Source organism: Dendrobates tinctorius, unplaced genomic scaffold (genome assembly GCF_039654945.1).
Source record: "Dendrobates tinctorius isolate UK_male_01 unplaced genomic scaffold, ASM3965494v1 ptg000163l, whole genome shotgun sequence".
NCBI lineage: Eukaryota > Metazoa > Chordata > Amphibia > Anura > Dendrobatidae > Dendrobates > Dendrobates tinctorius.
The window spans coordinates 8,020,081-8,127,500 of NW_027361830.1; the positions used below are offsets into that span (position 1 = coordinate 8,020,081).

Consider the following 107,420-nt stretch of genomic DNA (forward strand, 5'->3'; position numbering starts at 1 on the left):
CTGTCAGACAGAGTGGAAAGCGGTTTTATCCTCATGGAACACCGCTTCCAGGCTGTCGACAGTCACCTTGACTGTCTGGAAGCCGACCTAAACAGACCAGCGCACCATTTTTCCACCAGATTGAAACGGGCATGGCGGAACACCTTAGTCCAGTTCTCCAGATGAATGTGATGCAGGCCTGCAACACTGCTTTCTTGCAGGCTATGCAGCAGAGTCAGTACGTGCAGCAGTCAGTGGTGTCATTTCCAACTGTGCCACCACTGACTCGCTTCACCTCACTACCGACTTCTGCTGCATACCACTGCATGGCCACCTGCATTCCAAGCCAAGCCGGACACCTGTACACCACCCGAAGGCTGAGTTCTGCTGGACACTCCACCGCCACCACCATGGCAAGCGCTGCTCCTGTCTGGACCACCACCGCCACCACCACACCTGCTTGGACTACCACTGCCGCCACCACTCCTCCTGCTTGGAGCACCGCAGCCACCATTACTCCTCCTGCTTGGAGCACCACCGCCACCACTCCTCCTGTATGGAGCACCATCACCGCCACCGCTCCTCCTGCTTGGAGCACCACCACTGACACCGCTCCTCCTGCATGGAGCACCACCACCGCCACCACTCCTCCTGCATGGAGCACCACCAACGCCACCGCTCCTCCTTCATGGAGCACCACCACCGCCACCGCTCCACCTGCATGGAGCACCACCACTGCCACCGCTCCTCCTGCATGGACCAGCACTGCCCCTGCCACCACCGAGCAGCAGCAGCAGAGGGGTGACCCCCATTCCATTTATGCGGAAACCCAGCCAAGGTCCACCAGCTCCAGGCGGTCACCCAGGTCAAGGCGATCACACAGTGCCAGAAGTTCCAGGCAGGACACACCGGGACACAGGAAACCCAAAAAACAAAAAACTTTGTCTGTCCCTCCCCTCTCTCCTCACACTGTAGTGTGGGGAAGGTGACTTGACGGACAGACTTGGCTGGAAGTAGGAGGGGACAATTTGTAAACTACAGATGGAGGTTGGCAATGACAGAAAGGTAACAGCAGGGAAAGACAGAAAAGGGAGTGCAGTACCGAAATTTGACCACAAGATGGCAGGGGGAGTGTAGTTCAGGACTTAACATCAGCTTATGGCTATAGAAACTGCTTAGTCATGGGGGCGGGGAGATAGGAACCCAGGAGGGGAATTCCCAGTGAGAGAGGGGATAAATAGGACTGGTTGGGGTTCCAGAGAGTCTAGTCCCGGGAGGAGCTCAGCAGAGGAAGACTCAGGACAGAAGACTGAGAACGGTGAAGAGCTCGACCAGGGGACTGACAGGAGAAGACAGTCAGGGGAGTGGCCCTGACACGCCGTACCGCAGGACAGACGAGGCCCCGGGAGTACCGACTGGACGACGACCTCGGGCAGGTGAAGCACTGGCGGTAGATTGGTCTAGGACAGCCCCAGCAAAAGATTCGTGAGGGATGTCATCACGACTAAAGGAAAGGTGAAAGGTACCCGGGCCTGGAAACGGAGAGCTGTAAAGGAACTGCGGTGCATGGCTAAGGTCGTCAGGAGGGCGGCCAATAAACCCGGATCTGTTACAACCGAATTCTGCCGCCGTCTCGTCTTTGCATCGTCCGGTCGTGGTAAGCAGTGGACCACCCCCCAATCCGGCCCCCTACCACAGTGACTCACCCTGCCTCCAGTTCCATCCCTGAGCTCCCTTCCCCCACTACTTTTGTCGCCCCTTCCCCTAGAACCCCTTCCTCCCCTTTAAGCTATTCCTCATCTCTCCACACCCCCAACTTGCCACATCTTCCCCAAACGTCGTTCCCAATAAAAACTGTTTTTTTTAAATTTTTTTAATTTTTTTTAATAAATGCAAAATTCTGGTTTCCCCTAATACTGTTTGATTAATGTGTCTTTTGCCGCCTACACACACTGTGCCGTACACACACTGCGCCGTACACTTTGTAATTTTGCCACCATATAGCTCCATTACTGACACGTTTCTTGTGTCAGTCTTGGATATATGTGTAGTCAAAAACACAAATATATGACTTGTATTTCCACCACCAGTCTCTTCAGTATGCTAATATTGCACAGACTGAATAGAAGATGGTGTTGAGTGCAAGGCATATCTATTGTTACCTTCCCAGGTATCATAAAGAATGAATTGAGGATGGTGTGTTTTTACCATCATCATTTCACTCTTTGTGACACAAGGCCAGGGGATTCTAGATATACCTTGTAATTAACCACATCATCTATTCAGTGTGTGGTGAATAAACTGAAGAGATAATGGAGAAAATACATGTCATATCTACAATACCCTGGCCTCGTATCATAACCATTTATCACACCTGGCCAGGTGACTACACCTATGAGTTGTCATCTGCAGTGTCGCTTCAGTCTGCATTATCTATTGCACGCAGACTGGAGAGATACTGGAGGTTAACTCATATGTGTATTCACCTTCCCAGGTGTGATAACTTCACCATTACACCAGGCCCTGAGATTCTAGAATTGTATAAACTTTATCATCTCTCCAGTATGCGTTCATACTAAAGCCACAGTGGAGATCCTACCACTAATATTTATACTCACATGGTCAGGTGTCATAAAGAGTGAAGGATACTATTGCATCCCAAAATCACTATTTGTAACATCAAGGCCAGGTGATACAAATATTAGTTGCATTATCTCCACCGTCGCTGCAAATTGAACACAAACTGGAGAGATGATAAAGGTCATACAACTTGTGTGTATGTAGTCACCTGGTCAGGAGTACTAGTAAATTCATGATGCACAAAACACAGCATCCTGAATTCACTGGGACACCTGGGCAGGTGATTACTGTATTGGAGTGTAAAAAAAACAGTGCACTCAGTACAGGTATCAAAACAGGTTTTATATTAACATGCACACAAGAAAACACTTTCACACCATTTGATCTTACCATTCCACACGTCCTACATCAGAGATAAAGTAGGCCGCAAATTGGTCCCTCATTTGGCCAACTTCAACTGATGACCTGAGAGGGTGTTGAGTGAATTCAGACAATAGGTTTGCAGCTGCTTCATCTAGTTCATAGTTAGGGTGCTCTTTAGCCATCACAAAATTGTGAAGAACCACACAGGCTTTCACCACCTCATCCACTGTTTCCAGTTTAAGATTAATGACTGTGCCGAGAATGCTCCATCTGGAGACAAGACTACCAAAAGCACACTCTACAGTTCTTTGGGCCCTGGTCTGTCTGAAATTACATATTTTTTTCGTGTGGTCCAAGTCCCGACTGGAGTAGGGTTTCAGCAATTTTTGGCACATTTGAAAGGCCTCATCTGCAACCCTTACAAATGGCTGTGGTGGACCTTCGGTGTGGGGAAGAGGCCGTGGCATGGGGAAATTAAAATGGTTGCCATACAACCAACAGCCCAAGTCCGAGTTCTTAAAAGCCTGTGAGTCATTCCCCCGGCCAAATGCCTCAATGTCCACTGCAACAAACAGACAGTCTGCGTCCGCAATGGCCATGAGTACTGTAGAAAAGTACTTTTTGCAGTTATAGTACTCCGATCCACTTCTTTTGGGTTTGATTATCCGGATGTGTTTCTCATCCACCGCTTCCAAACAGTTGGGGAAATTGCAGACTGTCCAGAATTTTTCTGCAATATCAATCCACTTTTCCGCGGTGGGCAGGGGCATAAATTCTGGACAGAGAACGTCCCACAAAGCCCGGCTGGTGTCCGCAACTATTCCCGACAAGGTGGATATTCCAAGTCGGTACTGGAAGTGGAGTGAAGATAGGGTCTCTCCAGTAGACAGGAATCTGCCAAACAGAGAAAAAAAATAATATTTATGTCTGGGGTTTTTTTTAAACACTGAAATGAAAAAATATTAGTACATGGCATAACAATAATTCTGCAGGCCTTTGTTTACTACATGGAAGAACAATAATTCTGCATGCTTTGGAATAGTACATGGCAGACCAAAAACAATTATGCAGGCATTGGTTTCTAAATATTACGTACCATAATGTGACCAGAAGCCGTTCCTCAGGAGGAATCGCACGACGGAGCTGTGTGTCCCGTCTCCGGATGGCTCCTTGAATATGGATGTCCCATGAAGCTTTCTTGGGACATCTGTGTATAGTCACTAAAATTCGCCGAGTTTCCCTGAAGCTCGCTATAGAGGGTGTGGTACGCTCCATGGCTCTCCTGGACTTCAATTATCAGATGTCTCCAAAAACGCCGCCGCTGCCGTCTTCGCTGTCTCTCTCTCTGCCTTTCTTGCTGGTAAGCAAATGGAAAAGCCTGAGCCAAAGCGATGTCCAGATCCAAGTTGAAGCGAAAACTCTTCCAGCGCAGATCCATGTTATCAAAGTAGAAAGCAACAAAATCTGAAGAATTCAGCTGTTAACAGGGTCTATATAAAGAATTCCCATGACACACGCCCACTGGTGTCCCATTGGTGGAGTCTGTTTCAAGAATTTTTCAAGGATTTTCTTCCTGTGAAATGTGACACCTAGAGAACACATGCACATCAAAAACGCATGAAAACGCATACAAACGCTGCATTTTTTAGTCGTCATGCGCACGCTGATGCGTCTAAAAATCACTGCGTTTGCAAGCGTTTCAAGTGCGCACGAAATGCTGCGCAAAAAGGTGCAAATGTGAAACTAGCCTAAAATGGATAATACCAATCGCAGGTTCTCTTTAACATTGCAAATGATAGGAAAAGATCTGCCATTTATTTATTTATTTATCATCAGTAAAAAACACTGATGACACACTGATGCAAAGCACTGATGACACAAGTCCCATTTTTTCCATGTATGTGTTTAAACATGGACGTGTGAATGAGGCCTCAGGAAGAATTACAAGACCAGTGGTGCATGTCTGGACGCATTAGGTGGACGAGGTCAGATATACATGCATGCAGTTTATGGAAGTATTAGGTAGCACACACCTGTGTATGTGAATGTGTATCTGAATTCAATACGCTAAGAAGCAGCTGACATTATCACCCAAGAGCCCCTTTGCCAGAAACTAGGTGTGTTGAAGGTGGTGCTTGTGTCACTTTTAATGGTAAACTATCCAGTTCCAACCTCCTGAACTGTAGTTGCCAGACCAGTCTCACCTGTTCTCCTGAAACTCTTCTCTGAGCTCAGACATCTCAATGTGATAACAACCTGTGCACATATAAATACTGACTTATACAAGATATTGTAGTGAGAGTAAGGTAAGTTATGACATGGAAATATTTTATATATAAATTTGTTACCAGTCTATGGGAACTAGGGACCCGGGTAATCTGTGAAAGTGAAGGTAATGAGCTGATAAGATGTTTTAATTAGTAAGAATTTGTGAAAAGGTCGTCTTGTAATTGTTTTGATTAGTGATTTTACTCTTAAACGTCATAGTAGTGATAGTAAAGTGCATAACTCCCAAAACTGGGACAGGTACAGCAGCTTTTGCAGGAGCTGGAGATTGATAACACTTATGATTTCATTACAGTTCTCTAATTTCCTACTTTTTACAACATTGTTCTTCTGTGCTGATATTTCAAGTGTCACTATCACTGTCCCGTGGGTCTCAAGCCTTAGAGCGTTTCCTACAAGTGCATACTTTTTCACTGGCACATTCCTGTCTGCTTTGCCAAGTTTTTGCTTATTCCTTCTGCTGAAGAATTCTAGAATGAGAATAGCCGATGTTCAGTATAAGGCTGGGCTCACACTGGCGAGGAATACGGCCGAGTGAGAGGCGCTAAAAGCACGCATTAGACACGGACCAATGATTCTCTATGGGGTCCCTCGCACCAGGCGTATATTTCTCATCCGTATTCTACGGTCCGTGGCAATCGCAGCATGCTGCGATTGTCATCGTACTACGGCCGTAGTACGCCAATGCAAGTCTATGGGTGCGCAAAAAATACGGATTACACACGGACCACACATGTGACTTGCGAGAAATACGCACCCGGTGTCCTTTAGAAAAGCCGGCAATTCAGTGCGCTATACAGTAAACTCACACTGACAGGTTTAATAAAGAAAGAAAGAATAGATATAGACACATAGAATACATATATAAATATATATATATGTGCATTCTATGTGTCTATATCTATTCTTTGGTTTCTGTTAGAAACCCTGTCATAGGGCTCCATTATATGTCCATTTTGCAAGCCTGCGAGAAAATCTCGCCATACGGATTACATATGGATGCTGACATGTGCAAAATACGCGACCACACCTTGATTACGGATGACATACGGAGCACTGTTTAGGGGTCATTCATCCGTATTACGCATGTAAACTACGGACCGTATTTTGCGTCGGTTAGTGTGACCCCGGCCAAAGGCTACGGCCACACTCTCAGTATTTAGTCAGTATTTCACATCAGTATTTGTAAGCCAAAACTCGGAGTGGGTCAAACATGCAGAATTGGTGCACTTGTGTCTATTATACCTTGTCCTCTGATTGTTCCTCACCTGGTTTTGGCTTACAAATGCTGAGAAAAAATACTGAACAAATACTGATAGTGTGGCCATAGCCTTATTGTGTGAATAGGATACTTTGAACCTTTCTCTAGTATTAGTAAAGGTTTTACTAAATTTTTGATCTACAATATGTCATTTTTGCATCTTTAATGGTTCCTGTTTATCAAGAACAAAGGAGTATGCTGACATTATTTCCATTGTGTTTTTGACCTAATTTTATTGGTTTTGAAAACAAAATAAACCACATGTAATAAAATAGTAATTGCAGTGTGTGGTAGATGTTGCACGTCTCTCATTCTGAAAACATTGCTTCCTTGATCTAAAAATAAATACAGCCTATAACAAATGTCAGCTTCTAGTGTAGCTTTGGGGTCATTGGGGTGCACAGTAGTGTCAAATGTGAGCTTTTCAGCACTGTATATTCATATCGGAGGGTTACACTGCTGCAAATAGAAGTTTAGGAAATCCCATTCACACAGTGCTATTTAAAAACAAGTTTTATCAGTTGCAGTTTTGTTGAGGTTTTCCTCATTTACTTGAAATAGAACACAAGGAATAATTGCAATTTCGTCTTTTACTTGCTTTATTATACATAGTTCTCCATAGGAAAAGTTGTATGAACTTTTTACAGGGCAGTAGTTTTTCTGCCTTCTTCCACACCTCTACATGTAAATATACACTTTGAAAGTACCTATCACAATCTATTGTTTGTTTTTTATTTGACAAAATCAAGAATAACAGAAAAATAAGTATTTCCCTTATGCCCATGACCGCCAAAACTAGAGAGATTTCTTTATCCAAACAGGAAACTTGAATTGATTTCCTTCAGGACCCCTTTAAAAAGGGGTAATGTCCCATTTATTATTTTATGTCCAAGGACAGAGGTAGGGAAATTTTATTGTTCCTCTTGATCCCCTTGGTGCTGCAAGACCTCTATTGCCCCAGATCTTTAATAGGTTGAGGTACCTGGGCCATCATAAGTCTCCCCTAATAGCTGCTGGTAGTTTGGTCGCTCATTTTCTTTTTTCACACTGATAGCTGGGTCCCTTTTCCATCCTGATACTGGATTCCTGTCTGGCTCTAGTGGGCTCCTCTTGCCGTGCAGGTGTCCTACAGACTGCGGTGGATGGACTGCGGTGGATGGTTCTCCTCTTCTTCTCCTTTGTAGAAGTGGTATCCTGATTTGGAGTTAGTTGTACCACTTGTGAGCGGAAGGTGAGGGTGATTATGTGAGGAGGCTGTCCTTGATACACAGTGAGGGTTCCTATTGGACAGTGTACTGTCCTTCCCTCGGACTGTTAGCCTTAGGCTGAGTTCACACGTGGCGTTTTTTTCGCGTTTCCGCGGCGGTTTTAACCGCGCGATTTTGCCGCGAAAACGAGAAAAATAAGCATCCCATGCATTCCTATGGGATTCCGCAATGCTGTGCTAATGTTGCCGTTTTTACCACGGCGGAATCGCTTTGCGGTAAAAACCGCAGCATGCTCATTAATTTTGCGGAATCGCGGCGATCCCGCACCCATAGGAATGCATTGTTCCGCTTACTTCCCGCATGTGGCTGTGAACACCATGCGGAAAGTAAGCAGAACATTTGCGGATGGTACCCACGGCCCAGAGGAGAGGAGACTGTCCTCCGGGCTCTGGGTACCATATCCCTGTAAAAAATAGAAATTAAAATAAAAAATATTGTTATTCTTACCTTCCGGCGTCCCGCGCAGCCTTCCCGCCTCTCTCCACGCTCTCATTCCCAGTAATCCTTTGCAAAAATGCCCGCGATGGCGTCCGTTCTCGCGGGATCGCGAAGTCTCGCGGTCATTCGCGCGACGTCATCGCGAATTACCGCGAGACATCGCGATCCCGCGAGAACGGACGTCATCGCGGGCATTTTCGCAAAGGATTACTGGGAACGGCTGCGCGGGACGTCGGAAGGTAAGAATAACACCATTTTTTATTTTTTTTTACATTTTATCTTTTATTATTGATGCTGCATAGGCGGCCTCAGCAGTAAAAAGTTGGTCACACTTGTCAAACACTATGTTTGACGAGTGTGACCAACCTGTCAATCAGTTCTCCAAGCGATGCTACAGATCGCTTGGAGAACGCTAGCATTTTGCAAGCTAAATACGCTTGCAAAATGCTAGTTTTTCAGCGGGAAAATCGCGGGAATTTAAAATGCGATTTTCCCGTGGACTGGAATTCCGGAATTCTCGCGGTAATTTCCGCGAGAGTTCCGGTACGTGTGCACATAGTCTTAATGAAGTTGTCCACTACTTGGACAACTCCTCATACACCACCCTGCTCCCTGATAAAAAAATAAGCTTATACTCACCTCCTGTGCCGTCATCATTCTTGAGGTGTTGCACTCGCTCTCCCGTGCTGTTGTGGTGACACGTAAACCCGGCACCCAATCAACACTGGCATCACTGTCCCTGACTCCAGTCAAAATGAACGTAAAGAGGACGTGAGAGAGCAACTGCAGACGGGACTTCCTCTTCATGTTTGAATTGTCCAAAGGCGGGAACTGGGACACCAGCACTGATTGAGCTCCAGGGTCACATGTCATAACAACTGCATGAAAGTCCAGGGACCGTGAATGCTGACACCACTGAAATAGCCCCAGCATGGGAGGTGACTATGTTTTTTTTAATTTCATCGGGCCAAACATTTAGCTCAACAAGGGGTTGTCCTAGTAGTGGAAAACCCTTTAAAGCAGAATGTGGATGAGTGAAGGAGTCAGGAGGTACAAGTCCACCTTATTTAAAGGAACACTGTCAGCACAGAATGACTGTTCAAAGAAGGACAGGCTCTCGGTGCTTCATGATGGGGCCAGTGATACATATACTCCTTACCACCTGCTTGTTTTTCATTTATCTCCACCTTTTTCTTGCTCTATGAAGCCAGAGCTGTCAATAAATGAATAAGGGGGTGGAGATTGAGGGAAAACAAGCAGGTGAGACGCTGTGTATAACTGATTGGCCCCACCATGAAGCACCAAGCAGCAGGACTTACTTTGAACAGTGATTCTGTGCTGACAGAGTCCCTGTAAAGAGAAACCAGCAAGCTCACAAATGCTGTTTTGTAATGAAGAGTTCCTTCTCTCATAACCAAGGACAATGATGGAGAGAGTTCTTAACAAGCAGAAAATACAGGCAGCTATGACTGCAGCTTGAGTAATAAGGTTACCCTTAGGATCACCACTCACAAATCTAAATATAAGGAATGTGCAGTGAGCGGGAAGGAGCTACCTAGCTCCTACACCAAACCTTTATGTGTGGATAAGGTCATAACACAAAGATTATCATAACTTCTTCAGAATATTAAGGAGATTGTTAAAGCTGAATTTTGTGATTCTATAGAGGCATTTACAAGCTTTCTTCCCTGTACTTTCTCAAGAAAGCAGACTAGTACTGGGGTTTACCTGTCACGTTCATCAGGGAAGAATGTTTCTGAGATTGATGAGAATGCTAAAGTAATATAGGTGTCTGACTCCTCACATGAAGGAGGTTCAGGGCGACCTTTACTCCAGGCTGAAAAACTGATCCCTTATTAAAGCCTATAAGAGGCACTAAGCAAGTGGAAGAGAAAAAAAATAAGCTGTCGGTCCGGTAACAGAAGTTTGAGGGGCTTCATTCCAAGGAATCTAGAGTGTTCACTATACAGTGTCTTGCAAAAGTATTCACCCCACACCCATGGCGTTGTACCTATTTTGTTACATTGGAACCTGTGCTTAAATATTATTGCAATCCGATTTTTGTGTGTTATGCATCAGCACTAAATAGCAGTGATGAGCAAGGGTGCTCGGTTCTGCTCGAAACTCGATCAGGCATCTGGGTGATTGGGAACACTCGGTACTTGTTTGAGCAACCCTGGTGCTCATGCACATGCTTTAGTCCCCGACCCCCATGTTTTGTGGCTGTTTTTCAGACACTATACATGCAGGGACTGCTTGCCAATCAAGGTAATGCTGTATAAGACCCAGTGACGAGATGCTCACAACACTGTACCCTTAAAACATCTATTCTATACTGCTATTATCTGTATTTACTGTAGGGCTAGATGATAGAGAAGGGCTATTTTAGCATTAGAAGCATATAGGCAGGATTTATTGCCTTACAGTCCTTGCTGCTGCAAGTTAAAACCAAAAGTCCTTTTTAGGACTAAATCTCTTCTTTTCCCTATTAACACTCTTTTCCTTGGTCTACTGGTGCAGCAATATCAACACTAAAGACCTTTTCATATTTTATTTTCTCAAATAATACTGTAAATGTTCTGCCTTCTTCCACGTATGACGCTGTGTGGATTCCAGCATACGGCTTAACCTTTCATCCACTCCCAGAAACAAGACTGTATGGTTGCTTAAGTCTATTATTTATTGGGATGATATGGACAACAATAGGAGATGATAACAAATGGTATAGTAGAACAGTAGTAGATGATATCAGAGGTTGTTGAACACAGATACAGATAATTCAGTAGATTGTTGTACAAAATGTGGATGATTCAGGTAAAAACTACAAGAGACAGATAATACAGCATGTCAGTACCGTTAGACAGTATACAATACACAAATACTGGCAGGTAATAGCAATGCAGGGTATTATCACAACAGTAGCAATGATACAGGATGCTGTTATGCATTATATTAAAGCTGAGCAATATAACATACACAGCAGCAAAAGAGAAATATCTAACACAACTAGTGGTTGCCAGCTTTACACTCACTGAACGGAGGATGCATAACTAGAGGATGCTTAAAACAAACATGCAGTGAAATAATATCACAGGAGCTGAGCATGCATTGCAAACATCATGGGCGGCTGCATTGTGGTTGCTAACACAGATGCATAACTCATAATTGCATTAACCTTACCGGAATCCACTTGTTATAGCAATGGTTTTGCAAAAAGCTGAGCTGAGCAGGTGCCAGCTACTCAGGAGACGGCTGGAGAATGGTTACATGTTGTTGTCCAGGGCAGAAAGAAGGGGTGGTTCTGAACAATTAACCATTTGGGGAACAGAAAACTCCAAACACATGAATAAAACAGAAGGGCAACTTATGACACCTAATGGCCATAGCTGGAACAGCACGTAAAAATATCTAGCTGCACAGAATGGGCAGAATACTCCCCGCTTGACATCAACAGATGCCACTATTTGGCTCTTTTGGGGATAATAACAATACAAGTTCAGTAACTGGCCTGACGAACAGTTTGTTCTCCACAAGTTTGCTCACTTTGACCTATACATTGGGAAGTTTGCTCTACCTTTGACCATCCTTGCTGGGAAAAGGCTTGGTGACTAGGCCGAGTGGCCACTCATTACAATGTGACTGAGTGTCTTTGAAAAGTACCACATCGCCTGGTTGGATGTTTGGGCGGTCTTTTTGCCACTTTGTCCTAGTTTGTTGAGTGGAGAGATATTGCTTCTTCCATCCGTCCCAGAAGACATTGAACATGCTTTGCACTTGCCTCCACTGGCGTCTGAAGAGATCCTTATCGTTGAATTCTCTGAGTGGAGCTCTCGGGACACAGGTTTTCTGCCTGAGAAGCATTTCCGGAGTAAGAACTGTTGGATCTCCGAAATCGCTGGAAAGTGCTGACAGTGGCCTGGCGTTCATGATAGCCGATATTTCAGCCAAGAACATAGTTAAACTCTCAAGTGTGAGTCTGGTGTTTGTTTGCAAGAAGATAGAGTCTAGGATCTTTCGTGCTATGACTATCATTCTCTTCCAGGGACCTCCCAGGTGCGAAGCGTGTGGCAGATTGAAAGTTTAGGTGCATCCTTGCTCGCCTAGGTACCTCTCCACATTAGCGATGTCCAAATTGGAAGGGATTTGGAGTTCTCTTGCCGCTCCAATGAAATTGGTACCTCTGTCGGAGTGAATATGCTTCACAGGGCCTTTGATTGCGGTGAAGCGTTGAAACGCATTTATGAAACTTGGAGTGTCCATAGACTCGATTACTTCGATTTGAACAGCTCTGATGGACAGACAAGTGAATAGAACTGCCCAACACCTTGCTTCAGTATTGGCTTTCCTAGTGCGTCGAGTAGCCACGGACCAAGGACCAAATACGTCTAGTCCAACGTTGGTGAAGGGAGGTTCGGTATTGAGTCTGTCGGATGGAAGATTGGCCATCTTCGGATTTTGGAATGAGCCACGGAGTTTGCAACACGTAACACAGTTGGAGATGAGTTTGCTCACGCTTCTCTTTGCGCCAACGATCCATAGACCAGCCACCTGCAGATTCCCTTTGGTGAACAAACACCCTTGGTGTCTCACTAAGTCATGATGATGCTGAATGAGCGGGGTTGTGACGTGATGAAGTCCAGGAATTATTACCGGGTGTTTCTCTGAAACTTCTACCTCGGCTTCTTGAAGACGGCCACCTACTCTTAGCAGCCCGTCTCGGTCAACAATTGGATCGATCTTCTTTAGCACACTGTCTCCAGGAATAGGTTGTCTCTCGTTGAAGTTGTCTTTGACTATTTGTGTATCCATGATGTCCAGGAACATCCTATCCTCTATGGACATCTCTACCTTGTTGTCCTCCTTTGTCCTGTGGAAGACCGTACCTCCCATGTGGTCTTGTTCACCTTCACAGGCGTGGTCTTCATTGGTAGGTGCTGAGAAAGGGCAAGGTAGTGGAGTGCTGTTTGGCAATTTCTTTACCAGCAGACTATTGTGACATGGCTGGAAGAGAGATGGACGTCCATTTTCTAGTGTGCTGGTAAGCATACTGTTGACTGAGGCCGGCTTGTGTGCTCCTGGGTCGCCCGCCAGGGCCGTGGGGTACTCGGTACCGGGCTGGTATCTCAGAGGGAAGTGTCACGGTAGCAGTGACCCGGACCGTGGCTCTGGGCATCCATGTAAAAGAAATAGTGTGACTGATGATTAAAATTTATAAGTGGATGATTCGTGACGCCACCTGTGGTTTCTGGTCAATTTGACCAGCGCTGCAGGGTTGCTTCTCTGGGACAGATGGTGTGGTGCAGCAATGATGTTGTAATCCTCCGCAGGTAGAGCTGTAGTCCCAGGGCAGTGTAAGTGGGGAGATAGTGAGGAGAGCGTAGCGGTGCAGTGTTAAGCACAGAGATGTAGTAGTGCTGAGTGGGTTGATGCAGAAATAAGCGGAGGACACCAGGGCATGTAGTTCTAAAGCTTTACTCACAGTCTGTTGTGCATACAGGTGCCCGCCTCGGTGCTGTGTCCTCCAGGTCAGGGGCTCAGCCAATCTCCAGGCAAGATGAAGTACTCCGTTTCAACACTCCGCCAACATATGCCTTCTCTGAACGTCTCCTTTCTAGCGCTTGTAATGAAGTACTTGTGGTTGTGTGTTAAACCCAAGTTCCTCCTTTAAGATGTTCCTTTGGACTCTACTTGTACGGCAGACAGCTGTAGCCTGCTTCGGGGACTCCTTACTACCAAGTCCCGGCTCACTCACGTTGCTGTTGTGCCCCCAAGTCTTGTGTGAGAATAAAGTGGTGACAACTTCCATTCCTCCGGTGTCTGCTGCAGGAACATTAGGATCTATACAACCTCGGGGACCGGACCCCGGCCATGCGCTTAGAACTTGAGGAAGGGTTCCACTCCGACCCTAGTCCTTAGTTCTCTTCTTCTCCTTATGTTCCATACAAATCTTTCTTCCTTATGGAGAATTAGGCTTTCTATATCTCTTTCCAGTGCCAGCAGCTCCAGGTCACAGGAGACTGCTGCTGCACCTCCCTCCATCCATCCCACTCAGGGGGATCTTCTCTCACCGACTGACCTAGTACTAATATTCTCCCACTCACTTGTGCAACTAAGCTCCACCCACCTCCCAGCACTCTTCGTGTTCCAAGCAGGGAGCCACCAAAGGTGCTTTGCTACACTACTATGTTGTGTGGGATGCAGGTGTTGGAGTGTGGTCAGGTGTCTCCACCTTACCTAGATGGTGGGGCACCACACCTCAGGAGGAGGTGGCGACTGAACAGTCAGGTGCGCCACACTCCTCCTAGAAAGACATCTCCTATGATGACCCATCCAAGGTCGAGCCTCTGTGCATATGGAGCGTTCCCAGAGCAGTTTATACATTCTCTAGTCTTGTGGACTCATAGTATATCTCTTCCCAGGAGTAGAGCTATTGGGGTTCCTGAATCCATCTCAGGTATCAGGTGGGCTATACGCTTTAGATGGGGGTGATGTCTCGCCACCTCCCGTGAAGTTATTTCTGACCTGTTGTCAGGAACCTGGTTGCACTCCAGGATGGTCGGTAGCGATAGGCAGGTTTGGCCATTTATGGACTTCACCTTGTATCCGCTTGCTTTTCTCCCTGCCGTCTCAACGGTACCTGAACACGTACTCAGGGTGTAGGGAGAACCAGGGCCTACAATGCTGAAGTTGTCAAAGAAGATGGACCTGGCTAGAGACCTGTTACTTTGGTCATCCAGGATTGCATATATCTTGAAGGCTTTGTCTTTGCAGCCTGCAGGATAGACTCGTACAAGGCAGATTTTTGAACAGGACCTTCCTCCTGTGAGTCCCCTACAGATCTCTGTACATTTAAAGTTGACCTTAGGGGTGTCTTCGTCAGTGTCCTTCAACTTCCCATCGTGCTCCTCTGCTTGTGACAACACTTGTGGAGGTGATCCAGGGTGCAAGGCTGTATTATGATCCATGCTGCTGCATTCTGCACATTTCATGCTAGCTTCATAGTTCCTGGCGAAGTGAGAGGTTGTGGCACAACATTTGCAACAGATATTGTTCTCCTTGAGGAAACCTTTGTGATCCTCCAAAGTCTTCTCCTTGAAGGCTCTGCATTCCAGTAGAGGATGTGATTTCTCGTATAGAGGACAATATTTACTGACATCCTGAGGCTTACTCTTGTCTGGAGGGGGTTTATTCACCTTGTGAGGAGGGCCTGTGGAATCAATGTTAGTTTTGTGGACTGCCACAGGTGTCTTACCGGGTTTGACACCAGCGGCAATGGAACATGACAGAGTAAAGTCAAAACTAGGCTCATTTCTGATCCTAGATTGTTTGGTGACAAAATCAACAAATGCAGTGAAAGGAGGGAATATTAATAACAATCTTTATTTTTATATAACGCTAACATATTCCGCTGTGCACACATTATCATCACTGTCCCCGACGGGGCTCACAATCTAAATTCCCTATCAGTATATGTCTTTGGAATGTGGGAGGAAGCCGGAGTACCCGGAGGAAACCCACAGTCCCCGCACAGCCCAGCACAGTCCCTGCACAGCCCAGCACAGCCCGGCACAGTCCCCGCACAGCCCGGCACAGTCATGCACAGGCCAGCACAGTCCCGCACAGCCCAGCACAGTCCCCGCCCAGCCTGACACAGTCCCCGCACAGCCCAGCACAGTCCCCACACAGTCCCCGCACAGGCTAGCACAGTCCCCGCACAGGCCAGCACAGTCCCCGCACAGCCTGGCACAGTCCCTCACAGCCCGGCACAGTCCCCACACAGCCCAACACAGTTCCGCACAGTCCCCGCACAGCACGACACAGTCCCCGCACAGCCCGGCACAGTCCCCGCACAGCCCGGCACAATCCCCGCACAGCCCGGCACAGCACCCACACAGCCCAGCACAGCCCGGCACAGTCCCTCACAGCCCAGTACAGTTCCGCACAGTACCCGCACAGCCCAGCACAGTCCCGCACAGTACCCGCACAGCCCAGCACAGTCCTGCACAGCCCAGCACAGTCCAGCACAGTCCCCGCACAGTACCTGTACAGCCCAGCACAGTCCCGCTCAGCCTGGCACAGTCTCCGCACAGTACCTGCACAGCCCAGCACAGTCCCGCACAGGCCAGCACAGTCCTGCACAGACCGGCACAGTCCCTGACCATTACCCATAGACTTACATTGGACTCGCTACTCATTACGAGTACCCGAGTATTAGGAGGTACTCGTAACGAGTACAGCGAGTCCGAATACTTCACTACCCACTCATCCCTACTAAGAATGCCAATCTGGGAAAGTCTCCTTCCTGCTGGGCAACCTGCAACTCATTCAATAAATCTCTCAGTTCTCTAAGGTTTAGGTAACCTTTAGGTCCTATCTTAGGAAAATCATCAATTCTTGTATATAAAGCATTCTCTATGACTTCTACTGTCCCGTACCATTCATCAAGTCTTTCCCACACTTTATGTAGGGCTGTGCGAGCATGCTTTACATTAATGTCTCTCAGTCTTTTGGCATGCTCGACTGACTCACTTCTGAGCCACTTTACCAGGAGATCTAACTCCTTACTACAAGAAAGGTCCAGACCATGAATGGCATTCCATGACCGATAGTTCTCGGGTTTATCAGTGAACTTTAAAAGTCCCTTTGTAACCAGTTCTCGGCGGGCAAGGAACTTTGCAAGGTCCATTGTGGCACTATCAGTGCTGGCACGAGCCGGTGTGTAATAGTCATGTCTAGTGTCTGGTGCATCACCATACCTGTAAGACGCTTCTGACTCCGGATAGTCTGTGCGGTACCTTGTTGGTGAAGATGGTGTCTCTTTAAGGCGGGATGGGAGCTGTACCTTCTTCTCGGTGGAACTGTCGCTGTGGTCGACATCCCTGCGCTGGACATCTCCTCGCCTACGGTAGTGAAGCTCTGAGTTGGATCGCTGGTAATCGGCATGGGCTGATCGATATGATGCTTCGGAGCTGTCATCCACACCAGAATGTGGACGGACGTACTCTGTGACGTGCTGCACTGGATCTTGCTGCTCTAGATCTGGTCTGAGAATGCTGCAGCGTCTCTCATAATCAGGATCTTTCATAGCTTCCAAATACTCTGCTTTAGCTATTGCAGCTGCTGTCTCTTTGTCTGCAGCAAGTTTTTCTAGCTCTGCTTGCAGGCGTGCGGATTCGGCCTCTCTCTCTGCTTGCAGACGTGCGGTTTCTGCCTCTCTCTCTGCCTGCAGTTTTGGCACCTTGATCTGCTTGTCTCAGCTTTAAATGCATCTCTCATTCGGTAAAGGAGGATCTTGCTTTGGCTGCTTCGGCCTCGGCACGAGCGACAGCAGCTAGCTCTGCTAATGACGATCTGCTGGAGCTTGCTCCTGACCTCGTTTTGAGTGAGGATGTGCTTTTCCGAGACATTGTGCGTTTACCTGAGTACTGCTGAGTAGATTGGAGGGAAACAGTCTATGTATGGCTGGCTTCCGCGTGGCGTGAAAGATGTAGCACTTCTTGGCGGGCTGCAGTAGCGTTCTGCGGCTGTATGACGGCTGCTGTGATACCTGCAAGCGGAGTAGTGTGCTTGATAGCGGTCCCATACAGTCTATGCAATCACCGCGTGTGACCGGCGGTCCTTTACTGAGCCCTGGGCTCTTATTCCCTGCGGCTGTATGGCGGCTGCTGTAGTACCCATATGCGGAGCAGTTTGGGTGATAGCGGTCCCTTATAGTCTGTGTAACCAACGCCTGTGACCGGCGGTTCAGTTTATACTGAGCTCAGGGCTCTTGTCCCCTGCGGCTGTGTGGCGGCTGCTGTAGTACCCATATGCAGAGCAGTTTGGGTGGTAGCGGTGCCGTATAGCCTGGGTAACCACCGCTTGCGACCAGCGGTCCGTTTTAACTGAGCTCTCGGCTCTTATCCCATGCGGCTGTATGGCGGCTGCTGTAGTACCCATATGCGGAGCTGTTTGGGTGATAGCGGTCCCGTATAGCCTGGGTAACCAACGCGTGCGACCAGTGGTCCGTTTTTACTGTTCTGCCTTCTTCCACGTATGATGCTGTGTTTATTCCAGCATACGGCTTAACCTTTCATCCACTCTCAGAAACTGTATGGGTGCTTAAGTCTATTATTTATTGGGATGATATGGACAACAATAGGAGATGATAACAGATGGTATAGTAGAACAGTAGTAGATGATATCAGAGGTTGTTGAACACAGATATAGATGATTCAGTAGATTGTTTTACAAAATGTGGATGATTCAGGTAAAAACTTCAAGAGACAGATAATACCTCATATCAGTACCGTTAGACAGTGCAATGATACAGGATGCTGTTATCATGCATTATATTAAAGCTGAGCAAATAACATACACAGCAGCAAAAGAGAAAGAAATATCTAACACAACTAGTGGCTGCCAGCTTTACACTCACTGAACGGAGGATGCATAACTAGAGGATGCTTATAACAAACATGCAGTGAAATAGCATCACAGGAGCTGAGCATGCATTGCAAACATCATGGGGGGATGCATTATGGCTGCTAAAACAGAGGCATAACACATAATTGCATTAACCTTACCGGAATCCGCTTGTTATAGCAATGGTTTGCAAAGAGCTGAGCTGAGCAGGTGCGAGCTACTCAGGAGACGGCTGGAGAATGGTTACATGTTGTTGACCAGGGCAGAAAGAAGGGGCGGTTCTGAACAATTAATCATTTGGGGAGCAGAAAATTCCAAACACATTAATAAAAGAGCAGGGCAACTTATGACACCTAATGGCCATAGCTGGAACAGCACTTAAAAATATCTAGCTGCACAGAATGGGCAGAACAGTAAAGTTTTCAGGAATTTATAATCTAACTAATTTGAAAAGCGCAAGGGAAAGGGAAGTGGGTGTCTTGCTGATGGCGGTGCATGCAGAGGGCATGACTGATGCGGAAATGGTTCCAGGAGTCCAACTCTTTAAAATTATAAAAAAAAGTTCTGAGGCACTCTTCTATGTCTGTTCTAAGGTGTATTGCAATGCCTCCTTTAAACATTTTTGCTAGGTCTTGCACTAAATGCGTGTAGGAGTCCAACTTTTTTTAAAATTTTCTCTATGGACATGAGCCTCTGAGAAAATGGCCATGACAGTGATTCACCATGCACTTTCTGCGCACATATTTCCTCCTTTTCCAGGGACAATCACCTGACGCGTTACCAGTCACTCTCTTCAACTGAACTGCTATGTGTGCATATAACCTAAGGGGTGGAGGAGGCTTTTTTTCTTTCTCTTCTTAATTTTGCCTTTTATACAAGTCATTACAGTCGGTACAGAAAGTATTCAGACCCCTTTAAATTTTTCATTCTTTGCTTCATTGCAGCCAATTGGTAAATTCAAAAAAGTTCATTTTTTCTCTTTAATGTACACTCTGCACCCCATCTTGACTGAAAAAAAACTGAAATTTTTGCAAATTTAAAAAAAAAAGAAACTGAAATACCACATGGACATAAGTATTTGGATGCTTTGCTCAGTATTGAGTAGAAGCACCCTTTTGAGCTAGTACAGCCATGAGTCTTCTTGGAATGATGCAACAAGTTTTTCACACCTGGACTTGTGAATCCTCTGCCAATTTTTCCTTGCAGATCCTCTCCAGTTCCATCAGGTGGGATGGTGAACATGGGTGGATAGCCATTTTCAGGTCTCTCCAGAGATGCTCAATTGGGTTTAAGTCAGGGCTCTGGCTGGGCCAGTCAAGAATTGCCCCAGAGTTGTTCTGAAGCCACTCCTTTGTTATGTTTGCTGTGTGCTTAGGGTCATTGTCTTGTTGGAAGGTGAACCTTCGGCCAAGTCTGAGGTCCAGAGCACTCTGGAAGAGGTTTTCATCCAGGATATCACTGTACTTGGCCACATTCATGTTTCCTTCAATTGCAACCAGTCATCCTGTCCCTGCAGCTGAAAAACGCCCTCATAGCATGATGCTGCCACCACCATGTTTCACTATTGGGATTGTATTGGGCAGGTGATCAGTAGTGCCTGGTTTTCTCCACACATACCACTTAGAATTATTACCAAAAAGTTCTACCTTTGTCTCAGCAGACCAGAGAATCTTATTTCTCATAGTCTGGGAGTCCTTCATGTGTTTTTTAGCAAACTCTAAGCGGGCATTCATATGTCTTGCACGGAGGAGATGCTTCCATCGGGCCACTCTGCCATAAAGGCCCAACTGGGCTCAGTCACAGTGATCTTGGGGTTCTTCTTTACCTCTCTCACCAAAGCTCTTCTGCCACGATTGCTCATTTTGGCTGGACAGCCAGGTCTAGGAAGACTTCTGGTGGTCCCAAATTTCTTCCATTTAAGGATTATGGAGGCCACTGTCCTTTTAGGAACCTTGAGTACCACAGAAATTATTTTGTAACCTTGGCCAGATGTGGGCCTTGCCACAATTCTGTCCCTGAGCTCCTTAGCCAGTTTCTTTGACCTCATGATTCTCATTTGGTCTGACATGCACTGTGAACTGTGAGGTCTTACAATATATAGACAGGTGTGTGCCTTTACAAATCAAGTCCTATCAGTTTAATTTAACACAGCTGCACTCCAATGATGGAGATGAACCATCTCAAGGAGGATCACAAGGAAATGGACAGCATGTGACTTAAATATGAGTGTCTGAGGAAAGGGTCTGATTGCTTATGACCCATGTGATATGTGTTGTTTTTTTTAATATATCTGCAAAAATTTCTACATTTCTGTTTTTTTCAGTCAAGATGGGGTACAGAGTGTAATGAGAAAAAAAATGAACTTTTTTGAATTTACCAAATGGCTGCAATGAAACAAAGAGTGAAAAATTTAAAGGGGTCTGAATACTTTCTGTACCCACTGTATACAGGACGGGAAAGAATGTTTCATAAAATGGATTTTAACAGGAAAACATTTTATCTTCAGTTTTGGATGTTTTATTATCACTCCACAAAAATGATACTCTGACAAAATTGTTTGCAGCAGTGAGCTAAGAGTCAGAGATGCATCCAGTCATATTTCCAATGTTGTTCTCATTCAATTTGAGCACTGTTTCCATCCAATTCAGAGATTTTCATGCCCCAGACCTCTTGGGAGGGTCTGCCAGAAAAATGATTGAGTTCCCCATTGACTTCCATTATTCTTGTTCCTCGAGTTGAGCATATCAGAGCGTCTCACGTGCTTGATTCGAGTAATGAGCATTTTAGAGCTCGCTCATCACTACTAAATAGTCTAAGTTGTTGAAGTGAAGTGAGAAAAATATAGGCATAATTTAAAATTATGGGATCAAATAACTAAAAATTGGCATATGTATTCACCCCTTTTGCTATAAAGCCCCTAAAAATTTCTGGTGCAAGCAGTTACTTTCATAAGTCGCATGCTTAGTGAAAGAAAATACCCCTTTGTGCAATCTAAGTGTCACATAGTCGGTAAGTATACACACACCTTTTCTGAGAGGCCACAGAGGCTACAACACCATTAAGTATGTGGCACCACTAACCAAACAACACCATGAAGACCAAGGAGGTCTCCAAACAATTCAGGGACGGTGTTGTTGAGAAGTAAATGTAAGGGTTGCTTTTTTAAAAAAAATCCCAATCTCTGATGATCCTCCAAAGCACTAACAAATTCATTATCATCAAATGGAAAGAACGTTGTGCCAGAACAAATCTGCCAAGAGAGGGCAGCTCACTAAAACTCTCAGCCCAGGCAAGGAGGGCGTTAATCAGAGAGGCAGCACAGAAACCACAGGTAACCCTGAAGGAGCTGCGGAGTTCCCAAGCAGATACTGATGTATCTGTCCACTCAATCACAATAAGCCGTACACTCCATAGTGGTGGCCCTTATGGAAGAGTGGGCAGAAAAAGGGCTTTACTGCACACACAAATTGTAAGGCTCATTTTGCGTTTGCCAAAAAACATGTGCGAGACTCCTCAAATATATGGAGGAAGGTGCTGTGGTAAGATGAGAGCAAAATTGAATTTTTTGGCCAACAAGGAAAATGCTGTATCTGGCGCCAAACCAACACAGCTCATCACCCCAAGAACACCATCCCCACAGTGAAACATAGTGGTGGCAGCATCATGCTGTGGGTATATTTTTCTGCAGCAGGGACAGAGAAAATAGTTTGAGTCAAGGAGATGATTGATGGTCCGAGTCGAGGAAAAGATGGATGGTGTGAAATACAAGGATATTCTTTAGCAAAACCTGTTTCAGTCTGTCAGTGATTTGAGACTGGGACAGAGGTACTGTTATGAATGGGTCACGAGGAGAGCAGGTCCAGGCTAAGCCACAGAAAACCAGAGAGGTTGGAACTTAAGCAGATTCCAGACCCCTGATCCTATCCACACAACTAGCAGTAGCCGTGGAGCGTACCTACGATGATCCTAGACGCCTCGGCACAGCCGGAGAGCTAACTAAGCCTAAAGCAAGAAAGGGGAAATCTAGACTGCCCCAGAGCAGACCCCAAAGGAATAGATAGCCCCCAAACATATATTGTCAGTGACAATGAGACAAGATGAAAGCACAAACACAGGCAGGAAAATAGACTGAGCAAATGATGGGGCCCACACTGACTAGACAGGACAGGAAAGGAAAGATACTGTCTGCAATCACGCAAAAAACCCTGCAAAAAGTCCAACACGTCTGATGCAAAAACACTGAAGTCACACGACTTCATACCCCACTATATCAGCACTCTGGTATATTCTGAAAGCAGAGCAAAAAGAGACCAAACTAACAGGGGATAAAACAAACTGGCACAAGTAGTAACATATGGGCGGTGATTCAGCACAGCCCCAGCCGGAGCTGGCTGACCCGCACCAAAAAGAGATAGACAAAACCAGATCAAATGCAAACAGCATAGCAAATAAACCACTTAGCTGAACATGCTGGAGAAATCAGACCTCAGGAGGAACAGGAAGCAAATCACCAGCAGGGATAGAGGGAGTCGGCTGTCTTAAATCCCAATCTGAAACCCCAGATCTCTAGTCATCATCATCATTATCAGGTGGCAAGCCTCTGTCAATCAGATCAGCTCCATTACCTCCAGTAACCACCAGAGGGAGCCCAGAAAGAAAACTCGCAACCCCTCTGTCGATCTGACCAGCTCCACTACCTTCAGTAATAACCAGAAGGAGGCCAGAAAGCGAATTCACAACAGTACACCTTCCAACAAGACAATGACCCAAGGTATACTGCTAACGCACAAGAAAATTCTCACTATGGGAGCAGTGACATCAGTAAGGTGACCGGGGTTCATCAGCTATGAACTTCGGTCACCTTACTCATGTCAGTGCTAGGCACTGCAGGAGCATAATCACGCTCATCTCAGTGTATTCCAGATGTATTATTGAGCAGTTATATCTTGCCACTGCTCAACAACCCATCTGAATGTAGCAGAGCTACAGTTATTCGTGAGACAGCAACACATAGGGATTATCTGCGAATAGGTGAGGAATATGGTGTTTTATTATTTTTTATTTTACAATAATAAATGAGTAAATGAGGGAGGGGAGTGTTTATATCAAATAAAGGAGTCTATGTCTTTATTTCAACTAAAGTACATTACTCTGTGTGTGTCTTTATTTAATTTGACTATGGGGTTTGTAATGGGGGCATTTGACAGACACCTTTCCAATACCAACCCCTGGGTGTGATGTCAGGCTGGCATTACAAAGCTAACATCACCCCCAATTCTATTACCCCACTTGCAGCCACACCAGGAAAAGTGGAGGCTAATGGATGAGCCATTTCTTGAGCGGCTCAGGGCTGATGTTCTTAGTCTGGGAGAGGGCCAATATAAGGCCCCTTCCTAGGCTGTTAATGCCTAGCATTTGCTGGTTATTAATTATAGGGGGACCCCATGTCATTTTTTTTTGTCACCCCTTGTTAATAACCAGTAAAGGCTAAGTAGACAGCTATAAGCTGATATTAATAGCCTGGGAAGCACCATGTTTATAACCCCTTTCCCAGATTATAAACATCAGATCAGCCCCCAGCCATTGGCTTTCCCTCAGCTGGTTAAGAAAAAGTAGGAGGACCCCTTCAATTTTCCTTTATTTATTTAGTAATTAGTTAAATACATGTACGGTAAGCTACACACACTCTGCAATGATTATATATCTCAATGACATCTATCTATATCTGTATTGAAGATTGTTTTATTACTTAGTAAACTAGCTTGAAATGATAGAGGATTATTGTATGTAAAAGCTAATGCTAAGAAAATGCATTGCATACGGATTGCATACGCATGTCATACAGATGTCATATGGTGAGAAAAATCACATTGTACTCGCATGACACTTGTCCTACTATTCAGGAACAACAATGGACCGATTTTATTTACTCTGATGAGTGTGAGCCCTAACAGTAATTTTGACCATGCCACTATATGCTTCCTATTGACAGACAAATTGTTATTCACTTTGCCTTTCAGTGGCTGTAATGTTATGGCTGGTTGCTGTATATTCTACTATTACAGTATAGAATATGATTAGAAATTATTAAAAATGTAAGAATACGCTACAAGTAAACCACACTATTCATACATACAGAATATGTGTACATGCAATTTTGACCAGGGGTTCCCAAACTTTTACATGCCATTGTATAGATACAGTATGAAGGGTATAAATCAACACCTGTCTTGCCAAATTTTTTTGTATTGAATCAATCCATACTTCTGTTTTTATATTTTCAAAGACTGTGTCATGGCATCTATAGATAAATAGAGAATAGATAATAAAGCTTCACAATTCTATTGTGATAGAAATTCTTGAAGCAATGGGGTGAATAATAAACAGGGAAAAATCCTGTCTTGCCAAAACTTCACAGTGTCGATTTATTGGTGTCCTTCTGGACTCAGTAATTCTGACGTATTTCCTTCCGATTCCAAGAGTTGACTCAGAAAATAATGTCCAATCTCTGTGTGTCCCTAAGGGTAGCAATGTCAGTTTTAGGTTTAGTAATGACCTCTTGCAACCCTTCAATAAAATGGGCCCTTTTCAGCCCTATATCTTTTTTTTATCTGGGATTGGTTAATTTTTTCTTTAGAAGCCTCTCTATTTCTCTTCCTTGAGGTCAGGTATTCTCTAAGAAGGTTGGCCGTTCCGAGTAATCCTATTATCACCACAGATGCAATTGTGGCGCCCTGCGTCCTTGCTGCCACAAAATAGTTAAATATGTACTGTTTTGTATGTGTTTTGTAAGTAATGGGAGTTATGCTTTCTCTGCTAGAGACCACTGCACACACACAATTTTAGCTCACTCCCTTAGTTCCCTAAAGCTTAGAGCTTTGGAGACATACCCTAACTGGGAGGGGGAGGAGTCGAGTTGTTGTTCTGTGAGGAAGATGGTGGAGAGAAAATGGAGGACGCTCCTGGAGCCATAACATGTGCTCCCTCCAGGAGCAATGCTAAGAAGAATCAGGGAATCAGCCCCTAGGTCATCCATGCTTTTAGAGCCGGGTGGTAAGCTGAGGGATTGTGTGGGTTTATACAACCCTGGGAGATAACACTCTGCTGTTGAAGACTACAGCAACCGAGGATCAGTGAAAGATTGTGCAAGAAGAAACGTGCTTCACACAGGATCCAAGCTGCAAGTTGCCAGGGGGGAGAAAACACAGTGAGTAAGTGGCTGTACTGGAAGTTCCAAACTCTGGGAAGCCTTGGTCCCTGAAGGGAATAGAACAGCAGGAAGTTTACACCGAGTTTCAGCAGAGAGAAGGATAACTCCAATCATGTAGAGCAGACTGTAAACCTGCTGAGAGTTGTAATTTCTCCTCTGAACTGCATCTGAACTACAGTAAATGATAAAGTGACTTTCCTTGTCTCCTGCCTTATTACTCCATGCCATCAACTTCCATCACAATCTCTGGGGGTCAGCCCTGGTTGGAGGGGGTTAAACATCTGTACTGCCATCACCATCTACCCCCCAGAAATCATCTGCAGTGCCGGCTATCCTACAGTAGAACACTCCAACTGGCGTCACGTACTCCTTTTCTTTTATTTTTACTTTATTTTTCAACCCCCATTTCACTGTCCCTGGAGCACAGGAACCAGGCACGGCTGCCACCCCCATGACCTCCTGAATCTAACGCTGCTCGGTGACCTGAGTACCCCGCTCTGGGAGAGACATAATCCTTATATGTTGGGTAGCTCAATCACAGTCTTTCCTGATTCTAGGGGTGTGGGATCATTCCCTGGGATGGAATCTCAGAATGACAGGGAGTTGAGAGCAGTTCTGCTGCTCATGTCCCAATGCCCTCTGCACCTGGATGGGAGGAATGTGAAAGTCCTACCAGATAATGCCAAAGCAGTGACATACAGTCATGGCTGAAAGTGTTGGCATCCTTGAAATTGTTCCAGAAAAATACAGGAAAGTTATGTAGAGAGCCCGGATAGCTCAGTCGGTAGAGCATCAGACTTTTAATCTGAGGGTCCAGGGTTCAAGTCTCTGTTCGGGCAGAAGCTTTTAATAAAGAGGAAAACAATAAACCCTACATTTAAAGGATGTAACAAAACCACAGAGAAACAAATGATGGCGACTATTCAGGAAAATATGATTTCTGTTAGTTTTGACTGGGATGATTTAGCGAATCCTGCTTTGAGCAGGGGGTTGGACCAGATGGCCCGGGAGGTCCCTTCCAACTATACGATTCTATGATATCTTTGTACATTGTTAGCCAGTAGATAGAAGAATATTTAGAATTGAGAGTCCTCAGTGGTTGATACCTTTTAATGATTGTTCAGATTTTGTATTAGTCTAGCCTGATGAAGAGACCTGCGTAGTCTTGAAAACTTGCAATTTGTTACCATCTTTTCAGTTAGCCATTAAAAGGTATCAACCACTGAGGACTCTCAATTCTAAATATTCTTCCAGAAAAATAAGTATTTCTCTCAGAAAATTATTGCAATTACTCATGTTTTGTAATATACATGTTTATTATTATTGTATTATTTTTGTATTATTATTATTATTATTATTTATTATTATAGCGCCATTTATTCCATGGCGCTTTACATGTGAGGAGGGGTATACATAATACATACAAGTACAGTAATCTTAAACAATACAAGTCACAACTGGCACTGGATGAGAGAGGACCCTGCCCGCAAGGGCTCACAATCTACAACAGGATGGGTCAGGATACAGTAGGCGAGGGTAGAGCTGGTTGTGCAGCTGTTTGGTGGATCGGTGGTTAATTTCCTTTGTGTGTATTGGAACAAAAGAAAAAAAAGGCAAATTGGACATGACTACATGAACAGGGAGAGACAAGATCCTCCTTCCTGATGTCTATTTTATTTCAGATTTTCCACCTCACAGAAGTCCACTTTCTATCACTCTCTGCAGTTAACTTGAAGGGAGTTGATGACTTGGCAGCTCTTCACACAAGTATCCAGATTTTGCCGAATACCAGACATAGAAATGTTAGCCACAAGAGCAAAAGAAGTGCCGTAGATTCTTCTCCCTTTTTAATTAAGATCACTCCAGGAAAGTGGATGACCTTTCTAAGGTTTGGATGAAGTTTGAGATTTACGCTTTTGTCTGTGTCTAAAGGCTTTTTAAAAAGATAGGATAGGATTGGGTCAGGGAAATCCTAAAAGCCCCCTTTTTGGCCAAGGTAAGTTTGATTCAGATGGCTCAAGAAACTCTGCATTTCCGACCAGCCTACAACCTGCAGTAACCACCGATCCACCAAACCGCTGCACGACCAGCTCTACCCTCGCCTACTGCATCCTCACCCATCCCTTGTAGATTGTGAGCCCTCGCGGGCAGGGTCCTCTCTCATCCTGTACCAGTCGTGACTTGTATTGTTTAAGATTACTGTACTTGTATGTATTATGTATACCCCTCCTTACATGTAAGCGCCATGGAATAAATGGCGCTTTAATAATAATAAATAATAATAATTAATTTCAGATCCATGGGTTATCCCTGCCCCATCTTGCTTCATGAAACTTGAAGAGAGAAGGTTAAAATTAGAAATTAGGAGTTGATTGGACTAGGTTATTTTTACCCTTTCAGCAAGCAGGAAGATTACCTCTAGGATTCACCTGAGGATTTGGAATGCCTTTTATAAATGTTTGGGTCAGCCCATATTAGTTTTTCTTAAGGATCCTAAATATTTGGTTGCTTTTAATTTTTTTTGTAGAAGACTCTAACTTGAAATCTTAGTACTACTGAGGTACAGTTGTCAGCACTTTTTGATGTCAGACTTTTTGATCATCATTGGATCAAAAGAGTCACTAAGGCCATAGAGAGATTAAATCCCTTGATGAAAAATAAATCCTCTCCATGATGAATTAAAGAGAATTCATCTATCATTTTTATTATTTTAATATATTGCACATAAAATTAGAAAATACTTTTTTAAATATAAATAATCTGTTGAAAGTCGACATCAGCTGCTTATCATTAAACGGCATGGAGGTGATCTATCTGCCCCTTTCTTTAGGTAATTTACAGACATCACAGTAGGGTGGGGCAGATGGTAAGATGTAATTAATAACTGCAGGACCAGACTATAGTCAATAGCTTACATGTAGTCTATAATCATGGAGACACAAAACTCTCCAGCACCTGTATACACCAAGTGAAATTACTGTATAGATTTTTTTTCATAAAGCATGTTTCCACTAGATCATAAATTCTGTCTGATAAATATTAATACAAAACAATCACTGATGGCTCTTATTTGCATTTCATTTATTTGTATTTATTTTAAAAAGAAAAAACAAAAGTATACATTAAAAGGAATGTTACCAACTCAAAAAAAAGACCATTTCAAAAATTGCTTCTTTTTATTTTAGATGTACATAAGCATATTTTTCTGAAAATGTATTGGAAAAAGCAATAAGTAACATAATAAGGAATACTAAATAACCTAAAAACTAAATAAATGACCACAATATCAATAAATTGTGTAATGAAAGGTATAATTTTATCAATACAGATATATTAAAATGAGTGGGGAGCTGTGCACCAAAGAAAGTTCACTGGAAAAACGTATGGGGAATGGGTATAATAATAATAATAATAATAATAATAATAATAATATTGTATTCTCTGAAATTATATATATATATATATATATATATATATATATATATACCATATATATGGTACATAGCAAAAAAAGAAATTTTCAGCATACAAATACAGGTAATAAATAAGTAATAGAACACGGATAAATAATTTTATATAGTGAAACAAATCTGCCAAGGAGTCTTGAGAAGGTTGCTGAGCGAAATGTACGTCGGAATCTTGGGGTTTTCTATGCCTTTGCTGTTCTTGTTATGGTATGTTTATTACTGGATAGCGACTACTATTTGTTTCACTATAACTAATTATCCGTCCAGCTGTTCTATTACTTATTACCTGTATTTATATGCTGAATGTTTATTTTTCTGCAATATACTATATATGTAATTTTAGAGAATTCAACACTATTGTTATTATACTCATTCCTCATGTTTTTTTTACATGAACTTTCTTTGGTGCACAGCTCCCCACTAATTTTACTATATTTTTAATCTATATGCATTAATAAAATTATACCTTTTATTAAAAAATATTATTGATCTTCTGGTTAATTAGTGTTCTTAATTTGAATAACCACGGATGGTGACATTATATTACTTATGTTATGTGTATTTCTATAATAAGTAATACGTATCACATAAATATGCAGGTCATCTTAGAAGTCATATAAATATGAATAGTTTTATTGCAACTATGTGGATGGCGCTAATGAAAAAGAGAAATATATTACAAGTACCACGTGACATGAGCCGGAGCCATACACATGGTATTAATTTCTGTTTTTGCTAATTGTTGTGCAGCAGATGTATCTCATAAGACATGTCATTCTCAACTCAGCGCTGAAAGGACTGTGACTGCTGTTCTGTGTGCTGGTCCTGTGCATTCCCGTGAACGACAATGTCTCGCTCTCAACGAAGTGTTAATAGTGATAGGAACCCACCTTCTCAAAGATCATACAATGACGGACAAAGGAGAGAACAGCCCAGCTCCAATGGACAACGCAATGGAGAAAGGAGAGACAGAAGATCGCAAGATAGGTACAGAGATCAGAGTCATTGGACTAATAGGATGTGGTATTTATGGATATGGACGGGATTTTACTTTAATATGTTTTCATATATTTTATTAAACACTATGTTAGAATAAAGTTTGTAGGATATGTAAATTTGTGCTAGTTCTTAAAAAAACAACACAAAAACCCTTGGATCTGTGAATTCATGAGTGGGATTGATCTTGATTATTTTGTATTGTATTAAATATTTAACTCCTATAATAGTCCACACAAATCTACCATGTCTAATACACAAGTTAGAGGATGTTTGCTTTATATAACATGATATATTAAAAGGAATCTGTCACCAAGTTTTTGCCACCTAAACCGAGAGCAGTATAATATACAGAGACCTTGAGTCCAGTGATGTCACTTACTGGGCTGTGTGCAATAGTTTTGATAAAATCACTGTTTTATCAGTGAGAGATTATCACTCAAAAAACTTGCTCCTATGTAGTCCTTGTATTCAGGAGCACATCGCCCCTACACAGTGTACACAGCAAGCTGTCAATAAGCGATGTGGATGGGGTTATACAGAGCTCTCCATTCAGAGAACTGGTAGATCTGCAACAGATAAAACAGTGGCTTTATTAAAACTGCAGCAAGTAGCCCAGTAAGTTATACAACTCTGGAATCAGGGTCTCTGCCCCTACATCATGCAGCTCTCGTATGGGCAGCAAAACCTAATGACAGATTCCCTTTAAAAGAGAGGGTTGAGAAGGCCACCACTATATAAAATGAGGAACGGAAGCTAAGAGTAAAGCGAGTGTCACCAAAAGAAGGTATTCTGCTTTAGTACTGCTTTTTGCTATTCACCATTGCATGATAACTATGAAGCCATTTGTTGTGGAAGGGGTAGATATATGACTATAGCAGTGGAAGAACCGCTCAGGATCCCAAGATAGTAGCTAAATGTTTTACTATGCTTTGTTTTCTGCAGATTGTCTTCACAGGCACCAGTAAGAAGTCAACATTCACATCCGCCCACCATCATGTCTGAATATCCTTCAAGACAAAGTAAAGGATCTTTTCAACAGTACAGTCCTCCTAGTCATAGGCGGCCCTCACAGAAGCGGAGCTTCTCCGAAAAGTGCTCCAATCTTTGCTCAAGAAGAGGTATGTCATTATTTTAAAAATAACTATTTTGATGAACAAGGTTGTGTACATGATATTCCTTGTCAATGATTGTGAGACTCTAGGTATATATAACTCCATTGATAGGTCCTCAGTCTTTAAAGCAAGATCAACTTTTGGAGTTATTTTACTAATATAATAGTAGACTGCAAATTTAAAAGACTTACCCCTTACACCTAAAGGCCCCGTCACACACAGTGAGATCGCCAGCGAGATCATTGATTTTGTGACGCCACAGCGATCTCGCCAGCGAAATCGCTGTGTGTGACATGTATCAGCAACTAGCCCCCCTGCCGGGTATCACTGATAGCGCTTGAACGTCCCGGGCCATTTTTTCATTGTTGGTCTCCCGCTGGCCAGCGCGCATCGCTGCGTGTGGCAGCGGGAGACCGACGATCAGCGAAGTGTGCACGCTGGATTCCAGGGTAAACAGCAGGTATCTAAGAGCCACGCGGCTCTTAGATACCCGCTGTTTACCTTGGATACCAGCTTACTCGCTGGTCCTGATCGCTGGTGGGTCTGTCTATGTGACAGCTCACCAGTGATCAGCTAACTATGTCCCAGCGATCCCATCCACGTCGGATCGTTGGTGGGATCGCTGGGACATTGATGTGTGTAACGGGGCCTTAAGTGTAAGGCCAGGTTCACAAGTCCAGCATTCAAGTATAGCCTATGATATTCAAATTGGCCAAAGGTCTACAGATGCAAACTCAACAGCCTGATAAGCATATACATAATTAGGCTGCTGAGTTTGGGTCAAGAGACCTGCAGGTGGCCCAGGAATTATACTCGGACGGAGATTATTCCATGTGTGAAACTGGACTAAGTTAGTGTGTTCAGACATGACTGTGGTATTAGCTAACCAAACACATTCATCATTGAACAGGTCTGTGTGGTCTCTCGAAATTTCATCTGCAAAGATCAGTCATTAACTGATATGTTATTTTTACTGTGATAGGAAGTAATAGTAATTTTTTTTATTAATAATTTAGTTGAACACTTTATATTATGCTATTTTCACAATTAAGCAAGGGCATTTTGTTGAGAGGTCAGTAGGGGTTTTCTGTTACTTTTGAACCCAAAAATTCTTATCTTCAAAATCGCATGAGCTCAAAGGAACTCTGTTGGATCACTTTGCAAGTCAATGTAGTCCATTTGAGCCCATGGAGTCACGGAAAATTCATGGCTTTCATTGTAAACCGTGTCTAAAGTAACTAATACACTGATATTGCTGAAGTTGAATGAGAGCATTCAGGAAATACCAGAGTATTAACGCAAGACACAAAATATAAGTGAGTGAAGTATTGGGATGAACAGAAGCAAAAATGCTGCTCTGAATTCCTTTGGAGATCAGCAATTGTGAGAAAACAGTACAAGCCATACAGAATGACTGAATGTAAAACCTGTAGCAGCAACCAAATCCAGGTGGCTCAACACCATCACAACCTCTGATACACCCCGATGCCACGCAAAATACATATCCATCTTGGATTTGAGTCGGGGATACTGGCAGATTCCCCTGAACCCTGAGGCGCAGGAGAAATCCGCCTTTATCACCCCCTTTGGACTGTACGAGTCCACGGTCATGCCCTTCGGCATGAAAAATGCCCCTGCCACTTTCCAGCGGATGGTCAACCACCTGCTCCAGGGACTGAGGGAGTACGCAGTGGCGTACCTGGATGACATTACCGTCTTCAGTTCCACCTGGGAGGAACACCTTCAGCACCTCCAGGAGGTGCTCAAGCGTTTTCACAAGAAAGGCCTGACCATCAAGCCGGGAAAGTGCCAGATGGGCATGAGCAAGGTCCACCACCTGGCGCATCGGGTAGGTCGGGGGTTATATGAGTCCGGAGCCAGAGAAAGTGGATGCAATCATGTCCTGGCCCACCCCCAGGACCAAGAAACAGGTGATGTCCTTCTTGGGTACTGCAGGCTACTATAGGCGGTTCGTACAGGACTATAGTGCCCTTGCAAAACCCTTGACGGACCTCACCAAGCGGAGTCTGCCCCAAACAGTCAACTAGACAGATGGCTGTGAGGCGGCCTTCCAAGTTTTGAAAACAACCCTGTGCATCTCTCCAGTGCTGAGTGCTGAAAGCAGTCGACAGCAGTCGCCCGTTCCTGGTACAGACCAATGCCAGCGTGTTTGGCCTCAGTGCTGTGCTCAGCCAGGTCGACTCGGGGAACCAGGAGCACCCCGTGTTTTACCTGAGCTGGAAACTTTTGCCGAGGGAAGTGGCATACTCCACCATCGAGAAGGAGTGCCTGGCCATGGTCTGAACACTGCAACATTTGCAGCCCTACCTGTACAGGCGCACCTTCACGGTGGTAACCGACCACAACCCTCTGAGCTGGCTGCACACAGAGTCCAGAACCAATGGAAGGTTGTTACTCTGGAGCCTTGCCCTTCAGCAGTAAGACTTTACCGTACAACACAAGAAAGATCACGAGCATGGAAATGCCGAAAGGTTGTCCCGCAGGGGCGAACCCACGGAGGTACGTTTGGTGGCGTACCGACAGTTACTGCCTCCCTAAGCGCACTCTAAAAGGGGGAGTTGTAATGATAATATGATAATGTAAGATATGACTTCTCTGAAACATTCCAGAATCTTCCATTCTCTACACTACAGATGAGACTTTTGCCTGTCAGCACCTGCGACCCCCCCCGTCCTCACTCACAGCACACACACACCAGTATAACACAACTTGTAAGATGAGACAGCAGCCTTAGGCTGCTTCCTGCTAACTCCCCCCCTTACTGCAAGGAATGTTAATTAGCCAGGAAAGGATTTCTTTTGTTTGAAGCAACATGTGCTTGGATAAGTATGGGAAATATTAAAGAGAACGGATCTCGGAAACAATACGCGACAGAGAGATGAAAATTACATATTGGTAACATGCACCGATCGTGCTAAACTACAGTGGTTCTTGCTAAATCCTAGTATCGACAGAACCAGAGAAACGGAGTTCTCCTATACAGAGTGGAATAAACAGCTAGTGTTTGAAATCATTACAAAGGTAATTTCAATATAAGATGAATGATGTGTCTGGGAATACCCTGCTAGGTTCTCAAGCCCAGTTATATAGCTGAGAAGGTTTCAGAACCAAAAGTGTGACTTAGAGAAAATGGGATGACCCCGGTAACTCGGCCCCTTTTATGATGTCATGACCCAGAACTATAGTGCACACTCACTCAGTTGGGAGGTGATTCGAGCTGGAGATTCCATGCCAAAAGGAACTCAGATGAGTGGAGACGTTTGGCTCCGTCTTCTCCCCACATGGTTAGCCTAAGACCATCTAAGCAAATGTAAGTGTTGATTTCTGCTTTTAAGCCTGTTTATTTTATATTTGCATTGTACATATCTAATGTCTCAACTTTGTAAGATCTTTTTATCTCTGTAAACACTGCCCGTCTTTTGGGAATAAATTATAACTTTATTAGTCTGTCTTCATGCTCTAAAAACGAATTTACGTGCCTTTAAGATAATTACGCTACTGATCTGGGTTGGCTTCAAACCCCTCTATTAAGTTTAAATATTAATCAGAGAAATCTGGAGCTGGTGGCGGAGAAGTGTGGTCTGAGTCCCGGGTACTGCTGACTGTGACGGAAAGGGATTTTATATGCTAATTGGGTGGCTGCGGCCAGAGCATTTTATAATTCTCTCACTGCAGCATGCCGGGTGGCTAGTCCTCATTGAAGCAGCCGGCAGGCAACCAATTATCTCAGGTGTAGTTCCGTGACTGACCTGAGGGTAAGGGGGGGTGCCAGAGAGCTGCGAGTTCCAAAGTGGAACTGAAAAGTGGGATATACATAAATCCCTGCAGTACGTGAAGTATTGTTGGCAGTGATGGGACATCCAAAATAGCTATAAATGCGATAAATTGTTAGGGCAAGACTAGCTTGCTGTTTTATTTATCACATTGTGGCAGCGGTGGGATAATTAAGATAAGCCCCCCTGAGCATGTGATAGCCGTGTGTCGGCAGTGCGTCGCGCCCCTCCGTCCGTGACATACTGGTGTCAGCGGCGGGATCATGACATATTGGTGGCAGCAGTGGGATTTGAACCCACGCCTCCAGTAATACATTGATATTGCTGAAGTTGAATGAGAGGATTCAGGAAGTACCAGAGTATTAACACAAGACACACAATATAAGTGGCCTAATTTCGCAAACAGTGAGTGAAGTATTGGGATGAACAGAAGCAAAAATGCTGCGCTGAATTCCATTGGAGATCAGCAATTGTGAGAAAACAGCACAAACCATACAGAAGGACTGAATATAAAGCCTGTAGCAGCAACTGAATGCTGACAGGCGAGCAGCAGTTAGTCCTATTGTCTAAGTAAGAATGCATGTGAGAGTACAACAAAAAGTATGGGAATGGGATTGAATCGGCCCAACAAAATATTAAGAAATTGCTGATGGTGAACTGGAAACTACTGTAAATGCATATGAGCTTGGTTGGTAAAAATGGGATATATTTAGTGATGGGTGAGCGTGCTCAAGACTCGATCAATCATCCTGGTGCTCGAGACACTCGGTACTCGGGCACCATGCTCGATTCTCCCTCCCAGCATGTTTTGTGGTGCATTTTCAGCTACTAAACATGCGGGAATTGCCTGTGAATCATGCTAATGCCATAGCTAATTTGAACACTGGCATTACTGTGATTGCCAGGCCGCATGGGTCTATTTAAGACCCAGTGACGCCATGTTCAGCGCATTGTACCTGGAAATAGTGTAGGGAGAGTTTCTACTGCAGAAGGGACAGTGTGTTATGGCGTTACAATACCTGCTGGTGCAACATTAAACCAGCAGTCCTTTTTTGGGCTAATTCAAATAGATTTAATTCTCTAATAATAATAATACCACTTTCAGCTGCAATTTGTGTAGGGTTAGCTGCTAGAGTAGGAATAGTGTATTAGAGGTATTTAGGCAGGTTTCATTGCTTTACAGTGCTTGGTGCTGCCACGTACAAGCAAAAGTAATTTCAGGGCCAATTTAAATAGATTCTATTCTCTATTAATACTGCTCTTAGCTGCAGTTAGTGTAGGGTTAGCTGCTGGAGTAGGGATAACGTATTAGAGGCATCTAGTCAGGGATTATTGCCTTACAGTCATTGCTGTTGTAACCTAAAATCAACAGTCCTTATCAGGGTTACATCTATTATATTCCCTATTAATGCCGCTGTTAGCTGCATTTAGTGCAGGGATAGGTGCTGGAGGAGGGATAGTTTTGGATTGGAGGAGGAGGCAGACAAGAAAAAGATGACACCATAAACCCCCTCTTTGCTGGGTTGCCGAGCACTGGAATACACCAGAAAAAAGGAACATTTAAATTGGCTTTATGTTCCGCTGCTGACATCCTGTGAGGTTGAGAAGTCTGTGCAAATCCAGGCCTTGTTCATTTTGATAAGAGTCATCCTGTCAAAATTGACAGGTGGATGCGCCTATCAGTTACTATGCCCACGGTGGCACTAAAGACCCAGACAGTTCATGCCACATGTCCAGCTTGGATACCTGATACTTGTATGGCACAGAGGAATCACTGAGGATGCTGGTGCGGTCAGCTAGGTACTCCTTCACCATCTTCAAAAACTTTTCCCTCCTTGTCAGACCACCCTGGGCATCAGAGCCTGGACACTGGTAACATAGTAACATAGCAACATAGTTATTAAGGTTGAAGGGAGACTTTAAGTCCATCTAGTTCAACCCATATCCTATCCTAACTTGCCCTAACATGTTGATCCAGAGGAAGGCAAAAAAACCCCATGTGGCAAACAGTAAGCTTCACATTGGGGAAAAAAATTCATTCCCGACTCCACATACGGCAATCAGACTAGCTCCCTGGATCAACGCAATATTAAGGAAACTAGTGTATATACCCTGTAATATTATAGTATGGTAGGGTCTACTTAAACTGTTACAGACCTATGTAGTGTTCCCCTGCCTCTGTTGTACCTCATGCACGTCTCTCTCATCTCTCCTCCTTGGTTGTCCAAGAATCTATGACCTCTGCCACCAGCATTGTCAGATGGGAATTTTTGTACTAATTGTTCGACTAGGGCCTTCTGGTATTGCACCACTTTACTAACCCTCACCACCGCAGGAAGAAGAGATGGAAAGTTTGCCTCATAGTGTGGATCAAGAAGCGTGAACAACAAGTAATCATTGTTCGCCAAAATGGTATAAGACGAAGGACACCAGAAAGGCAGCAGGACATAAATTCAGCCACCTGTCCCCACCAGGAGGATGACTTTCCATCTGCTCCTCTTCATCCTCTCTCTCCTACTCTTCATCCTTCCTCAACTCCTCCTCATTCTCCCTCTCCTTCTCCTCTTCAGCCCATCCACGCTGAACAGATGGGACAAGTTGGACAGCTCCTATCCTTACAACTGGGACATCCCCTGGTACAATCAGGTGGTGCTCAAGTTTGTCATAGAACACCAACTGGAGGGACTCAAGCCCGACTTGTGGAAAGCAACCAAAAACCATCCATAAGCTTATCCAAGACAAGGACTCGAGGGAGTCTATTCCAGAGTAGAGTTGAGCGAATTTCTTTGGGTCCCTGATTATTCGGCAAGTTATAGCGCTTCCGAATAAGCTGCAGAGGGAACCCGGCTTCCTGTATTGAACCGGCTGATCAGCTGTTTGGCTCCACAGTTGCTATGTGACAGTCATGACACATGCATGGAGAGCCCAACAAACAGGCTCGCCATGCATGTGTCGTGACTGTCACACAGCCGCGACACATGCAGCTGCGGAGTCAAATGGCTGATCAGCCAGGGCGATCCAGGAAGCTGGGTTCCCTCTGCAGCTTATTCGGTAAATGCTATAGCTTGCCGAATAAGCAGGGACCCAAGCAAATTCGCTCAACTCTATTCCAGAGCTCCTTGCGACCATAGCCGAAACTGTGTTGAAAAATGTGGTTTCTAGCAGGTTAACCAACGGTCACAAAGACCTGGCATGGATGGATATTCAGGGGTGTCTGCCCCTGAGACCTATCATATAAACCCGTGGACTGTGTAACACTAGATACTGCCCGAGATGCCCTTTTGCTGAGGAAACACCTTTGTATCTCTTTTGACAGTGCCCGTACACACAAGCCCTGTTGGATGCCGTGGAAAATTACCTCAGAGTATCTGTTCCTAGGAGAAACCTAAATCACACTTCGGTGCTCTATGTACTATTTCTCAGGGAACATACCATATGGGCTATTCAAGATGTCTGGCGGCTTATGAATTGTGTTAAGAGCACTTTGTGGCTAGCCAGAACATGCCTAGTCATGGACTGGAAGGAGATGCCCCTCCAGTACTGCTGAAAGTTGGTCCACAGCCTGCTCAGGGACTATAAAATCATGGTCAAACCATATGTCGATGATGAAAAGGAATGATACCCCCTTTTCCCTCAATGTGTACAATGTGTACTTTCTTCTTCCATTCCACCTGGTCCACATGCAAAGCTTCCTCTTTAATTGTGAGCAGCAAGCGTTTCAATAGACACTGAAGCAGGAAGGCTATGCTGATTATGGTATCATCCCTGCTCACCATCTTGGTTGATTCTTCAAATTTTGCATAATTTCACAGATGTCAGACATCCATTCCCACTTGTCGTTTTTTATGTGTGGAAGCTGACTGGAATACCGACAGGCAAGTTGTAGCTGGTATTCAAGTAATGCCCCCTGTTGCTCATAAAGCCTTGCCAATATATGTAGTGTGGAGTTCCAGCACATGGTCACATCACACACCAGTCTGTGAGCTGGCAAGTGCAAGCGCTGTTGCAGCACTGCCATACCAGCGGGAGTTGTAACTGAGATGCGGAAATTGGCGCACACACGTGGTGTACCTTCTCAAGTAGCTCAGGCAAATCTGGGTAGGTTTTCAGAAACCGCTGAAGCACTAAGTTGAGCACTTGGGTCAAGCATGGTTCATGTGCAAGGTTGTCAAGCTTCACGGCCACCACCATTATGACACACAGCTTGCGAATGATATGGATGACGTGCTCCGAGATGACAATTCGGAGATAGAGGAGGGGATGCAGGAACTGATGTTTGAGGTGGAGGAAACCCTGATGGAAGTATGGCCCGCAATCTTCGGCGCTGGTAGAAAGTGTGCCATCCCAGGATCTGACTTTGTCCCGGCCTCCACAAGGTTCACCCAGTGTGCCGTCAGGGAAATGTAGCATCACTGGCCACAAGCACTTGTCCATGTGTGAGTTGTTAATTGGACCTTCCCAGTAACTGCTTTGGTAAGGGCACGGGTGATGTTATGGAACATGTGCTGGTGTAAGGCGAAGACGGCACACCGAAAAAAAAATGGTGGCTGGGGACATAGTACTCAGGGGCGGAAAACTTCAGAATCCACAAGCCTAAATGGTAATATTTCCGGGGTATGTAGTCTTGAAATCAATTTTCGAATGATGGCCGCCTGATTGCCCTCCACAAGTTATGAGTGAAGGTCTACTGATGGCCCTCCAAAATTTATAAGTGAGGGCCGCCTGATAGCCCTCAAAAAATGTTGATTGAGGCACGCATGATAACCCTGTTGATATGTATGAAAAATAATGAACCATGAACCGCAAACCCTTTTTGGAGTGGGAAGAGGTGCATGGGAATACACCATAAAAAAAACATTTAAATTGCCTTTATATTGCACTTCTGTCATGTGGTGGGGTTAAGAAGTTTTGGCCAATCCAGGCCTTGTTCATTTTGAAAACAGTCATCCTGTCAGTATTTTCAGTTGACAGACGGATGCGCCTATTAGTTATGTCTCTGACACTAAAAACCCATGTTATCAACTTAAGCAGGGAGCAGTGACTTCCTGTAAAATAAAAGTAAAGATGCATTCATACAACTGGAGAAAAGCCCAAATGCACCTTTTGTATGAATAAATGGTCAAAGGACTTATGATGGATTACTTTTCCCAAGATGGGTTGGAGAAGTTTCCCTCACATGGTTCATGAATTTGCATTGGCAAAGGTCTCCAAGGAGATAAAAAAAAAATATTTTGAAACCCCTACTTCAAACTATTTGAAGCCTCGGGGCTGCCCGATGCGCTGATACTGCACAAGAGGAACTGCCGCCCATCTTAGCTGGAGCAAAATCAAAGCCAGATGCCCGAAGTTCCTTGTTGTTCCTTGTTGTGCCAGTTGTACCCTGAGTAGTGGCCTTGAATCCGTGACTCCTTATTGTTGATCACAGAAGTCCCACTCCTTCTAAATGTAAATGTTTTCTGAGGCCCTACTCCACGTGTGTTTCAAGGTGTATTGGATTGCCTCTTTCTAATTTTTGGAAGCTCTTGCACATTATGCATACGCTTTACCAGTTTAGGATCCCCAATCCTTCAAAATAGGGAAAAATGAGGCCATCATCTACGTCCTTTCAATTTTTTATTGGTCTTGCATCTACTGCATAAACTTCACCAGTCTAGGAGAAAGTGCAAAAACGCTATGTGTATGTAAGAGGGGGGCCAGGATGGTAGTCGTAGCCAAGGACACCGTGGCTCTGGTGTCCTGATCTCCTCCTACAGAAAAAGCATCAGCTTCTGCCGGCGTACTTGTTCGGGGTGCTGGTCACCATCCCCTCCACAGCGGTGCGACCCAGCTCCTGCACACTTGGTTCTAATGCTCAGGGTTGGAATAATGGACACATATACTGGTTCTGATGCCAAATCAACAATTTTACTTTCTGCTTCAACGGTCCCAGACACATCAGTTACAATACAGTTCACACAGACTTCTTCCTGCACTTTCCCTTGCTTAGTTTCTATGTCCTCACGCACATTCCAGGGTAGTAGTGCCCTTGGCTGTACCGCAGAATCACTCCTGTGAGACCTCAAGATATAGGGGGATCCTGTTCATCCGCTTCGCCTCAGACTTGAAGGCTTCAGCCCGATTTAAGATCTGCCACATTGTGAACTCTCTGTGCCCTGCACGACTCTTGGACCACTTCTTCCTTTCCGTTCCTGCTGCTGTCATTAACTGCAATTTCCCGGGGTGCTCTGATCTTATCCAGCACCCGTCTGACTGTGCCCGTGCTTCTCTGCTTCTTATCAACGTTGCGTCGCAGGTATGGCGTCCTGAGTTTACAGCCCTTGTGGACTTGTAGGGCATGCTCGCCCTTCTGACTTATTCCTATAACCTATGACTGCTTAACCCATAGCAGCTCCTCCTACAGTTAACCCTTAGGTGAACTACCTATCAACTATACCTAGCAAGACCCACTAGTATACCCCCATCTAGTGGCTCACAACAGAACTCCGCTTACCCAGTCTATGGAACTATATACTAGCAGTGCCCTCCACTATTGAACCCGAAGGATGCACTGACTTACCCTAATCTAAGAATCAACATACAGCATACAATATAATACAATCTATACAACATAGTAACACATAATATGGCAGTACCAGTGAGAACGGCGGTAATACACAATAGTGTAGCAGTACCGGAGTTTAATCATATCTATACAATATTTACAATATATCTATATGGGAGCTCTTAAAGGGGAGGTGGCATTAAAGAGATATTCTTCTTCAATCCCTTACATGTGCACATAGCCTAAGGGGTGGAGGAGGCTGTTTATTTTTCTTTTTTTTATTTGCGTTACATACAAGTCATTATACTAGAAAGAATGTTTTCTAACACTTTTTCCCGTAAAATCCATTTTATCTTCGGTTTTGTATGTTTGTCACTCACTCAGTAAAAGGGGCATAATTCTCTGACAACATTGTTCCCAGCAGCAATCTGGGATTCAGAGATGCATCCAGGCATCTTCACCAAGCTCAAACCTACAAAAATATATCAGGGCGTCTAGCCCAAAACAAAAGTGTACACATAAATATGATAGAAAAATACCAATTTATCAGAAATATTATTAAAAACAAAACAGCAACAGTAATTACAGATGAGTGAAATTAGAGGATGCAAGAAACCCCGGGTACACACTCATGTCAGGCACATATCAAGCACCACAAACCCTAAAAGCTGCCCTGGGGGAAATAACATGCTAAATAAACGGACTGTGACAAAAAACCTTTATTTCCGCTCCCACCATGCCAATATATATATATATATACTGTGTGTATATATATATATATATATATATATATATATATATGTATATATTTTATTAATTTATTTTTTGCTAATAGGAAAAAGATCCCAGTATAAAGTCAATAGGTTTAAGACAGTAGGTAGGGCAATTGGTTATACGGCCCTTAGAGAAAAAACAAAATAATATCAGGAGACTAAAAGTTGGTCAGTCAGTCCTATAAAATGACAGGGAAAGTGCAGGATAAAGTGCCGCTAGTGCTTACCCATCTGAGCAAGGGTGAAGACACCAGGAGCGTGCTGTTCCCATTCCGTTTCAACACTTTTTCCATCCATTTCAACAATTTTACTGCCCCCAGACCTCCTGGGAGGGTCTGCCAGAAAATGCTCAAGTTTCCCACTGACTTCCACTAGTTACTAGTTACTCGAGTCGAGCAGCCAAGCAGTACGATTTGCTCGATTCGAGAAATGAGCATCCAAACATTTTAGCGCATGCTCATCACTAGTTATATTTGTTTCAGATTTTTATAACCTAAATAATACGGAGAGAAAGCTACTGAACAAAGAACGCAGGGATCACCTCAATACATAAATTTTATTAGGTACATACAGACAATATCCATATAAAAACATTTAAAAATGTCATAAAGATGACATAAACACAAGAAACACCCAAAAATGGCTCATAATAAAGCCCTAAAAAGCTCCCCAGTAAGGCTATGTGCACACGCTGCGGATTGGTCTGCGGATTTGTATCTGCGGAACCGCAGGTAAAACCGCAGGTAAAATGACCTGCGTTTTTACCTGTGGATTGGCCTGCGGTTTATCACCTCTACAATGGAGGAGATGGTAAACTGCAGCAGAATCCGCAAAAAAGTGACATGTCAATTCTTTCTGTGGATTCAAAACCGCAGCTTTTCCGCAGTTAAAAATCCGCAGTTAAAAATACTTATGCAAGCAAGTAAACCACTCTAATAATACAAAAAGCCACAGTAGCTGGTATGACCGGACAGTCAAAACATATATAACGTGCAGACAAAAAATGCTTATAATGAGTCTGGGCACCACTAAGAGTCACCAAGAGAAAAGAACCACATATCCTAAAAAATCAGAGTAACAGCCCTACACGAACTGTCCTAATACGATACCACTCAATATGGGGAGCTTGTGGAGATTTTTATAACCTTATACTATAACATATATTTTATAGTGTCCAATGAGTTGCATGCCATATATCAAACATACTCTCTCTAATAATAACTGTGACTATATTGAGTTGGCCAATGTGTAAAATTTTGTATTTGGACTTTTAGATAGCAAAAATGATTTGCGTGCATGCACACATATAGTCATGGGCGAAGGTGTTGGCACCCTTGAAATTGTTCCAGAACATCAAGTATTTCTTTCTTTTTAAACATCTTTTCATTGGTTTTAACAGAGATAACAAAATTACATACAAAGGTGAATTTCAAGCTATAGAGAGCTTCCTAGTCATCCTTCGGTTACAGAATTCGGTGATGAGAGAAGTTAAACATATAAAACGCATTGTTGTATGGTAAACATTACATCTATGAGAATTATGATTATTTCTCAAAAATCTTGTTGCTTAACATGACTAACTTTAGGAAGGATGTCATAGCTATACATATCAATCTGTCCACCTTGTAAAATGAAAAGAAATAATCAACTTAGATAGGGAAAAGAAGAGACAGGAAGGATAAAAGGGGGTAGAGGTGGTGGGATAGAGGGGATCCCTCCCAATAAGGAGGGGTGTTGGTTTCAGCGATTGAATCTTTCTGGTTCACGAGACCTGTCAATAAACCATTATCATCTGAAAAAAAAAAAATCTATATATATAATTGCCTTAAACTGTCTGTCATCCACTTCCGTCTGGATGTCCCCGAATCGAATCCAACAATCCGCTGCGCCGCACCAGAAGTACACCGACCGCCATTTTGGAACACCCAAGTGATGCCACTCTGATCCAGGACGCAGCTGCGATCCCGAACGCTGCTGCGATCCTGACTGCCGCTGGGATCTAGGCCGCCGCTGGGATCCCAGCTGCCGCTTGGATCCAGGCTGCTGCTGCGATCCCAAACGCCGCTGCGATCCCGACCGCCGCTGGGATCCCGGCCGCTGCTTGGATCCCAGCTGCCCCTCAGATCCCAGCTGCCGCTCGGATCCAGGCCGCCGCTGCGATCACGAGGCTTTGAAAGGGGTGTAACGAGGGGATATAATGAGAGGGGTGTAATGAAGGGGGTATAATGAGGGAGCGTAATGAGAGGGTGTAATGAAGGGGGAGTAATGAGAGGGATGCCACCGCCGGACCCCCGCCAGGACCCACCGCCTGACTACACGCTCCGGATCCCGCCGCTGCCTGCCCACCCACCTCCGTGCAGTCACAGCCAGCAGGAAAGACCGCGGCTTGAGGCCTGTGCTGGAGATTGGGTGCGGCCACCCTCTGGTGGCGCCGCACACCATCTTCAGCACAGGCCGCAAAACACCATCTTTCCTGCCGGTTGTGACTGCATGGAAGTGGGTGGGCCGCCACCTCCAGCACCACAAAGCTGCCCCCATCGTGATGTTACTGCCCTCCCGATGGGATAGCATCGGGCACACATCTAGTATATATATGTCATCTACTAATTTATGAGTTCGATTGTTAGCTTAATAACTCTAGGTATTCATCATTTCCTCTGAATAATTTCCATGGGGCCCAGGTCAGCTTGAATTTTTCTTGTGCAAAATGTGTGTGAGCTATTATTTCTTCTATATAATATAGCTGATTTACTTTGTGCATCAAATCTTGTACATTTGGACAACTCTGGGACAGCCAGTGTAGAAGAATGAGTAGTTTGGCCGCTGCTATCAGGAACATTAGGAGGGATTTGTATTTTGACTGTGAAGTATCACTTGACCAATTAAGAAAAATAAGCTTCGGAGATGGAGGGTTTGTTAGCTTACAAATTTTAGTTATGATTTTCAGCACACTTTTCCAGAACGTCCGGAAATTACAGATGTTTTGTTATACACATCTTTGCTTCATTTTAGTGTATTGGAGCACCACAAAAAAACTGAAAAAAGGGCAATTTGGCCATTATTTCACAAAAACAAACAAACAATTGAGGCAGACAAAATATTGGGTTTCACAACCCTTGTAATAAATAACAGCAATCAATCACTTCCTACAACCATCAACAAGATTATTACACCAACAACTGAAAGTCCAAAGAATATGTGAATAGCGGCACCAGTGTACAGTACTATTTCTTCAAACCCTTTCGCCTGGAGGTGGTGAACTACACAGTGGAGCTTATTCAGCTTAAGTGCTTGGATTAACGGTGCTCTGCATATATACACATGGAATCCTCAAAATATTAGATAAAGTATGCAGCGCTCACCATATCACGTTTTCAGAAAGTCCTTTATTGCATGTGGTTATTAAAGGACTTTCATCTCAGATGTCCAGGTGCAGAGGTGTGAAGAGTGAAAAGGACGACGGCCGTTTTGCATTTCTATGCTTCAACGGGTCCAGGCCCACACTTTCGGCCATGACTGTATATGTATGACTAGTGTAGTTAATTTCTAGCTTCTTCTTACATTTCCAATCATATCCACTGCTTTAATAGTGGAATATACACCAACCAGCCATAACATTACAGCCACTGCAAGAAGAAATGAATAACAATTTTTCTGTCAACAGGAGGTACATATAAGAGATGTTACATGTTTCTAAAATTTATGTGTTGGAAGCAGAAAAAATGGGCAAAGTGTCCTTTTTTTTATAACGGAATTTCCAGTGCAGGCTGATACCCCCTGCCACACTGCAAAATTTACTAAAGAATGGCTTGACAAACACGACAAAGAGTTCAAGTTGATGACTTGTCTTCCAAATTCCTTAGATCTCAAAATAATCGAACCTGTCTGGAATGAGCCTTTTGATGTACGATACACTATTAGGAAGGTGCAGTTAATGTTATGGCTAATCAATGCATGTGAGCATGCAATGTCAGTAATAGAGGATCAGGAAATACAATGAATAGTGAAGAATTATTCTCGTGGCAGTCAATGTGAGTTATTAAATACTATAGCGAAAACTAAAACTATATTTTTTCCCAAAATGTTACCTTCAACTTGCCAGAGACATTTTTTATAGAGTTTAACCATTTTCTATGAGATTTATGAATAATTTGATGCCGATGCTGTTTTTGATACACCAACCCCTCAATATGGGAGAAAACAAGGATATTTTTTGTACGTATTATCTGGATAGTTCTCCCTTGTAGCAGAAACCGGTACATGGAAGGCTGACATTGTTACTGTCACGATGTGCCAGTCTGAAGTAAGGCGGAGGGGCCTACAACTGTCCCTGGAGCTGAAGCCCTCATTTTCCCTGTTTAAGGGGTACTCTTCAAGGTAAGGAGGCCTGGGTCTCCAACCTTACTATGCTCCTTAATGCACACTGAACTGATTCCTACCCCACCCAGGGAGGTATGGGACTGACTAGGAAAGGATAGTACAAACCAGACAAGCTGGGGAAACAGACTGGGATGAAAGAAAACTGCAATCATACAAAAACACTCATGAAACAGCAAAGTAGAAAACAAGGGAACATTAGGAGTGACCAACCAAATAGGAGAGAATAGGGAAACACACATGATGCGCCCCAGAGGCCGTGGGATACTCTGTACCGAGCCCGTTAACTTTAATGGGAGATGTCACAGTGGCGGTGACCCAGTCCATGGCCCCAGGCAGTCAAGTAAAAGGGGTAGAATTGGATGGGGATAAAGTATATGTAGTGATTCGTGACGCCAGTTGGAGTGTTCGACTGTAGTATAGCCAGCACTGCAGATGATCCCTGGGGGAGTAGATGGTGATGGCAGTGCATATGTTAAACCCTCTCCAACCAGAGCAGACCCCCAGAGATTTTGATGCAAGTAAAAGGCACGGAGTAATAAGGCAGGAGACAAGGAAAGTCATTTTATCATTTACTGTAGTTCAGGTGCAGTTCAGAGGAGATATTACAACTCTCACCAGGTTACAGTGTGCTCTGGAGATTGGGAGTTATCTTTCCCTGTTGTGACTCAGTGTAAGCTTCCTGCTATTCTAATCCCTTCTGGGACCAAGGCTTCCCGGAGTTTAGAACTTCCCAGTATTGCCTCTACTCACTGTGTATTTCTCCTTCAGCAACTTGCAGCATGGTTCCTGTGTGTGAGCCGCTCAAGTTTCCACTTGCACTATCCTTCACTGATCCTAGGTTATTGCAGTATTTCTGAGGGAAAACACTTTTCTGCTGGTCGTATAATCCCACGCAGTCTCTCAGCTTACCACCCTGCTCTCAAAGCATGGATGGTCGAAGGGCTGGTTCCTGATGCTTCTAGCTTTCACTCCTGGATCGAGCACATGTCTTAACATGGCTTCCCAGACATTCTTCCTCCTTCTTCTTCACCCTGAGAACATCTCGGCCCCTCCCAGTTAGGGTATATCTGCAAAGCTCTAAGCTTCAGACAAGTGAGGGAGTGGTTTAAATTATGTGTGTGTTGTGGTCTCTAGCAGAGGAAGCATAACTCCCATTGCTCACAAAACACATTCAAAACAGTACATATTTAACCCTTTTGTGGCGGTAAAGATGCAGGGCGCCACACACACACTATCAAAACCACGCAGAAAACTCTTAGAGTAAACACCAACTGACTATCACAAATAAAGACTACTCCATTACCACCAAACTGGGTAGTTGTAAGATATCACCAGCAGGGAACTGAGAAAACAGTGAGGTTTAAATACAAGGCCCTGCAGAGTGATGGTATAGGCCAAATTGCTAATGGAAAGCATCTGCTATAAGAAAGGAGTGGACAAAAGGCAAAGGTTAGTTCACAGCAGACAACCACAACACTGCCGTATCAAATCCTGAGGCATGACAGTTACCAGGTAGAATCTGAGCAGATACCTTGGCTTGTACAGCCTATCTGGTTAACATATTTTTCATCTGTCAAGTGAGGGGTGGGCGTGAGGCCTTTTGTGAGTCTCTCACCCATGGACCCACATAAAATAAATAAATACTCTGCTTTTAATATCTAAGACTTAGTGCTGGAGAGATGTACAGGGATCTACATTTCCATTGACAAATATTTTAGAACTTTCTTTTTCTCTAAAAAACAAACAAAAGGAAATTGAGGAGCTTTGCTTTCAATGATATAATAGACAGTTCTTGCAGAAATAATCAGCCAGGCATACAGTAAAAGGGTCTGGGCATGACTGTTAAATTCAACAAGATTGAAAGTCGTAGTCTTCATTCTCCCTTTTTTCAATCATTTGTTAAGTTTTCTCAGAATTAAATAAATGTAGAGTTGCAGGAGTTGTGCTGGTGTTGCTGACATACCGCAGAAAATCCACTGAAGGCAACTGAATCCAGACCATTGTGCAAACAATGCAAAACACATTTATCTTATTGCTTCAATATGGGACCACACATTTTACAAGTTATTAACCACTATTCTAAACAATAGGGCTCAAATGTAGCTTCATTGTTTCGCCAACTAATTGCGGTAAACATTGAAAAGTAGAGAGACAGAATTATATATAAGTGGTGATAAAATGAGGAAGGTTTTATCAGGGTTAATAAAACACATACTTATCTGTAATCTCGAATTTCCATCTGCTCTTCTGCAGTCTTCTTTGTTCTTCACGTCTGAAGCATTAACTATTCTTTCCATTGTTATGGTAAAGTTCATTGATTTTCTTTTTTACTTTATAGAAAGCTTTTCTGAAACAAAAGAACATTAAGGAGAATTTTAAATTCCTCTATTGGGAAAACTACGTACTTCTGGAACAATGAGTTCTGGACATGGCATTTATAAAGTAGTTTCGGAATCGAGGTCTTCACCCACTGCTTTAATTGGAAAGTAGATTTATTTACCTATGACACATTTTAATTTTCATCATCCTTTCTTAGACTTGTTTTTTTTAAAAGATCCTCTGGGAGAGATTAATCTTATCTACAATACGCTTGTATTTTATGTCAGAATTTCCTTAGAAAGCTTTTCAAAAACGAAAATACGCAAGTTCCTCTATGTCACATGTTCACACATCCACTTAAAAAAACGGATGGGTGAGACGGTTTGTATTTTCTATCCGTGTGGTTTTCTGTTGGCCGTCCGTGTGTGCCATTAATGTGCCATCTGTGTGGCTGTGTGGCACGTACTGAATAGAATGCAGGAAAAATTACAGATTTTTAAGTACTAAAGATTTGTAAAGATATAGATAGATAAATAGTTATCCATAAGATATATAATTAGTAAAAAAGAAGGCAAAACCAGCTCACCGGCAACTGTGGCAGGGGCATGGAATTCCGTCCTTATGAGACGTGAACAGCAATGAAAAACCCTTAGACTGTTCCTGTGATGGATCGCACAGGGGAAGGGGTGTCGACTTCGACCACTTCGGGGGAGGTGAGAGAAGGACCCAGCAGGGATAGGCTCTCTGGCGCCACCACTTGCCCCAGGTCAGTAAGGGAACTGCACAGAACGCAAATAGTTGCCGGAAAGGCTTCCCTTATAGATACGAGTTTTTGAGGTGCTCCCAGTGAGGGGGGATATATATCACCAGTCCAGGCTGGGGATATATATATAAACCCCCCGGCCGTCACTGTCAGAGCTCCTCACTAACACAGTACGGTCTGCTGCCACCAGTTCCTCGTTCGAAATAAGCCCCGTCCTTTAGCAGGCTTATATCAGGTCAGAAACAATGGAGCATGTGGATGTGGGGATTCGTGTATCGAGATAAAAGAGCAGTCCAAGATTAATTTTATATTTAAATTCAAAATGTATTTAGTCCATATTAAAACATTTAAATGCTACTGAACAATACTCAAACAAGAGGACACCCCCATTGCTAACACAGTAATAAAAATAGCGAAAATTGTAGAGAGTAACGGCACTCACCGGGTAGTGTAGTCAAGGCTTTATTCGATAATTACCTTTCGGGGTCATCGAATTGAGCCAATTGCTATGTGGATCTTCCATGCGATTATGTACAAGAATATCCTTTAAACTGACACTTTTCCTACAAGCAAATAGGGGTCCTCTCTCCACCACTTCTGATAAAGCAGCTCACCATGTAACCTACGGAAGCGCTTTTATTGCGCGAAACGAACGTCGTTGCTATTTCCTTCCTGCACCCGTTCTCCCGCTGATATACTTTTATAATAAAGCCTTGAATACACTACCCGGTGAGTGCCGTTCCTTTCTACAATTTTTGCTATATGGATTAGCTCATTTTTCATGAATGTGCACCTAAGGGTAAAACAGGTTTACTGCCGGCTGCATCTCGTCATATCCAGTAATAAAAATACACAGAAAAAAACCCACATTATTTAAATAAACACACCCCATTTTTGTATCTGTGGTTTTTTTTAATTTTTTTTTGATTACTGGGCTAGTAATAGGGGTGTCTGACATACACCTCTCTGTTGCAAACACCAGGGCTTGATGCCAGATGTGTTTTGGACAATTCACAGCTGACATCAACCCCAAGCCCCATTCCCCCGATTGCCACCGCAGCAGGGCAACTGCGGCAGAGCACCTATGGACGCACCAGCCACAGCTTACAAGGCTATGGATACTAGTCCAAGAGCACCTTTATTATCTGCTATGATGGATGCCGTGACATCCATATAAGTTTGTCTCCACATTTTTTGGAAACTCCCATACTCTTCAGTACGTTACTGACGAAGGTGACTGAAACGTTTGCTGTACTACACCTTATGGACTGAATTAAAGTTCCTTCCGTTTTTGCATCATAAGTTGAGTGCTAGGTTCTTTCTTGATTTACAGGATCCATCGGTGACACGGACACACGGTCAGTGTGAAAACACAGACGTGCACAGCCCCATAGAATAATAAAAAATGATGGAAGTGGTGGCACTCACTGGTTCAGTATAAAAGTGCAAAAATTATTCAAATCACTAAAAAGACATGGGAGAGAGTGTCACATGTAGCGGACTCATAGATTATGAGCGTGTGTGTATGTGTCTCTGGTACGTGTGAAAACGGACGTCACATGTACCAGAAACATGGCCTGCAATATCCTCTTAAAATCCCTGATATATTCCTTAAATGTGCTCTGTAGATTTAACATAGATTTTTCTTTATATAACTAGAAGGTATGTTCATATATTGTATGCTGGGGACATGGTCAAACAAAAAACACAGGTGCCTTAATTATACAGAGGCGTCATTTTGTTTAGGATTTGTTAACACTTGCATTAAAGGGAATCTTCCACCAGGTTTTCGCTATCGCATCTGAGAGCAGCATGATGTAGGGTCCGAGACCGTGATTCCAAAGATGTATTACTTACTGGGCTGCTTGTTTCCATTTTCATAAAATCACAGTTTTATTTTCTGCAGCTCTTGCAATTCTGTGAATGCTGAGCTCTGTATCACCCTGCCCACACTACATTTTGCAGGTTTCTTTCTACACTGTGCATAGGCACAGTAGTCACAAGGCAGCAGGTTTACCAGTCCTCTAGTGATAATCTCCTGCTGAGAAAGCAGTGATTTTATCAAGCAGCAAAGTAAGTGACATATCACTGGAATCAGGGTCTCTGTCTCTACATTATATTGCTCTCAGATTAGGAGGTAAAAACCTGGGGACAGATTCCCTTCTAATGTTTTCTGTCAGAAATTACACTAATGTGAAGCACATTCCTTGCCAAAAAAATTCCACAAACCGGATAGAAACCTGATGGGCTTTGTAGTAAATCCAGGGAATCATATATGTTTCTTCAAGATCTGATATAATCTGTTCCATGATATCTCTGCTATACATGAATGTGATGACACTAAGGTAAAAAGAACCTTAAATCTCAATTAATCATTTACTGGCTTTTTAAGTCAACTTTTTGTCTAGTATTTATTTTTAAGGCTAGTTTCACACTAGCGTATGGCCGAGGTGCGGAGGGCTGCGGGCTTCCTCCACGAAGCTCCACCCCCGGTCATTCGCTAGTATGAAACTAGCCTTAGCTGGTGGATCTTATGCCAAATTCATCAAAATGATGTACAATGTTTGATGAATTAGTGCAAATTCAAATATATGTCAATTTTTTTATTTCTTGCTTTTTGTATCTTTTTTACAGAAAAAGTCAATGAGCTTCAAATAGTTGCACACTAGTCTTCAACTATGCAAAAAAAGTAGACAGATTTTGTACCCCACTAGGCTACTAAAATACAGTTGCACAAAAATTTTGCAACATTCCAAAAAGTTGCAAATGATAAAGTAGGCTGAAACATTTAGAAAACCAAAACATACTCCTAAAAGAATCATAGAATGGTAGAGGGTCATCATGTCCAACCCCTTGCTCAATGCAGGATTCACTAAACCATCTCAGACAGATGTCTGTCCAGCCTCTGTTTGAAGACTTCAATTGAAGGAGAACTCACCACCTCTCGTGGCAGCCTGTTCCACTCATTGATAACCCTCAAAGTCAAAATGTTTTTTCTAATATCTAATCTGTATCTTCTAATGTTAGGGAAAACAGACAAAACTGAGTAAAGTTAACTTTAACCCCTTTCTGACATCAGACGTACTATCCCGTCCATGGGACCCGGGCCCCTATGCCCATGGATGGGATAGTATGTCTACCGCGATCAGTGGCGCCCACGTGGTGAGCGCCGCTGATCGCGGCCGGGTGTCAGCTGATTATCACAGCTGACACCCGGCACAATGTGTCAGGGGCGGTCACGGACCGCCCCCGACACGTTAACCCCTTGCACACCACAATCAAACACGATCGCGGTGTACCGGGGGTTAAAGGGAAGCATCGGCAGGGAGGGGGCTCCCTCCGTGCTTCCCTGAGCCCCCCACAGCAGCGCAATGTGCAGCGCTGCTGCGGGGGGATCCATCCCTGCAGGTCCCTGAATCCAAGATGGCAACGGGGACCTTCGGGGGCCTGCAGGGAGCTGGCTTCCTCAGTGCCTGCAAAGCGCAGGCATGAGGAAGCCAAGTGCAGTGCCTGTGACAGATCGCTGATCTGTCACATGACAGTTATGTCCCCCCTGGGACAATGTAATAAAGTTAAAAAAAAAGTGTAAAAATAATTTTTAAAAAATCACTAAATAAATTAAAAAAAAAAAATATTCCCTAATAAATTCATTTTTTGGAAATAAAAACCCCCAAAAACAATAAAAGTACACATATTTGGTATTGCCGCGTCCGTAACGACCCGCCCTATAAAACTCTCCCATTAGTTAACCCCTTTAGTGAACCCCTTAAAAAATAAAAATAAAAAACGAAGCAAAAAATAATGATTATCATACCGCCGAACAAAAAGTGCAATAATGCGCGATCAAAAAGATGCATATAAATATCCATGGTACCACTGAAAACGTCATCTCGTCCCGCAAAAAACAAGCCACCATACAGCATCATCAGCAAAAAAATAAAAAAGTTATAGCTCGCAGAATAAAGCAATGCAAAAATAATTATTTTTATATAAAATTGTTTTCATTGCATAAAAGCGCCAAAACATAAAAAAAGACCTAAATGAGGTATCACTGTAACCGTACTGACCTGAAGAATAAAACCGTCTTATCAATTTCACCGCACACGGAACGGTGTAAACGCACCCCCCAAAAGAAATTCATGAAACGCTGGTTTTTGTTCATTCTGCGTCCCAAAAATCGGAATAAAAAGCGATCAAAAGATGTCACGTGCCCGAAAATGATACCAATAAAAACGTCAACTCGTCCCGCAAAAAATAAGACCCCACATGACTCGGTGGGTCAAAATTTGGAAAAATTATAGCTCTCAATATGTGGTGATGCAAAAACTATTTTTACAATAAAAAGCGTCTTTTAGCGTGTGACAGCTGCCAAACATAAAAACCGCCATAAATAGTAAATCAAACCCCCCCGTTATCACCCCCTTAGTTAGGGAAAAATAATAAAATGAAAAAATGTATTTATTTCCATTTTCCCATTAGGGCTAGGGTTAGGGCTAGGGTTAGGGCTAGGGCTAGGGCTAGAGTTAGGGCTGAGATTAGGGTTAGGGGTGTGTTGGGGTTAGGGTTGGAGTTAGAATTGGGGGGTTTACACTGTTTGGGCACATCAGGTGCTCTCCAAATGCAACATGGCGTCTGATCTCAATTCCAACCAATTCTGCATTGAAAAAGTCAAATGGTGCTCCTTCCCTTCCAAGCTCTGCCATGCGCCCAAACAGTGTTTTACCCCCACATATAGGGTATCAGCCTACTCAGGACAAATTGAAAAACATCTTTTGGGGTCCATTTTCTCCTGTTACCCTTAGGAAAATAAAAAATTGGGGGCAAAAATATCATTTTTGTGGAAAAAAATGATTTTTTTATTTTCACGCCCGGGCGTTATAAACTTCTGTGAAACACTTGGGGGTTCAGAGTGCTCACCACACATCTAGATAAGTTCCTTGGGGGGTCTAGTTTCCAAAATGGTGTCACTTGTGGGGGGTTTCCACTGTTTAGGTACATCAGGGGCTCTCCAAACGCACATGACACCCGCAGACCATTCCATCAAAGTCTGTATTCCAAAACGTCACTACTTCCCTTCCGAGCCCTGATGTGTGCCCATACAGTAGTTTTCTCCCACATATGAGGTATCAGCGTACTCAGGACAAATTGGACAACAACTTTTGGGGTTCATTTTCTACTGTTACCCTTGGAAAAATAAAAAAAATTGGGGACTAAATGATCATGTTTGTTGAAAAAATACGATTTTTTAATTTTCACGCCCGGTCGTTATAAACTTCTGTGAAGCACTGGGGGGTTCAAAGTGCTCACCACACTTCTAGATAAGTTCCTTAGGGGGTCTAGTTTCCAAAATGGGGTCACTTGTGGGGGATTTCCACTGTTTAGGTACATCAGGGGCTCTCCAAAAGCAACATGACGCCCGCAGACCATTTCATCAAAGTCTGCATTCCAAAACGTCACTACTTCCCTTCCGAGCCCTGACGTGTGTCCATACAGTAGTTTTCTCCCACATATGGGGTGTCAGCGTACTCAGGACAAATTGGACAACAACTTTTGGGGTCCAATTTCTCCTTGTACCCTTGGGAAAATAAAAAAATTGGTGACTAAAGATCATGTTTGTTGAAAAAATACGATTTTTTTATTTTCACGCCCGGGCGTTATAAACTTCTGTGAAGCACTGGGGGGGGTACAAAGTGCTCACCACACATCTAGATTGTTAGGAGTCAGATTTCTGCCTCTTCTTTGCTGAAATCTAGATCCTCACATTCTGCAGTCTCCTGCGCTTTCCCTGCTGCAGAGGAGATTGCAGAGGAGATTGCCCTGCGGCAACTCTCTCCAGAGGCTGTCTTTTGTTCCCTCATCTGAGCATGCTCATGGGACGAACTCCCATTGGAGTTCGGGAGTCAGGTGCTCAGGTCCTGTGTCGAATTCCATTGGCTCTTCCTGGAGCCTTGGAGATTTCCGGCCCATTTTTTGGCGTGGGCTAGCGGAGCATGTCAAGGATGCTCTCTCAACTAGAGAGATCCCCACCAGCCTGGAGGAGCTAATTTCTGTCTCCTCGCGTATCGACCTCCATTTTTTTGGAGCGTGGTATGGAGCGTGCTCACTCCAAATGGAGAGCTAGCTCGACTCCCAAATTTTTTGAACCTCTTGAGCTGCCTGAGCCAGAGGTTCTACACCCAGAGCCCATGGAGGTGTCTCACACCGGTTTTGGTTCAGGTCCGACCCAAGAGTCCTTTTGTGGTTGTTACCATGTGTGTGCTGCTTCTCAGGAAGCCAGCTCCCCGCAATGCTTGGAATCTGAACCGGTCGTCGAGACCTTTGTCCCTCCTCATCTTAGGACTCAGGTTCTCGCCTGGGCACACGCGTCCAATGTGCACAACCATCGGGGCTATATGCAAACCACGAAGCTATTGGCCGATGCGTATTGGTGGCCGCACAGGGCTCGGGACATCTAAAGATTTATTCAGGCATGCACCTCATGTGCTCAGGATAGCCTTCCTATGCAGAGGGTGGCGACGGCCGCCGACTCACGGCGATGGGCTGTTGCATTGGCCGCTCCTGCCATTTCCCAGGTGTCTCTTCTGAAACCTGGTGACCTTGCCTCCACTGATGCTGTCCAGGTGTCCCGGTTTACCGCCTCACCTACCAGGACACCAAGCTCGCCTTCGGATGAGTTTGTGCCCTATGCCATCACAGGGCACAGGTTGATGGTCCGGAGGGATCAGGGAGGAGGGGGCCCTAGGAGGGGGGTAATGTTAGGAGTCAGATTTCTGCCTCTTCTTTGCTGAAATCTAGATCCGCACATTCTGCAGTCTCCTGTGCTTTCCCTGCTGCAGAGGAGATTGCAGAGGAGATTGCCCTGCGGCAACTCTCTCTCCAGAGGCTAAGTCCTTTGTTCCCTCATCTGAGCATGCTCATGGGACGAGTCAGGTGCTCAGGTCCTGTGTCGAATTCCATTGGCTCTTCCTGTAGCCTTGGAGATTTCCGGAAGGTCCCGTTCGGTATAAAAAGCGCGCATGGCTGTTCCGCCATGCGCTAGTATATTCATACTTGCTGCTGTATGTTTGCTGATGGATGCTTGGACTGGTGAATGACTCATTTGAAACCCCCATTCCTCTGATACTACGTCTGTGTGAGTGTTTGCGTTCTGCCAGTAGCAGCGCCAGCGCGCATTAGCTCCATCTACCTCAGCAGCTTAGCGTCTGACATCGCGCCTGCGTTACCAGCGGTGTCACTAGGCGGCACTATCCACGACGCGCTGCAGTAGCAGCTTATTAGCGCATTTGCGGTTGCAACGCTGTGCACACTTGTCTCCACGGTAGGTCTCTGTGGGTGTAGTGCTGTCATATTTTAACTACCCCGGTGACCATTTACCGTCTGTGTGCTGCTGAATTCCTGTGCACCTAACAGGTTCAGCATACTTATATTTATTATTTGTCTATACGTCTCGGTGAGTTCAACAGAGTCAGTGCTGTGCACTTTGGGTGTAGTTTAACCCTGTGCACACTACCGCCAGATTGCTCTGTCGTCACTTAGCTGCGGTTTTCCATCCTCCGCACGGTGGACCCCGAGTGGCGAAGGCACTTTATTTATATTTTTATTTAGTGCCTTCCGCCACTACTAACATAGATATGTTCCTTGGGGGGTCTACTTTCCAAAATGGTGTCATTTGTGGGGGGTTTTCACTGTTTTGGTACGTCAGGGGCTTTCCAAGCGCGACATGGTGTCCGATCTCAATTCCAGCCAAAAACGTAAAATGGCGCTGCTTCCCTTCCGAGCTCAGCCATGCGCCCAAATAGTGGTTTACCCCCACATGTGGGGTATCAGCGTACTCAGGGCAAATTGCACAATAACTTTTAGGGTCCTGTTATCCTTGCAAAAATAAGAATTGAGGGTGAAAAGATCATTTTTGTGGAAAAAATATGATTTTTTAATTGTACCGCTGTACGTTATAAACTTCTGTGAAGCCCTTGTGGGTTCAAAGTTCTCACCACATAACTAGATAAGTTCCTTGTGGGGTCTAGTTTCCAAAATGGGGTCACTTGTGGGGGGTTTCCACTGTTTAGGTACATCAGGGGCTCTCCAAACGTGACATGGCGTCCGATCTGAATTCCAGCCAATTTTGCAGTGAAAAAGTCAAACTGTGCTCCTTCCCTTCTGAGCTCTGCCATGCGCCGAAACAGTGGTTCCCCCCACATATCAGGTATCAGCGTACTCAGGACAAATTGCACAATAACTTTTGCAGTCCAATTTCTCCTGTTACCCTTGGTAAAATGAAAAAAATTGAACCTGAAGTATCTTTTCTGTGAAAAAAAGTTAAATGTTTTTTTTTTTTAAATATTCAAAAAATTCCTGTGACGCACCTGAAGGGTTAATAAACTTCTTGAATGTGGTTTTGAGCACCTTAAGGGGTGCAGTTTTTAGAATGGTGTCTCTTTTGGGTATTTTCTATCATATAGACCCCTCAAAGTGGCTTCAAATGTGATGTGGGCCGTAAAAATAAGATGGTGTTGCAAAAATTAGAAATCGCTGATCAACTTTTAACCCTTATAACTTCCTAACAAAAAAAATTTTGGTTCCAAAATTGTGCTGATGTAAAGTAAACATGTGGGAAATGTTACTTATTAAGTTTTTTGTGCGCCGTATCTCTGTGATTTAAGGGCATAAAAATTCAAAGTTGAAAAATGGCGAAATTTTCAAAATTTTTGCCAAATTTCCATTTTTTCCACAAATAAACAAATAAAAGTTATTTGAATGAAATTTTACCACTAGCATGAAGTACAATATGTCACGAGAAAACAGTGTCAGAATCACCGGGATCCATGGAAGCGTTTCAGAGTTATTACCTCATAAAGGGACAGTGGTCAGAATTGTAAAAATTGGCCTGGTCATTAACGTGCAAGCCACCCTTGGGGGTGAAGGGGTTAAAAAGCGCAAATTAAATAATGAACAAAGTGTGAATCAGTTCACTATGAGAACCATTATTACTCCTGAAAAAGGTGCAAAACCAATGATGCCAAGTTCCTTTCTGTTAGGTTTGAGCTCCTGTTTGCAAGTTAGAATTTTATAGCATCTTAAAATCTAAAAATGGAGATCTGACTAATTTGAAGTGATGAAATATGTGTGAAAGAGATCATTGCTGATGGTGACAGTTCTGTCATATGCCATTTGTATTCTGTAAAAATGAAAGCTACAGGGGTGAAAATACTACCTGTGCCCAAATGGCAGGACTCCATCCCAGCGGTACAGAATGCTAGTCATTAAGAGGACAGGCAATACAGGCAAATGATGGAGGGAGCGATTAAAGGGTATAAAGCATACCGGCCAGCCACGGCATAAGGGGGCTGGACTAAGTAGAAGATTTTGGTGGTTTCACTAAAAAGTGGGTTGACTTAGTTGGACAGCACATGGAACTAAGATAAATGTAGGATGCGTGGAAGGGTGAGGTAGATATCCTGAGACATTGAGCTCTGTGATTGGCTGCAGCGATGATGTGTGCTGCAGTATATGAACCAGTGTTTCCCATACTCCAATCCCCTCATGGCCCCCCAGCAGATCATATTTTCAGAACAAAGGGGGTCTGATCAGTGAGGCCTCCACAGGTCATTAGAAGGGGGGGCCTAAAGTTTTCTGAGGAATGGAGTGGTAGTGTACATGTGTGACTACAGCGCCATTCTCGGACTATGGGAGCAGTAGTCATGCTCCTATAGTCCCATAGGTGTGAATGAAGCCTTGGTCACACGTGCACTAAACCTTCATTCACGCAAAGGACTTTTAGTCCCCTGTTTTTGTGAACAGTTGAGGTTCCAATGTATAGAACATTTTTCCATTGCACTTGTATTACTACACATCAGGGCTAGACTTTCTTATTATTATAAAATGTGTTTTTTTCACATACGAGAAAAACTGACCGAATTTTATCAGTGTTTTTGGTCAGAGTTTTATCAAGGTTTGGTCTGAGTTTTTTCTTGTATGTGAAAAAAAAACAGTTTTTTTAACCTTCTGGTATCTAACAGTCCATTCAAACTGAACTGCATTCGGATGGCATCCGAGTGCTGCTCGATTTTTTATTTTTTTTTCACTGACCCATAGACTTGCATTGTGATTTTGATCCTACACGGATGTTAAAAACTCACAGACGTGAACAGCTCCATTCCATATTATAGACACGAGACCTATCCATAAAAAACTCAGATATCACTCGTACGCAAAAAAACTGAAATGTGAATGGGCCTTTAGGCTCGGTTTTCATGGTGTGGCCGCTTCTACTACACCCGCCTATGGTGACCAATGGATGCATAATTCTGTATGTAAACCAAGGTATTATCTTCAAAATTGTATGGCCATTGGCTGACATATGAAAGCATGTCGTCAAAGTATGTTTTCCAATATATTAGTAAATTTGACCATGTACCGCATACAGTGTTAGGGCTCATACTCACTTGTGAGTCTCTCGCATGAAAACCCGGCACTCAGACCGGAGCATGCGGCTGCATAGAAATTCATGTAGCCGCACGCTCCGGGCCGAGTGCCAGCGGCAGTGCCAGGTTTTCGTGCGAGTCTCTCGCAAGTGACTATGAGCCCTTACTCAATCTCATTTTATTTTGAATCTCATTGACTTTTACTGGTGAATTCCAGCTTTAATTGGCTCCATTGCTCTGGCTTTTCACAGGTCTGTTGCAGCTGGCGGAGATTCTCATAAACCTGCTGGTCTTGATATGCGCCTCTGCCACTCAAAGCGCATCAGCCGGCTTTTCAAGCCTTGGGGGATTTGGCAGTGCAACCTATTATAGCATGGGCTATAGCATGAGTGGATTTTTGGGGGATGAAGTGAATCAGGTGACGCAGTTAGATGTGCAGTACAGCCGCATGAAGCTTCCCACCATTTATGCTGCCGCCGCCATTAGTCTTCTGCTGCTGACTCTAACCCTGTCATGCCTGGTTGCCAGTTGTATGTCTGGCACTACTCACAACAAGAAGCTATTGCTGATGGAGGAAGTGATTAGTGTATTGTCTGCTGTTACCTATATAATATGTGTTGCGCTATATATTCACTTCATCAAACAGATCAATGCTACAGAGGTGTGCAAGCAACGCCAGGCTCTGTACCATCGGCGCGGCTACACCTCCGTCACCTGTGACATCATGGGCACAGAGATGGCGGTGTGCGTGTTTGCGGTGATACTGGTTGGGCTGTACATTGCTAGCGCCGTGCTTGTTGGCCTTATATTGAGAAAAATGAAAACTAACACGGATACCCCAAACACAGAGTCTTTTAACAAAACGGGAGAACACGATTCAGAACTGCAGAATTTCACAAGTAATAAGCCAAGAGAGAACATTTCCAATGGGATCTTCATTTAGCTTAATTCTCACTTTTATTTTTGTTACTGTATTGAATACCTCAATTTTTAGATCTTTTTAGGCACTTAAATTAGCTACAAAGGACATACATATTACTGCCATAGACATGTAGCATTAATGTATGAAAACCATATAAACTTCTATCATGGCTATATCATAAATGATATGACAAAGGTCAGCAAGTTGCTTCAGTTTTTCAGTTTGTCACAAATCAACCTTAGGCTCTGTTCACACACCACCATCCTATTCTTTTGGTTGCTATTCCTTTTGGAGAGCAAGTATAACATAGTCTACAGTGCTATAACTACCATGTCTCCCTGGGAAACCTGACACACTCCTAATTATCTCTAAGGGATCCGTTTTGATCCGTTTTTTTAAAGGGAATCTGTCAGCGGGTTTTTGCTGCCTGAGAGCAGCATAATGTATAAAATAAGACCCCAATTCCAGCGATGTGTCACATAGTTTACTGGGTGCTGCAACTGTGACACAATCAAGAGTTTTTAGATAGAGCATGAAGCAGAGCTCAGAAAGCTAACCCCACCCACTCCACAGCTTTCTGTGTATGTTGTCTATTGACAGTGAGCAGGGCCGGTTTTAGACAAAGTGGGGCCATGGGCAAAAGTTTACAAAGGGGCCCCAAATGCTTACATATTGCACCATCACACAAACATTTTGGTTGTATTTACATGCACTGAGTTCAAGCCGCTAAACAAGCGTGATTGAAGTCGTTCGACACTTGTTTCCCAGTCTCTGTACAGCGGCTGAAGAACAATGATGGAGACAGAATGATCACTAGTAGATCAGTCTGTCCCCATACAGTATCATGTAATCAGCAGCATATCTGCAATTTTCGCCTGACAAAGTGCTGCTGAGAACAATGATTCTTGTTCTGGCATAAACAATCCAATCACTCGATGAATAGGCAGCATTTTGCACCCCATAGTTGTCAACATAGTCTACCCCATAGTCCTCCTCATAGTATAATACACACTCCATAGTCCTCCAAATAGTATAATACACACCCCATAGTCCTCCATACAGTTTAATAGAGACCCCATAGTCCTTCATACAGTATAGTACACACCCCTTAGTGCTACATACAATATAATACACACCCTATAGTGCTCCAAACAGTATAATACACACCCCATAATGATCCATACAGTATAATACACACCCCATAGTGCTCCCTACAGTATAATACACACTCCATACAGAATAATACACACCCCATAGTCCTTTATACAGTATATTATACACTCCAAAGTGCTCCACACAGTATAATACACACCCCATAGTGCTCCATACAGTATAATATACACCCCATAGTGCTCCATGCAGTATAATACTGTACACACTGCATACACAATACACATCCCATAGTACTCCACACAGTATAATATACACCCCATAGTGCTCCATACAGTATAATACATACCCCATAGTGCTCCACATAGTACAATATACACCCCATAGTGCTCCATACAGTATAATACATACTCCATAGTGCTCCATACAGTATAATATACATCCCATAGTGCTCCATGCAGTAAAATACTCACGCCATACAGAATAATACACACCCCATAGTACTCCATACAGTATAATACGCACCCCATAGTACTCCATACAGTATAAGGCTGTATGCACACGCTGCGGATTTTGCTGCGGTGTACAGTACCATGATTCCCTATGGGAATCAAAAACCGCAATGCAGATGGTGCGGAATTTTCCGCGCGGATTATCTGCGGTTTTCAATCCCATGACATGTCAATTCTTTCTGCGGATTCCCCTGCGGTTTGCCATCTCCTCCATTGAGGAGATGAAAAACCGCAGGGCAAAACCGCAGAGCAATCCGCAGGTAAAACCGCAGGTATTTTGACCTGCGGATTTTACAAAATCCGCGCGGATGAATCCGCACCTAATCCGCAGCGTGTGCACACAGCCTTATACACATCCCATAGTCCTTCACATAGTATAATGCACACCATAGTCCTCCATATAGTATAATGTGCACTACAGTCCTCCATATTGAATAATGTACATCCCTTAGTTCTTCATATAGTAAAATGTGCCCTATAGTCGTCCATATAGTATAATGTGCTCCATAGTCCTCCATGTAGTATAATGCACTCTCCATAGTATAATGCACCCCATAGTTCTTCAAATAGTATATTGCATTTCCCATAGTCCTCGATATAGTATAATGCAGGTCCCATATAGTACATATTGTATAATGCACTGCCCATAGTCCCTGAAAGTATAATGCAGCTCCCCTCAGAGTATAATGCAGCCCTCCATAGACTATAATGCAGCTACCCCATAGCGTATAATACAGCCACCCCATAGCGTATAATGCAGCCACCCCATAGAATATAATGAAGCCACCCCATATAGTATAATGCATCTGCCCCATAGAATATAATGCAACTGCACCACAGAATATAATGCAGCCACCCCATAGAATATAATGTAGTATAATGCAGCCACCCCATAGAATATAATGCAGCCAAATATTGTATAATGTAGCCACTCCATAGACTATAATGCAGCTCCCATAGAGTATAATTCAGCCCCCATAGAATATAATACAGCCACTCCATATAGTATAATGCAGCCCCCCTTCATATAGTATAATGCAGCTGCCTAGTCTGCTTGACCTGAACGCAGGCCCTGACAGTGAGCTGCTTATAAAAGATGGGTTGTGGTTGGACCCCTTTGCAGGAAGGAGCTAGGCTGGGCAGTGATAACCTCCTGGTAATAAAACATTCATTGTATGGAAACAATAGCACATAGTCTTATATGTGACACATCGCTGAAATCAGTATTTTAACCCCTACTTCATGCTGTCCTCAGAATATCTAGCAGAAACCTGATGACAGATTTCCTTTTAATTTAATAGTTTGCCTAGGGAGATGGGAATAGTAAGGGAATATTTTGAATGCCTGCAATGTTATGGCTTGTAATGCTTTTCTAAAATTTTTTCATCGTTCTTCAGAACTCATAAAAGTTCTTTTTTTTTTTTTAGCACATTGTCTCCTGACATGTCTGTTTTAGTAAATATTTGTATCTCTTATAATCTCACAATCCTGGAGAATCTATTCTTTGATGTGTTGTCGCTTTGTTATCTCCACTAGAAATTAATAAATAAGTTTACAACTGGGCGTTACCAGTTTGGTGGGTGTTCTAACATTGCCTGACACTGTCCAATCAGTGCTGACAGTGAGAACTTTTGTTAGGACACGTCCCTTCAACAACAGAAATGGTAGCACCCCGTTGTCAATTTATTCATCAATCGCTAAGAGGAATAACAGAGGATCTTCAAAATGGACTGGAAATGTTTAATAGGAAATACAATTTTTTATTAATTTCGATGTGAGGAGAGCAGATGGATCCATTTTAAATCATCTTCATTTATGCCATGCTTGCTAGCACACAGGCCATGGGAAAAAAACAAAACAAAGGTATTGTCTTCAGCAAATTTTAAAAAAGACAAATATGGCTTCCACATTTTGCATAAATGGATGAGCTGCCCAGTGTGGCGATACATCCCATCACATATAGGAAATGAGCCACATTCTTCAATTAGTGCAAGGAATTTCCAGGTACAAAACAGAGCATTCATTGTTTCCTAGGATATTTCCGAAGCTATAATATGCCAAGGACCCTCCATGCACTTTACTTCCATAGTCGGCAATGACAGCGCTTATCACAATGGAACATTGTCAATATAAGCTAGCAGAAACAGACTTATTCAAGGTATCTAGGTTCATTTTAATTAACTTTTCTAAACTGATGTCAATAGAGTGGATGGTTTCCGCTAAATGGGTAAAGAACTCACCCAGATGAACCGTCTCTTCATGGATGACTACTGAGCAGCACTTTTTAATGGAATCTGTCAGTAGGATGAACCCTCCGTCTACATAGTCATGTGGGTCAATGGAAGCTGAATAAAATGATGCAAAGATATTTCTGATCCGACTGTGTATTATTCCAGGGAAATACATGTTTTTCTCAATATGTAAATTAAGTGTTAAAATCTCTATATGGGACTAAGAAGTTCCCAAAAGTCTGTCTTGAGATCTGTGAGGAAGTGAGGACAGAGGAGATCTGCGCACACCCGGGTTTTCATGTCGTCAAAACTGCAGCAAAAGGATCCATTTACATAGAGGCATCGCCAATCATTAAAATAAGCTCTGGAGACAGACTCCCGGGAAAATCTATGTCCCGCCCAGAGATCTTAACACTTTATTTACAGATTAAGAATCCCGTGGCTTTCTCTGGAATAAGACATCATATCGCAGACATCAAGATATCATTTTATTCAGCTTCCTATGACCTACATGCCCATATAGACTGTTTAGGAGGGCTGATCCTACTGACAGATTCTCTTTAACAAGATTGATACTTACTATATTTCAGCTAAAATTCAGAACAAGTGTATCTACGTGACCTCATATTTTTCACTTCTTAGAATTTTTCATACACTTATTACCTCTTACATATGTAAGCTAAATCGGTATATATGTCTTTATTTCATTGTATTGCATCCATTGAATGGATATTTATTTTTTAAATTCAAATCTATAGCTTTAAGCAGTTTATTTTCTTTTTGTAATTTGTAAAGTTATGTTCTGTTTTATTAAACTGTTTTTAATCTGCGTGTTCCCAGTTCTCCTTATTTCATTCACTGTAATAATGAAAGTCTAGTCTCACATAAATCCCTACGCATGATGCAAATGACAAGATCTTCTCCCTGTTGTACAGGAGTTGCTGCAGGAAAGATGTAGTAAGGAAGGCGTTCAGGTGAAAGGCCAAGCATGTAACACATAAAGGTCATGTTTGTGGCCATAGAGAGGGATTCCGAAAGGGGCTCACCTTTCTGTTCTGTTCATATACCCTAACAGTGCACATCCTTCAGTTTATTAGTAATAATAAATTATAGTGAGTCTGAAAGGCCATGACTTTCCCTCAGCTCCACCTAATTTTCAGAAAGGTGCGGCAGCTGACATAATAACTGTTGAGCAAAAATTTGCTACTTTTATACACCAATTTTGTGGTGTAAAGTGTTAGATGAACTCCTCCCTGAAAGGAGTTATCCATGGAAAACAAGCTATCACCTGTCAGGTAGATAAAATTTGCTGCTCGGTGGGTGTAAGACCATTGGGACCGACAATTATCAGTAGAATGGGGAATTTTTATCACCAAGGGGAAACTTTTTTTCCCCTGGTCCAAATAGAGTGGCAGGTCAGATGTCCAATCACTGCTCCATTGATTCTCTATGGAGCTACCAGAATAAGCCGTGCGCAGTGCTTGGGAGATCGGTGATGAATGGAAAGAGTGTGGGCCACACATGCCCACTGCTTCTCCATTCTAACAGGGATAAAAATCTGCAATTCTTCTGATTATTGGGGGACCCAGTAGTCAGATCCCCAGGGATCAACACACTGTCATTAGTGATGAGTGAGCGTGCCTGCCACTACTGGATACCCAATGGAGCATCAGGGTGCTCAAGTATGCTTTTTACTTGATCGAGTATTGCAGATCATTGAGTGCCATGCTCGATTGCCCGCCCACATGTTTGGCACCTGTTAGCCAATAAACATGCAGGGATTGCCTACCGTACACGGTAATCCCGTAGCACTTTTTGCTGCTGATATTACTGTGAATGGCTGGCCACAAATATAAGACCCGGTGACGCAATGCTCGGCCCACTCTCCTCTGGAAGTACACAGAGCGTTGATCTAGGAGGGATAGCTTAGATTAGAGCAGGCTTATAGGAAGTGCGTCATTGCTATTGCTGTACTTGTATGCTGCTGCTGCTGCACCATAAAAACAAAAGTTCTTTTTAGGGCTACATACTGTCCTTTTCTCTAATAAAATCGCTGTTACCTGCATTCAGTGTAGGGATAGCAGGTGGAGGAGGGATGGTTAGGGATTTGAGGAATATTGGCAGAGTTTACTGGCTTACAGTCCTTCAGGTGTACCGCTGCTGCAACCTAAAAATATAAGTCCTTTTCAGGTCTACAATTTCTTTTTCCTTATTAATACCGGATGGTTTGCAAACATATATTATATACCTAATTGAAAATAAACAAGGCGTGCAGTAAAGGATGGTGAAATAAATGTGCTGTTGATGGTGCATGCAGAGACTGAGAACGTGGGACAGGTGAAACTTAGCCTGCTGCGGTAGCTCAACAAGCACACTCATCCATGAGACCTAGCTTCCTATCCCACTTTGCACGAGGATGTGGGACACCACTCTTGAAGCCAGAACAGTGCAAATATGTGGTTGGTTGGATGGCAGATTCCAGTATGTATCACAGCACCACCCTGTCTTCCACATAGTCCAGTCACACTATTCAAGAGTCTGGACCACATAATCCTTATGCTGAACATCCATCCTCCCACCATGGCGAGTCCCAAAAGACAAGTGATCCCACATTCGGACACTCCGAGGAGCTCCTTACATTTCCTTTTATTGATTCTGTCCTCTTGCCCTAAACGTTTCAAAAGGGACATGAGGAGATCATGTGTAGTGATGCCCAAATATTTGAGCAGCCACGGTCATAAGAATACAATGATGGGGAATGAAGATATACAGTAGTTCACATAGGAAATTGAGTAGCTGTAAATATATTACATCCCTATAGTTCTACTGATCCTGAGACAGTCTAAATTTTAATCCAGAGCTTTGACTGCAATTCATATGGTTATTTTTCACTACAGCACATTACTGTGCAATACCTATTGTAAGGCCATATTCACGTGTTCAGTATTTTACATAAGTATTTGTAAGCCAATACCAGGAGTGGGTAAAAAATGCAGAAATGGTGCGTGTGTTTCTATTAGGCTATGTGCACACGTTGCGGAATTGCCACAGCAATTTCCGTGGGAATTCGCAACTCCCTGCCGCGGGAAAAATGCTAGAATTCTGCATGTGTAATTCCCACGTATTTCCCGCGTTTTAACTAGCGTTTTGCAAGCGTAATTAGCTTGCAAAATGCCAGTGTTTTCCAAGTGATCTGTAGCATCGCTTGGAAAACTGATTGACAGGTTGGTCACAGTTGTCAAACATAGCGTTTGACAAGTGTGACCAACTTTTTGCTATTGAGGCTGCCTATGCGGCATAAGTAGTAAAAAGATATAAAGTCAAAAATAAAGGTGTTTTTCTCACCTTCCGGCGTCCCGCGCAGCGTCCCCGATCCTCGCGATGATCCCGGCAAGTCCCATTCCCAGTAATGCCTTGCGACAATGACCTTTGATGACGTAGCGGTCTCGCAAGACCGCGACTTCATCAAAGGTCATTGTCGCAAGGCATCGCTAGGAACGGGAGTTGGCGGGAGCATCGCTGAGGCCTGGGGACATTGCGCGGGACGCCGGAAGGTGAGAAAAACACCATTTTTTATTTTAATTCTATTTTTTACAGGGATATGGTACCAAAAGCCTGGAGGAGAATCTGCTCTCCTCCAGACCCTGGGTTTCATCTGCACATTTTCCTCTTACTTTGCGCATGGTGTCCATAGCCACATGCGGAAAGTCAGCGGAACAATGCTTTCCTATGTGTGCGGAATTCCCGCGATTCCTCACAAAGAATGAGCATGCTGCGTATTTTTCCGCGATGCGATTTTGCTGTGGAAAAATACGCAGCATTAGCACAGCATGTGCGGAATGCCATTGAATACAATGGCTTGCTTATTTGATGCATTTTTGCCACGAAAAAACGTGGCAAAAACGCATAAAATCCACGGGAATTCCGGACGTGTACACACAGCTTCATAATTTTCCTGTAATTATTCCGCTCCTGGTTTTGGCTTACAAATACTGATGTAAAATACTGAATATGCTAATTTGGCCTAAAAATTAAAATTTCCAGAATGCAATTCACACAAACAAGCTTTTAAAAGAGACTGGGTTGGCAAGGAATATTTAAGAACTTCAGCATGAAAGGTTAAAAAAAATATAACAGTGGGATATTATAGAAGTTGGATAATATATTTCCCTGATGTCCTTGATGGAAACTCCCTGCATAATCATTTATTATTGAGCTCGGGGGAGCTGTATAAATATCTTTGCAGTGGAGCTCCCTCTAGTGGAAGCTGCAAGATAACATTTTATCATCTTCTGTACATGTGTAAGTAATAAACACAATACAGTAATTACATTTTTTACAAATGCTAACACTGACCCATAAACCATGCTGTGTAGAAAACACCCTATGTTATGTAAATTATTTAGAAAGGAGCAAAACAGGGAAATTTTTCTACATCCATAGTGACACACTTGAAGCCCCACTTTAGGATTTGTGTATTATTATTATCTATTATTATAGCGTATTACTATAGTAGGATTAGTAGAAGGTTAGTAATGTTAAATACAGTATTTGCAAAACACATTATGCAACCTGTAAAATGGTGTGTAAGGGTGAATACATGCAACTTGGATAGATAGTTCACCCAAAATTCAATTTCACATGCTTTGGAGCATTTGCATCATTGAACCTCCTATTTTTGAAAATTTATGGTTCAAGAACAAAAAAAAATAACTTTGAAACATAACATAAGACTCCAGAAACAGGTTGAGCATTTTTCCGCTAAACAGGGCCGGCCCGAACGTATAGGCGAACTAGGCGGCCGCCTAGGGCGCCGACCCAAAGGGGGCGCCAGAGAAAACATAGAAAAAATTATAAAAAATCTTTTTAAAAGGCAAAAAGTTTTAGGGATGGAAAGAAAAGTGTACATATTTAAGGGCAAATATGACGCAAGAGAGGTTGGTTGGGTTGGCAACAATTTCGATAGAATCTGAAGTTGCCAAACAAATTAATCTCGGTGACTTAGTGTCATCCTTTTCAAAAAAAAAAGGCAAGGAAACAAAAATTTTAATTACCTATGGTCGTTTTTGTTTTGTGTTATTGATTACTTTGTATATATTTGTCCTATACAACTTCTCAGAAGATTAAAGAGTTAGGAGAGAGTTAATTAATCATTGTTGTTGTGGTTTATTTTGCTCCTAAATTTATATCCCAAGTTTTCATCTACTGCCAAGAATAGTAGGAGCGCAACAAAAGAGTTTCGCCTAGGGCGCCGTAATCTCTCGGGCCGGCCCTGCCGCTAAACATCTTGTTTTTGCAGCTATATTTTCTATTTCCAGCACAACCTGTTTCTGTTTCAGTCACAAATACAAATCCAGAGTGGACAGATAGGAATTGCTAGAAAACAGGTGTCCCTTCTGTTTTTCAATCAATCATTTCTGTGTGATTCTTGACCCTCTACCTCTGGTGGAGCCATGATGGCTCTGTCTGTTCTGCTAACAAATGGATCTTTGTGGGTCCATTTGACTTATAAAAAGCAGTCTAGTAGGGCGCTGTGAAGGTTTCTGCACTATTTTTGCCATCAGAAATAACCCTACAGGCATCATATAAGTGTGAGTGCAGTCTTACATAGTATTAAGATTTTCTTTTTTTTTCCTCCTGGTTTGGGGTAATTAACTTTATGAAAATTTTACATTGTGAACAGAGCATAAAGGTTCTTAGTCTCATACATTTTTCAGCATACCACATATTGAAATAATAATTGGACAGAGGAGCCAGGGGATGGAAATGCTCATTTTTCAGCTGAGTCAGACTTTAATCTCGATAATAATTCGATATTGGCGTATTTCCCTGCTAATAAGGATGGTTGAGGCGTAATTATAATTGAAATTATATTAAAATTGAAAGGCTGCCAATGCTGGACAATATATTTAAATGAAACCTGTCTGGAAAGTTGTGGCTGTTAAACACATGATACTACCGGGCTCTTTGTAAACATGCCCATGTGGTAATTGGTGATTAACTAGGAGGGAGAACGTAAAGTTCTGAAATCAGCGTTTGGTGCTCACCAAGAGTCATCTGGGTGGTGCAGCTCTGTTAGCCCGCCCACTCCTCAGCGATTGACAGGCATCCAGGGCACAGCTAGGGCTATGTTCACATGTGCAGCAGGATGTTAGTTGAGGGTATAGTAATAGCACTGTGACTCGCCACCACAGCAGTTCCACTCAGGACTATTGCTAAGTGGAATTTTCCAGTAATATCATTTCATTTTCCCTCCTAGTACACTGTGTGCACAATTATTAGGCAAGTGAGCATTTTAACTATATATCACTTTATGCAGATGTTCTAACTCCAAGCTGTATAAACTTATTGGCTTGAAACAATGATGTGCATGTGTCGCTAGGGAAGCTGTGGCCTAAGAGTATCACCACCCTTTAACAGGGTGTGCAGAATTATTAGTCCGCTTGCTTTTCTCAGGCAAATTAGACCGAAAAAAGAGACTCTGAAAAGTAAAAAAGTGTTTCAGGTCTTGCAGAGGGATACAGCACTCGTGACATTGCTAAGATATTGGGGTGTGATCACAGAATCAAAGGCTTTGAAAAAGAGAAAAAGAGACAAACCTTAACTGACAAAGATTCGAGAAGTATCAAACGTGAAGTGACCAGGAAGCCATTATCCTCCAATTCCATCACATCCCAGAACTGTCACCTCCCTGGAGACCCAAAGTACAAGGTGCTCAGAGAAATGGCCAGTGTAAGGAAGGCTGAGCACAACCACTACAGAACAAGATACAGAAGCTGAAACATCAAGACTGGGCCAAGGAATATCTGAAGACAGATTTGTCAAAGGTTTTATAGACTAATGGGATGAGTGACTTCTGTCAGACCAGATGGATGGATTAGAATGAGCACAGACCTCTACTACGACTCAGATGCCAGCAAGGTGGTGGTGGGCTGTTAAGATTAAAGGGGTGGTCCGAAGTCAAACTAAATTCCTATCTATTTAGTGCCATAGCCTAAGCTACTTTCTAATATACTTGTATTAAAACTTCTCTCCTGTTCCCTAATTACAATATCTAATTACTGATATTCTATTATTTTTTCTATGTCCTGTGTGATGATGGCTCGTTTGAGAATCCAATTGCATGCTGGGATCCTCAAATGAAGCGACAGAGCAACAGAGAGAGACTGCAGTCACTGATCTGCCCCCTCTCTGAAACAAAGTGTCATCAGTGACACTCATTTCAGGGGCTGTGCTCATCCCTGCTCTGTTCCTCCCTGCCAGGTGTGCGTTGTGCGGTCTGCACAGTTACAGCATCCACTTATTTGTCGACTCACATCACTATTAGCCGGCAACATATTACCCAACATACAGGAGACCAGTGAAGTCACTAGCAGGGGTGGCACTAGTCTACTGCATGCAGGGTATTCTGAGACCACTCTATTGCTGTTTAAGAGAAGAGGTTTGGGCTGTGACAGTGACCACAGCCGCAACCCCCCCCCCCCCCCCCCCCCGGCTCTAATGATGCTTTGCTTGAGTTATAGTGTAGCTATGGAACAGCGGAGAATTTTTAATACAATTTTATTAGAAAATAGTTTAGATTATGGCACTAAATATATAGGGATTTAGAATTTATTTAGTTTGACTTCGGACCACCCTTTCAGGGATGAGCCAGTTGGACATTTTCATGTTGAAGATGGTCTCAAAATCAACTTCCAAACCTACAGCCAGTTTTTAAAAAAACACATTCTTCAAAACAGTGGTACAGGAAATAGTCTTCATGTTTCAAGAAAACCGTGATTTTTATGAGAGACAATGCTTCAACGAATGCATAGAAGTACTCCAGTATTGGCCTTAAAAATGAAAAAATAATAACATGGTCCCCTACCTCACCTGACCTAAACCCTATTGAGAACTTTTGGGCCCTTCTTAAATGGTAGATTTATGGTGAGGGAAAACATTACTCCATGGATGGAAGACTTATGACTGTTATTGAAAAGACGGGTGGCTGCATTAATCACTGAGGTCTTTTTTTAAAATGTCAGAAATATATTTTGTACATTTTGAGTTGTTTGGTTATTACTTTCACTTTAACAGATGAAAATTGTCAAGGACAAACCAGGGAAAATAACACAGATCCCACCACTGTCACCAATTGTCAGGGGAATACAGTAGGCTACATTCATTCGGCAGGACAATTACGCAATTGACTGATAAGTGATGGACGAGACCACAGCTGTTTTCACTACTAGGCCAGTTATTGGGGAATATATAGCATACTTATATGCAATTCCAACGCATGACATATATTTATATACCCCAGTACGGTCACTTCAAAATTTCACAACAACAAAATGAACTAGCTGCCACCACCTATCGTTTATACAGACCAATTGTACACCAGTTACAGATAGCGTATTGCTTCAGGGGTGCGGTTTTATAAGAGGAATGTAGCTATTAAATTTTATATATTTAATCCGAAAAGTAGGCAGTGTTTATAAAAAAATATACAAAGATGTTACAAAATGGACCTAACAATACAGTGTATACAATTACATAAGATAAAAAAGATAAACAAAAGAAATGTACTAAACCTGATGTAGCAGGATTGACTTTGTCTTTTATGAAGGGAAGCTCTTTGTTTTTTGGGAGGTAAATGTACACAGCGCACTATCTCCCAGGACTAGTATTGATCATAGTTTGGCATTTGCTTTTATTAACACAAGTCACACCCACATACTTCCCCTCCGGTGACTCCTAACAGGGCTTGTCAGGGATGTGGCTACTTATTTTAGAAAATTATGGGACCCCCAACTTCCATAATGTCTTTACCCCTGGAGGTCCCAGGTGGGAGATATTACTGTCATGTTTCCCATTACGATTTTACCTTTATATAAGATAGAAGACATGGCATGGATTGCATCATCCATCTGATAGATATTAATTTGGAGGTGTTGCTGCAACCATCCAGTGACATAAGACAATGCATCATGTTCACCACTTTGTCATGAAAATATGTATTTCATAAATCTAGGACCTGTTCATACAAAAGATCATTGCAGGAAAACAAAATAGATAAAATAGTTACATTGTCCATATCAAAGTTTGTATGCTTCTTTCCTGGGATCCTGAATGGTAAAAGGCATCTGTCTCTGTCAAAAGCATCTTTGGAAGCAACAAATGGTTAGGTTAACTTACAGTACATAACAGCTGTTCATTCATTGTAATGTCAGAGTAAAGTGTGTCCGAAGAGAAAGTGAAGAAGAGCGACCCCTCCTTCTTCTTAAGAGTTATGTTGCACCCAACGCGCGGAGACCTTTCTCATATGAAATTCTTTTGCAAGGATTCTTTGAATGCTGCCATATGAGATCCCTGTGACCTCAGCTACATGCCTGATAGTCACTCTTCGATCTGCCAACACAACTTCTTCAACTTTTTTGACGTTTTCTTCATTGAGGGACGTGGATGGGTGTCCTTCGCGATGTTCATCTTCCGTCTATGTTCTTCCCAGCTTAAATTCCTTGGCCCAGCGTGCAACTGTGGAATATGGAGGAGAAGAGTCCCCCAATGTTTCCACCAAGTCGCTGTGTATGTCTTTGGTAGACCTTTTTTTCAAGCAGAGGTATTTGATGACAGCTCTGAGCTCGTTTTTTTCCATTTTGATGTTCACTCCTTGACAGTTTATATTCAAATGAATGTAGCTCCCGGGAATCGTGGCCTATTTAAGTGATTTTTTTTCCTGGACTAGTGGGTACCTAAAAGAGAAGAAAACATTTTATTTTAATTTCTGTGTGCAATAGAAATAACCGATTATCATTACTTTTGGATCGCCCCTCGTACATCCCACAAAACACATGTTCTCTCTATATATGGGGTTGACATTTACTATGAGCTAAATTTACAGACGTAACCTGTCAACTAAAAGCAATGTGCTCGGTACAGAACTGAAAATAAGAATAAGTCAATAATCAATAATTAATATTTAACACTCTGTCAGCCCTGCCTGGTTTGCGATCCATCAGATAATCATCTTTAATTACCTGTTCACATCAGAGGGGTCCCCTTGTACCTCTATCATCTGGAGGTCATAACCTTGCTTCAATATTCACTATCAACTATAAAATAGCTTATAGATTTTACAATTACAGTGGCATGCAAATTTTTAAAAACCCCTTTTCAAAATTGCTATTATTGTATATAGTTAAGCAAGTTGAAGATGAAGTGATCTCTAAAAGGCCTAAAGTTAAAAATGACACATTTGTATTTTAGTAAAATACAGTATATATATGTATATATATATATAGTGAGAATCATGTGGGAATAGTGGATGAGGGCAGGTATATCTCGCCCAGATACCTATCCTATGTGGCCTAGTCTGGTCAGTATATCACCTGGTTACTAATGAATAATGGGAGGCGAATATAAAAGGATGCCAGGTAGTTGTGAGTGTGTCTCAGCCTGGGGACATAGAGAGCCTGTCTGTGTGAGAGACACAAGTGAATGAAAGCAGTGCCCACGGTAACTGTGGTTTGGCTGGACGGGAGAAGCCCGCCAGTTGGTAGTTAGGTTGTACCTTGTTTAGTTAGTGCCGGACAGGCAAGGATTTGTTTTATTTTTTTTCCCTTTATGCATTGCTTTCACCTTTAGTAAACCTGACCCAGTGTCAGTTATACCCGGAACCCGGCTGTGCGCCTGAGTTTCATGCTGAACGCATGTGACCTTTGACCCCAGAAAAGGCGATCCCGGAGTGTTTTATCACAAAATATATATATATATATATATAGTCTTTTTTTAACATTACAGAAAGGAGAACGGGCCCATGCAAAAGTTTCGGCTCACTTGGAGGTTTGTGTGCTCAGATAACTTTGACCTAGGTTTCAAACCTTAATTTGCCTGTTAGGGTTATGGCTTGTTCACTATCATCATTAGGATAGGCCAGGTGATGCAAATTTCCCAGCTTTATAAAAATTCGGACTCCTCTAACCTTGTGCCAAAAACAGCAGCAGTGGGTTCTTCTAAGCAGCTGCCTAGCACTCTGCAAATGAAAATGATATATGCCCACAAAGCAGGAAAAGGATATAAGAAAATGGCAAAGCGTTTTCAAGTTGCCCTTTCTTAGTTCAAAAAGTAATTAAGTAATGGTAGTTAACAGGAACAGTGGAGATCAAGATAAAGTCTAGAAGACCAAGCAAAATTTCAGTGAGAGATGCTCGTAGGATTTCTAGAGAGGCAAAGTAGACGCCCTGCTTGACTGCAAAAGACCTTCAGAAAGATTTAGCAGACTGTGTAGTTGTGGTACATTGTTCTACTGTTCAGAATCACCTGTACAAATAAGGCCTTCATGGAAGAGTCATCAGAAGAAAACCTCTCCTAAAATTCAGTGTCAGAAGTATGCAAAAGAATATCTAAACAAGCGTGACGCATTTTGGAAAAAGGTGCTGTGAACCGATAAGGTTAAAATAGATCTCTTTGACGACAATGATCAAAGGCATGTGTGGAGAAAAAAGGGCACAGAATTTCAGGAAAAGAACATCTCACAAACCATTAAGCATTGGGGTGGATCAATCATGCTTTGGGGTTGTGTTGCAGCTAATGGCACAAGTAACATTTCACGGGTAGAGGGAAGAATGGATTCAATGAAATTTCAACAAATTCTTGATGCAAACACAACACCATCTGTAAAAAAGCTGAAGTTGAAAAGAGGATGGCTTCTACAAATGATAATGATCTCAAAACACACATCAAATACCTCAAAAGGCATAAGCTGAAGGTTTTACAATTGCCCTCACAGTCCCCTGATCCGAACATTATTGAAAATCTGTGGCTAGATCTCAAAATAGAAGTGCATTCAAGATGACACAGGAATATCACAGAACTGGAAGAATTTTCCAGGGAAGAATGGATGAAAATCTCTGAAACAAAAATTGATAGTCCCTTGGCTGGCTACAAAAAGCACTTACAAGCTGTGATACTTTCAAAAGGGGGTGCTAATAGATATTAACCGTATAGGGTGCCCAAACTTTAGCATCATCCCATTTTTCTTTTTGTAGTTTTTTTAAAATGTAAAACATGAAAATATACATATAGCGCTGATTAAACATGAAGATGGTGGCTGGTAAGTATGAGACAGGGTATAGGAAAAGATACTTTAATGACTTCAACCTACTGAATTTATAACTGCAACTGTATATCATGTTAATCGTTCACTGATCTCATCTACTATATACACACAATGTGATATATGTCCTATAAAAATGCATATGTGAAACATTAGGTGGTTGGAAGGAGGGCATAGCAGCATTTTTTAAAGTTATACCTTCTAATATTATTTACACGCTTCAACACTGAAATTGAAACACCAACAAGGAAAAGTCGTACTATTTTGGAAATCATAAAATCGATAGACATGGCAATGCTATTCAAATAATAAAGAAATGGAAATAAAACTTCCAAAATGTCTTGATTTATTCAGCATTGAGCATTAGCACCATTCACAGAAATACATACACACCCATTGGCATGCTATCAATCCAGTTATTAGTGGTTGCCTGAGGAAGGTTCTGTCTCCCTGAATGGGCATGTAAACCATGAAGATCCACTGGGATTATGGTGTAGAGCGGCATAATATAGAGTAGCCGGTCTTCTCTAGTCTTCACTCCAGGTACACTAACAGTCTGGTGTTACATTGATTTGGAACCAATGGTATGGACATTTCTCCAAATTATCACAGGAGATGTTTTTCAAAACAACGCCAGGAAACACATTGCTCAGACTACTGTGAGCAGTCTGTGTGCTCTAAATGTCCTGGGTGACTTGCAGTGTCTCCTGACCTACCTCGCTTTGAGCACATCAGTGACGTCATTCATTTACAATTGCGAAGGCAACTGCCAGCAGGGGATCTTGATTTATTTGCTACCCAAGTGCAGAACACTCCTCAGGCAACCATTATTAACCTTACTGATAGCATGCCACATTGTGTAAAGGGCCTGTCACACTAAGCGATATCGCTAGCAATATCGCTGTAACGTCACTGGTTTTTGTAACGTAGCAGCGATATTGCTGAGCGATATCGCTATGCCTGATACTTACCTCCGACCGGCTCCCCGCTGGTTATCGCTGATCGCGCGAGAACGTCCTGGGCCGTTTCTCGTCGTCAGCTTCCTGCTGGGCTTCCTGTGGCGCCGACGAGAGAAGCGTGGACGCGGGAGGACATCGGGATCGCCTCGTCTGACAGGTAAGTAGCTGCTATGTCGCTGGTGAGATCTGCCTGTGTGGCAGCTCACTAGCGACCACTTAGCGATGCACCAGCGATCCTGACCGCGTTATATCGCTGGTCGGGATCGCTGGTGCATCGCTAAGTGTGACAGTACCTTAAGTGCGTGTATTACTGTACATGGTGCTCATACTTGATGCTGAATAGATAATGACATTTTGAAAATTTTGCTTCAACTTTTTCATCATGATATTGCAATTTGCTATAAAACAAGGGAAGCAGTAAATAAAGAAAACCATATTTCACAACAAAACAAAAAAAGATCAACACAGTGCTACAAAAAGAGAAATCCCTCATGAGAGCCTACAATCAAAAAGGTGCTGCAGAGAGGAACAAGAAGGGTGTGTTCACACGAGTATTTGAAGCAGTTTTTTTCTGCACCAAAGGTATTGACAGGAAAAACTCTGTGGAAAATATTCACACTTTTGACATGTTTGATACGTTGTGTTTTTCTTCTATTCATTTGGAAAATGCTAAAAGAATTGACATATTGTAGTTTTGAAAAAAACACTTTCATGGTTCACAAGCCAAAATTACGGTAAGCAGCATGTGCAAGAGATTTCAGGTTTTTTACTCACTTTGTTGGTACAGTATAGTGCAGTGTTTTACATCCTTTAAAAATGCCTTGGAAATAAACGCTGATTGTGAACAAGCCCAAAAGGTAAAAAGTGCAATTTTTGTTGAGAACCATTCATTTGTATGTACAACAAAAGAAATATAAAGAAAAGAGCATAAATGGCTCAAGCTATGCAAAAAAAATATTGGCAGGCAACTGAGCTAGTGTAATCATTCGTATAATAAGATAGAAACAAAACTATCTTTTATAGTTATAAATAATTTTATTTTGTGACATTCCTGGGGCTCTTTTAACACTATAAAATGTTGGACTCTCTAACATTTACACCTCTATTATTGCTGTCTACACAAACGTCTGCTCTTACTTTTCTGTTTGGGTCCTAAATTCTAAATACTTTTCTATTTGGTCAGCATATTCGAATAATTTTAGTGGACTCCAAAAGATTTTTGGGAAATATACTGCAATTAATTCCTTTGGACCGTTGTATATGTGGCCTACTAACTATTTGGGGCTACTGGATAACCAATAGTTGAAGGTCTCACATGTAGCAAAATTCTGCTGGTCCACTGGCCCTAATATGTTGCACACCTAATGGTTGATTCTACTTGCACTTGACAATTTTACTTCATGACAAAATATCAAGCAAGATACGGGTATTAAAATATTTTCAGGCATAAAATCTCACAGGCCTCCATAACTTTCTGTTACTCTCGCTAAAAAAGCTGATTATTTGATTACTTGACGAACCCCACATTGCTATTGAACTTGCCATTTGCATGTAATAAAGTTTATGAAATATTATGATGGCGAAATTTCTTATGATTTCTCAATCACTGAATTCCTATAAAGCTATTAATGATGATCATTTTTTGTTCTACGTTCACCATTAATGTGTTTCTGTGTTTTCTTTTGGAAGGAGTCCTGCAGTTTGTGGAAATAGTAGCGGGGATCTTGGTACTGATCTGCGTGGTTGCTTCATATGCGGTTCTGAGCGGTTACACGTCTGCTGCCGGTTTTGGCTCCTTCAGCATTGATTCAGCATACAGTCCATTCGAAGGCACAGAACTGCAGCAAGTGAGAGATGTGGACCTGCAATATAGTCAACTGAGAGCCCCAGGAGTGTACGGAGGAGTTGCCTTCAGCTTGTCGTTTTGCGCCTTAACAATAGTATTTTTGATTCTTGGGAGTAAGCCCATCCACAGGGTATCTATAAAGTTACTTGCTGTAGAGCTTATATTTGATGTTTTGGGCTGTGTGGGTTACATTGTAGCAATTGCCTTATACCTTTACTTCATCAAGAAAGTCAACTCTACTGACATTTGTAAGACTAGGGAGCGCTTATACGCAGGTCGGGGTTATACATGGATGAACTGTGAAGTACAAGGAGGGGATGCTGCTGTCTCGATTTTTGGCCTTATCGCTGCATGCGTGTACCTTCCAAGCGCAATCTTGTGTGCAATGTATATCAGAACTGTTCGAGACTTCAGGAAGAAACACCTGTCTCATGAATATACACCTACATCCAACAATGACCACCAACAAAGGCTGCACAAATGCAGAGAAGAGGACCTTAACTTTCTTCCTAGTACAATAGTATAAATATAGCAAGGATTATAAAAAAAAAAGTGTTTTTCATTGTCATCTAAAGTAAAATATATATTGATTAGAGTGGAGCAAAAATATTTCAGGTCCTTGACCCTGTGGCCATGTCAATAATTGGTGGCCAATGGCCCAGAGCACTGCAAACCTCCTACCACCTGTGGAATATATGGGGTTTCTTCTGATTAGTCGGCTTCCACACTATCGTGTGTGTCACGTCATAACATAACCATGTGCAGGAGCCTACTAATCACAAGAGGTTTGCATTGTGCTATCGATGTTGATTCTGGACCAGGGTCCTGTGAATTTTTATGCTGAACCCCAATATTGACATCACTCATACTAGGAGGTTTGCCTGCTTTTTGTGCACAGCTATTTTATTGGTTTGTCTTTTAGCAATAAACAATAGAATAAATCATTAATAAAGCTCTGAAACAGTATAAATAATCAGAAGCAGGTGAATTAAATTCTTCTATCAAGAAGGCAACTGATCTGATTTGACACTTCCTTCCTTGCTCATTCATTTGAAGAAGCCCTGAAGATAACTTTTTATGTAAAAGCAGATATAAAATTATAGGAAAAACTGTTAAATACTCTTTAAAATTCTGGCTCCTGGATTTTTTCTCATCTAACAAGTGAGGAGGGTGGTCTCTCCTACCTACATTCTAATAGCTATGATCATGTCTGTCTGTGATGGGATGAATCATTCTCTAGACTTGCTACATCTGTGAAGCAAGTCCAGGAGTAAGAATGTTAGTCTGTAGCATAAAGTGAACCTGTCTCAATCCCCATGTTTGGCCCCGTTAAAATAAAAAAGCTTATACTCATCTCACATGTGGGCGCCTTTCCAGCTGTGTTGGACTCGCGTTCCCGGGGCTCACGTGAGGTTTATACATCTAAAAGCGGGGACAGTGACGCCAGCGCTGATTGCGTGCAGGGCTCACATCGTTGTCATAACCTCACGTGAGCCCCGGGAATGCGAGTCCGACACCGCTGGAACAGCGAACACACAGGAGGGAAGTATAACTGGTTTTATTTTAACAGGGCCAAACACTCAGATTGAGAAGGGGTTGTCCTAGTAGTGGACAAGCCCTTTAATAAGCTATGCATTGCATTGTGTAATCTGGTGATGGATCCATTCAAAGGGGTTGTTCACTACTTCAACATTGATAATCTATTGTTAGGATAGCTCATACGCCAGATCAGTGGAGGTCGAACATTCGGCACCCTCCCTGATGAGCTGTTTGCTGCGACAGTCTATAAACAGACTAAAGAGCTGGAAGCACAGTGCTCAGTACACTATATTGTGGCTTTATTTTATGGCGCAGATCAGCTCCTATTGATGTGAATAATTGCAGTAACTGACTGCGGACACTACATAGAGAATGGAGCCATGCTGCTCCAGCTCTGTTCTCTGTTTAGATATGGCCAAACCTGCAAATAGCTAAACTAATGGGGATGCCGGGTGTCTGACCCCAACTATCTGTTATTTATGATCTATTCTACGTACTGGAAAACCCCTTTAAACTGCATTATTTGTAGCAATTCCAGTTTCCTCACATAGGGCAATATGCGAGTCCTGACAAATCTGTTTTAACTGGTTATTATTGAGTTATTGTCATAGATTTTGTAAGTTCAGTACATAGAGATCTTTTTGAACGTGAGGTTTACCAAATATCATGAGGAAAATAAAAATGATTTAGTTCATAATCTGCAGTAAAATAAATTATAAATATGGAATTGTAATATTTTGTATCATGAAAATGGAGTCTTGTTCAGAGTAGTCTCTCTGTATAGGATCTGATCCCACCCTATTGTACATCAATAGGTGGCTTATCCTAGGATTTTAGGCATTCTGATATTAGAGAATACATTTCAGTAGCTAAAAATGTATCTCAACCGGTAAAATCTAATAAATGATGTATTGGGACTCCATACTATATAAATAATAATGGATGCTTTCTATGTAGCTGTGAGGCATGCCAAGGGCAACCAGGGTAAAATTATATATTCCACTTAAAGAATCCTGTGCAAGGAGGTCAACAATGAGGTCAGAAAGAAAGATAACTTCAAAGAAACCAAAATCCCTTCCACTCCGCTTTACCTTCGGATTGCTATCAGTCGATTCTTTAACAGAATTAATAGTTACTCCTTAATAATTTTCTCCAAAGTTCCAAAGTCATGGACATCATTAAAACTAAATCGTGAATATTAGACCATCAGAAACATCTGTGTATTATAAGATGTGCTATCCAATAAGTAAGGATCCAACTGTAAATATATCTTGTTATACAACATATGGAAAAAAATATGTTTGTGGAAAACATCAGTGATCTTTTGCGGCTATTCTTTAATTATCCAAACAATGCTCGTAAGTACATCTGTATATATACTTTTGTTGTATAGTTTTCTGTTTCTTTGTATTGTTGTGAAAACTGATATTAAAATAAAATGTTATCTTTTTTCTAATTTAGTAACACAGTTCTTCTAACCAAGCGCTCTAGTGTCTCGATGATTAAATCCATAGTATTAAAAAAATATGTACTTTGTGACTCTATTAATTGCTGCATACAATTACATTATTGGTTGTTATGTAAATAAAGTCTTAGCGGAACTTTCACAGGATTTCTTTTCATTTAAAGGGTATCTATCAGTAGGAACAACCCTCCTAAGCCGTCCATATGAGCATGTAGATCATAGGAAGCTGAATAAAATAATATCCTGACATTTGTGATCCGATGTCTTATTCGAGAGAAATCCACATTTTTATTTTATGTAAATGAGCTATTCAGAACTAGGGGGCAGACAATGATCTGCATGAGAATCTGCCTCCAAAGATTATTTTAAATAAAAGAAGCATTACCAGTGTGATGTGCAATGACCGCTCTCTTTTCCTGATATCATTGGAGAGCTGTGTTTGGTTTTAAATGCAGGATAGGAAAAAAGTGGTCAGACAATCCGCGCTGCGAATCACTATGAACAATTATTATTACAGTGGTCTTTATTCGACGCGTTTCGAAGTTTCACAGAACTCCTTCCTCAGGAAAAAACATTGGTGAGTGTATTATTTTTGAATTGATATACCTACACTGGATAATGCACTATTGCGCTATTTCTCTTCAATAGTATCCCTGGTTATAAATGACACATCTGAAGGCTCCCCTCAAGACTTCAGCCTCCCTCTCACAGGTAGACAGGGTTGTAATAGTGTAACATTACAGCAGAGCTGTGAGAGCTGCAGCTACTAACTTGTTTGTAAGGAGACAAAGTTCAGTTCTACTCTTCTGTGTTAATTACATGTGTCACACTGGTAAATCCCCTTTTATTTACAATAATCTCTGGAGGCAAATTCTCATTCAGATCATTGTCTGGATATAGCATTTAACAGCTCATTTATATATAAGAAAAACATGGATTTCTCTGCAATAAGACATCAAATCGCAGATATCAAGGTATCGGTCATGATCCAGGGTGGATCTGACAGTTTAAATGCACAAGTAACCTTTTTTTCCTGTGAGCTGTTTTGCTCAGGGTTGATTTTGTCCCCGGTGGCCAGTATGGTCATTGCACTTGTGCTTAGAGATAGTTTTACCCCGGTGGCCAGTATGGTCATTGCACTGGTGTTTTTAGAGATAGTTTTCCCCCGGTGGTGGTTAGAGTAATTGCACGGGAATCACTAACAGGTGTGTTTGCTCTATAAAGGTGTGTCAGTAGTTCTCACTCACGTTGGTGGATATTATTATTATTGTTGGGCTTTCCAACCATCCTGGGTGAAGGAAGGAGCTGGAGGAGAGTCCAGGGCGGCTCATTCAGAGTCCTGGAGTGGCAGCCATGGTGTCAGCGAGGAGTTTGTGTAAAGCATGGTGGAGTGGCAGCTATGGTGTCAGTGAAGAATTCCTGCAAAACTTGGTGGAGGTTCAGCTATGGTGTAGAGCTGCACTCAGTTTGCTGGACTCGGTTGCTGGACAGCTGCACTCAGGTGCTGGACTCTGTTGCTCCAAGGCGGAGCCGCGTCACACTGGACAATTACACATGCCGTGTCCTGTTGTATTAGTTACCGGCCTGCTGGCCGTGTCACACAGGACAGGGCACTTGACATTATCACCAACCATACATTTTTTTTTTCTGGTGAGCCTTTGACCATGTTCAGACCTGTGAGCATTTGCTGCTGGGCCTCACTGAGGTGAGTGAGGAGCCGAATGGTGTGTAAGCAGTTCCAGCTGCAGTAATCAGGGTCTGGGGCCTTCCCTCTGACTCAACCAGAAAACCAAATAGCGGCTGGCAATGAAGCCCCCTAGAGTCGCTGCTGGGGAGCGGGACTTGCTCATACAGGCGGATGCACCCAGACAGGTGAGTGGAGTTGGTGTCCCCATGGTGCTGTCTGGGGTTCCCCGAGGTGAAGGGGTACGTTCCGGTAGTGAGCAGACTGGTGTTATAGTCCGTGGGGCTCACGCCAAATCTTCCATACCACCGAAGAAGCCACCCCCTCCTGGTCGTGTGGAGGAAGGTGACCAGGGAGTGTATTTTTCCTCCATATCCCAGGCTCCTCTCTCTCTGGTGTGAGCAGCAGGTGTGCTGCGGGGGAGTTGGGGCAAATCTCAACCCTCGCCATTAGCCAACCCTGGGAGGTGCAGAACTCGTGGTGTAAAGGGTTGGAGGGTGGTGTTTCCTTGGTGAATAGCGGGGGTGTGAGTGTGGTGACACAGGGGGACGCCTCTGTTGTTGATCCCAGAATGAGTTCACCAAATATTGACAAACAAATGTGTGGCAGTAAACGTTCAGGTCCGGACCTGTGTGTGAACGAGCATGTATGGGTGGCCACCAAAAAACATCCTGTGGAAGTGTGTTGCGGAGTCTTACCAGCTCATACCGAACATGTACATACATAACTCGTTCCCCAGGTCGGCGCTTTGGAGATGTGTGGTGCCTCCAGAACATACATTGCCTATACCAGCGGTGCATTTGTCATTAACCTGAAGTGTCAGGTAGTGGTTGGGGTGAACTCTGGATCTGGGCATCCCCGCTGTAGATGGTTCCCTGATGAGGAGTGGTCTTGAGGGTCCAGAGGCCCCTCATTAAGGGGAGGGTACTGTCATGAGCCAGGGTGGATCTAACAGTTTAAATGTACGAGTAACCTTTTTTTTCCTGTGAGCTGTTTTGCTCAGGGTTGGTTTTGACCCGGTGGCCAGTATGGTCATTGCACTTGTGCTTAGAGATAGTTTTACCCCGGTGGCCAGTATGGTCATTGCACTGGTGTTTTTAGAGATAGTTTGCCCCCAGTGGTGGTTAGAGTAATTGCACGGGAATCACAAACAGGTGTGTTTGCTCTATAAAGGTGTGCCTGTAGTTCTCACTCACGTTGGTGATATTATTATTATTGTTGGGCTTTCCAACCATCCTAGGAAGAAGCTGGATGGGGAGCTGGAGAAGAGTCCAGGGCGGCTCATTCAGAGTCCTGGAGTGGCAGCCATGATGTCAGCGAGGAGTTCATGTAAAGCATGGTGGAGTGGCAGCTATGGTGTCAGTGAAGAATTCCTGCAAAGCTTGGTGGAGTGGCAGCTATGGTGTAGAGCTGCACTCAGTTTGCTGGACTCTGTTACTGAGAGCTGCACTCAGTTTTCTGGACTCGGTTGCTGGACAGCTGCACTCAGGTGCTGGACTCTGTTTCTCCAAGGCGGCACTCAGTGCTGGACGCTGTTGCTGTCAAGCTGCACCCAGGTGTTGGACACGGTGGAGGAAGATGTACTCAGGTGTTGGTCTCTGTTGCCAGGAGCAAGTGCATCAGAGCAAAGCAAAGTGTTTCCGTTTGTCACTTTTCCTCATGTTGGTGTTAGTGCAGCGGTGGGGCCAGTGCCTGCGGCACCCAGCTCCCTGGCAAGGGATAGGTGTAGGGTGTGCCAGGGCTACAGGTTCCTAAGCGGCGCCCGGTGCGAAACCGGCATAGGGAACGTTGGGAGCGTTAGGGACACTGACTCAGGGGAGTGCAGGTCTCGACGTCCCCCGTTCCCTATCGCAGGGCCCACCGTTGTAAATGTTTCCCTATCCCCCTTTGTCTTGTTGTATTAGTTACCGGCCTGCGGGCCGCGTCACACTGGACAATTACACGTGCCGTGTCCTGTTGTATTAGTTACCGGTCTGCTGGCCATGTCACACAGGACGGGGCACGTGACAGTATCACTTTATTCAGCTTCATATGACCTACATGCCCATATAGATGGCTTAGGAGGGCTGATCCTACTGACAGATACCATTTAAACTAAATGCTTTTTCAAATTTCAAACAATTGTCAGGAAGGCAGGTAGTGCTGTGCTGCCAACTGACAAATAAATCCATGATTCTTTGTGTAAAAGATATGTGGTTTAATCTCAAAGCATTTCGATGCCTCCTGACGAAACTGACTAGGTGAAACGCGCGTCGAGGCTATTGCATTATCCCGTGTGCTCCTTTTCTGCTTGACATTATGTCTCAAGAGTCAGTATTCACCACACACTCTAGATCATTATTTTGCAAACAAAGTGATCAGTTTATAGGATACAGGATAAACAAGTAACTTCAAGGAGACAAAAAACAGATGGCAAAGCGACTAAAAAAAGCATGACGTTTCAACCCTTCCCGGGTCTTAATCATAGAGTCGCTGAAGACAAGATGACAACATATCAGACAAATACAATATATCAAAGGTGCAGACAGAAAATAAAAATAAAAAAAGAATCTGCCCACTCAAATCTTACAGAGATTTATAGAGAAACAGGCACTTACAGTGGGTACGGAAAGTATTCAGACCCCTTTAAATGTTTCATTCTTTGTTTCATTGCAGTCATTTGGTAAATTCAAAAAAGTTCAATTTTTTTTCATTAATGTACACACTGCACCCCATCTTGACTTTAAAAAAAAAATTTAGAAATTTGCTCAGTATTGAGTAGAAGAATCCTTTTGAGCTAGTACAGCCATGAGTCTTCTTGGGAATGATGCAGCAAGTTTTTCACACCTGGATTTGGGGATCCTCTGCCATTCTTCCTTGCAGATCCTCTCCAGTTCTTCCAGGTTGGATGGTGAATGTTGGTGGAGAGCCATTTTCAGGTCTCTCCAGAGATGCTCAATTGGGTTTAGGTCAGGGCTCTGGCTGGGCCAGTCAAGAATGGTCACAACATTGTTCTGAAGCCACTCCTTTGTTATTTTAGCTGTGTGCTTAGGGTCATTGTCTAGTTGGAAGATAAGCCTTTGGACAAGTCTGAGGTCCAGAGCACTCTGGAAGCGGTTTTCATCCAGGATATCTCTGTACTGTCACGAAGTGACTGGCCCTGTGTGACACGACCCAAAAATCGGTCGGTCACTAAACGGTAAAACAAACGGGTACACTGGGGACATAATTACAATGGTGGGCCCTGCGATAGGTAACAGGGAAATGGACACCTCCTGCTCTCTCCTGAGGATGTGCCCTGCTCTTACTAGCGTCCCTATACGGGTTCTTTCAACCTGTCACCGAGCAGGATACCTTAGCCCTCACTTGCCCTGCACCTATCCCTAAGTAGGGAATTGGCAAGTGAAGACACTGGTCCCACCACTGCACTAATAAAACACAAGGAAAGGATAGACAGCCAAAGGAACAGGGTAACAAAAACCACACTTAGCTTTCTCTGCTGCAATGCACTGCACAGCAGAATAAGGCACCAGATAACAGCATTCAGCTGAAGCACCACTGCACCAGCAACCTCCTGTCTTCAGCACGGTTGGTATCCAAAAGGACCTGTATAACCAACAGTCAGCTGACATTTTAAAGGAAGGTGGGAGTGGGCACCATCTGCATCAGCAAACTCACCAGCGATGTAATTACACCAGCTGCCACCGAGGGTAAAACTGATATTAACCCCCGATGGCCTGAAAGGAAAAAAGTTTTAATGTGAGAGTCCAGATCTACCACGGATCCAAAAATGGATCGTGACATGTACTTGGCCATATTCATGTTTCCTTCAATTGCAACCAGTCGTCCTGTCCCTGCAGCTGAAAAACACCCCCACAGCATGATGCTGCCACCACCATGTTTCATTATTGGGATTGTATTGGGCAGGTGATGAGCAGTGCCTGGTTTTCTCCACACATATCACTTAGAATTATCATCAAAAAGTTCTATCTTCATCTCATCAGTCCTGAGAATCTTATTTCTCATAGTTTGGGAGTCCTTCATGTGTTTTTTTAGCAAACTCTATGCAGGCTTTCATATGTCTGGCACTGAGGAGAGGCTTCTGTCGGGCCACTCTGCCATAAAAGCTCGACTGGTGGAGAGATGCAGTGATAGTTGACTTTGTGGAACTTTCTCCCATCTCCCTACTGGATCTGTAGAGCTCAGCCACAAGTGATGTTGGGGTTCTTCTTTACCTCTCTCACCAAGGTTCTTCTCCCACGATTGCTCAGTTTGGCAGGACGACCAGGCCTAGGAAGACTTCTGGTGGTCCCAAACTTTTTACATTTAAGGTTTATGGAGGCCACTATGCGCTTAAGAACCTTGAGTACTGCAGAAATTCTTTGGAACCTTGGCCAGATGGGTGCCTTGCCACAATTCTGTCTGAGCTCCTTGGCCAGTTCCTTTGACCTCATGATTCTCATTTGGTCTGACATGCACTGTGTGCTGTGAGGCCTTATATAGACAGGTGTGTGCCTTTACAAATCAAGTCCTATCAGTTTAATTAGACACAGCTGGACTCCAATGAAGGAGTATAACCATCTCAAGGAGGATCACAAGGAAATGGACAGCATGTGACTTAAATATGAGTGTCTGAGCAAAGGGTCTGAATACTTATGACCATATGATATTTCAGTTTTTTAATAAATTTGCAAAAATTTCTACATTTCTGTTTTTTTTTCAGTCAAGATGGGGTGCAGAGTGTACACTAATGAGAAAAAAAAAGAACTTTTTCGAATTTACCAAATGGCTGCAATGAAACAAAGAGTGAAAAATTTAAAGGGGTCTGAATACTTTCCATATCCACTGTACATCACTCAAAAATAATAGGATAATTATCATTAAACCAGCGGACAAAGGTGGCGCCACTGATATGATGAACCGTACATTATACTCCGATGAGGTACACCAACAACTATCTAATTCGGATACTTACAAAATTATTCATTGGGATCCTACCACCAACATTACCAGCAAAATTCAAGATCTCATTAGGACATACCTTTTTAACCACATTATTGACCTAAAGACAGCCACCTTTCTTTCAAACCTATACAGTTGTGGCCAAAAGTATTGACACCCCTGCAATTTTGTCAGATAATTCTCAGTTTCTTCCTGAAAATGATTGCAAACACAAATTCTTTTGTATTATTATCTTCATTTAATTTGTCTTAAATGAAAAAAACATAAAAGAGAATGAAGCAAAAAGCAAAACATTGATCATTTCACACAAAACTCCAAAAATGGGCCAGACAAAAGTATTGGCACCCTCAGCCTAATACTTGGTTGCACAATCTTTAGCCAAAATAACTGCGACCAACCGCTTCCGGTAACCATCAATGAGTTTCTTACAATGCTCTGCTAGAATTTTAGACCATTCTTCTTTGGCAAACTGCTCCAGGTCCCTGATATTTGAAGGGTGCCTTCTCCAAACTGCCATTTTTAGATCTCTCCACAGGTGTTCTATGGGATTCAGGTCTGGACTCATTGCTGGCCACCTTAGAAGTCTCCAGTGCTTTCTCTCAAACCATTTTCTAGTGCTTTTTGAAGTGTGTTTTGGGTCATTGTCCTGCTGCAAGACCCATGACCTCTGAGGAAGACCCAGCTTTCTCACACTGGGCCCTACATTATGCTGCTAAATTTGTTGGTAGACTTCAGACTTCATAATGCCATGCACACGGTCAAGCAGTCCAGTGCCAGAGGCAGCAAAGCAACCCCAAAACATCAGGGAACCTCCGCCATGTTTGACTGTAGGGACCATGTTCTGTTCTTTGAATGCCTCTTTTTTTCTCCTGTAAACTCTATGTTGATGCCTTTGCCCAAAAAGCTCTACTTTTGTCTCATCTGACCAGAGAACATTCTTCCAAAACGTTTTAGGCTTTTTCAGGTAAGTTTTGGCAAACTCCAGCCTGGCTTTTTTATGTCTTGGGGTAAGAAGGTCCCGGAAGGACGCTGCTATAAAAGGTTTGCATGGCCGCTCGGCCATGCGCTAAGATAGACTTTTGTTGAGACTTGTGTGAGTGATGATGGATGCATGCAACTGGTGACTGACTCATTAAATAACCCCTTCCTTTGATACGTATGTATTAGGGTTAGTTCAGCCTGAGTCAGTGCCTCATGGTGGCAAAGCATGTGCCACAGTGCTCCAGTCCAGCACAAAGGTTAGTGCCATAGTGCCGCCATATCTCCCGTGCCTCTGAGCAGTACGAGTCTATCCGCTGCACCCTGTGACAGCTGACAGGGCACAGCACTTTCCTAGTGTCACTCTCTAGCGCCGCTGCAGCGGCTCTGTGCGCAAGTGGGTCTAGAAGGACTCTGACTCCATGCCTCTGGGCAGAGTTCTGTGACCACATCGCTTGCGCTCACATTATATTAGTGTGACCTTAGTATATTAGTGTTCGCCTTGCTCACTCCGGGTGAGGTAATCCGAGCGTGCTACTATCCACCATTGTCTAGCAGCAGTTTCCATCGCTGCACGGTGGACCCCAGGCTGCAAACGCACCTCATTAATATCTATATTATTTGATGAGTTCTGCCAGTCTAACATTATCTTAGCGCCAGGGTCTGGCTAGCAATGACGGACGAGCAGCGTCTGCAGAGATATGTCCAGCAGCTGGAGAGCAGGTTGTCAGCTCTCGAGCGGTCAGCCTCAGCTGCAGATGTCACTGCGGTCGCTGTTCAGGCAGCTGCAGAAGCTGTCTCCCGCGCCTCCACGTACATACCTGACCCAACTTTGTCCCGTCTCCCGCTGCCCGACAACTTCTCGGTTGACAGTGCCTCCTGCAGGGGTTTCGTAAGCCAATGCTCTATCCAGCTTGAGCTGTTGGACACACGATTCCCCTCAGAAAGGGATAAGGTGGGATTCATCATCTCCCTCCTGTCGGGCAGGGCTCTAGAATGGGGGCCACCCCACTGTGGGAGCGTGGTGACCCCTTGGTACAGAGTGCCTCCCAGTTCCTGGTCTCCCTGAAACAGGTTTTTCTGGGGCCACAAGTCATGCATGACACCGCGCTGCTGTTGTTAGCACTGACACAGGGTTCCTTTTCAGTCAGCCATTACGCCGTCCGGTTCCGGACACTGGCTTCCGAACTGGAATGGCCTGACAAGGTGCTCATTCCGGTGTTCTGGAGGGGTTTGGCGGAGCACGTCAAGGACGCTCTGGCTACCAAGGAGGTCCCCGTTAATCTGGAGGAGCTCATTACCATCTCCACCCGCATAATCTCCGTTTCACGGAGCGCGGCATGGATTGCTCCCAGTCCACATCGAGGGTTAAGTTGGCTCCCATCTTTTCTAAACCCCTGGAACCTCCTGATCAGGGAATCATGCCTCCTGAGGCCATAAAGGTGTCTCGCACGGGTTTCAAGTCCCACTCGGTGCATACTTCCATCCTCGCGTTTAGTGGTAATTGGAGGAGGCTTACTACACACTGGAGCTTTCTCCTCCAAGCTGTCCTTTAAAGGGACGTTAGAGAGTGGAGCATCCACCTTGGAGGTAGAGGTCTGCGTGGACTCCGGGACGGAGGGCAATTTTATGTCTTCTGCCTTCGCCCAACGGCACGCAGTTCCTTTGGTGCTACTACCTCACCCCGTTACCATCAGGGTGGTGAAAGGCTCGACTCTGCCCTCTCAAATTACACACCAGTCTGCTCCCCTTAGGCTATCGCTGTCGCCGTCCCACCACGAGACCTTGTCTCTCCTCATTATTCCCGAGGGCATCGATCAGGTTTTCCTAGGAGTTCCCTGGTTATGTTGCCACTCTCCTCACATAGAGTGGTCCTCGGGGAGAATATTTGGCTGGAGCAAGTCCTGCAACGGTAGATGCGTGAGGGAGTGCATTCAGGTAGCCTCTACCGAGGTCCCCGCGGATCTTTCCACGCTCCCAAGGCACTACCAACAGTATGCGGACGTATTCTCTAAAAAAGCAGCAGAGACCCTTCCGCCCCATCGCCCCTACGACTGTCCTATAGATCTGTTGCCAGGTGCGGAGCCTCCTCGAAGTCGCGTGTATCCCGTCTCTCCCGGAGATGGAGGCCATGTCACAATATATCAGAGAGAACCTGGCAAGAGGGTTTATTAGGAAGTCGGTGTCACCAACGGGGGCGGGATTCTTCTTTGTGCAGAAGGGTGGAGAGCTGCGTCCTTGTATCGATTACAGGGGTCTTAACGCTATAACCGTTAAGAACAAATACCCTCTGCCCCTGATATCTGAGTTGTTCGACAGGTTGCATGGAGCAAGGATCTTCTCCAAGCTAGATCTACGGGGGGCTTACAACCTGATACGTATTCGCAAAGGGGACGAATGGAAGACGGCCTTTAACACCAGGGATGGCCACTATGAGTATTTGGTCATGCCCTTCAGCCTCTGTAATGCCCCAGCCGTCTTCCAAGACTTCGTGAATGATGTCTTTCGGGACATGCTCTCCACCTCAGTGGTGGTCTATCTGGATGACATTCTTATCTTTTCTCCAGATTTGGCCTCCCACCGGAGAGACGTTTGCAAGGTCTTCGACCGCCTGCGAGCGAACTCTCTCTACGCCAAGTTGGAGAAGTGTCAGTTTGAGCAGGAGTCCTTGCCGTTCCTGGGCTATATCATCTCGGCCCAGGGTTTGGCTGTGGATCCTGACAAAATGCAGGCGGTAATGGACTGGCAAGAACCCCACTCCCTTAAGGTGGTGCAGCGCTTTTTGGGGTTCGTTAATTACTACCGCCAGTTCATCCCCTACTTCTCCACCTTGGTGGCTCCCTTGGTCGCCCTCACCAAAAAGGGAGCCAATCCCAAAGTATGGTCGGAACAAGTCTCCGAGGCCTTCTCCGCCATCAAGACCCACTTTGCTGGCGCTCCTATCCTCTACCGTCCCGATGTGGATAAACCCTTCATCCTAGAGGTAGATGCCTCATCCGTCAGTGCTGGAGCAGTCCTTTTTCAGAAGGATGCTCAAGGTCGGAAGCATCCCTGCTTCTTCTTCTCCAGGACCTTTTCACTGGCAGAGAGAAACTACTCCTTTGGGGACAGGGAGCTGCTGGCAATGAAGTTGGCCTTCTCTGAGTGGAGACATCTCCTGGATGGAGCTCGGTTCCCCTTTCAGGTGTACACTGACCATAAAAATATGGTGTACTTGCAAACGGCCCATCGCCTCAACTCTAGCCAGGCCAGATGGTCACTTTTCTTCTCCCGTTTCCGTTTCACCCTGCATTTTCTGTCCAATGAGAATGTCCTGGCTGATGCCCTGTCTCACTTTGTGGTGTCAGCGGAGGAGGCTGAGCCTCGGCTAATTGTCCCCTCCGAGAGTTTGAGGACCGTGGCTCCGGTTGCTCTCGAGTCAGTGCCGCTGGGCAAGACTTTTGTCCCCCCCTGCCTGTGGCCAGAGGTCCTTTTCTGGGCTCACATATCTAGGGTGGGCGGTCACTTTGGGACAAAGTGGACCACAGATCTCCTGGCAAGGACATATTGGTGGCCGCATATGGCTCGGGACGTGGGATTACATTCGGGCATGCGTCTCCTGCGCCCAGTACAGGTCCTCTAGGCAGAGACCAGCCGGACTACTTTACCCCCTACCGGTGGCGGACAGACCTTGGGAGATGGTCGGCATGGATTTCGTGGTCGGTCTGCCGAAGTCCAATGGCAGCATGGTCATCTGGGTGGTCACCGATCATTTTTCTAAAATGGTGCACCTGGTGCCACTCTCGCGGCTGCCTTCCGCCTGAGGTCTGGTGGCGTTGTTCATAAAACACTTGTTTCGCTTGCATGGTATGCCAGACAAGATAGTTAGTGACTGGGGTCCCCAGTTCACATCCCGGTTTTGGAGGGAGCTCTGCAGTCTGCTCAGTATTGAGCTAAATTTGTCTTCTGCCTATCACCCCGAGACGGGTTGGTTGAGAGAGCTAACCAAACCCTGGTCACATACCTGCGACATTTTGTCTCGGCCAGGCAGGATGACTAGGCATGCTTACTAGCGTGGGCAGAATTTGCCCTGAACAATGCTGTAGCCGATTCCACCGGTCAGACCCCGTTCCTCCTTAACTACGGCCGGCATCCGCACGTCCCTGTCCCGATGCCAGTGTCGTCCACTGATTCCAGGGTGGCTCGGGACATTTGGGACCACATTCAGGATGCCATCCGGGCCTCTAAGGAGAGAATGATGGCGTCCGATAACACGCATCAGCATCCCACTCCGACTTTTGCCCCTGGCGACTTAGTGTGTCTCTCTGCCCATAATATCAGGCTGCGGGTCGAGTCCACTAAGTTTGCACCGCGCTACATTGGCCCCTTCAAGGTCCTTGAGCAGATCAATCCAGTGGTCTACCGCCTGGGCCTTCCACCACACTTGGCGATCGCTGACACCTTCCACGTGTCCCTCCTTAAGCCTGTTTACATGTCCCGGTTCTCCAAGTCATTTGCCGGGACATCAGACCTGTCTTTGGACAAGTTTGAGGTCAACGCCATTGTGGGATGCAAGGTGAGGCGGGGCAGAAAGTTTTATTTGGTGGATTGGAAGGGTCATGGTCCAGAGGCTCGGACCTGGGAGCCAGTGGAGAACATCCACGCTCCGCTCCTTATTGCGGCATTTGAGCGTAGCGAGGCTCAGAGAGGAGGTGGCCCTAGGAGGGGGGGTAATGTTAGGCATCGGGTTCCTGTTGCTGCACAGCAGGAATCCCGAGCTTTGCCTTCGGTGGTCTCCCATTCCTCTCTGGCCGCAGTGGAGCCTGCTCAGCAGACTTGTCAATCCCAGCGCTCTGCTCACACCAGCATTGTAGGTTTGGTTGCTGCCACCACGTCTGGTCCAGCTATAGCAGCGCATGTTGGTCAGCAGCGAGCTACTCCAGGGACTAAAGGCCCCGTCACGCACAACGATCTCGCTAGTGAGATCGCTGATTTTGTGGCGCCACAGTGTTCTCGCCAGCGAGATCGTTGTGTGCGACGGGGATCAGCGACTGGGTCCCCTGCCGGGTATCGCTGATCTTGCTTGATCGGCCGGGGCCATTTTACGATCACTGTCTCCTGCTGGCCAACACGCATCGCTGTGTGTGGCAGCGAGAGACCAGCGATCAGCGACGCTGGTTTCTAATGTAAACATCGGGTATCCAGGAGCCCCGCGGCTCTTAGATACCCGATGTTTACCTTGGAAACCATCGTGTACGCCGGTTTCCAAAGTAAACAGCAGGTATCCAAGAGCCGCAGCTCCTGGATACACGATGTTTACATTAGAAACCAGTGTCCAGCGTCGCTGGTCCTGATCGCTGGAGGGGCTGTCTTGTGACAGCTCACCAGCGATCAGCCTAACGATGTCCCAGCGATCCCATCATGTCGGATCGTTGGTGGGATCGCTGGGACATCATTATGTGTAACAGGGCCTTAAGTCCTCCTGTCAGGCCACTGAGGATGCCCGTGGGACAATATCTCATTGGAGATTGGAGGTCACATGCTCAGGTCCTTCACCAGCTCGGATTGGACCATCAGGAAGGTCAGGAAGGTCCCGGAAGGACGCTGCTATAAAAGCTTCGCATTGCCGCTCGGCCATGCGCTAGGATAGGCTTTTGTTGAGACTTGTGTGATGCATGTAACTGGTGACTTTAAATAACCCCTTCCTTTGATACGTATGTGTTAGGGTTAGTTCAGCCTGAGTCAGCGTCTCATGGTGGCAAAGCATGTGCCACAGTGCTCCAGTCCAGCAAAAAGGCTAGCGCCATAGTGCCGCCATATCTCCCGTGCCTCTGGGTGGTACAAGTCTATTTGCTGCACACTGTGACAGCTAACAGGGCACAGCACTTTCCTAGTGTCACTCTCTAGCGCCGCTGCAGCGGCTCTGTGCGCAAGTGGGTCTAGAAGGAATCTGACTCCATGCCTCTGGGCAGAGTTCTGTGACCACATCGCTTGCACTCACATTATATTAGTGCGACCTTATGAAGCAACAGGGTTCGCCTCGCACACTCCGGGTGAGGTAACCCGAGCGTGCTACTATCCGCCATTGTCTAGCAGCAGTTTCCATTGCTGCACGGTGGACCCCAGGCTGCGAACGCACCTCAATATCTATTTTATTTGGTGCGTTCCACCAGCCTAACAAGTGCTGTGTACCGCCCGACATACTCTGTCCCTCTCTCCAGTATGAACATCACAATTGATCACAGAATCCATGTGCCTTATATGGTTAATGCATTTGCCCCATATCTGAGGTTACATCCCTCTAATACGAGTGCCACCCATTACACTCCGCCCTCCTCTTTAGCGCTACCATCTCCAGGTAACACTGGGCTTCCCTAACCACCGTGCATGCGCGGTAGCTGTTGACCAGGCGGCGCTGTGTCACTTCCAGGCCGGTCAGCGGTACATACCGCGATTTATAACCCTCTCCCTGTATACTTGGACCACGCCAACCCTGAGCTAGGTGCGGGAGCGCTGTTTTACAGATTCACACAGCAAGGTAACTCGGCCACAATGCATGGCCACACCTTGTTCTCCTTCCTCCATATACCATGACCACACTGACATAAGATATAGGTACATTCTAGATCCTCTATCATTCTGGCAGTCAAACATTGTGGGTATCTAGCCCCAATCCTTACAGGTACCATATTTAGATGCATAGTACTGGCACTTTTAGTAACTTTCATTACCATTTTTGCAGTGGTTTGGGGACCCCACTGCACACGCTTCCTGTGCATTTCAGATTTCGGACTAAGGTAAACTACTGTCTATATCCTCTCTTCCCTCTTCAAACCTAATATCTGCTCTCTTTGCCTCTTACCAAACAACATTTCTTACTTTGTTTTGCAATCTGCTCCTCCTGTTGGTTGCAGTAATGTAAGCTTGTGCTACCCTATTTCTTTTGGGATACATTTATTTTATTTTTATTTTCTGTCTGTACCTTTGATATATTGTATTTGTCTGATATGTTGTCATCTTGTCTTTCAGCAACTCTATGATTAAGAACCAGGGGTGGTCAAATTTTGTGCTTTTTTAGTCGCTTTGCCATGTTTTTTTGTCTCCTTGAAGTTAGGCCTCTTTCACACATCAGGTTTTCGCCGTCAGGCGCGATCCGGCGCTTTTGACAGAAACCGGATCCGGCGAAATGCAATGCCGGATCCGGTTTCCCCCCCATTGACTTGCATTTGCGCCGGATCGCGCCGTATGGCCATGCGTTTCATCCGGTTTTCGCCGGATCCGGCAATGTGTCGCGATCCGGCGTCTGGAAAAAACGGCTACTGTAACGTTTTTTGTCTCCGGCGAAAAAGCCGGACACGCCGGATCCGGCACGTCCGGCTTTTTCACACAATGAAAGCCTATGAGCGCCGCAATGCGCCTGATCCGGCGAAAGCCGGATCCGGTGGCCGGATCCGGTTTTTTTGGTCTGAGCATGCTCAGTAGCTCTGCCCACAAGACATATATAAAAGCAAGACAGTGGGACCCACAGCCACACCCAACATGCCACCCAAGAAAGCAACCAAGCGAAGCAGGAGAAGGCAGGAGACCACTGCAGCACCATCAGCACCACCACCACCCCAAATGGAGCAGCAAATGGAACATGCTGAGGAGGGGAGGCCAGCAGCAGATGAGAGACGGTAATTATCAAATCCCCCATTCCTCCAAACTAGGGCTATTGAATATCAAGATATTCATTGGCCCTTTGTTTCTCTTTATTCAACAGCCGCCCAATAGATGCAGCAGCAGCAGCAGCAGCAGCAATGGCAGCAGCTGGAACACCACCCACGGGCATGGAGTGTGGCCACCAGGAAGACAGCACATCATCTTCTGGGAGCCCTCCCTCGCATCGTCAGCGTTTGACGGTAAGTTTTTATTTCCAAAATCCATCATCTCTGTAATATATGTCTATTCATTGCCTTTTATTTCAAAACAGGATTCACAAGATGAAGAGGAGCTCCCAGAAGAAGAAGGAAGGGGTGGACAGACACCTGGAGTGGGCTCACAATTGGTAAGTTTTTTGCATCAAACGCAGAAACACAACATCACACTACACACAACACATAGAAAACAATGTTCTGCAGACCACACACAGCAAACAAATGCCTACATCCAAAGACATAACATTTTTTGTTTTCTTCTCTAGTCTTCCCAATCTGGTACTCGGCCAAGAGGTCCTCGCAGTGCCTCCCAGGGTCGTCGGCGACAGCAACGCGGCGGTCACCAGCGTGTAAGTATAAATATTTTTGCTTTGTTTTTTTGCACTTTTTATTTCATTTCTTTTGTGGAGGCTAATTATGTTATTTTTGTCTTTTTCTTTAACAGCCTTCACAGCGTGCTCCCGACTCTGACGGTGAGGATGGAGGACTCGATGTGGACCACCTCATCGATCTCGTCAGAGAAAGGGAGCCGCTCTGGAATATGGCTGACCGCCGCCACGCTGACCTTATCGTTACCCGACGACTCTGGGAGGAAATCTGTTCGCTCCTTGTGGGCCGCTGGGAGGACCTCGATGTTCGGGCCCAGATTAAAGAGCGTAAGTATATACAGTACCGGTTGCTTGATGTAAACCAGTGTTTCCCGAACTCCAGTCCTCGTGGTCCCCACGGATCATGTGTTCAGGATTTCTATTTACTATGGAAATCCTGAAAACATGACCCCTGGGGACCATGAGGACTGGAGTTTGGGAAACACTGATGTTGTATACTAACCACTTTGTCCTTTCTCGTTTCAGGGAACAGAATTGTGAATCGGTGGCGGTCTGTGAGGGATCGTTTCAAGAAGGAGTTCAATAAAGAGATGCGGGCCCCGAGTGGATCTGGAGGACGCAGGAGCAAGTACAAGTACGCAGAAGCCCTGTCGTTCCTCCGGGAAACAATGGTCACTAGAAGGTAAATATTACACACCACATGTGAAAAAAAATGTTAGATGTAAAATTTTTTTTTCAGCCAGGGCCATACCATGTCAGTATTTTAATTGTTTTTTTTTCTCTTTATTCCACAGCACGGTGAGCAGCACTCGGGAGCCTGCACGATTGGACCCTTCTGAGGCGATCCCTGAGGAGACCGGCACCGAGGGACACTTCGACCGCCCCGGTACATCTGCACCTTCCCAGCCTTCCCACACATTCGACCCATCTGTCCCATCCACCAGCACAGGAGCATCGTGGCCGCCTACATTACATGAAGCTGCTGGTGAGGAGATCGCTTTCCCTTTACCCCACCCTTCTGCCCCTGCCACCTCTAGTACACCTGCGGGTACTGGGCGGCAGCGGCAGAGGGGTCAGGAAAAGACTTATGCGCCAGAGTTCTTGCATCTGAATGCATCTTTCCAGAACTGTCTAAAAGTCTTGTCAGAGCAAATCTCCGCAGGCTATCAGCAGATCAACTCCAGCATTCTGGAGGTGAAGACACTTCTGCAAACCATGCATTCAGAAGCAAGATCTTCGCCAAACCACACCTTTTTCAGGTCTGTTGTGGAGCGCATGGAAACGCTCTCTCCTGCCCAGCAGATGCATGTAATGCATTCATGCCACGCTGCTCTCCAGCAAGTTACCTCCCAACCTCCTCCTCCCACCACAGTAGTTCCTCCACCTGCACCCCCTCCAGCCACTTTCCATCCTCCCCCTCCTATTACATCTACACCCCCTCCAGCCATTTTCCATCCTCCCCCTCCTATTACATCTACACCCCCTCCAGCCACTTTCCATCCTCCCCCTCCTATTACATACCATCCACCTCCCCAGCACCATCCACCTCCCCAGCACCATCCACCTCCCCAGCACCAGCAACCTCCCCAGCACCAGCAACCTCCCCAGCACCAGCAACCTCCCCAGCACCAGCAACCTCCCCAGTACCAGCAACCTCCCCAGTACCAGCAACCTCCCCAGTACCTGCAAACTCCCCAGTACCAGCAACCTCCCCAGTACCAGACATCTCCCCACTTCCAGCAACCTGCCCCGTACCAGACATCTCCCCACTTCCAGCAACCTGCCCCGTACCAGACATCTCCCCACTTCCAGCAACCTGCCCCGTACCAGACATCTCCCCACTTCCAGCAACCTGCCCCGTACCAAACTCCTTCCCCATACAACTTGACATCAACATCATCTGCTCCTACAGTCCCTGCCCAACCCTCCACTCCACCACCCACCACCTCTTCTACTTCCCACATGTCCACCCATTCTGTAGTTTTTTCCACACCTTCACCTCTAACTGTTCCTTCCCCACCACGATCCCAGTCCTCTCTCCACACTCCCAGTGTCGAAGTGTCCCGCAGCCCCTACAGCAGTATTTCCACCACACACTACACAGATTTATAATGTGTGTATTTAAATAAAAATGACCAGTTTTATGGTTTCAGTTTTATAGTTTCAAAGCTTTATTAAACAAGTTTATTAAAATTTTAAAAAAGTTTACTAAAAAAAACATTTTTCAATAAAAGTTAAATTATTTTACACTGGTTGTCTGTCATTTCTTTCTGCGGCGAAAAAGGTTAAATACAGGGTATTTAAAAGGTGAAATGGTATTCAAAACTAGGTATATAACTGTGGGTAAATTTTAGCTTTTTGCCACAGTTGTGTTCCTGGTTGTGTTTGAAGCAAAGTATTTCACCTAAAAAGTTGTGTTTATTGTTGGTGATTTCCTAACAATGTACACAACTTTTGTTAAAAGGTGAAATACTTTGCATAAAACACAACCAGGTACACACCTGTGGCCTAAAGCTAAAAATAGAGACCATGACAAGATAGCCAACTTTGGTTGGCAAAGGTATATACTGTTGGTACAGAAGGTACACAAGTTTGGTTGGGCACAAATCTTTCACACTCTGTCATCCTGCCAGTGTACTCTGCCTTGAGGTGACATAAAGTATAGTGCAAAATTGTCCCTCATTACTGAAACCGTCACAGAACTTCTAGTGGTAATGTCATGGTAATCTTGCAAGGTGGTTTCTTCAGAGGTGTCCTCAATGGAAATGGGTTCCTTGCAGATAACAAAATTGTGGAGTACCACGCACGCTTTGATCACCTCGTTCACAGTTTCTGTCTTGAGGTTGATCTCAGTCAATAGGACCCGCCATTTGGCTGTCAGAATACCAAAGGTACATTCAACCATTCTTCTTGCTCTTGTGAGGCGGTAATTAAAAATGCGTTTTGGTCTTGTCAATCCTCTGCTAGAGTACGGTTTCAAAAGGTGTTCTGACAGCTGGAAGGCTTCATCCCCTACACAGACAAATGGCATAGGTGGACCAGATGTTTGCGGCAGCGGTCTAGGTGGTGGGAACTGGAAGGTGTCTCCATACAGTTTACGCCCCATGGCAGACAGTTTGAAAACTTGAGAGTCATTGGAGCGGCCATAGGCCCCAATATCAACCGCAATAAATTTGTATTCCGCGTCAGCGATGGCCATGAGGACAATTGAAAAATATTTCTTGTAATTGAAATATTCCGATCCCGATCCAGCTGGCTTTACAATGCGGATATGTTTCCCGTCCACAGCGCCCAAGCAGTTTGGAAACTGACATATCTGTTGAAACTTGTCAGCAATTTCAATCCACCTCTCTGTTGTGGGCTCTGGTAAAAACTCTTCAGCTAAGGAGTCCCACAGTGCACGGCATGTGTACTTCACAATTCCAGATATGGTGGAAATCCCGAGTCTGTACTGGAAATGCAGTGACGAAAGGGATTCTCCAGTTGCAAGAAATCTGTGGGGAATTAAAAAACAATAAATTAGTTTAAATCACAGCATTACATACCAAAACTGACCTATAACACTTGGAGATACAAACTACCACCAACAAGATTGCAGTGAAAGTGTGCTCTGATGCGAGCATATCCAATAAATGTGGCTTACCTTAAAGTCACCATCAGACGCTCTGCGGGTGAAACAGAGAAGCAGCAATAGGTGTCCGCTTTTCTTATGAGGTGTGCAATGCGCTCCACCAAGTAATCAAAATTCTCCATTTTCATCCTAACATATCCAAAAAATTTATCCGGGTTTCGTCGAAGGTCCATGCAGAGTGTAGAATAGACCCCAAGCGTCATTCTCTTGGCTGTGATGGGGTGGATCCACAAACGTCGTCTACGATGCCTGATGCGCTGCTGTCTCGCTCTCTCCTTCTCCAGAACAATCACCCTCAAACGATTCGCCTCCGCTATAAAATCCGCCAAATTCTTCAAAATATTTCCAATGACAACATCCATCTTCGCCAGTAACTTGCTCTTCTCTCCAACCTGCACTTTCTCCTCTACAACCTGTCAAAGAAGGGCTGTAGGAACATGCTATATATAGTTTTCCAGTAGCCAATCCCGTTCGGAAGGCCACAAGGGTCAATTTTAAAAACCGGATCCGGCGTAATCCGTCGAAAAACGGATAGAAAAACGGATGAACCGGATGAGACGGATCCGGTTTTGTCTGTCAAGAAAAAGACGGATCCGGCAGAAAACCGGATCCGTCACATCCGGTTTTACGAAACATTTGCCGGATCCGGCGTTCCGGCACAACGCCGGATCGCGCCTTAGGCCGAAAACCTGATGTGTGAAAGTAGCCTTGTTTATCCTGAATAAACTGATCACTTTGTTTGCAAAATAATCATCTAAGTGTGCGGTGAATACTGACTCTTCATTCTAAGGGCTTACACAGTCCGTTGCACCAGCACATCGCCTGTTCAGACAGAGTGCATACTATTTTGACTCATCATGTACTTCATCTGATCTGTAGGACTTACGATAACTGTGCTATTATGTTGACCAGCTAATGATGTTTATATCTACTTTTGGGTCTACAGACGTGGACTTATTCAAGTGCAATTTCTAATCTGGAATTCACAATATTGGTCTTCTTCTTGGCTTCGTTGTGCTGTTGTACTCAATATACTATTTGAAATAAATCTGAGAAAGCGCTAACTAGAAATAAAGAATGTTTATAGAATAATAGTAAGGATTGCCCGAATGGCTTCCCTAGTTGTTCACCTTATGCTGCAATGATGATCCGTCGAGGATATAGTGTTGTCTGGTTGGTTGTGAGGGATCTTGTGGCACTGTGATGGCAAAGAGTCTTTCAGATAGTGAGGACCCGCACTGAATTTGCAAAATAATTCTGTATGCCTCGAGAGAAAGTTACTAAATAATGATGAACTGTGTCGGTATGGTGCCGGCTGGTCACTGCTGTAAAAACACGTGCTCAAACAAAACTGTCGACTTGCAGGCGTGTGACGTCACTAGTGCAGCACGGACTTTCTCTGGGAAACAGAGTGTTCATTCATCCAACGTTCTGTGATTATGATCGCCTTCTTCAGGGTTACACCTGCAGTCCATGGCAATGCTTACATAAGCAGGTATCTCATCTCAGATTTGGATCTTTCATTTCTTTATTATTTTCTTATGTTATTAAAAAGCAAACAGTTCTATCTCACTATGTAGACCTATTGGTCTGAATGTACTTAATGTGAATGTCTGAACGCATGTTAGTACAGCAATGACCGGCCCACACCATATCAGCACAGCTCATCATTTTTTAGTAACTTTCACTAAAGGCATACAGAATTATTCCGCAAATCCAGGGTCTGAAAGACACCTTGCCATCACAGTGCTGCAATTTCCCTCACAACCAACCGAACAATACTATATCCAGGAAGAATCATCATTGCAACGTAACGTGAACAGGTAGGGAAGCCATTTGGGCAATCCTTTATGATATTGTCTAAACATTCATTATTTGTATTTGGAGCATCTCAGATTTTATTTCATTTTTTGCATTTTTCATCGGACGCAGTCCTGTGAGCACCAAGGCAAAGGGTGCTTCTGAGTATGTAGCAATAAAAGAAAGCGGTATATACCGTACACAGCGCTAGCGCTCACCTTTTCCAATCTTTATGATATATCAATGTATTATTTGCTACTTATTATTCCTTGTACATGATTTGTAGGCAAATTCTAATAGAATCACCTAATATGAGTACATTACCGTATATCTTTTATACTCCTATTGGGATACTAGGCATATTATCTTTCAGGAGCATATGTTATTAGGGATTTATTCGACTCTCTTTGATATGTTGAACTTTTCCACCTCTTCCCATATCAGTTTTTAGTTGTGTTTCTCTTCCTACTCCATGCTATTTCAGTTTTTTTGTCATGGTATTGTTATGTTGTTTAATAAAATGTATTACTTTTCTATCTAAAATGTAAAGCGCTGTGGAATATGTTGGTGTTATAGAAAAAATTTTTTTTATTATTATTAGCTAACCCTCTTGTGTCTTTGGCATCTCTATCACCCCCGACAAGGGACATAATTTATATTTCTTTGATGCTATTACTTGTATTTGCTGGGTTGGACTCAGATAGAGACTTCCTTCTTTTGGTTATATGTTCGGGTCTAGGAGTATGCTCCACTTAGCCCAGTGGAAAAATTTTTCTAGGTTAAGGCTGGTTTCACATTAGCGCTTTTGTGCGCAGCGCATCGGGCGCACCAGTGCGCATGCGCACTGCGCACCTATATTTTACATGATGTGCGCATGGTCTTGCGCATATTTGCGCTTTCGTGCGCATGCGTTTTTTTGTCTTTTGCGCCAGGCGCGTCAGACGCAACATGTTGCATTTTTGGTTCCGCCCTGTCTCGTTAAAACAACGCATGCGCACGGAATGCGCACGGAATGCGCAAAAACACCACATTGGAGCCTATGGGAGCGCAATACTTGCGCATGGTCTTGCGTTTTTATGCGCATGCGTTTTTTACATAAACAAGACTGAAATTTGGTCTAGACAGTAAAAAAAAAAAAATTGAACCAAGGTGATAAAATGGTGTGGGCACTGGGATTCCACAATACTTTAAGGATTGCTCACTAGTGGACACACAGCACAAGCTGCACCAATGTAAGTATGAAAAACCTAATGTCTGGCTGAAATTTCAATACATTTCTATGTACTTATGTCTCTTTTTTTTTTTATTGCAGCATGTCTTCATCTGGTGAAGAATATGTCCCCGGGACAGGGCAAGAGGCAGAAGAAGTGAGTACTATGCTTCCGTATGGATTTGAAAAAATAAACACATGTGATTAATTTTTTTGGTTTAATTTTCAGAGCTCATCCTCCATCACGCCACCACCACCGGAGGAACGGCAGGAGCAGCAAGGCCAAGTGCGGGCGGGTAGACGTGATGTAAGTACAGACGGACTGTTTTTTTTTTTTTTTTTTTTTTTTTGGTATTTTTTAATTTTATTTTTTTTAAATTTTCATGGTTGTTTTTTTCGATGTTTGTTGTTTTTTTTCCATTTATTTCCATTTAAAACAAATAATTTTTTCATGGATTGTTTATCAATATCTAGGGCTCAAAGTGTGTATGTGTGTGTGTGTGTTTGTGTGTGTGTGTGTGTATGTTTGTTTGTTTGGGTATATGGGCACGGGACTATGGGATGGAGGATATATATGATGGGTATATGGGCATGGGATAGAGGATATGTATGATGGTATATGGGCACGGGACTATGGGATGGCGAACATGTATCATGTGTATATGGGCACAGGCATATGAGATGGCGAATATGTATGATGGGTATATGGGCACAGGACTATGGGATGGAGGATATGTATGATGGAATATGGGCACGGGACTATGGGATGGAGGATATATATGATGGGTATATGGGCATGGGATGGAGGATATGTATGATGGTATATGGGCACGGGACTATGGGATGGCGAATATGTATGATGGGTATATGGGCACAGGCATATGGGATGGCGAATATGTATGATGGGTATATGGGCACAGGACTATGGGATGGAGGATATGTATGATGGAATATGGGCACGGGACTATGGGATGGAGGATAATTTTAAATTTATATAACTAACCACAGTTAGTTACTATGCCCGGGCAGCGCCGGGCTCTTCAGCTAGTTATCGATATTTTTTTTTTTTAAATCTTTCAAAGATTAATGTTTGTCTTTCTTTTCTAGGCTCCACAGCGGGAGGAGGACCTCGCCCTGGACAACGACGAGCTCATCCGTCTAGTCCAGGAGCGAGTCCCGTTGTGGGACACCCGTCACCAACTGCACTCGGACAACGTGGTGATCCGGCGGCTCTGGAACGAGGTGGCCGCATCGCTGATGGATGGCTGGGACAATGCCTCTCCCCGGGTCCGCAAGGATTTTCGTAAGTATTTAAATGCAGTGTGATGCAGCAGTGATCTTGGCCGGGATCACCCAACTGTGTGTGATGCTATTAACTCCATGGAGTTTCTATCATCACACACAGTTGGATGATCACAGCCTCCAGTGCATAGTCTTACTTTTTTTCTTTTTTTTTTTTTTTCCATCACAGTGAACAAAGTCAGAACCCGTTGGCGCTCGATGAAGGACCGCTTCAACAGGGATATCCGTCAGGAGAATAAGGTTCGCAGTGGTGCTGCGGCAAGGACCGGCACGAAGTACCGATACCATCGTGCCTTGGCATTTTTAAGACCGGTCCTTGCCTCCCGAACGTAAGTATTTTCTAGTTGTATTGTGTTTTATTCTGTGCTTTTCTATTCCACAGGAGTTGGCGATTGTTAATTTATGGTAGTAATTTCTTTCTTTTCTTTTCACAGCACCTGGAGCAGCACCCTGCAACCTGGTCCCGAAGCGGTCCTTCATCAAGCTGCCCCGGACCCCTCCCAGCCATCCATCAGCGAGGAAGCACCTTGCAGGTCTGCACCACAGTCATCTGGAGACCAGGAAGCTGGTCGCTCAGGTGTTCCCCTGTCCCAGGTCTCTGCCACTGGTTT

The 107,420-nt window shown here is 44.0% G+C and overlaps 2 protein-coding genes and 1 non-coding gene across 4 annotated transcripts; all 3 read left to right on the forward strand.

The window, feature by feature from the left end:
- The first annotated feature begins 5,088 nt into the window (after positions 1–5,088).
- Positions 5,089–83,181, forward strand: LOC141052868 (MARVEL domain-containing protein 3-like). 2 transcript variants are annotated; one of them, XM_073550181.1, is made up of 4 exons: positions 5,089–5,228; positions 30,007–30,243; positions 31,198–31,373; positions 79,879–83,181. In XM_073550181.1, the coding sequence occupies exons 2-4, from the start codon at positions 30,104–30,106 to the stop codon at positions 80,559–80,561; spliced, it is 999 nt and encodes a 332-aa protein (XP_073406282.1). In that variant the 5' UTR covers positions 5,089–5,228; positions 30,007–30,103; the 3' UTR covers positions 80,562–83,181. The 2 variants fall into 2 exon arrangements, with proteins under 2 accessions (XP_073406282.1, XP_073406283.1); XM_073550182.1 differs by having other exon boundaries at positions 5,099–5,228; positions 30,010–30,243.
- Positions 26,556–26,628, forward strand: TRNAK-UUU (transfer RNA lysine (anticodon UUU)). Its single transcript has one exon. It is a non-coding gene; the product is annotated as a tRNA-Lys (tRNA).
- Positions 46,764–65,962, forward strand: LOC141052819 (MARVEL domain-containing protein 3-like). The gene is made up of 3 exons (XM_073550117.1): positions 46,764–46,852; positions 49,462–49,547; positions 60,610–65,962. The coding sequence occupies exons 1-3, from the start codon at positions 46,764–46,766 to the stop codon at positions 61,299–61,301; spliced, it is 867 nt and encodes a 288-aa protein (XP_073406218.1). The 3' UTR covers positions 61,302–65,962.
- Positions 83,182–107,420: the final 24,239 nt, after the last annotated feature.

Bases quoted from the DNA above. Each gene is read 5' to 3' on its own strand.
- LOC141052868 (XM_073550181.1), top strand. From the start codon at position 30,104: ATGTCTCGCTCTCAACGAAGTGTTAATAGTGATAGGAACCCACCTTCT. The intron at 30,244-31,197 runs GTACAGAGATCA...TGTTTTCTGCAG, and splicing joins GACAGAAGATCGCAAGATAG to ATTGTCTTCACAGGCACCAG. The intron at 31,374-79,878 runs GTATGTCATTAT...TTCTTTTGGAAG, and splicing joins CAATCTTTGCTCAAGAAGAG to GAGTCCTGCAGTTTGTGGAA.
- LOC141052819 (XM_073550117.1), top strand. From the start codon at position 46,764: ATGTGCCAGTCTGAAGTAAGGCGGAGGGGCCTACAACTGTCCCTGGAG. The intron at 46,853-49,461 runs GTAAGGAGGCCT...ATTTTATGTCAG, and splicing joins TTTAAGGGGTACTCTTCAAG to AATTTCCTTAGAAAGCTTTT. The intron at 49,548-60,609 runs GTGAGACGGTTT...GGCTTTTCACAG, and splicing joins CCACTTAAAAAAACGGATGG to GTCTGTTGCAGCTGGCGGAG.